General features: G+C 38.0%; 1 protein-coding gene across 1 annotated transcript; it reads left to right on the top strand.

Annotated features, from left to right (window-relative positions):
- Positions 1-47779: 47779 nt before the first annotated feature.
- Positions 47780-120565, top strand: LOC143718143 (dynein axonemal heavy chain 11). Its single transcript, XM_077209232.1, has 82 exons — positions 47780-48084; positions 48244-48387; positions 48628-48824; positions 49610-49799; positions 49879-49978; positions 50430-50641; positions 55059-55292; positions 55430-55597; positions 56114-56230; positions 56330-56467; positions 56546-56670; positions 56753-56948; positions 57072-57176; positions 57268-57663; positions 57737-58069; positions 58637-58891; positions 59068-59237; positions 59368-59590; positions 60834-60950; positions 61109-61195; positions 61293-61451; positions 61529-61612; positions 61712-61870; positions 63107-63229; positions 63320-63442; positions 66134-66358; positions 67632-67723; positions 67857-67983; positions 68660-68797; positions 69316-69549; positions 71708-71839; positions 72035-72195; positions 74165-74321; positions 74602-74747; positions 74835-74951; positions 78411-78549; positions 78639-78731; positions 78824-79018; positions 79133-79210; positions 79987-80119; positions 80245-80372; positions 80568-80716; positions 80806-80956; positions 81119-81250; positions 81994-82167; positions 83602-83806; positions 84493-84658; positions 84747-84849; positions 85510-85749; positions 85827-85988; positions 87282-87475; positions 87565-87727; positions 88728-88851; positions 90024-90166; positions 90277-90438; positions 94176-94409; positions 95656-95802; positions 95915-96028; positions 98506-98649; positions 99511-99693; positions 100070-100171; positions 100287-100421; positions 102301-102474; positions 102678-102913; positions 103055-103177; positions 104784-104988; positions 105807-105971; positions 106205-106345; positions 107054-107224; positions 107667-107789; positions 108244-108437; positions 108572-108720; positions 108806-108933; positions 110283-110510; positions 110710-110901; positions 113033-113152; positions 116706-116948; positions 117602-117784; positions 119306-119421; positions 119510-119622; positions 119706-119846; positions 119922-120565. The coding sequence occupies exons 1-82, from the start codon at positions 47869-47871 to the stop codon at positions 120167-120169; spliced, it is 13386 nt and encodes a 4461-aa protein (XP_077065347.1). The 5' UTR covers positions 47780-47868; the 3' UTR covers positions 120170-120565.
- The last annotated feature ends 1331 nt before the right edge of the window (positions 120566-121896 follow it).

Raw genomic sequence — 121896 nt, forward strand, 5'->3', positions numbered from 1 at the left:
CAGGTGAATACAATCAGTGACAAAGAGGTACAGGTGAATGTGATCAGTGATGATGAGTCCAGGCAGTGAGTATGGGAAATGTAGTTTGTGAGGAAGTGATCATAGTCTATTGTGGAGCGCCCTCTGGTGGCTCTGGAGGGCACTCCAGCTGGTGATCGTTACAGTATGATTGTGGCGAACAGGACGGCCGAGGAACGTGAGAGAACGGCGCGAGGCCGGTGGTGCGATTGCTGATGAGCAGCACCTGGGAAGCACACCGGTCTCGCATCTCTCACGGAGGAGCAGAAGCATAAAGGAGGAGCGACGACGTTGATGATCGAGAGAGGAACAGGCCTGTATTTTAGTTGTTTTGTTTTTGTATTTGTATTTTATTTTAGCCAGCAGTCGTCCGCGAGGGACTGCTGGCGGTATTTTGGTTTGTATGTTTTATATTAAATAAAGTATATTTTGATTGTTCGCCGTTCCCTCCTCCTCCTTCCCTGAACTTTGCTACACTGGTGCCGAAACCCGGGAAGAGGGAGGAACGTGCTGTCAGAGAGTCCTCGCCGCTGTGGGGAATCCGCGGTGCCATCGAGCATGGTGCGCGAGTCGCCGCCGCTCGCCGTGGGCCGGAGCCTGCTGCCATCCGCCGAACGAGGGGAGGAGCAGGGAGCGGGGGACTCGCGGCCATGGACGCTCGAGGCGGTGCGCTGGAGTGAGTTGCCGGTGGGACGGTCGAGCTCGCTGCCGGCCGCCTGGGAGTTGGAGGGGCGGCTGCCGTCCAGGGGGGAGCGGGGGAGTCGCCGCCGCTCGCCGTGGGCCAGAGCCTGCTGCCGTCCACCAGGAAAAGGGGAGGAGCAGGGAGCGGGGGACTCCTACCGTCTGCCCTAGAGCCCAAGGAGCCGTCACCGTCCACCAGGGGCTACCCAGCGTCACCGCCAGGCACCGCGGAGGAGATCGTCCAGCTGGTGGGGGACAAGATGGCAGCGCGTTGCGGGAACCAGACCAATTATTTTTTTCTCTCTCCCCTCTCGATCTGTCGCTCCTCATGCTTCCGTCTCCGTTTCCCTCGGCTTGTCGGTCCATACCCCCCAGGGATTGCCACCGCCGGGGGGGGAGTAGGCACAGGCTCGTGGGTACCCCCCGGCCTGTGCGGGGTGATGGGGGTATTTGGCGAACAGGACGGCCGAGGGACGTGAGAGAACGGCGCGAGGCCGGTGGTGCGATTGCTGATGAGCAGCACCTGTGAAGCACACCGGTCTCGCATCTCTCACGGAGGAGCGGAAGCATAAAGGAGGAGCGACGACGTTGATGATCGAGAGAGGAACAGGCCTGTATTTTAGTTGTGTTTTGTTTTTGTATTTGTATTTTATTTTAGCCAGCAGTCGTCCGCGAGGGGCTGCTGGCAGTTATGTTTATTTTCGGTAGCCAGCAGTCATCCGCGAGGGGCTGCTGGCGGTATTTTGGTTTGTTTGTTTTATTTTAAATAAAGTATATTTTGATTGTTAGCCGGTTTCCGCCTCCTTCTTCCCTGAACATGGCTACAATGATATTACACTGTAGCCACATTGGACCAGCAGTCCAATGTAGCTGCGGGCACCATCTTCTGGTCAGACGCAGGGAATTCATTTGGTGAACGGCTCTCATAGTGCATTATGGGTATTATCTAGCTGTTGAGTGTACATCGGTTGTACACCCCTTAATGCGGTGCATTGTGGGATTGAATGAGTACACCTGATAACGTCCACTATGGTTTCGGACAATACTTTTAATGGTTGTCCCCTCAAAAAGTGCCCTATTAGGTTATGGGTATGGGGCGATTTCGGACACAGCCCATGTTGCACATCCGTCGTTATTGTTAATGATGTCACTCACTCAAGTGGTGGAGTAATAATGTCTACTAATTTTGTCAGATTATTGCTGTAAATGGGTCAGTGACAAATAGGCTAAGGTTTGTCAAGATGAGAAATTTGAAAATCGTGTAAAGTAGATTTAAAAGCATGCATCAGGTATGTTAAAATATACATAGTCTATTTATGTTGATTTTATGTAATTAAAAAAATTCACCATTTTTGACGAAAGTTAAGACTGAATGTACCTGAATGTGTCAAATGGTGTAACTGCAAAAGAATGAGAAATTTTAAATATTTTATCCCCCCACAGATGGCATGTAAGTGTATATAGAAATAAACACTTCGTTTTAATATATCAAACGAAAATATATTTTATTACATGTATCTTTAAATGCAATTTTGAATGTGTTTTTGCAATATTTGTCAGAACATATTCTGAAAACACCTCTGATTTCTAAATAATCTTTGACAAATTATGTAAAAAATTTTAAAAACCATGCTATTACACTAAACTAGATTATTACATTTTATTACAAATAAATTTTCCTGTATGTTATGCAGCACGTTTGAGCTTCAGCAAGAACCAATAAGTTTCATTCTCGTGTTATGCAGCATGTTTTAGCTTCAGCAAGAACCAATGAGGTTCATTCTCGTGTTACGCAGTACGTTTGAGCTTCAGCAAGAACCAATGAGGTTCATTCTCGTGTTACGCAGCACGTTTGAGCTTCCGCAAGAACCAATGAGGTTCATTCTCGTGTTACACAGTACGTTTGAGCTTCAGCAAGAACCAATGAGGTTCATTCTCGTGTTACGCAGCACGTTTGAGCTTCAGCAAGAACTAATGAAATTCATTCTCGTGTTACACAGCGCGTTTAAGCTTCAGCAAGAACCAATGAGGTTCATTTTTGTGTTACTCAGCACGTTTGAGCTTCAGCAAAAACCAATTAGGTTCATTCTCGTGTTATGCAGCACGTTTGAGCTTCAGCAGAAACCAATGAGGTTCATTCTCGTGTTACGCAGCACGTTTGAGCTTCAGCAGAAACCAATGAGGTTCATTCTCGTCTTATGCAGCAACGTTTGAGCTTCAGCAAGAACTAAGGAAATTAATTATTGCGTTACACGGGACGTTTGAGCTTCCGCAAGAAGTAGTTTATAATTCATTTTTAATAAGCATCATAAACTAGTGATATTTGACTAAATTGGCCCCTAACAGAAAGGCTTGTAGTAGGAGTCAATAGGTGTAACCAGTTACACCATTTGACATTTCAGTTTAAAATCAAATTTGACAGGCATTATCATGGAAACCTATGTAATCATTCTCGTGTTATGCAGCACGTTTGAGCTTCAGCAAGAACTAATGAAATTCATTCTACTGTTACGCAGCATGTTTGAGCTTCCGCAAGAACCAATGAGGTTAATTCTCGTGTTACGCAGCACGTTTGTGTCACGAATCATAAATCTGTGCGTTCATTCCTTGTGTTTATGTCGGGTGTGTATTGGGATGTGGGTGTGTCAGTGCGTGTGCGTTGCCTAGGTACTACAGCTGATAACTAGAGGCTCAGCTGTGGCTTGTGAGCTGCCTTTATCTAGCTGGCGTGTGCACTGTGTGTTGTCGGTTCGTCACTCTTGTTTGTTCTCTCACCTAGACCCTGTTCGGAGTCTCTTTGCGGAGTTTATGCCGCCATCTCATCTTGCTTCCAGGCAATATGGATTTCAGGTCGCCCACCTGCAACGTGTGGCGTTTGGAGTAAAGTTCCCTGTTTTGCCATCAGGAAATAAACTGTCTTTTACTTGCACTTGGATCTCGGGACTCGTTATTGTGACAGTTTGAGCTTCAGAAAGAATCAATGAGGTTCATTCTCTTGTTACGCAGCACATTTGAGCTTCCGCAAGAACCAATAAGATTCATTCTGGTGTTATGCAGCACGTTTGAGCTTCAGCAAGAATTAATAAAGTTCATTCTCGCGTTATACAGCACGTTTCAGCTTCCTCAAGAACCAATGAGGTTAATTCTCGTGTTACGGAGAACGTTTTAGCTTCCGCAAGAACCAATGAGGTTTATTCTCATATTACGCAGCCCGTCTTGAGTTCTCATGAGTTCTCACGTCTTGGGCAGACTGCCAGCGTTGCGTATGAAATGTCTTCATCCCAGGTACATTGGCATATATTTCAGCATGCCATGTCATATGAATATAATTTCATGGTTTTTTTTTCAAACGTCAAAAGATCGCGTAGCTCACGTTTACAAGCCAGCGTCATTTACCGGCCTTTTAATTTGTCACTCTCCCTTTTTCTTTTTTTAGTCTCCTCTGACAAAACCTTTGCCTGCTTTGGCCATGATAACAACATACAGACGGGTATTAAACGCTAATTGGGCTCTCACGTCAGAATTTGAGGAAGTGGGGGAAGTGACCTATGTTGTAAAGCAGACGAATTTTGTCTGTTTTTTTTTTGTGCTCGGGTTCCTACCCGACATAGTGTCGGTAACATAGTTTTACATAGTGCCAGTAAAACTATGTTTTACATAGTGCCAGTAGTGCCATAGTGCCATAGTGCCAGTAAAAGCGATACAGACACTGTCAGGCTATGGCAGACGCGTCATTCAACCTATTGTAAGTCGATGTACCATCTCAAGGGTCTTGGAAATATATAATGAAGGTTGAAAACTACATAGTGCTGCTTTAAGCTTCAGCAAGAACTAATGAAGTTCATTCTTGTTACACAGCATGTTTGAGCTTCTGCAAGAACAAATGAGGTTAATTCTCGTGTTACGCAGCACGTTTGAGCTTCAGCAAGAACCAATGAGGTTCATTCTCGTGTCACGCAGTACGTTTGAGCTTCAGCAAGAACCAATGAGGTTAATTCTCGTGTTACGCAGCACATTTGAGCTTCAGCAAGAACCAATGAGGTTCATTCTCGTGTTACACAGTACGTTTGAGCTTTAGCAAGAACCAATGAGGTTCATTCTCGTGTTACGCAGCACGTTTGAGCTTGCGCAAGAACCAATGAGGTTCATTCTCGTGTTACACAGTATGTTTGAGTTTCAGCAAGAACCAATGAGGTTCATTCTCGTGTTACGCAGCACGTTTAAGCTTCCGCAAGAACCAATGAGGTTAATTCTTGTGTTATGCAGCACGTTTGAGCTTCAGCAAGAACTACTGAGGTTCATTCTCGTGTTACGCAGCATGTTTAAGCTTCCGCAAGAACCAATGAGGTTAATTATTGTGTTATGCAGCACATTTGAACTTCAGCAGAAACCAATGAGGTTCATTCTCGTGTTATGCAGCACGTTTGACCTTCAGCAAGAACTAAGGAAATTCTTGCTCGCGTTACACAGGATGTTTGAGCTTCCGCAAGAACCAATGAGGTTCATTCTCGTGTTACGCAGCACGTTTAAGCTTCAGCAAGAACCGATGAGGTTCATTCTCTCTTTAGGCAGCACGTTTAAACTTCAGCAAGAACCAATGAGGTTAATTCTCGTGTTACGTAGCACGTTTGAGCTTCAGCAGGAACCAGTGAGGTTCATTCTCATGTTACGCAGCACGTTTGAGCTTCAGCAAGAACCATTAAGGTTCATTCTCGTGTTACACAGCACGTTCTGAGCTTCAGCGAGAACCAATGAGGTTCATTCTCATGTTACGCAGCACGTTTGAGCTTCCGCTTGAAAAGAGTTCCAAATAGTTGGTTAGTTTATATTACATTTTTAATCAGCATCATAAACTAGTGATATTTGACTAAATTGGCCCCTAACAGAAAGGCTTGTAATAGGTTGTATTCCAACGTGTAATAGTAATAGCAATAGTAACCGGTCACACCATTTGACATTACAGTTTAAAATAAACTTTGACAGCCATTATCTTATACCCCTTTTCCACCAAAAAAGAACTGGTTCGGAACTGGTGCTGGTTCAAAGTTGGTTCGGAGTTGGTTCAACTTGCGAACCTTCTCAGAACCTGTTTGTTCTTCCACTGACTAGAGCGCCCAGCGAACGACGTCGTTAAGTCACTGTTGCTATACGTCTTAGCTAGAAACGCTAGCAAGTACAACATTACTTTGGGATTATCTCTAACTCGTTTACCAAGAAGGCTTTAAAAACAATTGAAATATGTAAGTCTTTTAAACTTTTCCTTTGATATGTTATCTTTTCTGATTAGTTATGTACCCGTCTTGTGTCTTTTTTTCTTTCCGTTTATTTGTTCTATATTGTGACTGTTTTCTTCTTTGCTTACATAATCTTTTTAATAATAGAAATAAAAAAAGAATAAAAAAAAAAGCTAGAAGGACTACATCGTGTTTCTGCAAATGTTTCTCCTGGCTTTGCGGTCAGAAAAGATGTTTAGAACACATCTAAACCCGCCCCCAGCCCCCGACGTAAGCATGACGTGGTAAAAGAACGGTTCTAGTCCAGCAAAGAGTTGGTGCCGCTTTGGAACCAGTTTTCCTGGCCGAGAACCGGTTCTTTGACTGTCGAAACACAAAGAACTGGTTCGCGAGTGGTTCGCACCGACTCCGAACCGGCTCTCAAAATGCTTTGGTGGAAAAGGGGTAATAGACACCTATGTAATCATGTGGCCTTGATGGTAATATTTAAAATGTAATTTTTAAGTTAATAATAATTTTTATAATAATGAATTATCCATGTATTCCCGGGGTCATACCATTTGACATATACTTAAGAATACCTGACCATACCCTAAAATTGTCAAATTATCTCACATTTTAAAGAGAGTTAATAACATTTGCATGCAGCAGTTAGTTTTACCGGTGGTCCGTCTCTGTGATATAATTTCATGTCACATGGTCTTCTTACACAATATTAACATAATTAATCCTTCAATGGTTGTTACACCACCTTGACACTTTTTTTTGACACCTTGACAATTTGACTTGACTCACATGATTACCCAAATTGATTATAACATTCTGAACAATGGTGCTCCATTTACTTTTATTTACTGTTTAATAGTTCTAATGTAAGATTATGCCAAACTGATATGGTGTTTTATTGAGAATTTCACCTTTTTTAAACAAGATAAATTATTTGGTACACAGTTTTGACGGTTACACCACATAGACATTTTTACAATCATCCCCCAAATATTCTCTCAAAATGAATTAAAACCAAAAATTTTAGACTTGGTTCTCAAAAAAGAGAATGCAATTTGCCGTTTTATTTTGAAATTTTAACATTATTAAATTTAATTAAACCATATGGACACAAAAAAATAAGCGTCACATCATTGACCCAAAAAATTAACATGGCATCTGAAGACTACTTCGCTATTTTTGTTGTTTTGCTTTATTTCCAGATGTTTCATAAAAGTGAACTAAAAGACTCAACCCTGGACTTGTTCCAAAGGTTGTAAACCCTAAAAATAGCTGAAGATGTCAGGTATGCATATGTGTTATTGGATACTGTACGTGTAGTGCGTTATTGACCTTCATGAGCCTAGACACAGTTGTCGTTACAGAATTAAGTTGTTTCATACAGAACAGCAGAATAAAATGGATCAAACTGAAAACTCTTTACACAAAATAGAACTTTGTATAGAATTAATTGGAGTGTATAATGATCAAATAAATTAGTTATAAAACAAGTGCATACTACAAGTGCATATTTATTTTCTGGAAGCCGGGCTAAACGAGTAAACCTTGTTATATTCTCGACATGGTTCAGACCCTTAGTCACTTCTCAGATATCAAATACAGACACCTCCTTTAAAGGACAAGTTCGGTATTTTACACTTAAAGCCCTGTTTTAAGATAGTTTCTGATTAAATAGAACGGTTAAGATTGAAATTTGGACAAATGCCGCTGTCCCGAGAATTTTCGGTTTCTGTGTTAGCACCCCCCCCACCTCCACAATAGGGACTTTAAGCAACGGCCTCTGGTGGAACGGCAACGGCGTTCTGGCGATCTATTGCGCATGCGCGACTTAACTGCTACTTCACGACGTTCTACTGTAACCGTCTACTACGGGAGAACAGCTGATTTGCCGTAGTCGCTACTACGTGAAAGATTAAGAAAGTTAATGTTATTTTTTATGGTATGTGGCATTGTAATTGTTTATGTATATCATTAAATGGCCAAAGCAACCCTCTCCTGCTTTTTAAAATCACTTTCTTTACATGTATTTTGTCAAATGATTAAATTATCCCCTACGCCGTACTCTTCACTGTTGCTTAGTGATTGTTGTGTTCTTTAACTACGGCAGTTAACCGTTTACTTCCGGCTGCCGTTGCCGTTCCATCAGGAGCTGTTGCTTAAAGTCCCTAATGGTTTCATAGGGGCACTGGAAGAATCGTTTTATCTTAGTTTTTGTCCAACTCCATTGACTTGTACTGGATGCTCTGTGAGGTACGGTATTACTCCGCCGCCGGAAACTGAAATGGGGTTGTTTGTATTCTTTCTGTAGTCTTATGCAGTCGCGGTATCATAGGCTACGCTATCCAAACATTGGCGAAGGTGCATTATCGCTACCAACTGGGCTGGACTGTCCATTATTCAAGCTCTCAACGGAATAATATCCGGTTGTGAGGCGTTTGGAAAAATAGGTCCACAGTTTTACAACGAATGGTAAAACACCTGTTGGAAAGCATCTTTTGCAGCAATTTTTGTGTGAGCATATCAGTGAACACCCCAGACCACTTGGTGAGTTTCACATCTTTGTAAACTAAAGTTTAATGCGTTTTATGAATGATTCTTCCAGTGCCCCTACTAAACCATTGTGTAGGTGGGGGGGTGCTAACACAGGAACTGAAAATTCTCGGGACAGCAGCATTTGTCCACATTTCAATCTTAACCGTTCTATTTCATCAGAAACGATCTTAAAACAGGGCTTTAAGTGTAAAATACCGACTTGTCCTTTAACATTAAAGAGACAATAGAAGATTCCCTATTCATTAGATAATGAAAGAGGATGGGATTGTAAATTAAAAAACATTTTAGAAACTTAACAATTAGTTTAAATGCATAATTGTAGACAGTTACTCCATAAAAGCAGTTCACCAATATCCCAGTATTACTGCTGTGATCTCTAAAAACTTTAGATTCTGCACTAATTCCTGATTCTGAAGTGCCACACATTGCAGGTGAGGTTTTGTACATTTATAGTAAAAAAAAATATATATTGTGAAAAGGCTTCTGAGGCATCCATGCATTCACAATTATGTGGGGTAATTCTTCAGCAAATGAAAACAGGAAAGCGTCAGGGAGAAAGACAGTGAGAGAAAAAAAGTGAGTGGCAGAGAATGACAGCCAGCAATGTGTAGAATGTCACGGCAATTGCGGGCCCATCAAGGCTGCTGCATGATGGGTGATTGCCTCATGTGTTTCCTGCGAGTCCATCGGAGAGGACACGGCGCTCTCTCGTCTGTCCCTGGCCCAAACCTCCGCCACTGCCTCAGTGGCTGACATTTAAAATGTTGCTTCCTAACCACTTATGCTAATTGTTGTAATTTTCCTGATGAAGCGGCGTCCTGATACCTTGATGCAGCCAAGATAGTTTTACATTTTCTCTGTGAGCGCCGCTTGGCCATTTGGTCCGTGTAGTGTCAGCTTGGAGTGCTACTGAAAGCCGGCAAAATTGCAAGCAAATTGCATCAGATTGCCAACATTGTGAAAAGGTAAATTGCTTGCAAATCTATTTAAACCACTGGCCTATTTTCATCAGCCACAGTACTTGGTATTCATGATTGCTTAATTGGTGACCTTTTCTATTGTGTAGTGCTTTATGGTGTAATGGAAAGCGATCTTTACCAAACCAATTATGCCTTTTTTTCTCGCCCCACACCCATACATTATAGTTGTGATTGCGATGGCTAGTCCTTTGTAAATGAACTTTCAGATTCCAATTATTTCTTTATATAACTGATGGAGGATAAAGAGTCATTTGTTTGCTATGATGTTGCATTTGAAAGCTCTTTGAGGCTGAGACTGTCAAAGCAAATGGTGGCGCAAAAGCCACAAAGTCATGCCCTGCTTTTGACTGACCCCTCATTTAGCGCCGCTTTCCTGTGCCGGAGCCCAATTACGGCCTCAGCTGGTGAAATATTTTGTCAGATTCTTGAAAACAAGTATATTAGCTCAGGATTCAAATGAACGCTTTGTCTATGGTAAAATGTACGTTTAATCTACTCTCAGCATTCTGACCGCTTTGTGTCTCCTATTTGTGTACGTTGTAAAAAAGGCACTTACTGTAAATAAAGACCCCTAATTATCCAGTTTTTTAAAGTGCAAATATTATCGTCATACCAAAAATACACTTTTTTCTGGTAAGAAACAAGATGACCCATAACATTTATATGAACTTAAATGCAATAAAGATATAAATCAAAAATACGGTTTACTAAAGTCATGGTTTGTTGGCAGCCTGATGAGATGCTTCTGTCCAGTCAACTCAGAATGGCCGTTTATGACTATAATTATGTTTCATAAAATGAATAGTTCTGGTCCTCCTTGTTGCTGTTGGTCAATACAGGGTATAGTAACACCTTTGACATTTTCATTATATCATTGTGCAGCTTCCATAGAGGACTATTATTTTTCAGGGACTGTATCGTCAAGTAGAAAGGAGAAGTTCAACTTAGAATTCTTTACTTTTCATGTCATCCCAAACATTTATGGTGTTTTTCTTCCGTGGAACAGAAAACTTTTTGAAAAATTTTTCATTCTGTTTTGCTCTATAGTAACGAGTCATATTAAGTCATTGGGGTTCGAAGCAATGTCTTACAGGTTTGGAAAGACATGAGGGTTATGATAATAATGGTAGAGCCTTGAACTAACAAAATGATTACAAAAGAAGGAAAAATGCATCCTTCATTTTTATGACTGCAATAAGACACTCAAGGGCCAAGGCATATTGTGAATGTAGTTTACTTGACTGTGATTTTGGGGTTTCCTTTTCAACTTGCAAAAAGTTTGGTAATGCTTTACTACAGGGTCTCATTTGTTAACATTAGTTAATGTATTAACTAACGAATTAACAATGATCTATACATTTGTTACAGTACATTTATTAATCTTTGTTAATATTAGTTCATACTAATCCAGCTGTTCATTGTTTGTTAATGTTAGTTCACAGTGCATTATTAAAATGTATTAGTAAACGTTTGTAATTGTTAACATTAGTTAATGTATTGGTAAATGTTGAAATGAACATTAAGATTTTAAAATGCTGTAGAAGTATTGTTAATTCTTAAAGTTGTTTACTAATGTTATCTAATGAAACCTTATTGTAAAGTGTTAGCAAAAGTTCTGATAACAAATGTAAAGTAGCCTGAAGAGAGGAGTCAGTTTATCATTTTGTGTGGACTGAACAAAAATACTCTAAACTCTAAACATGTTTCTAACAAAATTGTTTTGTTGACCTTACTCGAGTAGTTGTTATAAACTCCACATGCTGTCCCAAATTTCCATACTGAGTCCTTTGTACCAGCAATTTTACCTTGCACAATATTGTGCAAGTTGCCAACATGAATTGCAGATATTATTAAGAAATTATAATTTCATTACATTTCACTGGCTTAATTTAGGCTGCTGCTTCTTGTCAATATTAGTTAGCTGTCATATGGTCCAGAATTTGTGTTTTTGCTGAATTAAATTTTTTTTATCATCACCGTATTTGTAGTTTGTGTTGAGGCATATGGGCATCTCATTGCAACGGGTGGATTTAATATATTTGTCTAATATATTTTTTATATATTTTATTATGTTTGCCTCTAGTTTTAAGAAGCAAATAATGCCCATTTTGTGTAGTGGGCTTTGAAAATCAAATGTAAAGGTTTGTAGCTCCTTGGATTACTAAATATTTAGTTGCCTTTTAAATTTATAATTTTAGAGCACAGTCTATTACTCATTAGATGAATAGGTTCTTAGTTGTTACAGGTTTTTTTTTTAAGTTAGGTCAACTTAATTAATTTCCATGTTATCCAAACTAGAATTACATCTTGCGCTTAAGCACAGAAAGAAAAAATAAAGAAGAAAACATGCCATAGCACTTGTTAAAAAAAGCTTATTTTATCTTGCATTGTCTCATCTTGCAATGTCTATTCATAAAGAGATTTTTGTTTATGTTGCAGAAGGCTGAAGCTGAGCCTTGAAGACATGATAAATAAAAGGAAGAGATGAGCATTTCAATAACTATTCTGCAGCGGCACGAACAATATGCTGTGTGTGTATCTATTTGTGGGTTTGTGTGATATGATTGATAGAGGGGCTGGCTGCGCATGTGTGTTTTCCTGCAGGCTGAACCCCAGAGCAACAGATTCATTCGCTCAGATTAGCTAATTTTGATTTGTTTTCAGACTGTGTGTGTGTGTGTGTGTGTGTGTGTGTGTGTGTGTGTGTGTGTGTGTGTGTGTGTGTGTGTGTGTGTGTGTGTGTGTGTGTGTGTGTGTAGTGTGTCTGGGCTTCAGGGCCTAGACTGTAAATTTTGCCTGTTGTGGGATAGAAGCTGATTGATCTCTCAGTGTAAAATCGATAAGAAGACACTGTCATTTCTGTAACGAATGAGCCGCTCTGAGGAGATAGATTAAGACTCCACAGATCTCACCTGCCTCTCTTTCATCAATCCCGCCCTGCCCGGGTTTGGCTAGCAGAACCTGGAGCCGGTTTCAATCTCTCTCGCGCTGCATTAGCCCGGATCTGTGCAGCGTTAGCAGAGGCCTCTTCATTATGCCGTGTATATTTCATCCGTATCAGCCGACATGCTAAAAATCAAATATTTGCCCCCTTCCCCTCTCGTATCTGATCCCCCTTGAATGATCTGTTTTATCATTTTCCGAAATACATCACACAGAGGGGTTGATTAAATCAAAAATTGTGGGTCATTGTTTTTCCCACGTGTCCTTTATCAGAACTAATGTAACAAGCATGCTCATTTGTCTCCGGTTGTTACAAGGAATGAAGTCAGCGGTGCTTTTCGGCTGTCGGTGCGGCCGAGATTAGGAGAAGATTAATATAGTGCCTCTCATCTCTCTCCTCTTCCGCTCTCTGTCTGCTCTGTCGCCTCTTGTATTGTTGCGTCGGAGATGTGCCGCGCTCCCTCGCGGGCCCCTGTTTAACCTTCATCAGCTCATCTATTACAGCTCACCTCCACCCGGTATGTGCGCGCTAAACGCACTCGTCAGGCCTTCGCTTTATTGATGGTGGGAGAAAACCATTGCCTAATCTCAACGTTTTCCAAGTCATTTTTCACCCATTGCCTCTGCTGGTTCTTCTGATGTGGACTCATCTTGGGAGTGTGTTTGGAAGAGCATCGCTCATTTATCAAATATTAATACACGTATGCTTATGCAATATACAATGACAAGTGTATGAGTAAATCTCCCTGACATTCCACACGGATGGGCCTTCACTTATCCTAGTTTAAGAAACTTTTTTTATTATATGGTAATGTTTTGTAACAATTGGATTGGAATTTTTTCGACAAAATATTTGATCATGAATACACATAAATGTTTTAATTAACCTAATTGTACGTGTGGCCTTTAATTTCTCTCGAAAAATTCATCGATATTTTCCATTTGTTCTAATAAATACAGAGCTACACTTGTACACTTATTACAGAGTGACACTTATTATGCTTTGAAATTATGAAAGCCTCAGGGCAGCTTAACAATGCAGGACCCCAAGAAATAGTTCAACTACTGATCAAGTAGATTAACTAATGCTACGAATGCATCTTATTATTATTATTATTATTATTATTATTATTATTATTATATAACATCGAAATAAAAGTTTTTCAGCTTCAGGTACTTTTATTTCCCATGGGGGGTTTTCTTTTTCAACTAAAATAGTTTAATTTATTAACTAAACAAAACTAACTTATAAAATTACTTTTTTTCATAGATTGTATTGCTTTAACCTTGTGCCATATACAGACTTTCAATCTTAAAATATGAAAAACCATCATAAAGTATGAATATTTATAAAATGTCTAAAAATATTTTTTTTGTCCTTTTAATCCTTAAAAATGATTTGTTAATGGAATATTTTCATTTGGCATCATTTTCTATCAGCTTGTAATTTTGTCAAATTATGCAACAGTTGTAAAAATTATATTTAATTGTGTGTACTTATATAATACATAAAATGCTAGCCATGCAATTAACCTTAGTTAACTAACTAATTAACTAACTAACCAGTTAATTAGTAATTGTAATTTCTATTTCCATCATGTAATACTTTTAAACAACATGTTGTTTGAGATGTGATGAAAATGACATTGGTGGAAATTGACAGACAATGACTGACAGAATTCTACAGTATTGTTAGTAGGCTATATATATAAGACACACTTGTGACAGTGTAAAAATGTGATTCAGAACTGATTGACACTTGATATTCAATATCTGGTATACACACTGCAAAAATGATCTACTTTGAAAGGATGAAAAGTTTGTGCTTTTGTACTTTTAACATTGAATCTCCAGGGAGTGCAGATCAAATACAAATGTAATTCCCTCTTGTACTCTCTCATAATCTTGTAACAATTGGTGCTTGTGTTAAGTAGATTATTTATGACAATCACCAGCATGTGTTAATCACAAGGACAATTCCCCTTAAGAGTTTGTGAAGAGAGAGTAAGAGAGAGGGATGTGGATAAACGGCGAGTGAGCAAAAGCTGCAACGTGTAATACTTGTTTAATTCCCATTGGGTGTGCTTCTTATCAAATTTAAGGGGGGGGGGGGGGAGGGGGGGTGGTGGTTCTGTCAGGACTGACGTCTGTTCCTTTTGGACAGGGCAGCATGTGTAAAATCGGCCAACAAGAGATTTGGGGTGGTGCTGGTCAGGGATAGGGAGCACCACACGGCATCGCACGCCCCTGTCACTTCACTCCCCCTCTCACCGCTCCCGCCCCGGGGTCAGCTATCCCAGAGCGCCAGCTACAAGGACTGGCGCGGGGAGACAGGGGCCCACTACATCACCTCCAGCTGGGAGACTTATTACTCCCACCCCTCCTCACCTGGCCCAGGCCATTCATTACATCATCAGCCTATTAAATATTCATGAGGTTAAGAACAGGAGGGAGGGGGATTGGCTGGTGGGGTACAAGGGGTTTTGATTCTGCAGGTGGCTGTTAGGTCTGTAATTGGTTCCCACTTGCCTCAGCAGCGTAAAATTGTTTTCATTATGTGTTCACACACGGGCCATGCAAGAGCTTCCCACAGAAATTTAACTTAAACAGCTCCCAGCCTGCAGAATGAGAGAAAAATGAGATGGAGAAATGCTTTAGAGAGAGAGAAAACATGATGGGAAGGCTAATAATTAACTAGCTTTGCGCAAACAATAGCAGATAGTGGGAAGTAGAGAGATAAAGACACAGGAAAATAGTGAGATTACTCCAATATAGAAAAAAAATCAATCTGGCAGTGGAGGGGGTTGTTACCCCCTCACCCTTGTGGCCCTTGAGAACATCCATAGTCATTGGGGGAGGAGGGGAGAGATGTAGGGGGGAGAGAAAGAGCGAGAACGAGAGAAAAGTTTCCACCTGACTGGAGTTCCCATGGTTTGCCATGCAGGAGGGTAAGCAGGTTTCTGCAATAAACTCAGTCCATTGTCCGCCTAGAAAGGCCAGTCAGGTCCCTCCATTTGGATTCAAGAGTGTCTCTTTCTGTGCTTCTTGCGCTGAACTAATCACCACCGTACTTTGTTTAATTGCAGCCAAAGGGAGAGATGCGTTCAAGAAGTCATTCTGATCCCACACACCCCCTCAAGTCCATTTCCTACACCCCCGTCCCTCTCTCGCTTACCCTCTTTTCCTTTTATTGAGTTGCAGAGTTATGCAAAGACAACAAACAGGGTTGTAGGTTCAATGCAGTTTTGGTTGAGGAGGTGGAGTAGGTAAGTGCCGGGGGCCACGCATGGAGAAACGCTTCCATCCTGGGAGAACGCAACAGATCTTGCTGGAAACGACGGCCAGAGTGGCGAGTGGTCGTTAAGCTTACCATAATCAGGTGCATGTCAAAGCCATTATAATGGACTCAAATTCACTGCTCCTCATTTTAAAATGGACATTCAGAGGGAGAAGGTGCAGGGCTTTGTGTGCAATGAATCGGGGGTCAATAGCTTTGTGGAGGATGGGGGTGTAGGGTGTTCCGATTTATAGGACAGGACCTCCACTTTAGCACACACACTTATATATAGAACTAGTGCATGAAAAACACAGCTGACATCTTTTTCGGGTCCGGCTTTTCATTATCCTTTTTAGATCCACATTTGTCTTCTTTTCCCATTGTTCCTTCTCAGAGGAAGTGGGCACACCTGAACCAAACCAAATCCATGTAGTTGAATTTGCGAGACCAAATATTATAAGTTACAGACTTCAGGACTGGCATTAAAATAAATGTTAGGACCTCACATGGGAATAAGACCAATAATGATCATTTACAATTACCCATAAGGTGTCATACGTTTCCCATAAGTTTCCCCCATGGCATCTCTCACGACTTAACATCGCCCATCACAGTGGGAGTTTACCGCACAAGCTTGTCTGTAGCAGTGCTGATGGGGAATCACCCTCCTCATCATCCCAGTGTGAAGGAGACCTTTGCGGGCGAGGTGCTCAAATCCTGTCTCGCTAAAAGACTCCCAGAGTGACCCCGGGCCACTAATTTAACCTCTCACTGTGCCTGCAAGCCCTGGTAACACAGGGGATTTCAACGTTTGATGCACTTTTGGGGTCCCACTCAAAGCAGTTCATTGAGCTCTGTAGGTGGGAAGAGCTCAAATATCTGAGCTTGGAAATCCCTCATGAATGGGATCTCTGTGGAATTACAAATTAGGGATTTATATAGCTGTGGTTTGTGTATGTTTTAGGGGAATTCTGATTTGAGAGACATTTTTTTATCACTTTTCTTGACAATGGTATTTTTTTTTCTTCCCCAAAACAATATGAAACCAACAAAGAGTGCACTAGAACATTTCCTTCATATAAGATTTCTGTTTTTTACATGGGCACTCTGAAGGAACACCCACATGTTCTAAAGACTAGATTTTACAAAATATTACAGTTTTTTTGTAGTTCAACAACTTTTCATAAATGTTGTCATTCAGCGATTCTAGTTAAGATATGAAACATTTCCTCTGTTTTCAAAAACAAGGGATTAATGGGACACAATTGCCATTCATGATGCTCTCTCTCTTAAAAGATGGGGGGATTTTGCTCTCTCTCTAAAGAGATAGGGGGATTTGGTATTGTGTGGGCAATTGGGCTGTCCCTCCCTCACTCTCTTGACTTCTGTGGGGGCTGACCGGAGGTCGGAACCGGCCAATGAGGGCTCTCTGCTGGCCTGTGAAATATATTGCATTCTGGTCCCATCACTCTCTCTCCCTCTCTCAGGCTCAAAGACTGTTTAAATGGTTGTGGTTTATTATTGCCCACTGAGGGCTAAAGTGATCCTCTGTGAGGCCTGTGAGAGAGGAGGGGCCGCAGGGTCTGGCTTTCTCTGCAGGCGCTTTTGCTGGACAGCTGTTCAGGCCTTGCCTGACTTTTCATATGGATATGTATGGTAATGGAAGGCAATGGAGTGGGGATGAAGAGGAGGCAGCGTTAGAGCCCTCACTCTCTTCAGCACGCCTCTAAAAGCTCCACAAAAGGAGCAGTAAAAGGGGGCTGCGCCGGTGAAGCTCCCACTTTTTGTGGGCCTGAATTAGTTCTGCAAAAGCAATGAAAGTGATCTTTAGCCGCGAGACAGGGGAAGTCTGCCCACGGGACCCGGCGAGCTCATTAGCACAAAAACGTCTAGCGCCGACAGATAATTGACTGAGGCAGATTCAACTATCACTCCCCCAGAGTCTGTCACAACAGTTCCTTGAGCGCGGCACACACGGTACACCCCATCTCCACCCCTCCACCTTCAATGACATGATACAAACACATCCCATCACATTCCATTAACAGTTTGCGCTTTTTCCTCCATTCGCTCGCAGCTTTTCCTCCCACATCCTGATCTGAGTGCTTCGTCACCATGGACGTTTTACCCAGTGCCGTTGAAGTTGGTAGATTGAGATGAAACCGTATAGTGGCTAGTTTGCAAGCGTCTCTCCGACATTTATTTGTCAAAATCCTTGCATGTCCGTTCCGTCGGTGAAATGAAAGCATCACAGAATGTGAATCCTTTGACCATGTGGAAGTTTTATCACCGTCCTTCTCCCGATCTCAGAATTAGGTAATTAAAAAGGAAAAAGTGGGAAAATTTCCCGTCTAATGATTTTCTGAAAGTGTTGAGAGCTTGTTTTTTGTTCTGCTGAGCACAAATGACTGTGGCACACATGTTCAAACCCTGCGGAGGCCTCTGCCTGTGCTCATCATAATGGCAGCCTAACTGCTTCGAGGTTAAATTGACTGGAAAATGCTGTTTTAATTTTCATGTTAATTGAAATGGACTAATTGTTAATATATTCACAAGGCGAAAGTACCAAACTAAAATGGGATTTTGATTTCTGTCGAAACATAATGGCTCTACGTGGCAAATAACAATCAGTTAATTACAAAAAAAAGCCAGTTTTATTAGTTTTATTTTTATGCAGATTAAAATTTGAATATTAGCACTGCCCAGCTGTTGAGGTGACTGAACTACATATTCCACAATTTCTGATAAATTACATTTTTCATTTTCTGCCAGATATCTGAAACATTAAAAGATCTCTGGATTCATGATCTTTTTAGCTCCAAAAAAGTCTTTTGATAACGGAAAAAAACCACCTTTTAATACATTTAATCTAATTCAATTGCCAAAAGTCCCTAAAAGGAATTACGAGATACGGACGGTGGGGGGTGAATCTGTATCCAACAATCACACTGCATTTGTGAGAGAGAGAGAGAGAGAGAGAGAGAGAGAGAAAAAGAGAGAGAGAGAGAGAGAGAGAGAGAGAGAGAGAGAGAGAGAGAGAGAGAGAGAGAGAGAAAAAAAAAAGAAAAAGAATTTTGTCAAGCAGCTAAACAGGCCTATTCTCCATGGCAGCCCCCTTCCTTCACGGGCAACTATAGAAATTAGCCCTTGCCTTCTCTGCGCTCTCACACTTGGCTACACACGCTTGCATGGACACAAGGAAAAGTAGAAAAAAAACTCTTCTTTCTGTCAGCATTCCTAGCCAACAATGGCTAGATTAGGCAACGTGAGGGCCCCCCTTGGGGGGGCGTATTGAGCGGCCAATGGCCCCAGCAGGAACAGCTGGTGGGGGTTAATGGCGACTGAACTCCGCAGTCGGGGACCATTCTCCATTGTGTGGGCCACTCATGGGAAGGGAAGGGGGCCGCTGACAGATTCTGGGTTGAGAGGGACCTTCGGTACAGTGTGCAGGGGTCATCTGAGTGATGCGTCTGTGTGGTGCATCTCTGGCAAGTGACAAAAAGGGGCATGTGGACTAGGGAATCAAAACTGGTTTCCGGGGACATTAGCATGAGTTTAGATTCGGCATAGAGAGGCGAGAAGGAGACAGGGGAAACACTGCACATGTTTGTGAACATTAGTTGGAGGGAGGTGAAAGGGAAAGTGAAGACAGAATGGAAGGAATTCTCTGTGAAAAGAATATGTTCACTTCCTCTTTCTTCACTTTTTTTACCCTCTAATCGAGTCAACACAGGTGAGGTACTTCAGGAGGAGTCAATTAAATTCAATTACTTTTCCTCATTTGAGTAAATTAAATATTCTTCATCTCAAGTACACATTATTTTTTATCCACTGTAATCTTTTCTAATTTGAGTTTTGTGTCTTCTGGGAGGAATCTGTATTAAATTAAATTAAATTGCAATCAAGTTAGAATTTAAATCCAGGTCCACAGGTACTAAATCACCACCACTATACCTGTATGACATACCTTCATGAACAACAAAATTTTTAACATACTTTTTTAATTTAATGACTATGACGTCGCTGCTTCCACCAATACTGTAGTAAACACGTTTGATTTAATATACACACAAATTGGTAATCAAGACTGGCTCTCACAGCTTAGTGACCAGGAATTTTGTAGTTTTGTGAATATTACACCTCAAGATCATTATGTTGACAGGACATGGTTCCTTGTCAAACGAATTGCTTTCTGCTGAGAGCTGACAAGGTTTAATCCCAACCTTTAGAATGCAGAATTCTCTCCATTTGATGTCAAGCCACTGTGCTTCATGTCGCTCATTAGTTGCCTGATTATGATAGCACACCGGTGTAACATTTAATCGAGGCTGACACCAGATTTGCCCCTGCTACAAATCCCCCTCTGCCATGCAAATTGAGTCGTTTGAGAGAGTGTGTGTGTGTGTGTGTGTGTGTGTGTGTGTGTGTGTGTGTGTGTGTGTAAAGGGGGTGTTTGATATGGTGTAACAAGCTCGGAAATGAAAGATTAGTGAGGAGATGAGACACAGGGGACGTCTGGCCTCTGCTCTCAGTACTGTGATTACAAAGACGCCTTCAGAGCACTTGGTGTTTTCCACGCAGAGCACTGGTACTGTGCTCCGGGCAGAGGGAGATGAAATTAACTGTGTTTTTTCATCTCCAGTGAACATTCAAGAGAGCCTTGAGAAAATAACGCAATTCCCTTGACAGTCATACTTAGCAACCCAGAAATGTTCTGTTACTGTAAACCGTCAAAAAACTCTGATTCTGTGTCAATCATTATTAAATATATACATGGACTCTTATTGACGCCATCACAAACAGTAGTTTAAGTAGCTTTTATGTCTCACACACTGTGTAGCACTTGACCACCATTTAAAGGTAAAGGAGAAATCTTACACAAGACTTCAGTCATATTAGCCTTATAAATAACATTTTATTCAACATGGAGTTAGCCGCCTTATGAGGGCAGCCATTTTGAGGTTAAATAGGCAACTGAATACTGTTCACACTTCCTACGTCTATATATGCCAGTAAAGAGTAGTATACCCAAATTCATTGTATAGTAGGCAAAAAGTACCCGAATAACTTCTGCCGAGATTGATTCCGAAGTCCCCATAAACTCTGTCTTTGCTTGCAAAGTTTTTGCGTTCCTCCAGCAAACTTTTTAGGTTCCCTTTCAAAACTCAAATTTTTTGTGAGCGAATGCAGAATTTCTCAGGGTACGCAAAACATTTTAATTTAATTGCAAGTAGCATGTATGTATGTACTTTTAAAGTATATTTTTTACGTAACACCAAGCACTCTTTTTAAAAGTATGCTACAGTGTATTTTTTCCACTAGGGCAATTCGGGTTCTTTTTTTTCTGTTACAATTCTGTTTACCTCTTATTTACTTCACTCTTCTTCTGGCTGAGATTTGGAGTCATTAAATGGGTCAATTTCAGGAATCTTCTACTTAAAACAGCCCCCTACTCTTCCTACAACACCTGTTTTCATCTCTCCTTCCCCCCTCTTCTCCACTCTTTAATGATACCAGAGGGTTTCAGCACAGCCAGAGCTGGGACGTGTGTCGTCCTCACCTCCCTCCCATCAGTAAACATTTCATTTCCTTGTCCTGTCAGAAGTGTCTTTGCACTGTGCTTGTTGGCAGGGCCCCTAATCTGAAACACAAACTCACTTTTGTAGATTAGCCACTTCATCTTCCTCTTCTCATTGAGGACACTGTTGTCCCCCCGCCTCTGCATCCCGGCAAGTTATGCTGTGCCTATTCGCCAAGCTCTGCTGAGCCACTCAAGTCCAGCCCTGCTGTGTTTGTCGTCCTCCCAGTGCGTTTGCCCAAGTCATTGTCTTTTAAAATGGCTCTTAAGAAAACATCTCATTGGAAGTGGCATATGATTCCCTGGTGACGATCGGTTGCCTTCCTGCCAATGTTTATCACTTAAGCTTGAGCTTACTGCATCAGTCTCCACTGTCCCCCTGTGCTGATGATGGAGGGAAATTGCATTTGCATACTGTAACTCAACATAGCTCGGCAGAACTAAATTACAATCCCTTACAACTGCAATTACCCTGGGAAAACAGCCAGCGCCGAGCTCTCTTGGAAGAGCTGTTTTTGTTCTTTCCCCCACTCTCTTTTATGAGAGACAATGAATCCTGGTGTGGATACGCAGCTACCTGTTTTTACACGTCCCCTCCTTCCTAGAAACACCTGTGCTCAGTGGTTGTCTCATTGTTTTTCTCATCCTTCACTCATAAAGATTGAGAGACCAAAGAAACGACAGCAGGAGGCTCTCCCTGACTCATTCCTCCTTTCTGGCGCCAGCTCACTGACGGTATGCTTCCTGCCACCACTTAAAAAAGCTGGTCATGTGATGCAGAGGACTTGAGTTTCCAGATGCTAATCGTACCTATCACCATAAATTCAACAGGTTTGGCTCGGGGCAACCGCAAATATGTGAACTGCACTTCAGTTACACAGACCGACAGGTATCTGACATTAAAGCATCATCTCAAGCATTACAATTTGCAAGTCGTTTAGTTTTAGTATACTTTTTTTTTTCTTGAGGTGGTGAAGGATGTCTGGCTCATGGCAGATGTTGGGTTTTGGTTTCAAGAATTTACATTTTTAATGCCTGACATTTTTGATTTTTTTTGTTGTATATATATTTATATATATTAGAGCGGTCAAATCGACTAATCACATCTAACATGAAATCTTTTGTTTATAAAATATGTGCATATATATATATATATATATATATATATATATATATATATATATGTATATTAACATTTATATATGTATATTATATGTATGTTTGTGTGCATGTCTGTGTGTGTATAAATATATATATACACACACACACACACACACACACATATATATATATATATATACACACACATTTTATATAAACAATATAATAAACTTTTGTTAGATGTGATTAACGATTTGACAGCACTAATATATATAATGTTTATAATTATGGACAATATATTTGGAATATATTTTTAAATTTATGTACATTTTTATATACATGCATTTAAAATTATATATATTTTTAATATTGAATTATTATACATTATATTTAATATAATGGAAAATGTATTTCTTACATTTATGTTATATACACATTTTTAAAAATCTGTTAAATATATATATATATATATATATATATATATGATGTAAATATGCATACATGCATGCATACATGTGTGTTTATATAAACAATATTTATTATATACTGTATATATTATAATATAAACAATTTAACACGTCTTTTATATTAAAATATTGTTTTGTCTGGAGGACACTCCACAAGGAAACTCCACAAAAAACTTTTGTTTTCTCAACTAATGTTACAAAGAATATCTTACCGTGTATCATTTCAGCTTTAAATCGGACATCTATCTAGATCCATAAGCACCGAATCCTTGCAGGAGAAATATAAATGTTACTGTTTTCCTAAAGTGCCAGGAATATTGTAGCATTATGGATTAGTTGTCATGTCCAGAGTCCTCTTATTGATGGCAGAAGAATGTGAAAGTAGCTAACGACCTGGACGTAAAAGATCAGGATTTATAGCCTGGAATCTCTTGAACAATTTTATCAAAAGCCCATTCCAGCGTGGCATTTTTCTTTGGCTCATAAATCAGTGTTGTGAAGCCCCTTTGGTGGACAGTAAGAGGAGATAGATGAGTCGGGGGAGAGGTCAGCGCTGATTTTTCACCTCAGCATCCTGTCATGGGCCTTAGGCAGCTGCTGTGCCTTTATGAATTGGTCTTTTACTGACTTGTTGTGTTTTTAATTTGTTTTACTCTGTTTGAGCAAAAGGAAAGGGGAAAAAAAGACAAGGGTATTAGGACCTTGCTTATCAAAGCCTGGCTGGAGATAATGTATTGATCGTTGAAGGACTTGTGCAAGCCAGCGGTGTAAAAAATTGAACAAACTTTTGACAAATGAGAAAACAAGACTACAATTTGCCCATCGCTGAATTGATAAGCACCACAAGATTGTCTCATTTTTCTATCTGATAAACATATCGCTTTGGAAGTTATGCTGCAGATTATAGTAGACAGTTGGCAGGTGCTTGTATGCGAGAATAGGAACATCACTTTTAATAAATGTTATGGCTGCAATATGTTAATGAAAGTACTGTATGCAACAGACTTCACACGGCGAGTGTGAATGTGACAGTTAAAGCTTAACTGATTTATCCTTTCATCCGTAATGGCGGGCCTGTTTGTGGTCAGGCGCACACTCTCCCGCACACTCTGATTGAAAGGCCTTCATTTGCTATGCGGTTATGTAAAGCAGAGGACTCGCGCTGACCTTGGCTCTTTGAATGATGGGCGGTGAGTGAAGCATCCACAGAAGTGACAGTGGAGTCGAGGCCTAAACCATCACGACAACCTGCGTTTGAGTGAGTACAAGTGTAAAAGGTGCCGGTTCATGTTGTCGTATCTTTTATCCATGGCAGAATGCTCTTTAGAAACATCAATACAGCCGTTAATAATGCCTCCACTATTAGGTAGAAGAGCATTTTTTCTCTGAAATGATCAAAGAACAGAACCATGCACTATAAACAAATGCGAACACACAGTACGCTGTTGAAAGATAAGATTTAACAGTAATTTATTACAGTAAAATATTCAGAGTGTAATCACTGTTGGCTAGCTCATTTTCAGTGAAAACAACTTAGTATATGGGATAATAGACCATTTGCAGATTTTGCAGAGTTAGACGCATTCCTGGGTCAACATATTTTGTTGATCCTGGAACAACATTCCTGTCTGCAAATTTAATTATAACCCTATCCCTACCGCTAAACCTAACCCTATAAGTTACCCCTAAAATCAGAGGGAAATGACACTGATATAGAAACACCTAATGCTGGTTTTAAGCTTAAATTTTACATAAACTGTAAACTTGTCCCTCAAATCTGGTTGGTTGATTGGAATGTTGTTCAATGTTCAGCAAAGATGTAGATCCAGGAACATGTTGTGCTTGGTGAAATCAGGTTCACCTGCTGGTGTCAGAGCTAAAGAGAACTTAAAGGATTAGTTCACTTCAAAAATTTCCCGATAATTTATGCACCCCTACGTCATCCAAGAAAATCATGTCTTTCTTTCTTCAGTCGAAAAGAAATTTGAAAGGTTTTTGAGGAAAACATTCCAGGATTTTTCTTCATATAGTGGACTTCAACAGTTATCAACGGATGAACTACTCCTTTAATGGACGGTTATACAGGAAACACTGAGTTTAAAGGGACACTTCACCCATTTGCATTGAGCTTTGTATCTTTAGAAACCCAGTCATATTTTTGAATGGTCATGATTTATTCCCTTATTTTCCCCTGAGATGGGAGAAATAAGGATTTAAGTGTTCCACTTCCTGCTTTTTATGATGTAAAAATCGTCATTTTGCGTCATAAAAAGCAGGAAGTCCCATTTCTTTGTATAAGGGTTAAGACTACAATCACTAGCTCATCATTTATTCAGGGGGAGGGGCCCACTCACGCTACAGACCTATTACAGATCAGTGGGTGGGACTTCACTTGCTGAAACTAATAGCAATATCCGCTATCTTGTTTGGAAACTAAGCTAACAAGTGCTGTGGAGCCAGATGGGAAGTTACGACAATGATGGAAGGAAATAAACATGATATGGAAGAAGATTTTGAAAGTCTTCTGCTCAAATCCGATGTTCGTGGCTATCTTTACGAGCCGTAGTATAGCGAAGTGTCGGATTGCCGACACGAGCGGGTAGAATGACAGGACCAGTCCGCCTCAACTCGAGCCAGTGCGGGCTCCTCGTCCGTGACAGGCAGGTCTTCTGCATTGGCTGCAGAAGCCGCAGCAGCCGCGCTCTGTTCCTCCATCAGCCAAATCAGAAGACCCGCCTGTCGCGGACGAGGAGCCTGGACTGGCTCGAGTTGAGGCGGACTGGTCCTGTCGTTCTACCTGCTCGTGTCGGCAATCCGACTGAAATATCCAGCTCCAGATTGCCAGTACTGCGGGCACCAATAAGTTGAGGAAGCTCAGGAGGAATTGTTGTTGTTACTATTGTATTGTTGAACTTTTATTGTTAACATAATTATTTTAGTTTTTATCATTATTGAAATAAATTGTTCACATTTATGTTGTTTTCCTTATTAGTGTTTTATTCCACGTGTATGTTAGATAAATTTGGACGACCAACATTCCATCAGTGGAACTAACGTTACTAACCTACTGTTACCTTACATGACAATAGATAACAAAATAATGGTCATGCCTACATATTTTTAATCTTATTTTGCAAATCCAAATTGCATTACAATGTTCGGACTGAACATTCAACATAAATAGAAACAAGGAGTAATTCAATAATAATTTCGGCAACAAACTAGATTTTTTTTTTCTGTGAAATGAATTTCAAACTCTGGCGGCACCCAGCCTTGTAGACAGTAGAGTGCTTTCTCTGAATCTGATAGGCAGATACCTCCTCAGTGTTGTTCTGGATTAGTGGGAGTGGCTTGCGGAGCTGTGCAATGTGGTGCATTGTGGGAGTTGTGGTTTTCAGTACAAATGCGCCCTAAAGTTACTTTCTGTCTTTACCTTGTCAAGAAGGCACCAAATTCGAAAATTGTAATATATTTCGACTACATATATGACCCACTTTCAATAAAGATGAATGTTCCCACAGGTGAAATGCTCCTTTAAGCATATAGATTAAGCTAAATTAAGAATTTCCATTTATAGATCATAATGGGTTATATGTTAAGACATTGATAATGAAAAATAATCAGTTATTGGAGAATAACTGTTTTCAACATTGATAATAATAGGAAATGTTTAATCTTGAGCACCAAATCAGCATATTAGATGATTTCGGAAGGATCGTGTGATACTGAAGACTGGAGTAATGATGCTGAAAATTCATAAATTATATTTTAATATATATTAAAATAGAAACAGTTACTTTATCATAATCATATTTTACTGTATTTTTGATCAGATAAATGCAGATATTCTATTGTAGTCAACTGAATGTTTGTTAAATGTGAAATTTTTGTATGAGTTGTCATACTAGGCTCTCAAATATAATTTCAGAGAAAAAAAAGTCACGTACATAAACAGCAAATATAAAACAGAGACCTGTTTCATTCTGCATTGCATGTTGCGAACCTAAGTGCTTTGAATCATGTTGTGCACCTCAACTAATAAACTATAATGCAGTCTAAAATGTGTAGTTTTTCTCTCTGGTCTCTCACCTCAGGCTCTGATGAAGTAGTTGGTTGACATTCCTGTAAGCTTGGCCCGAGGGGAGTTTGCTGCTTAATGGGAATATTTAAGGGCATCTGCCGTGGCATGATTTACTGCCGTTCTCCGTTTGAAGCCGGGGTCAGAGGTCTGTTAGTACCGGCGGCCCCTGTGATCATCACTACAGTTTATGACCAAAGTCAAAGAGTCTGAGAGACAGAGAGAGAGAGAGATGCATCACCTGTAGGAAGTACCTGTCTGATCACCGATTTTTCACGCAAGACCTTTATTTTTTTTAGTTGTGTTAATTTTACTCATCTTAGTCTTCCAACTAGTTGTCATTTTGCTCTGAAGCTATCAACTGCAAAGCGAGGTTGGCGTCAAGGATCCGTCTCTCCCAGATGTAGCGTACCCATTCCGCATCTCCACACGCTGCACAGACACATGCCAAAACATGCTCCTCTGCTTCATTTGTCTTTTTCCTTTCCTGTAATTTTTCATGCAAGCTACCTACCACTTACAGCTCAGTAAATTTCCTTCTGGTGAAACACAGTGACTCAGAATAAGGCCTTCAAAAAGGAACTTTTAAAAGTGGCACACCCATGAAAACATGTTAAACGTTAAAGTGCTTTTACTCTGTGTACAGACTTAATGCAAGGATGTCATGCATCTAAATCTTAATTGTGCAGTCCTGACGCACTTGGTGCTATTAATGAAATAATACAACCAAAGCTAAAAAAATCCATTTTAACATTCTTCAAACATTATGGGATTATTGTGATTATTAAACAATGTTACTTTTGAATGTTCTCTGAAAATTCTGAAACAAGTAGTAACATTTATAAAATGTTAGACAAACGTCCTCTACATTTAAAACATTTGATTAAAAAAAGTTCCATGATCGATGTATAAAGAACATTTTTGCCAATGTTTTAAGAACATTAATGACCAGGTGACTTTGAATGAACATTCTTATGGCAAAAGAAAAAAAAAAGAATCCTAGGTCTGCGACAGTTTTTAGCTATGATGTCTGATAAGTATTTAGTTTGAGCCACTTTCACAGCTTTTTGATAGCTGGTCAGAGAAGTACATACAATTTCAAGAGACACTTGTAGCTTGTCTTTTTTCCACTTTCGCTCTGCATGCCGACGTCTCAGTTCCTGCGTAGTGTTGTTTAGCCACGGCTCGGCCTTAGGTTTTTGTTGTTTTTTTACGCAAAGGGGCTATAGAGTCTAAAATGTCTAAAATAAAAATATAGGGGGAGTTAAACCAAATAAGTGGATTTTCAGCATTTAAATTGTAGGAGGAACAGTCAGGAGAAAGCAGCTGAAAAGCCTCCTTAAAATGTACTGAGAAATCCTCACTAAATGATAGGCTAAATATACAGGACCAGAGTACAGGCTTTTTGGCTTTGGAAAATTGACCTGAGAAAAGAACAGGTAAACATTACAGGCTTATGATCGGAAAAACTCACATAGAAAGGCCATGTACCAAAACCAAATCAAGTGTATGGGCCGATGCATGTTTAGGTCCTTTAACCATTTGGACTAAATCAAAAGAGTCAAATCCTTTGCTAGGGGATTAGTATCACAGCAGACATGAATGTTAAAATCCCCAAAAATAAAGAGTATTTCAAACTGTGTGACTGTTCCTCCTAAAAAAATGTGCTAAATCATTGATAAAATGAAGGAAAAATCTCAGTTTTTAAGGTTCGACAGCAAAAGCTGCTTTTAAGGATGGATGCTAAACTGCCACACTTTCCAGTAGATCTTGGACCATTTATAAAAGTACAGTCTGAAGGTGAAATGCTTTGGAGAATTTGATGTTTCCCAATTCAAAGAGATAGGCGCTGTATTTCCATGACTGAAATAGCTGCAACTGTTTTCAGAGCTGACGACGATGATAATAATAATAAATGCTTCTTGGTCAGCAAATCAGCATATTAGAATGATCTCTGAAGGATCATGTGACTGAAGACTGCAGTGGAAAAGAGCATATTTAATTATTCAATTTAGCTATCTAAATGTGTGATTTCTGTCACAATGTTTTTGACAAGCACGCTCTACATACAATAAGTATATTATAAAAGCATTGTGTATTCATTTGGCTTAAAAATCTGAGAAGGCACAACACTTCTGCTTCACAGAAGACAATATGTGGTCTCTCAAAGCTCCGGTCTATTGTAAAACGTTTTGTAAAAGCACAGCCAGTTGCGTTAAGGTGTTTCTGTCAAAGAGCAGCCCATAAAATATGCTGTAAATGTCTGTGTATCATCAACTCACTCAGACCACTTCAGTGAATCACAAGATTTCCTTCTCTGCTTTGAATGTCCTAATGATTTCTTTCTCCCATCAAATCAATCAATAGCAAACAAGTCCCACCAGACAGCTAGATAACTGTTGGGATTTGATGAGTCAATCAACAGGAGGAAAGAAAAGCTCTCCAGTGTACCTCCACATGTGTCTGCCCAGTCTGGCTTAGCAGGCTGGTCACTACAAAAACTGAATTTTCATAAGGCGAGTAAAAGGCTGTGATTGCGGCAAACATGTTCGTCCCAGCCGGAGCTCAAGGCCTCATCTACCATCATCAGGCAGGACAGACGTAAATACTGAGCGCAATCAACAAACAATCTTCATCTGGGCAGCAGGAGAATAATCACCAAGCTGAACTTTACAAAAAATTAGGATATCATGGAACAAATGATCACATGATTTGCGAGAGATGCAAATTAGGATTTGCATCAGAACAGAAGCATTTTATCCTGTGCAAATGACAATGCATTTGTTGTGTTTTTGTTGTTTGTTTTGTATATACCTTATGCGCCAGAGAAACAAGCGTGCAGCCATCCTCATAATTGTGTGCTCTGCAGTAGCTTTGGATATTTATATGGCATCGCTGTCGAAGAGTAATTAGCTGGTGAAGCGGATTTACTTATTTTTGAGTTAATGACAGTTATCATGATCATTGTAATGTTTGAAGTGGATGTCATAACAAATGTCAGTATACCGGGAAGATTTTAAAACGAGCGTCTCATTCATTAATCCGTAAGATCTTACCTTCATGCTGTGGAAATACAAACCAGAAGACAGAATACAAAGAGTGCAGCGCTGAAAAGGGCCCTCTTTCTTGGCGGCGTTGGTTCCGCAAGTATTTTTTCCATTCATTTCTCCCATAGGGATTTCAAAAAAGTCTTAAAGTGTTTAAGACTTTGAAGTGTTAAGCAAAAATACAAAGGTACAAGACTGTATACTTAACGGCTTTTGTAAGGGCAATAACTACAATCCCATGAAGCATTGTGAATGAAAATCGAAATAAAAACAGAAAATGAAACTATTCAAAAAATATAAAAACTATGCATTTTTATACAAATATTTAAGTGTTTTGAGACCGTAGGGAGGCCGACTCAATTACGTCATTCACAGTGCTTCATGGGAGTGAGCAGAGCAAAAAAAAAAATCTATTTTGGCATGTTTTGCTTATTTCAACGCTGTGATTGGTGGAATTTTCTGTACAGCATCATGGGTAATGTTGGTTTTCACCACAAATTTGGATGTTAAACACGACTATTATAAAACTAAGTTGAAATAATGCAGGCTAACAGCTTTAACAGAAGCAAATATCGATTAACATACTTGAAGCTCAAAGTAAGGATGTCTATAAAAGTTTATAATGTATTGTTAAAAATCTATTTCCCTATGGAGAGTTTCTACTTCCGGAACCGACTGTTGCACCCTATACACATTTAGAAGAAAAGGTTCTATATAGAACCTTAAAGGGTTCCATCAGGTGCTTCATACATAGAACCTTTCCCATCATGGGATCATTTTATGGATTTAGTTTTAATTAATTCATGTATTTAATTTTTATAAATTAAACAGCTTTTAAATATTTTTTTAAATACAACATAAAACATGAAAGTATTATGCAATAATTTAAGACATTTCTCATTATATAGTACCATTCTATATAGAAACCCAATTAACCTTTTTTTAATAAGGCTACCATGCAATTGATGCTGAGGAGCTGTTTACATGACACCGTTTTCAATTAAAAATGGAAAACTTTTTATGCTTCTTGGCCGTACATTTACACGACAATGGCGATTTGAAAATGCAAGCTTTTGAAAACGGTTTCAAAGTGCAAGTTTTTCGTCTCTGTGTAAACAACAAAAATGTGTGAAAACGGTGACGTCCTGCGCATGCATATTTCATGTTCAGTGTATACGCGCATAATGTTTCTTTACAAAGTGACATCGCCAACTGCTGGCCTGGCAGCACAATACGGCGTTTTTGAATTGTTTTCGCGGATCCGGGTGAACGGGGATCATTTTGACAGCGTTGTCGTCTGTACACGGAAAAAACGAAGGTTTTTAGTACATCGTTGTCGTGTAAACGTACCCTAAGAAATGACAGACAATAAATCCAAGACACATATCCCTGATTTTAGATCGTTTATCGTAACGTGTAAAAAATTACACAAAAAATGAATGAAAAGGAATCAGATTGGTAAATGTGACCATCAGTACTTTTCTTTCTGTTATTCAGTGCATGAAACGCTTTCAGCCTGAGCACCTACAGAACACTTTCTATAGTCAGCGCTAGTAAATTGGGGTGCAGGGATGGTCTAATTGCGGAAAACTCTGGCTAGCTGATTGTGATTTCAGTGTGCCCACAAAGTGTTAAATTACAGGCATCCTCAACCCAAAGCAATGGGCCTTTTGATGCTGGTTGCTTGGCAACAACTAATTTAAGCTGGCTTTGTGTGATATGGTACTTTTTTATTTTGGCTGGAAAAAAGGAAAATTGTTTTGCACATCCGCATCCCTGGGGAGAACTCACAGAGGATTTGGGAAGCAGGAGGGGTTAGAAATGAGCCCGTCTTTAGATTTTAAGAGTGTTAAAAAAAAGGAATTTGGAGTACAAGAATGAACAAACTATCTTATAAGGCTCTGTAAAAATAGGAAGTGTAATTGTAAAGAACAAAGTTGCTTTCGAGTACCTTTGACTTGCTAATATAATTGAGAAGATACTGAGATGATGGTTGAGATGAATGACTTCATTCATGACAGAGTGCCAAACACTCATTAGATAATCAAGACCAACACTGACACATTTTTTGGGTTGATTTTTTTACAATATCAAAAAAGAAACTGCCTAAGAACTGCCAGAACTATTTGGTTAACATTTCTATATGGTTAAATGAGAGATGTTAATAAAATCACAGCAGATGAGAAGAAAGAGAAGTGTGAAACGTTCCGCCATTTCTCCCAGCATAGCTGTGAAGACTGTCATTAAGACCGGTGCCCTATTGAAATCTAAATTCACTGGAATCATTAGACGCTTGAACCTCCTTCTTCCTCTCTTGTCATTCATTGGGCAGGAAACCAGATGACTGCTGGGAAATAAACAGCACATCAGTGACTGTATTAATGTAAGACAGATAAGAGACTTTCAAGCGTCTTAGAACTATATAATTAGCCATTGCTTTCTTAGCATTTGAATGGGCACTTAAACTTTGAAAGCTCTCATTGTCTTCAGTTACTGCCCTATACTCTTAGCATCAGTTAAGCTTTCCATTCAAGAGGAAATCAAAGGTCCCAATATTAAAATTAAGGACAAGAAGTCTTGCTTTTGTAAATCAAAGACATTTGGCTCTTTTTGGTTTTGTTTTTGCATACGTTTATTGTTATTTTAATGGATTACTTTCAAAGGTGTCAAAGTGAAGATAATGGAGATGCTGTCTCGCTGACTAGCGGGCTCACTATGTGTAGCCAAATGACAGGAAGAGCTGCATACATAGTGCGTGAGAACAATTACTCTTCTTAAAAAGTATTTAGTCATTTATTCATTTGTGAAATTGCTTTTATTCCAAGCGACTTGATTTAGAGTCAATTTAAAGTATAAATTGTATCATGCATATCATACATTTAATGTATTGAAGCTTGTTTCCGTGACGGAATAAAAAAGAAAAATGGAAAAGGTAATTGCAACTTTTTATCTCACAATTTAAAAAAAAATCCTCTTAGAATTGCAAGAAATAAAGTCAGAATTTTATGATATAAACTTGAATTTTGACTTTATTTTCAAATTATAATCCCGTAATTTTGAGGAACAAAGTAAAAATTGTAAGTCGGAATTGTTAAAAAAGTTTGAACTGTGAGATAGAGTCCTTTATAAATTACCTTTTTTATTTTTAATTCCATGGCGGAAACAAGCTTCCATATTTATTTGCTCAATAATGGAAATAATTTTTATTATTTTTAATTGCTTAAACATATGTGCCAAGTTCTTGAAACACACTCTTTCTATTCATGTTGGTTTTATATAGTTTTGAAAAACGTTTATATTTATCGACTCTAAAAAAAAAAGCCATGTTACGCAGCCATAAAGTAAAAAATAAAATTATATTTTTTTTATTCTTTGAATACATGTGAGTGCATACATTTTAAAAAAGTATTTCCTATACATATCATGAATTATTCAATCATGCATATTGAATTTTTGGGGGAGTGTTTTATATAAACTGAACTAACCTTGCCTTAGCATAAAGATTTTGAATTATGTGATATGTTAAAAGAGTTATTGACCTTGACACAGTCACGAGGGCCTGCTGCATCTCTATGACATAATTTCCCGCATTTTTTCAGCATTTTGGTCAGACCACATGATAGTATACCGTATTCACAGTATTCAAAAATATTAATAGACATTAAAAGTTTTGCTAATTTTCTTTTTCTATGAGATGATGATAAAAGATTATGCCAAACTGATTAGGCGTTCCCCTTTTAATAGGCTACAGGAATGAATGAGTAATTCTATGTAGAAGAGTTCATTGTATTTACGAATTGCAGTTTTTAAAATTAATATAATGAAACAAAGTGTTTTTGTTTGAAAGAACGTGATAGTTGTATAGAAGAGATTTTGGATTATCAATGCTTGACCATAATGGCACATTAGTACAGTACATCTCATCTTCTAGCTAACACATGTGATCAGGTGTTCAGGGCTGATGAGCTACAACACACGGCAACAGAGTCCTCTCTCTGCCATTCCTACAGTACCATCTGTGTGCCCCGCTACCTGGCTCTGCACCTACCGGCACCCACACGGCACTAATGATAGAGGACAACTTTTCATTGTGTCCCGAATATGACTCCCGTCGCTATTTATCACAAACTCCCGCATCCCTGCTGTCGTCAAGACTAGACACGGCTGGGAGCTGCTTTTCCCAGACTCTGCTGGGGTGGTGATTGCGCAATGGATAAGACACATGCCCTTGGTGTGAGAGACCTGGGTTCGAATCCACTGTGAGACACCATTGTGTCCCTGAGCAAGACACTTAACCCCTAGTTGCTCCAGAGGCGTGCGACCTCTGACATATATAGCAATTGTAAGTCGCTTTGGATAAAAGCGTCAGCTAAATGATTAAATGTAAATGTGAAATGTCTGCCGTGGTTTAGCGAACTCAGCTGCAGGTCTCGGGGAAGGACTAGATTATTAGGGCCTAATGATGGGGTCAGCTACAGGACAAAATCTGCTTAGGAAAGCTGGTGCTCCTGTTTCAGACCTGCCGCTAATGGCAGAACTAATCATGTGTGAAAAGCCATCATGTTGTGGTGGCACCGTTGTGATCCCATATTGCTTTAGAAGCCCACAGGACAGAGTCAGCGGTGGAATGCGGATGTCGAAAGGTGAAAGAGGCTGAAGCTGGTTACAAAAATGAATGTTTAGAGCAATCCTGCTCCTGGAGGGCTGCTGTCCTGTAGATTTCAACTCCGGGCCCATTTAAACATACCTGAACCAGCTGATCAGAGATCGCTGATCACAAAATCGCCCCCTATACCCTCAAATAGGGCGTTATTTGAGGGGACAGCCATTTGTGGTGTCCGAAACCATAGTGGACGTCATTGAGTGCACTCATTCAACATTGCACTGCAATAACGAGTGTACAACTGATGTACGCTCAACGGCTTCGCTCACTCCTTTTCACTCCTAACATAGGGAATAGTGAATGAGGGTTAGGGGGTGATTTCGGATTCAGGCAAATTGCAGGTAAACTCAGCAGCACAGTGGACCTTCAGGACTGAGTTTGGACACATCTGGTTTAGAGTGTTTATTCTTGTATTAGGTTTCAAATCTGGGTATGATCATATGGTCGTGTCAAATTGACCCTAAGGGCCGTTTCACACCGCAAGGGTCAGCGGCGCGTGAGCAGCGCATATTTTTTTAGGGGTGCATGTTAATCAATGAGTGCGTTCACACCGCGAGCAGGAGCAGTGCGTGAGCGTCAAGCAGGAGCGTCGCGTGAGCAGCAGTGAAGCGGGGGTTTCGGCTTCGAGACTATTTTTGCTGCGCTGCTCACGCGCAATTAAAGTGAAAGCACACATTTGATTGACAAAATGAATATGATTTCAAACAAAAAGTGCCCAAAACGCATAGAAATTATATGTCTAGTGTTTTAACAAGAATTGCAGTATGTCAGAAAAGGAAATGAAGACTAACATAAAGAAAAGAAAATTTTATTGAAAATGTACCCATTAAACTTGTTTTTAATTATTCAATTTGGGCTTTGAACAAACTTCAAATGTGTTTATGACCAACTTCTAAAAACACATTTTTCAAAAGTCTTTGTAAAGAAATGCTTGCTTATACGTAGCCTGGGAGCCGCTGTTGTGACGCTGTACAAACGCTTCCAGTGTGAATACTCGCGCGCGTCTGCAGCTGCAGTGACGATGTAGTTGCGCTGACGTGCTGCTCACGCGCCGCTCATGCTTGCGGTGTGAAACGGCCGTAACGCTCAATTCACATGGGGTGTCGCCGTTAACACTTCTCATTTACTTTGCATTGGTGACGTCGTTGCTGAACTGAATTGTACACTTTAAAATATGCAGGGTTGTTTTAAGGCAAAGAAAAGGCAAGGCAAGTTTATTTATATAGCATATTTCATACAAAATGGTAATTCAAAGCGCTTTACATAGAAGAAATTAAAATAATCAAAAAATAATCAGAATAATTAAAACAGTTTAGAATAAAAGATAAAATACAGAAATAATCAAATTAAATCAGAATAATTAAAACATAATATAAAATACAGTACAATCAGTCAGACGAACAGTGGTACAGTGCTCATTCAGTAAATGCACTGCTAAACAGACGTGTTTTGAGTCTGGATTTGAATGTGACTACTGTAGGAGCACATCTGATCTCTTCTGGAAGCTGGTTCCAGCTGCGGCTGGCATAGTAGCTAAAAGCAGACTCACCATGCTTAGAGTGAACCCTTGGTATTTCTAGCTTTCTGGTATTTTTATTTTCTGGTTCTGCTCAGAATCCTTGCTGCAGCATTCTGTATGAGCTGCAACTGTCTTATGGTCTTTTTGGGAAGGCCAGTGAGAAGTCCATTACAATAATCCACCCTACTGGTGATGAAAGCATGCACAAGTTTTTCTAAGTCTTGACTGGAAACAAAGCATCTAATTCTTGCAATATTTTTCAGGTGATAGTATGCTGATTTAGTTATTGCTTTGACATGACTACTGAAACTAAGGTCTGACTCTAGAGACACACCCAGATTCCTGACTTGATTTTTAGTTGTTTGCCCCTAGACTGAAGGTATGCGTTCACCTTGAGAACTTCATCTTTGTTTCCAAACGCAATGACTTCAGTTTTGTCTTTGTTTAACTGAAGAAAGTGTTGGCACATCCAATTGTTTACTTCATCAATGCATTGGAACAGAGAGTTAATGGGGCTGTAATCGTTAGGTGATAGGGCTAAGTAGAGCTGTGTGTCGTCTGCATAGCTGTGGTAAGCGATTTGGTTATTTCTCATTATTTGGCTCATTGGGAGCATGTACAGGTTGAATAGGAGTGGTGCAAGAATTGAGCCTTGAGGGACTCCGCATGTCATGGGTGTCCATTCAGACATTTTAATTGAAAATTTTAACCCAACGGCTGGGTTTGTCCATATTTGACCCAAACTTGGGTCGAAACAACCCAGCATTTTTTAGACTGTAAGTTCCGTTGCGTCACGTTACTGGCAAGTGGCAATGCTTGCGGCAGAAGTTGAAAAATGTTCAACTTTTCAAACGCCAGCGCAGGCGTCAGCCAATCAGATAAAATAATCAGTCAAATGTAAATGTAAATACTAGGGATGGTCCGAAACCGATACTGGCATCGGGGATCGGGTCGATACTGTCTTCATATACTCGTATTTATAAAAATTTGCCGATACCACGCCCCGATACCACATACATTTTGTGAAAAGAAACTGGCCGCCGCGAGTGCTTTTTCGAGGTGAACTGAGGCATAGGGACGTGCACTCCCAACGCAATAGAGTGCGGCACGGCACTAGATTTGATGGCCGAGTGCGAGCGCGGGCGGTAATGCACTCACTCTGTGTGCGGGTTGCGGGAGAGTAAAACGATTCGCGGGACTCCCGCAAACTAGAAATATCTGTGAATACAACATATTAAAACTAATAGATTTTTATTGATCTGTTGCAGAAAAGCAAGAAAAACAACTGAAACAAAATAGAAACGATTTACAGGCCAGAGTTTCTTTTCATAACATGTTTGCAGCATTGAGCGATGTAGCCAATCACAGACATGTGTGTTGATTTCTTGAATGCAATGGCCAATCAGAAGCATTTAAGATAGACTCCCCTCACCGCTCTGAACTTTTTTGTTCAGTGCTGAATTCTGTATGCTGGCAAATCCTCTAATTATAACAAACAAAGTGTGGATATTATGAAAGATTCATTGTGCAGTCAGCTTCTTTGATAATAACAGATTTGTGAGATTGCGATGATCTGTCAGCTTTTTAGGAATTAGGCTATTAAGGGAGCGCACTTTGCGTGCATTCAGTAATGTCAGACCATGCACGCAGTAACTGCTTGCTTTTATGTTAAATTAACAGTGGTTTGTGTGTTAATAGATTTATTATTTTTGCTCATTGTTATTTATTTTTAGACTTGTTAAAACAAGCAGAGAAGAAAATAAAAACAGTCTTTTAACCTGTGTTCTAAAATAGTGTTCTGTCTTTTCTGGGAGCCTATAGTTACTTTTGTGGTAGAAATATCCGTATCGGTACTCGGTATCGGCAAGTACACAAATGTAAATACTCGTACTCGTATCGGTTTGAAAAAAATGGTATCGGGCCATCCCTAGTAAATACCCTCAGAGGGTAGTTGAAAAACCGATATAATCAAATGCATTAGCACAATTTTTCTTTAACCATGTAAGATGTGGGTCAAATTGACCCGCAAACATCATAATCGTAATAGGAATCGCACTTCCACAACACATCAGAGTGTAGTCACTTTGAAGGCATGCTCATGACCCTAAATAGAATAAAAAGTCAACATATGTTAACATCACAGAATAACCAGTATTTCTCAAAATACAAAATGGGTCAAATTGATCGCAATATTAAAGGTATAAAGGCATAGTTCATTGTTATTGCGTACTAACTTTTCAAAGCCCACATGCTTTTTTTCCCACATGGAACAAATAAAAACATCCATGATAGGTCATAGTGACCAGGACCTTTCAAGTTAAAAAAAAAACACCCAAAATGTTTTACAAACATTAATAAACCTCTCAATCTCACTGTACATCAAGAGCTCATAAAAATGATTTCGTAAATGATTTTGTGTCCCACAGGAAAATGAATACCATGAAAGTTTGAGACATGATAATGAGTACATTTTTATTTTATTTTTAACCATAGGCAAATGTCTCTGCAACAAGGTACTGAAATACACAGTAATAAAATGTGTTGAACACTTCACTCTCCATTTGATTTGCAGTGTTCCTTAATGACATGAGTGACACTCGACAATCTGATTTCATCAGCACTTAAGGTCCCACTGAGCATGAGATTACAGCACATTGACAAACATGCAGGGAGGATGCCGAGAGTGACCGGGGGCTTCAAATTAAATTACATGCACATTTTCAGACTCTCAATGGGAGGCCATCGCGAATTAGAGCATGTGATGGATGACACTGCCTCAAAATCGGACAAAATACTCTGGTGTATCTCCTCTTGCTCTGTGGAAAATGTTATCCTAGCTTTTGATGCTAATGAAAATAGAGTTAAATGAACCATTTTGCTGTTATTGTAGTTATTTTGTTATGTTGTTTTTATTCTCGAGGTATCGTAGGAATTCCATGAGTACTGCACTAATAATTTCCCACTGCTTCACAAACACCTTCACAATCCACAGATCTCATTCAGATGGAGTGAAATTAATGACTTTAATGTGTGATGCTGACATGCATTACAAACAATTGATTCAAGTTCCAATTACCCTGAGCTGAGAGGAGCTTTTGACCCATTTAAAAACATACTATCAAAGCAACCTTTCATAAGCTCTATGGGTATAATGGCTTGAGAACTTACCAAATGGCACAGTTTTTCTTTTTATCTCTGTTTCTCTCTCACACACAATTGTTGCTTTAGACAATAGCAAACACAGATATTCCCAAGTAATTAGCACTGTAATGTGCGGGAGTAAATGACGATGCTACTAACTTTATTATATTTTTCAACCCAAATGAGATACTGTAGGCTACTGAGTTTTGTGCCGGAAAAATAATTTCAAATACTTTTAAAATGATATCATCATAATTATTTAAAAGACCATGTGCCTTCATAGGTTCAGTAAAGTTTTAAGCAGATTATCTTAATTGTAGCTTAACTGGTTTAAATTACGAATTATGAGTAGCTCAATCCGATCTCTATTTACTATTTTACGTATAGCGATTTATATGAATTTGTGATTTGTATGAATGTGATTTGTATGAAATCATGCCCTTTTTTGTTGAAAAAAGTGAGCACGAAGGTCCACCCCTAAACCTGTCAGTAGGGCGTAATCAGATCTTAAGACAATATATGAATGAGATTGTACAAATTCATACAAACTAGACTCCAATTTGCCAAAACGTAAAATAGCTAGGAATTGCCATGGAGTTGGACCTTGTAGCCCAGCACTTTTTAGAATATTTGAATATCAGTGAATTTCAATAAACATCAGAATCTCACATGAATATCATTCTGAATTCATAAGATCGACGAAAGAATATGGATGTAGGGCAGGAATGACACCAGATTTTGCGAACAGAAGTAGCAGGTTCAAAAGGCATTGTGTGATTCTTTGGCAGCTTAGCTAATTAGCATTAGCATTGCATCACAATGGAAGGACAAACTTTTGTGTCAGCGCTGAATGATCTCTATTGATCTTTTTTCATGGGACATTCAGAGACCTTCCTCTCTGTGATATTATTCTTGAAACTACATACAAAGCAGCTAAAGTAGAGATATTTGTTTGTGGTATAATGTTTTGCATCAAATGAGTAAAATACCTATAAAATATCTAAGAGCTCTAACTGTCTTTCTCTGTCGCTCACTGAACGAAACACTGTAAGTTATTAAACTCCATCCCAGCCACGTTAAACTGCCACCTGATACAGTTCATGATCTGGGAAGGTCCAGTCTGCCTCTGGTCACACAGCAGCTGCCCGGGACTGGGGCAATTTGCCCATTTTAGCTCCCCGCGAGTTTGTGCCTGTCAGTGGGTTAGTTTTGTTCCCGAGGCCAATTAGCGAGCCCTACCTTAGCCTGCAGCTAAAAGGCTACTAATGGGAGGATGTAGGGCACTGAGGGAATTCACCTGAGAGGTGTGGAGAGATCCCCGCAGAGCTTTAATTTGAGAGGAAAGAGGAGGTGGGGATGGTGGATGGACGGAGGGGGGGGGGGGGGGGGGATGGAAGACCTCAGAAGCTTTTGCACTGGGCTTCATTGTTACTGCTGGTCGTTTGATCTTAAAATAATTTACTTAATAATCTCACAGCGGGAGCAATAGGTGCTGCTCGATTAGGCTGCCAAGTTTGTGAGAGAGTGTTTAAAGGGGGAGCAGGGGAGAGATACACAGGGACAGGGAGGATTAAACGATTCGGCCTGGTTCCTATGGGAACAAAAATTTCCCAGTATCAGGGTTTTCAGTGCCTCTCACCCAAAAACACATTCCGCAATTCTATATTTAAGAGCAACATATTTCAAGGCTTTTAAAAGGAAGTTAACACCATCATCTAGTGTAGTGGTCCTCAACCATTTAGCCCCCTTTTAATGGCAAAGATATTTCTTCTGGCATTTAATTAACCGAAACAATGAGTGTTGATATATTAAATCATTTAACCATGATTCATTTTGTGTGTTCCACATTCTGTATGTTCCTCAATAAAAACGGCATTATTGAAGGGGAAAAGGAAGTATATAATTCCATTTACATCTGTTTTTTCAAATAATTTTAATAAAGCTTTTTCAAATAATTAAATCTCTTAAAGTCTCCGTGACTCTCTTGGAAGTTTGCCGAGGCCCCCCAGTGGGCCCCGGCCCCCTTGTTGAGAACCACTGATGTAGTGGAAAAAATGTTTTGTTCAGTTATTATTCTTAAATGTAAATCTGATCTTATCAAAATAATATTATATTATTACATTAAAACATTAAATATTTGTATCACTGCTGTCAAAACGATTCATTGCGATTAATCGCATCTAACATAAAACTTGTGTGTGTGTGTGTGTGTGTGTGTGTGTGTGTGTGTGTGTGTGTGTATATATATATACACCCAGTGGTGGCCAAAATTATTAGAACACCTGACAGATCTGAGAATATTGACCTATTTTGCAGCCAAAACATGATTTAATTTCATAATGTTCATGAAACATACAGATAGTTGCTTTGTGCACAACAAATATCAGATGAAGTGAGTCGTTGACAGTGACAGTGAAAGCTTGTTTTTAGTAAGGAAAATGACCTAAATCTCCTTATGATGGCTCTATTCTGTGGTTTATAGAGCATTATCATGACTTTGTAGATCTTTCATTAGTTTCATGGGTATTGTAATGGGCAATTCAACAAAAACAACTGAAACCTCTTAAACATGCCAAGTGTTCTAATAATTTTGGCCACCACTGCATATATATATATATATATATATATATATATATATATATATATATATATATATTTTTTTTTTTTCTCTCTCAAATATATACACAGTATCTATATTTACAAACTTCTGAGATGTGATTAATCAATTTTGCAGCACTGATTTATATATGATATTACAAATTTTAACCAAATTTTTTATATATTTTCCTAAAAATGTAATGTATATAATTTATATTATATGTTTAATAATAACAAATTATAGTGAGAAAAAAAAACACACCAAAAAGTGTCATGTTTTCCTCACCCAAACTGATTCGTTGAAATATCAGCACTATGGCGCTTCAGTAGTCTGCGGCTTCTGTCCTGCAAACAGAGGCTAATCACAGTAATGATGGGGCCCTATGAGCAAACTCCTGCCCCATCATTTACTTCAACCCATATCTTAACCACAGGCCTCTTTTCTTCATTAGTTTTTATGAAACTACATGAACTGCAATTATATTTAATGGAAAACGTTAAAAACTCATTTTAATCTCATAGAGGAAATTGAATAAAATGCAGGATATTGATTTGACTCATGCTCGCTGTGTTTTGTGGTTTTAGTTTTGGTGTCATCTGTATATGGCAACGCGCTTGTCAGACAACTGTTTGAAAAAAAACAAAACGATTGTCCTGTTTCTTTAGGTTAGTTTAACCGTTACAAATATATAGAAATGCACATATTTGAGTATTCAGATGCTCAGCTTCATCAGAATGGGAGATTGTAATTGTTGCAAACAATGTCAGGCAACACAATTACATACATATCCATGATGAATATGCATAACAAAGACCAGCTGTGTGTATTGCATTGGAATACAGAAAAATGCAAATGTGTCTCAATTCAGTCGACCCAAAAGGGAGAGAGGACCCATAAAGAGACGGTGACCTTAGGCAGTTTGGTCACCAAGGCCAACTAGGAGAAAAAGTCCAAGGTTGCTGGGGTCATTAGCCTAGAAAGGCTGTTTCCCATAATTGGCATAAATGCCTTCAATCAGGAGCACAGAGTAGAGAGCTGACCTCTGTCGCTTATGTTAGGCACAGGATGGGGGGCTGGAGCAGTAATGCACCCATTACAAGCTAGTGAAGTCCAGGTGAATTGGTGTTGCCATTTACTGCACACCCCCTGGCATACAGATAGAAATAGAGAAAAAAAAAGAGGGGGCATTGAGGGGAGGGAAAGGAGAAGACGAGCTCTGATATCACTGTTACTAAATCAGAGCGAGGGGCTGTGAATGCAAATCAGACTGTTTGTATCACGTCATGACAGTGTGTTGAGAACATTGATTTGGCAGTCTTTCAATGGTGTAAAACTATGCAAAACCAGCAAGGGGCAGAATCTATATATGTATTATGGAATCTGAAACATTTTGATATGTATTCGGATGTAATCCTGTAGAGGCACAGCCTAAACTGGAAGTGTGTAACGCTAAATGAAATGCATATTTTTAGAAGTAAATTTTTACATTCATAGTTTCCATATAACAAATATGCATTGTGTAATTCATAAAATTACATATTCTCTTTTATTCCAACCTTTATGTACAATAAGAATTTAACCCAATTAACCCGACCTAATGGATCATTTTAAATGAAGAAAACAAAAAACAAACAGTGAATGAGTGTTTATCTAGAATCAGTTGAGTAAATGGATTTACTTGCGACACAGAAAAACGTTTGTATCCAACATATTGGTTGGAAAGTGTAATTTTAACATGGACCCTTAAAAAAAAAAAGTTTCTCAAAACATTTAGGATTTCTGATTTAAAAGGGTATGCAAAACGTGGCAATCTGATTTTAACTTGAAATTACACTGAGCAATTTTCATTCATACAGTTCACACTATAGTAATACTTGCACAGATTCACCATTGTGCTGTAATTTTAAACATTAGAAATCACTGTTGGTTGGATAATCAGTCTAACGATTATTCAATAGAGTTTGATAATTCATTTTTGAAGTCGTTATTCGCGTCTTTCTCACTTCCTCTCGATCCATAATATAGTATAGGGCTATAATGTGTATATATATATATATGTATGAATTCAAGTAATTGTTACTGTGTAAAATCTATGTATCTTTGAGAAAACATTCTACTGATTCTCTGCCTGTGGCAATACAAAAGTACAATGTTTTCAATGTTTTTTAAAGTTAAGTTTTAAAGTTTATGTTAAGATGAGATTTATGTATTTTCATGTTGGGACACAACTTAGAATGTAGTCATCGATGCCAAAGTGTGTTATTCACAACCCTGCTGGTAAATCTTACACAACTATGTGGCTACGGCTTTAAACACAATGACATCTTCACTTCACAATCCTCAGGCAGAATTTAATATGCTGCTGGCAAAGTCTGGCTTTACACTCACAAAAGATGTGCACTTGAGACTTTAGCCCCCTTGTAAAGTGGACACCGTGGCGGGAAGTGCATACTGAAGAGGAAAGCAAACAGTCAACAGCATTAAATTACCATTCTGAAGAACTCATACTTTTAAACATAATTTAGTTGCTTTGTAGATATGACAATAATAAATAGCTATGCTACTTTAATAAAATATAATTTTAATGCTTGTTTGAGTATAAATAATAAATGCATAAAATTATTTATACAACTATTCGTTTTTTAGAGCTTTTGGTTATAGGTCGAGGACAGCTCAAGAGACTTTAGGACTATTTAAACTATGCGTTGCTTTATATTAACAGTATGTGTTCCATTGCAGTGATAGTCTCTCAATAATGTTAGCACATATGTGTGCGCTAATTCTTACTAATAGTTAGCTGATAATTGTAGTGGATTCAAATCAAATTAGTCCACATTACTTACATAAACATTGGCTTACACAAATATTTAAGTTACTCAAACTTGTTGGATCTACTCAGTATTTGTCAAGGTACCAAATAGTTTTTCAGATCTTAAATTCTTAATTTGTTTACTTACATTTACTTAACTCATAAGGTTTATTAGATTAGGTCGATTTTTAGAGTGTAGAGGACTTAAGTCCAACGTTTTTGTCCAGTTTTTACTCCCTTAAATTAATGTTTTGTTAACATTCTGTAAATTAAATAAAAAGTATTTATTATTGAGTATTTCCTTTTGTTGTATTTTCCGTTTAAAATAATCAGAAACCTGTTATTGTACCTGAGAACTTGAAACAGCTTATCATAATAATGATTCAAATTACACATTGGAAAAACATGTCAGAGCCAGAAGGGTTATTTGAGTAGCCTATAGATGGTTTTCATTCAGCAAACACTTTAAGCAATTTAGAATAAGAATTCTTTATAATTTTAAAACAGACTTTTCAGCTGCGGTTGGATAGCCGAGTCTACTTTGCAGTCTTGGATGAATTTTTTTAAGCATTTATTGACCCATCCTCTTTGGGCAGTGAAGCCAGTGTGCAGAATGTGTCGGGATCACAGGGTGTGCATATTAAAACTTTTATTCTGGCCTCAGAAGCACCTGTGATCTCTCTGTACTAAGTGCCGGGCTGCAAGGTCGTAAATCACAGGCTGTGAGAGGAATATCTCATCGGCTGCCAGTGTTGGGTCGCCTGTGCTGGGATTAAGGAATCAAAAGGCCACGTATAGACTAATGCCACACAGGCCCCTGAGAAATCTCAGGCAAAATGGTTCAACGTCACACACCCTGCACCCCACACTCCGTCATCCCAAAGAGAGAAGCTGGCAGAGGGGTCTATGAGGCATCTGCATATAAAATAACTAAATTAGTAAAAACACACACACACACACACACACACACACACACACACACACACACACACACACACACACACACACACACACACACACATATATTTATACTACTACTACTAAACTGTTTCATCAGTGTTAAAAGAGTTTGGATACGGTCACATTACACTGTGTGATAATGCACTTGGTTTATGAGAAATAGTATCCTCTTTTAATCTTCTTTCAGGTCAATAGGGTAGGCCTACCTCCAGTATTTTGGGGGGTTTATTAAGAAGGATAAAGCTTCCCACTGGACACATGTGGGTAACGCATTTTCTGTGGGAATGCTCAAAATCTGTCTCTCCTCCCTCTCCCTACAATCAAATGTTTTTTTTTTTGCCCTATAGGGTTAATAATAACATGTGCCATATTAGCATGTTCTAATAAAATGCTCCTGCAGTTTTATTTATTCAAATTCAAAACTCCTGGAATTCCTTCTCTGCCTCAAGGGAATGTTCCTGAATCCAGAGGTGATAGCCTACAGTTTATCAGCATAACCTGAAGAGCAGCCAGTTTGTTCCATGTCAGTCTCAAGTATAAAGTATGTATTATAAATTACAAGGAAATAAACTGCACTTGTCTGAGTCAGAATCAAGTCATGCAGTAAATGGGTTTGTTCAGGAAGGAATCCGTGGCTACTCGCCATCAAAAATAAAATAAAAAAGGCGTTTATTACCTTCCAAGTGGAGCACTTCAGTCTGTCATGTCGTAAGTGAGGAACACTTAAAACAAGTAGGCCAAAGCAAGATAAGCAGCGGCTGTTGAATGGTTACTTCCTCTAGACCCCTGGAGGACGTATCCATCAACAGATGCCCTCGGGTGGAGGATAACAAATTTGTTCTTTTATGAAGCTTGCATAACACCGCAGGGCCACTCATAGGAAGGCCGCATGTGGCCGGATATCGCATTCTGTTCAGTTCAAACGACATTCCCATGGTTTCCAAGACTGTTAACGCCAGGAGGAGCGAGTGACGTGCTTCGACACGAAGTCTCAGAGAATTTGCCACAAACAGTGATTGTGTCTGAAATCATAGAAATCGCGCACTGGTTCATTGCAGACGGAATATGTTACTCTAGGGAACAACGAGTGAGCGAATATATAAACAGATCTAAATTAGCCTAGTATTTGAAAATAAAAGTCCAATCCGATTTTGAGGCTAACAAGGGTATGAGACGCAAAAGATATTTAGGCTACTAATTATCTCCGCTAGTTTTTATACTACTCCTCATGATTAAATATGTTCCTTAAATTTAGTTAGAAACTACCAATTATGTGGGAAACCGTTAAAGGAGGGCAGAATTGTAAGGAGCTTCCAGCGCTCATTAAGCAGTGTGATCAGCCACCGAACGTCTGTTCGTCGACAGCACTGCAGTCAGCGCGCATTAGTGTGTTTCAATGGTACAGGCCCCTAGAGGGCATTATTGGTGCACTCACGTGAAAGTCAGCAGAGGCCTTCTGAACAATTCATTTAACACTCCTCAGTTAGGCTACACAACTTGTGAACAGGGAATCTTGAGTTGTGCAACAATAGAAGTGTGTGAGAGACATACAGTAGCCTAATTGTTATTCAAGAATTAAACATCACATGTGCATGCAATCATCAGTTTTGTAGGTTTGCTTTTTAAATGCTAATTGAAATCATTTAAAATCTTAACAATGGGCAATATCAGTTAAAGTATTAAGAGTGATATACTTTTAATTAATTTTTAAATTTAATTTAATATACATTTACTTTTAAGAATGTTCAAATTTTAATTTGAAAGAAGAATGACACAATACAGATGCAAAAGTAGATTTATATATTTTCTAAGAACTAGAATACTTTAGAATTGGAATGTTCATAGTGGAATGTTTGTAAAAGTGTGCGAGTTTGGTCTCTTACTAAGTCATGATGACTAACGTATTCTTTGATTTGAAGTAAATACTATTTTAATCGTTCATGTTGACAAATGAGACCAACTTTTTGGTTTGAACGACTGACGTGTGGCCTGGGTGGGGGTGCATGTTAGAAGCGAAGGTAACCAAGGAAACTGGACGCTGTACCGCCTCTTTTTTGCACTGTTTCCGAATTAAATCTCTTCAGCGTGCATGAAACGCAATATGTGAACACGTGACACTGCTCGCGTTCCACATGCTTTATTTAGAAAACACGCGTCAACTTTAAAAAAAAAGATTTTTGGACCGTTTGCGTCCGTTCCACAAGGACAACAAACATGTCAGAAGAGGAAGAAACAGCTTTTTCGGAAGACCTCAGGGTGCAGTATTTAGGCGAGACAATTTGCCGGATGCTCAGACTCGAAAATGATACATGGAAAAAATGTGTCAAAGCTGAAAAAAACAAAATACTTTTTACTTCGTTTTTCGAAACGCCTATTAGACTGTTATTTTTCAGTGTAACAGCGTCCAATACTCTCACTGTTTCTACAGAGGTAAGTGACCAAAAAGGCCTTGTGTGTTTACATTTCTGTCTGATATTTATATATAGGCCTAAAGTTATTCACTGCATTCAAAATCATAAATCACAGGTGTATTCTTTTAATAGCTATTATGCAGCAACAATTACCCGTTGTTTTATATGTACACTTTAGGCTTGTCATCTCTGTAAAGACAAGGAAGTTTACATCCTCAAAAAAGGAAATGCCCCCATCCTCCCACAAAACTATAGGGGTTCTTTACTTTTTGGGGTGCTGTCACCTTCCTTTCTGCCACAGCTGTCAGACACCATGGAGAAGGTAATGAACACTTGTAGACTCTCAGGTCCACAACTGTTTGATTTGCTGTCAAAAAAAGGTAAATAAATAGGCTACACAATGAAATGGAATATTAGCACGTACGCCCCCATCAAATGTGGAGTGTTATATTTTCATCTTTTTGAACAGAATTGAAAAGAAGTATACAGTTTGAATGTATTGGCCTAAAAATTTCCAGTCAAGTGTTAAAAATGCCTGTAAAATTTATTATTTTGCATCAAGGTCTGTCTGCCACTTCTGTCGAACAAGAAGAATCACCAAATGTGGCCGAATATAATATCACAGGATATGTCACATCACATCGAGAATTTGCAAAGCAAGGTCACCGTGGTGAGAGGACAGTATTGTGGCAAAACTGTTCTTCCCATTCCCGCCGTCAGAGAATGGATAGACCAATGTCAAGAGGAAACGATCACACTGTATGAGTATTGTTTATTTTTTTGTGTTCATAATTTACAATATTGTTCAAAAGTTTGTGGTCGGTAAGATTTGTTTTGTAAAGAAGAAATTAAGATTTTTTTATTCAGCAAGGATGCATTAAATTGATCAAAAGTGACTGTAAAGACTAACATTGTTAAATACAAAAACTTATATTTCAAATAAATGCTTTCTTGTGTTGTGTTCGTCAAAGAATCCACACAAAAATTTATTTTTGCAGTTTTCACAAAAAATATCAAGCATCATAACTTTTCAACTGATGATAATGATAAATGTTTCTTGAGCATCAAATCATCATATACGACTAAATTCTGAAGGATCATGTGACACTGAAGACAGGAGTAATGATGGTGACAATTCAGCTTTGCCATCTGAAATACATTTTAAAATATACTAAGATAGAAAGCATTTATTTTGAATTGTAATAATATTTCACAATATTACTATTTTTATTGCATTTTTGATCAAATAAATGCAGCTTTGGTGTGCATAAGAGACTCTTTTTTTTAACTTACCAACCCTAAACTTTTGAACAATGGTGTAGGTACTTCCCTTAAGATCACTTTGATCATTAAAGCCAGCAGAGATGTATCTTAATTATGTCTAAAATCTTGGTTTTGGCCTCAAATCAACTAATATGTTGTTTTCTTTCATGTTTTTGTCTTGTAATTTGATTTATGGATACATGCACATAGAGGTATATTAAAAAACATCAATTGTCTTCATTTTGTCTAAAACAAAAATCAATTTCTTATTTGCAAACAAGGCACAACAGTCGGAACAGAGCCATGATACATGCAGTTGAGTCCATGGTCATCAGCTGGATGCACATGATCCATAAAGTCTTAAGAGCAGACTCTGCTGAATTGATTGTGAAGGGGTTGAACCCTGGACCAAAAGCTGAACTTGACTTCTGGAGGTCCAGGAAAACAAACATACAGAGTATTTATGATCAGGTTTGTCCAGCAACAAGCATTTTTACAGAGTACAAAGCAGGAATGTTTGATAATGAACTATGTCTTTTGTAAACCCCAGCTACAGAATCCTTGTGTTCAGAAAATGATCAGGATTCTGGAAATAATAGACAGCAGTTATTTCCCACCATTCAAAGCTTTGACAGAGGCTGTTTTTAATGGTAAGACGTGATGTCTCTGCCAAATTTGATTAATGCAGTTACATTTTCTATTGTTCGTTCTACTACTTAAAGGGACAGGGATTCTGTCATCATTTACTCACCTTCAAGTTGTTCCAAACCTGTATGAATTTCTTTCACACAAAAACACAACACAAAGAAGTTATTTTGAAGAATATGGGAAACCAAACCAAACAGTTCATGGGCCCCATTGACTTCCACAGTATGGGAAAAAATAATCTGGAAGTCAATGGGGCCCATTAACTGTTTGGTTTCCCATATTCATCAAAATATCTTCTTTTGTGTTAAGCAGAAGAAAGAAATTCATGCAGGTTTGGAACGACTTGAGGGTGAGTAAATGATGACAACATTTTAATTGTTGGATGAACTATACCTTTAATGCCATTCTGTTAACATTCTGCCCAGTTATCATTTTTGTATATTTGTCCCTCAGCTTTGCAGGAAGCCAGGGCTATAGATCTTCACCTTCAGCCACTTGGGTCATTGCTTTGTCAACTGGAGGAGGATGAGTTCTCATACATCCATACACTCATTCCACCAGTCTTTCATCTTATATTTCTGGTCTGGATTCACTGTTCTTTCTATCGTTTACCTGCACGCATTGTTGCGCTGCTGCAGGAGCTCTGCAACCTGCTCATTCAGCAGGTATGACAATATGACAAGTCTTTGTATATGCTTAGTGTATGATTGTAAAAACGTTTGTCCTCCAAAAAAAAGTCATGTGATGTGACCAACAATAAGCAAAAAAATGTGTGTTAAGGTCTATATGTCTCTTAAAATATTTTTTTTAATGACAAGGCAGGATTAGCTCCCTAAAAAGAATATATTTTTGAAAAAATAATTCATGATATTTTAAAAAGTACTTTTTACTTCGTATATATTTGAAAATAATGTTTAAAATGTGTACACTCACATGTATTTAATGTGTAAAGATGTTAGTACATTTTACTTTGTCTAAAGAGTCCATAAAAATATTTTCAAAATGGTATCAAAACCATATAAATCCAAGCTGAATACAAAAAATTAAGTTGTAAGAACTTGGGATATGTGTTTTAGCGTACATTTACATGACAACGATGTACTAAAAACGGGAAAGTTTTTCCTTTGCGTTTTTCTTGTAAGGCAACAACGTTGTCAAAACAGTCCCCATTCACACGGATCTGCGGAAACGACAAAAAAAAACGCCTGTATTATTCATGCCAGGCCAGTAGTTGGCGATGTGACTTTGTAAAGAAACACTATGACCTATACGCACATGATTTTGCAGGTTTCACAAATTTGCGTTTTTGTAGCTCACACGGAGACTATTGGTATCGTTTTCAAAAACATTCACTTTAAAACCCATTTTTAAAAATTGAAAGAAAATGTTCAAAAACATTTTCGGCCCCCAAAATGCTGATGTCATGTCGGTTACTAACGTAACCTTGGTTCCCTGAGAGTAGGGAACGAGTATTGCGTAAGTGCGCTTACTCTATGGGAAAACTCCTTTTCTCGAGAATATTGAAGCAAGTTTTTTAAAACTCAGTGCAGCTACACAGCAGACATACAGCTGAGCACCTTAGCTCACTCATTGGCTTGTGGTGCGGCAACTGCACGAACCTATGACGAGTCGGATAGGAAATGCGAATCAATCTGGACGTTCTGCGCCCGCGCGCGTCAGAGCCCACCAGAATGGGCATGGCTTATAGCTACATAAGCCCCCATTTCGCCATAGAATTCAGGTTAAATCGACTAAAGCGATCTCCTGATCAAAGCACAGTAGCACGGCGAGTTACGCAATACTCGTTCCCTACTCTCAGTGTACCGAGGTTACGTTAGTAACCGAGACGTTCCCTTTCGAGAGGTCTCTAGTATTGCGGAAGCTAGCTTACGCTATGGAAACCCCTTTCAAAACTCTGTGCATGCTTAAAAACTTCGCCCCATACTATAGCCTAGGGCCAAGCGCCCGCGGCTCATAGAAGAGTAAAGTTATGAGTCCTAATATGACCAGATCAGTAATGAGCCTTATATAGGAAAAGAATAGGAATGGGCCATATAGGGGGCCATTCTCCTTCTTATATGGTATATAGAACCGCAGTTCAGTTTTAACCAGGACCAGACAGACGTCAGCTCTTATAATTGTGAAAATGTGCTTAACACAGAAAGAACCCTCGCTTGCAAAGCGGGAACTTTCATTATAAAACCTCATAAATGTGGATGGGGAGGCCCAGCCTGCCGCCGCACAAATATCTTCAATTGGTATTCCACTCGACCATGCCCATGACGAGGCCATGCCTCTCGTGGAATGAGCTTTGATGCCTATGAGACAACGGAGGCCACCTTCCCAGTGATTGCCCGGCCACATGAGCGTCAAATGCTGCTATGGCCGCCACATATACTTTGAGCGTGGAGGGGGTGCGACCTGCATCCAAAAGCTCTTATAGAAAGAAAAGTACCCTTGTTACTCCACATTACTAAGGGTCCAGATTCCGCGCTGTGCACCAGCTGGAGAACACTGACCATTTTAGAGCATAAAGACGCCTGGTTGAAGGCGCTCTCGCTTCATTAATGGTATTTAGCACCTTATCCGGAAGGTTCCCGGATACCCGTTGAGGAGCCAAACATGGAGGGCCAACAGGTCGGGACGGGGATGCCAGATCGTCCCATTCGCCTGCGTGAGGAGGTCTCTCCTCAGCGGTATCGGCCATGGGGCTGATTCCAGCAGCTGAGTCAACTCGGAGAACCATGACTGGTTCTTCCAGATCGGGGCTACCAAGAGCACTGCACACTTGCTCTCCCTGATCCGTTCGATGACCTGAGGTAGCATCGTGACCGGCGGGAATGCGTACAGCGGGCGGCTTGGCCAGTTCGACTGCTCTCATCCCTAGACAGTTTATGTGTAGACACCTCTCCGGGCTCGACCAAAGGCCGGAGATGGGCCTGCCCTCGTATAGGGCCCCCCAACCTCTGTTGGAGTCATCTGTCGAGATCACTTTCCTTTTCAAAATAGACGCTGGATGGCGAGCGCACACTCTGACGTCAGCCACGCTCTCAAGTGTATAGAATTTATGACCGTTCCCAGAAAAGGTATACTCTGGCTGGGAGACAGTGCGCTTTTTGAAGCATTGATCCTGAGACCTAGGCATTCTAGAAAGCTGAGGAGCCATGATCTGTGAGTTATTAACTGCGCCTCCGATTGGGCTATAACCAGCCAATTGTCGAGGTAGTTCAACGTTCGCACTCCCCGTTGTCTCAGGGGGGCGAGAGCTGCATCCATCCAGGTCTGCATGTTTTAAAACAGACTTGTTTACCGCAATGTTGAAGTTCCCAGCCACCTGAACTAAAGAGGGGACTGGGAGATGTGTGAAAAGCTTTTTGCAGGTTGGTCCGGCCTCGGCGGGACTCAAACACTCTCTTTTCCTTCCTGTCACAGTGGCTAGGAAGGCTTCCAAGGCTCCGGGTCCAACACAATCGCTGGATCGTTTAGGGAGAAAGGGACGCATAGCCTGCGACGCTTTCTGAGCCTCTGTGTAACGTTCCATGAAACCTTTGACTGATGGGCCAAACAGACCGGTGGTGGAGATAGGGGAGTCCAGAAAAGCTGCCCTATCTGCATCCTTCATCTCTGTTAAGTTCAACCAAATATGACGGTCAAGCACCGTCAAGTTCGCCATGCACCTACCAATCACCTGGGTGGTTGATTTGGTTACTCAAAGAGCCAGGTCTGTGGCGCTGCGCTGGTCTCTGAAAGCTTCCGGTTCCAGTCCATACTTGTCCATCGAACGGAGAGGTTTGGCCTGAAAAACCTGGAGGACACTCATGGTGTGAAGCCCTGAAGGAGCTTGACCAGCGGAGGCGTACTGCTCGGCCAGCGAGAGATGAAGTGGTGCGGCAAGGCTTCAATGGGTGGGTCGCCTTAGCTTTCCATCCCATAGATGTGGGAGGGCAGAGGTGTGCGGCCACCGCCTCTTCGAGGGGAGGGATCGCTTCATAACCTTTTTCCACAGCGCGGTAGACGGTCGAGAGCTTTGAAGAGAAGGAAGACTTTAGACTAGATGAATGCGGTGCTTTCAACGACTTCGTTAGCTCGTCGTGCACTTCTGGAAAGAAGGGGACGGATCTCTTCTAAGGGGCCTGTCGGCGCGCCTATAGGAACCATTCGTCCAGCCTGCTGCGCGTGTGCTCCTCGGGCAAAGACCACTCGAGCCTGAGGTCTTCAACGGCCTTAGTTAGCACGCGGAGAAGCTCTGCGTCAAAGCTGGTTCTCACGTCGTTTGCGCTGGCTTGAGTTGGTGAGTCACGGAGCCCGCCCATTCCTCGCATTCGGGTGCAGCGAGAGAAACGCTGTCATCCTTCTCATCTTCCTCGTCTGATCTACCAAAAGAGACGAGAACGGCCGCTTGCTGCTCGCTTGAGCTGGTCTGCCTGAGTAAATGGGACCTGCGAGGGTGTTTCTCTGCAAGAGAGCGAGGCACGCGGGGACTGGGCTGGCGTGTGCTCGCTCGTGTTCATCTGCTCAGGCATCCTCTGTGCGCTGTGCTTTTTCTTGCGCTGCTCGATCAGAGGAAAATGTGGAGTGGGAGGCGTGGAGTCGTCGTGGGCGAAGGTGGCCAGACGAGACCGCAGGGTGGAGAGCGCCATTTCATCACACTCCGGGCAGCTGCCCTTAGCAAGTGCAGCTTCCACGGACGATGTCTGCCAAAGAGAGGGCCTCTGCACAAGGCGCAGGAGACCCGAGGCATTTGAAACAATGCTTAGAAATTGCTCTTTTAGAAAAGTGAGTCGCAATAGCGACACACTATTTGCTTGTAAAGGATATAGCGCTCAGCTGTATGTCTGCTCTGCAGCTGCACTGCGTTTTAAAAAGTTTGCTTCAATATTCTCGAGGAAAGGAGTTTTTCCATAGCGTAAGCTAACTTGTTGTGTGAACAGTCCCTAAAACTAGATTTAAAAAAATTATTTGTGTGTTTATTGATCAATCAATCAATCAGTTGGTCAATTTAGGAGTCAACCATGGCTATTGTAGGAATAGAGATTAAAATGTTGTTCTTGTAACCAAAATGTCAATCTTTCCTCCAACTAGGCCACTTCATATCTTGGTGTGGAAGAGCTGATGAAAGAAGAGACTGAAGATGCTTTGGAGAAGTTACAGACTGTGGTGGGAGTTTTCAGGTGTGTCAGGGAAACGTTCAAGACATACAGACAGAAATTGGCTGCTTTGGCCAGTCATTATTCTACAGCAAAGTGCTGGGATTTCCCCTCAGCTCTTGTATTTACTCGATTTGATGGCTTCTTGGCTCGTGCTTTACAGTTGAAGGTAAGCCGTACATCTTTTGAGTTGTTAACATGTACTTTCACTTTCAGTCACCGTTCACTTTTATTTGATGCAAGTAATAATATTCATTACTATTTGTTTAGGTTGACAGTAACATTTAGAAAAATTATGTTTTCCAGGCCCTTTTCTCCACTAAGCTGGAGTTCCAAAGGTTGGAGAAGCTGTTTTTTGGAGGTATCAGAGGAAGAGTTTACACTGAGCAGGTCTCTCACCTACATACAGAGTTTCTCCAGCTCTGCAAAGACATGAGGGATCAAGAATACAATCCACTCGATTTGACTTCTCAGGTTTTATTCCTTCATGATTTTATATTCCTTGCTTGAGATAGATTAGAATCAGCCATAAGATAACACAACTCCCAGTAAGTTATATAGAAACGCACATTTGCCATGTTAGCTTAAACCGTTGGATGTCTGGTAGTACAATAATAATGCCTCACTGAATATGTCAGTGTACATAACATGATATTTGAGTGTTTAATGCAATAGCAGATATAACTCTCACTGTTTTCATTTCTGTGAAATATACTGTATACCGGTCTCATTGTGACAGATTTTTTTATGGACCTTTCTTATAACGTGTATGTTTGGATATAGAATAATGTCTGATTCAGCCAACCTTCTTTTTTTTAACCCTCCAAGGCTTAGTTGTCCTCATAAATCATATTTTTTGTTCTATGTGTCATGTAACGTTTTAACACATTATAATGTGCGTTTAAAACTTAATTTCATTAGCAAAAAGTATTTCAATATCAGCATTGTTTAACAGATAATTACTTGTACATTCTAATACATCTGATATAGGATTTTGAAAAAGACTTTTCAAGTTTCCAAGAAAAATTTGCAGATTTTGATCGACGTCTGTCCAGTATTTTGTGCCTCGCCTTCCAAGATTGTTCAGGATTGGAATCAGTTTTCAAAGTAAGCAATTCTGATTAACTGGATTTAGGTAAATGTTTAGGAAAAGCAGAATATAGCTTAACCTATGTAACCCACCTTTCAATCTGCATATATTTGAAGCTGGTCACTGTGCTCAAGCCCCTCTTGGACAGAGACATCATAAAGGAAACTTTTATTCCGAATTTCTCCAAAGTGATTGAACTTTTTGGAGAGGAGCTGGACAGATGTAAACACCTGTTTAATTCTCATCTTGAGCAGGTAAAGTAGTTGTTTTTTAATAGATTGTAGTTCTTGTACAGAAAGCACATTGTGTAGTAATTCATCATGTAATTCCAGAAAAAGAGGAATAAAATGCTTTCGAGCAAGAACATGCCTGCTATGACAGGGGCTCTGAAGTGGGCAAAAATGCTTCGAGACAGAATTCAAATCCCTTGGAACAATCTTCGATTTGTTCTGGAGCTGTAAGTGTTTTTAAATTCTATTGAGATCATAATTTTTGACGATTCAAATGAATCTAAAGAGGTTGGGGCATTTATATTACAGGAGTATGGAAGGAGAAGAGATGGAGCTGGTCTATCATAAATACCTGGAGATGTCCTCTCATTTAGATGAGTACGAGAAGCAGGTCTATTTGAGCTGGTGTGGTGATATTACTCAGGTCTGCCAGATGAACCTGGATCAGCCCCTAATCAAAAGAGATCCCAGCACTGACCTACTGTCAGTTAACGTCAATCAAGAGGTGAAGAACATACATTTAAAATAAGCCATCAGCATAAGGCATCAATTTCAAATGCTAGAGCATCTAATTTTGACAATTTGTTCATTGTATTCATCTGCATAATATTGAACTTCTACACCTTAGCTGATTGCTGTGCTCAAGGATGTGAAACACCTAAAAATCCTTAATCAGATGAACATCCCTTCTGCTGCTTTAAAGGTGTATGAAAATAGAAAGATGTTCTTTAAGGTTAGTGAATGCTCAGATTGTCTGTTATTAGTCAAATTTGGTTTTTACGTTCTGGATGCACATTATGAGTATATAACCTGATCTCCATTAGAACCTTGGGAGCCTACATTTACTAGTGCAGTGGTACAATAAGGTGAAACAGACGACTCTTGAATTGGAGTCTCCTCTTATAAAAGAGGAGATGGAGATTGTTGACCGGCAACTGCATCAAGCAGAAAGTGAGCTAACATGGCAAAGCCAGAACAGCTGGGACTACATCTGCACACTTCAGGACACAGTCTGTCAGCTGGAGAGAAGACTTCAGAAAACTAAAGACAACATTGAGATGATTGACGTTCTGATGAATGGATGGAGCAAACAGCCGATGTTCTGCAGAAAAGACCTTAAGAAAGACTCGATATTACAACTGGAAGATAGAGCAGCAAGAGTGGCAAAAAGCTACAACAACCTCAGGAAAGATGGAGAAACAATCCATAGTTTGTTACAGGTGAGGCAGTCTTTTTTTATAGATTATTTTTGTACACATTTTGTCTAACATTTATTTCTTGTATCTTTTCCAGGAGAACATGATCCTTTTTGGAGCGGATAGTTCTTCAGATGCATGGAAAGCCTATTTGGAGCATGTGGATGATATGGTGGTGGAGGGATTTTACAGTGCTATCTCAACTTCTCTGGAGTATTTCATTGAGAATATGGAGAGCTCAGTGAGGCAGGCTCCCCTGTTTGAGTCTCAAATGCTATTGATGGGATCAGAGATTACGTTTAAACCATCTCTGGATCGAGATGGTGGTGATGGACTTTACGAACTGGTGGAAGAATTACTAGGTGATTTGTTCAAGATGTCTGCTCAAGTGAAGAGGGTGGCACCTCACCTAAACGTGGAAGACTACCAGGTGAATTTACAGCGGATTCCAAAAGTCTGAGGTCAAATTGAAAATCTGGGATTTAAAATAAAATTGAAACCTGGAAATAAATAAGGAATTGAAAGTTTTAGGATTTATACACATTTAAAACAAGGAATTGTCTACATGGTAAATGGAAAATTCTGCAGTATTAGAAATATAATATTTTCTAGGTCACTAGTCAAAAAAGCTAATTTGTTGCCACGTGATCTTCTGCTGAAGATGAAATTGAAAAAACTTTATGTCAGGTTGAATGCATGCTGCAATTACAGAAAAAGAGATATATAACACATTTTAAGAAATTTTGACAAATAATATCTATAAAAAGTATTGAAATAAAAATATATTTCATTATGTAAATTAATTGATACTCTTAATATAACATAATTAAATATATTATTATAATTTGAATGAATAAATGCCTTTCGAAAAGTGTAAAAGAGAAGAATTTTCAGCTTTCTTTCTCTCTATTGCTGTCAAATCTATATCAGAAAGATTTCTTGCAGTAATGTTTTTTTTGTACATATACTCATAATATTTTTGAATTCATGCATTTAGGTTGACGTCGAGGACATGTTTGACCTCTTAGATCTCCGGAAGGAAGTAATGGAGAAAGTTGATGAAGTCATGAAGAAAGCCTTACAATACCAGGACACATTTATCCGCTACGGTCCCCTGTGGCTTGATGACAGGGTTGAGTTTCTCAGGCAGTTCCTCCTCTATAGTCATGCACTGACAGCTCAAGAGGTGGAAGCATATGGAGAGGATGCATTTCCAGAAAATCCTCCCACCACAGTGCAATTCAAAGAGCAGGTGAAACTGCACTGCTTTTAATGTTTCTCCATGAATATCAGCTTTTGAAACAAGTTACTAATTTGGTACAACATATATCTATATCTAAATAGATATAGATGACTGTCCATACACTGTTTTAAGAGCAGTATGAAGGGTTTGTCATTTTATTAGTGAGATGTCTCCTTTCACAACAGATGAATCATTATGAAGAATTGCATGCAGAGGTCAGCCGTTTGGAGGACTGGCAGGTATTTGACGGTTGGTTTAGAGTGGATATCCGTTCGTTCAAGATGAGTCTTTTAAACATAATCAAAAAATGGAGCTGGATGTTTAAGAAGCACCTGATGTCTTATGTTACCGGCAGGTGAGAGACCTTTCCGTAATTACATAGAAAAAATCACTTTAATGCCCCAATTTTCCTCCAAACTCCAAATGTTGTACTCAATCAATAAAAGCAATTGATTTCTGCTGGTTTGTAATCTTGATGTCTTCAGTATTGCTGAACTAAAGGAGTTCATGCTCCAGGCGGAATCTAGGCTTAAAGAGCCGGTGTGCAGTGGAGACTACCAGGCTCTTGTACAGGTGATGGGTTTCCTGCTGGCTGTCAAAAACAGGCAGTCTTGTACTGACCAGCTTTTTGAACGTGTTAGTGAAGTGGTCACTCTTCTGGAGCAATATGGAGAAACCCTATCTGAGTGTGTCCATATGCAGCTTGAGGTGAGAGTATTTGACAGCCCCACATAGGTTTGTTTTTTTCCTCAAGGATGCATTAAATTGATTAAAATGTTATTTGTATATTTTTTTATACAGTTGAACTTTTGAATGTTCTTTTTCCCTATATTTGATCAAATAAATTCAGCCTTGTAGAGCATAAGAGACTTACAAACATTACAAAAAACATTAGAATATCTTACCCGACCTCAAATTAATCTTTAAACTCTAAATTAAATTTAAATTTATATTAATAACATTATTAATAACAGTATTTTTTTTCTCCAACGTTTGAGACCACTAGTAAAAACAGTTTTTATTTAGCATTTTTATTTAATAATTGCATTGTATTTTAAGTTAAAAGTCAGTTTTATATTTAGTTTTTAAAATTATTGTAATTTAGAGAATTTTTCAAAAAAGTATCTGTTTATACATTATGTCCAATATTGATACTGTATATTGATAGTGGTTATTTATATGTCCCTGATTCCCTATTTTAATTTAATGCTAACTTGAAGTTAATCTTACTTAATAATTTAATAACACTGATAATAAATAGACAGTACTACTGTGTATATATAATCTAAAATCTCAAAATGATCATTCATTTTTCATGCTGTACATTATAATGATGCTAGGGATGCACTGATATGAACATTTTGGCCGATAACCGATATATTGCCCTAAATCTAAATTTTTATATAATTTTTGAGATCAAAAACAAAAGTCTCACCATTAAATCCATGACCCAAGCACACAATTATAATGATGTTCTCATTATAATTGTATGTTGATTATATGACATGTTGCACTTAACTGTATTTTCCTTTTTGAAATGATTCCAATTATATTTCAAGCAATTCAACAACATCGTGGCGAACAGTGTGCATCTGAAGTGTCTCAGCTGAAGGAAGTAATCCATTATTTATCTGTTTTTATATATCGGCCAAATGTTCTTATCGGTCCGATAGCGATAACATTTAAGATGATCACATATCGGCCGATACTGATATGGTGGCCGATATATCGTGCATCCCTAAATTATGTGATGCCTAAATTCACCTTAACATTTAAAATGATTGATTTGTGTTTTATTATTAATTTATTTAGGCAAAATCGTATAGATTTTTTATATTGGCCTAAACTTTAAAATAAGTATAGGATTATATTTGTACTGTCCAGAATTTTAACATTCTTGCATCCCTAGCTGTAAACTATTCTGAATGAGAAGCTTTTACTTAACTATCAGGAGTTGCCAGAGAAGTGGAACAGCATGAAGAAGTTGGCCTGGACAGTGAAAAATGAGGTTGCTCCTCTTCATACTGCAGAGGTGGCCGTTATCCGTAGGAAGTGTTTGGCCTTTGAGGTGAGGTCCTCATTCGCTGAGTTTTAATATTGATTAAAAGTGTAAACTTAGACTTTAAGCTAAATGAAATATTTTTAGGTTTGGATGTCTGAAACTTTTTATAGCAACTTCAGGTTAAATATGCTTATTTTTTTGCTGATTCATGTCTCTCTTCATAGAAAAAATTGAATCAATTTCGAGGGAGGTTTAAAATAGAAGCTCCTCTCCAGTACCACAAAGAGAAACCATATGTGTGCCTGGATAAAGTAAATGTTTATTACTTTTAATTTAAACAATCCATTATATCAGAGTCTTAATTTCAATCATTTACATTGATGTTTTGTGTTATACTGTGTTTGCTAGTTTCACAGGGAGATGCTGGTTTTAGAAGAGGAGAATGCAGATCTCCAGGAGTCCTGTAAGCTGTTTGAAGTGAGCAGCCCTGACTCTAAGCTACTCAGAATCTGTCGGAGAGACATTGCTGTTTTGAAACAGCTCTGGGATCTGCGGATATGTGTTCAGGTGGATCATCCTTTTCCTAATTTGAGCTTTCAATTTAGCTTGAACTGTCTACTTAATGTAATGTTGTGTCCTCACAGTGCTGTGTGGCTGTCTGGACAGGGACAAAATGGAGAAAGATCAATGTAGAACACATAGAGACAGAGCTGAGGAGGTTTACAAAAGTAAGAATGCCAGTATTAGTGTACTAGAAATCACCAACCCAAACACATTTTGGAAGGTTTTTGTTCATAGTATCTAACACTGATTTCATTTCTGGCCAGGAATTGCAGGTTCTTGATAAAGAGGCCCGTGGTTGGGACGTGTATGTGAGTCTGGACCGTGTGCTCAGGGATCTGCTGGCTTCTCTCAGAGCTGTGACAGAACTACTGAACCCGGCCATGAGAGACAGACACTGGGCCCAGCTTGTCAGGACGACCGGGGTGAGAAAGAGGGTGGTAGATATGCAAAAATGATCTAAATGTTATTCCTCTTAGAGACCGAAAAATATATTTACTGTACTGAATTGTATTAACTATTTTAAAAGCATGGATTAAACAACCCTTTACACTCCTGGTAATTTTGTATATTATATGAATGACATTTTAATTCATGTTCCAAATGATATGATTGTCTTTCTTCCATTGACTGATACTGATCTTTTCCATACAATGAAAGTGACCTAAAAAAACCCACCATCAGAGTACCATAATGATGTGTGCTCTACTATATTGCAAGTCTTTTGAAAGTCATGCAATAGCATTGTAGGTTGATGGTCACTACTCACTTCTATTGTGGCAGCTTCAACATTCTGCTAAACCTTTCATTTTGTGCTCCCCGGTTGAAAGAAATCTTGTAAAATATCGAAATATCTTGTATCTCGTAAAAATATCGAAATATTTTTAAAATACGAGACACGCAGTTTTATTCTTATTTTTCATTTTCATTTTCATTTCACTTCTATACATCTATATCTTCTATACTTCTATATATATATATATATATATATATATATATATATATATATATATATATATATATATATATAAGCATAAGCTTCTCAAAATTTTGTTAGATTTCTCTGTGAACATATACACTGTTGTTCCAAAGTTTTGGATCATAAGATTTTTTTAATGTTTCTAAAAGAAGTCTCTTATGCTCACCAAGGCTGTATTCACTTGATTAAAAATACTAATAAAAAACAATAATATTGTGAAATATTATTAAAATTTTAAATAACTGTTTTCTATTTGAATATGTAATTTTATCCCTGTGATCAAAGCTGAATTTTCAGCATTATTTCTCCAGTCTTCAGTTTCACATGATCCTTCAGAAATCATTCTACTATGCTGATTTGTTGCTCAAGAAACATTTATTGTTATTATCAATGTTGAAAACAGATTCGTACATTTTTTTTCAGGATTCTTAGATAAAGAGAAAGTTAAAAATACTGCATTTTTCTGAAATAGAAATATTTTGTAACATTATACACTACCGTTCAAAAGTTTGGGGTCAGTACACATTTAAAAAAAAAAGAGAGAAATGAATGTTTATTCAGCAAGGATGCATTACATTGATCAAAAGTAACAGTAAAGACATTTATAATGTTATAAAAGATTCCATTTCAAATAAATTCAGTTCTTTGAACTTTCTGAACTTTTTGAACACCATTCTTTCAGGTTGATTTCACCCTAACTGAAGATACAACTCTTGAGGATTTACTGGCTCTGCAGCTGCACAGATATGAAGATGTGGTGCTCTGTACAGTTGGGAGAGCAGTCAAAGAGATGTCCACTGAGAAGGTTCCATCTCATACAGTATCTCTCTCAAGCCTCAGTCACTGCGATACATGCTCTGAAAATGAGTGCAACATTTCTTTAAATGTTTTGAAGGTATTGACTGAAATCAGCCAGATGTGGGCACGGATGGAGTTTTCTTATAAAGAGCATTACCACACCGCTACACCAATGCTGAAATGCAGTGATGAACTTATAGAGAGTCTGGAGGAGAGTCAGGTATAAACACCTCTAAAATGACACATGCAATCAAAGTTGTGGGCAGTTTGTCAACAAAAACAAAACATGTATGTATATGTGTTTTCTTAGCTTATCGGAATTGTTAACAAAGCTGTTGCTTGGCAAAATAAGCTTGGTGTGGCCAGGGTCTTTATCTCCTTCTCTAAGACCATCCCACTGTGCCGAGAGAACGATCTTTCATTGTCAGCCGCCTGTATTCACACATCTGATTTATAGAGACCACACATTGCTGGCTTTGTTATCACGCTGTATGTGTAGGGGCCAAAATCTAGCCAAACACATCACTGTTGACAATGAGTCTGCCGTCTGTGCGAAACCGGCCCACTTACACCCACATGTCTGAAAACATTAAAGCCAACAGAAGGGCATTAACACAATGTGGACACAAAATCAACATAGGCAAATCGCATTGGAGATATCAATATCGATTTTTTTTTGTGCAAACCTGATATCCTCCAAATGTGATCTGAACATTAGGCTGTAAATGGTATTCATTTTTATTTGTTTTTATTTTTAATATTTGTGTTTGAACTTGCCGTTATGAACACAGAAACAATACATTAGCATAAAACAAACCTCCCTCTCATCCATTGACATCCACTCAAGTTCAGACATAATCACTGTACATTTAATACATTTTATTTACACTGATTGTGATGCTTTCTCTTGAAAACGGTAACGTTTGACTTCAATGGTCTACTTCAGACATTCTACTAACTATAAGTAACTTTGCAACATGTCAATTAGCAGTCATAGAGTATTAGTAGACTGTCTTCTTAATATCTGCTAACACTTTATTGTGCTGCTCCCCAACAGACATTCTATTGACTATAAATAACTTTGCAACTACGTCAACTATTTCTACTAACCCTAAACCTACCAGTCTACTAATACTCTAATGACTGCTAGTTGACATGTAGTTGCAACGTTACTTAAAGTTAGTGTAATGTCTAAAGTGTCCTATTAAAATAAAGTGTAACCACAAAAACAAAAAACATTCAGTCATCTTAATGAATTGTTTGCCATCTGTGCAAATAAAAAGGGCCTCATAATCATTGTACATTAGTATGTATTGATTTAAACTGAAACAACTTCACAAAGCATTTTTGGTCTTGGTGTGACTAGGACTTTGATTTGGCTATTCCAGTAATATCTTTGAAGGCTAATCTTAATGCATACAATGACATTCTAGAGAATGTGCTTCCAGTTTCTCCCTCATGCTCTAGTGTTTAAATGGGAGACTGAATCACTAAAGCCATGTTCCGGCATCTAGTGAGAAACCTTTTTAAACAGGAGCGATTCAGATAAATCTGAAACACAAGATCATAAATGTGAAAGGGGTCATGAACTGGATTATATTATTATTTTATAATGTTTCCTGGGGTGCCCTTATAATGTTAGTATGATTTTTACATTAAAAATGGTTAATTTTTACATTTATAATTTAGAAATAAAATAAAATTTTCCTAGCCTGATTTTAGCCTCTGATTTGAACGCTCTGTTTGAAGGGGCGTGTCTGCTGTGAGACTTCAGTGTAAACGCCCCCTGCCGTGATTGGCTGACATCTTTGCATATGAAATAGCTAGCATTACACGAGGAACTCTCTCTCTCTCAAAATTTCTTACCAAGTTTTTACTATTACAGCTATCGAGGTTAACAAATCGTGAAACGTAATGATTATAGCATTATATTTAGATCTATTCCCAACACATGAAAGGTTACAGTGATGAGCATTGAACAGATGAAAGACAGTCTGTTGATCGCGTGAATGAAGTGATCTCATCATTGCAACACAATTTCTGCACCCTCACGAATGCTTTCACCAAATAACAATACAAACATGATGTACATACAGTAAGAGCTTCTTTGTGCAGTGTCACAGCATCATTGATTTCATAACGAGTTTTGGCAAGTGTCCAAATAAACTTGCACTTTGTGATTGACAGCTTGTGAGATTGGAAAGGGAGCATTCTTTGATCGCTTTCTGTATATAATTTATTCACAGTTTAAATAAGATTATTTTCATCCTACTAAGAGAAACAACTTGAAGTTGATCGTTTAGTCACTAGCTTGATTTACTCATGCATTAACAGTATTGAACGATTTTGAGAGAAAGATAATCTATCTGAACTTAAATAATTATATATCAGAAATCACTGATCACAGATCAGGCATTAGAATAAACAGGCATTAGAATAAACATGGTTACTTATGTTTGTGGCATTGCTGGCAGATCCATATCGTAAAAGTCTGTCTGCAAAGCCTGCGTCGAAATTGCGACTACCAAATAATCCACTGTGAAATGCACCGAATACAAACGAACAATGCACCCCAGTGGGCTGAGCCAAAGACGCGGTGATGTAGACGTAGGCTTTGATATTCTTCTGCAAAGATGGTCTTTCGCTGCTCTGTGACGTCACAAGTGACCACTTTTGAAATCCTGTCGATTTCTAGCCTTGGTTTCTATAAAAGCTGTTTTTGGAATAACAAGGAAGTTTTTAGTTTTGAAACTTACAGGATATTTTTATAGTATAACGACCTCTTCACTGTCAAAAGATCAAGGAAAATTTTAATTCTCAGTTCATGACCCCTTTACCAACAAGAAGCTGCACAAGAAACTGTCCTTGCTGTTGGCTGCTGACTCTGTACGCATCTCTTTTTGTCTCTCAGGTGCAGCTGCAGGTGTTGCTGCACAGTAAGCAGGCAACATTCTTCCACGGACAGGTGTTGGCGCTACAGGCCCAGCTGACTCGGGCTGACTCAGTGCTGCTTCTGTGGCTGGAGGTGCAGAAGACCTGGGCTCACCTGGAGAGTATCTTCATGGGCTCCGAAGACATTCAACACCAGCTGCCGGAGGAGGCACATCAGTTCAGCTCCATTGATTCTGACTTTAAGGTATGCTTGACTTCATGTCATGATTACTGGTGTGCTGCATGCTAAGTTAAAGATGTTTTACATGCTTTCTGTAAAGGTTTGCCCAACATAGAGGAGATGCAGAATCATAAGTATATGGGCCAGTATATTTGTTTTAGTTAAGCTCATTTTAAGATATATATATATATATATATATATATAATGTATACAGATACACTGTATGTATACTGTATATATTGAACACTTGAATTACAGGTTTATATTGGTACTAATATAAGTACAATTATATTAATTATTTTCAATATTATAATTATATTTTAAAAGTAAACTTGTCAGTTACAACTCGTAAATACGAGTAAAATTTCAATAAAATGAATGTACTTCCATAACATTAATATACTTAAATGTAATTAAATGGACACGCTTAATATTAAGTGTCTTTAACTAATAGGCCAGGCACTAGAGGGTGACACGGGAGTGAATTTTCAAACCTCTCCCGTCCCACTCCCACAAAAAAACATTTAATCCCAGAAGAATGACTCCTATTCCCTCCCACTCCCGTGTTGTGTTTTTTTGACCGGAATTTGTCACAGTAAAAAAAATACAGTTCAGATATGAGCATAGCACAGTTTGTTACTTTATTGAACTGAAAGAACAAAATTTAAACAACAACCAAATTTCCTTCTTGAACTAAGATTTCCTTCTTGAGATTGAGTTTCCTTTAAGAATGAGTCTCACTGTTGCTATGTAAGAACAAGAGTGTGTCCACACATTCCGGACTGAGGCTGGTGCGCGGCAACACAGTGTATAAGGGAAGCTTCTCTTATATTATTGGTGGTTGGCATTGTATACAACTTGGTGCATATATTACAGCCACCAACTGGTACGGGTGTGTGGAGCACGTCATTCACTTTACCAGCCACACCAAAGCAAACAGGAGAGCATAAAGAGACGGGGCGAATAGAATTTAGTTCAACATTTAAATATAGAGTTTATTTATAAAAACTATATATTTGTGTATAAAGTTGGGTATCATAGTTTTATTACGATTCCCGGTCCCGCCCACTCCCGCTGACATTTTTTCTTTCTCGTCCCAATCCCATGTTACATAGTGATTTTGAATTCCCGGGATTTCCGTGGGATTCACGAAAAAATGTCAGCCTCTACTATGCACTAACATTTAAATTAATCATTTGATAAAGTTGCTGTTATTTTTACAGTGTAGATACATGCATCTACCAGGTATGTAAATATTTATTTATATATATTTACTTTTGTCTGTTTATGTGTGAAGGTCCTTATGCTCAAAAGTAGCAAAACGAAAAACGTAATTACTGCAACCAACAAGCCCGATCTTCTACCGATGCTTGAAGATCTGCAAAGGAGGTCTGTGAAATTTTAAGGTTACCTTTTTCCAGTAAACTCTGTTTTTAAGAAGTGTTCATGGTTACGCATTGTTTCAAGAGATTTACACATTGTTCCATAAATAATGATGTTGATTTCCTGTTATTTATCCTAGACTTGCTGTATGTGAGAAAGCTTTAGCCAAATACCTGGAGACAAAGAGAATGGCTTTCCCGCGATTCTATTTCCTCTCTTCAGCAGACTTACTGGACATCCTTTCCAAGGGCAGACAGCCCAGACAGGTACTGCTTTAAAAGTTAGGAGTTAAGTTGAACTTGATTCAACTTTATATAACAGTCTGTCTATTAGTTTGAATCAGTTTGAAAGTTTAATTAGTTTCAGATTTCTCTAATTATACAGCTCATTTCAATATTACAGTAATCCATAAACAGGTCAACTATAAAGTATGCATTCTCTCCTGGTATTTGTAATAATGTGACTGAGATTCACGGAAATATATTTTACATTGTGCCATACTTCCCCATCTGTCTTCTCATTTGCGTACAGTAACCTTTATCTCTGTGATTAAACTTTTTCATCATCACTGTGATAATTCCAGTGTGCTTCTCTGTGAAATATTCAAAGTGCTTCTCTCTGAAATATCATTGTGATTAAAAAAAGAGAAAGATCTACTGATGGATTGATTCTAACCCTGGCTACATCCTTCTTTGAGCCAATCCTCCCACATATGTGCATGTTTTCTCCTGAACCGTTCAACCAGAACAGGGTCAAAGTGCTTCATCTCGTTCTCATTGTACCTCAGTTATAATAAGAATTGCAGATATATCCACAATCATATCATTATCTATGGATATGCATAACTACATAACTGCGCAGATTGATTCATTTGTACACGGATGTACTGTCTACAATATATTGTTCTGTGAAAGTAATGCTTTATGGTTCATTGCTTTTTAGGTTACCCGTCACTTGGGTAAGCTGTTTGACAGTATGACTGATCTGGAGTTTTCTGACAAGGACACATCCGCGGTGGGAATGTTCAGCAGAGACAGAGAATATGTTTCATTCTATTCACCATGTGACTGCGTTGGACCGGTAAACCCCGCATAAGCATCTAATTAAATGAAACACAGATATTAAATAGTTTAAACTTTTTTTTAAAAAATATAAAAAAAGTTTTTATAAAATATTAATATAAATCTTATTATAACATCTGAAATATTATTTGTATATAAATTTTTTTTTTTTTTAAATTAAATCCATTTTATTCCCCACTGTTATAAAAGTTAAAAGCATTTTTTTTATATTATTAAATATTACATAAAAAATAATATAAGTATTAGAATTATCTAGATATCTATAAAATACAATAACAATTTTTAGACATCATTAAAACTACATATACACCAGATGACACTCTGAAATAAACATGCAGGTAGAAATAACTTTAGCAAGAAATTTTAGCAATTAGGATCTCCCAGCATTTACAAAACGTGGTCAGTCAAAGTATTTTTTTAGGTCTGTTTGTTTTTTAATGTTTTGTATGAATAATTGGCCCTGATATAATAGCAATCGGTCAGATTATTCTTTACGGAGTGAGTTTTTTCTGTCAGGTTGAGCTCTGGCTAAACTGTCTGGAGGATGTGATGAGGGAGGGATTGAGGAGACACATAGCCGAGGCCGTGGTCGTGTGTGAGGAACGCCCGCGGGAACACTGGGTCTTGGAGCTGCCGGCTCAGGTGGTCCTCACCGCCTCTCAGATCTGGTGGTCCGCCGACGTGAATCTAGCATTCGAGCGGATGGCTGAGGGTTTTGAGACGGCACTCAGAGACTACAACAAGAAACAGGTCAGTTGATATTATGAACTGTATGATATTGCACACTTTTTTACACATTCATAATTTTGAATAAACTGAAAAATACATCTCGATTGTGAACAAGAATCTACTCTTTGTCATTCATTCAGTCATGTTGACTCTTATAAGGCAATATTTAGGTACAGCAATCAGACTAGTCACAAACTAATTACTCTTATAAGCTGGTTCTTTTTAATGAATCAAAAACATACAGCACAACCAGTTTAAGTCTGATTTACGAACACTTTACGAACAACTGACTCTTATGAGTCCCCTTAGTGAATCAGAAACATATGGTGCAACTAGTGTAGTCCTGTTCACAAACAAATGACTCTTATGAATCAGATATTTTTAATGACTCAAAAACATACCACACATACTGTAACAGTGAAGTATGTTTCATGAACAAATGGCTCTTATGAGACGGTTCTTTTTAGTGAACGAATAACACACATTGCTACCAGTGTAGTGCAACTCATGAACAAATGACTCTAGTCAAAGTCCTTTTAGGCAAGTCATGCCACTCGGCCGCCATCTTGGCAACGCCTCCGGGCAGCTATTTCGGACTAACAAGACCAGGCTCCTATCTAAATGAATGGGCAGAGAGTCAGAACTGCACATTCACTGGTCACCGGGACATAAAAACTGCATGTATAGAAACAGCAGTAAAATATGATAAAAATCGCTGAAAAAGTTTGATGACTTTGCCCCAGAATAAGGTTTAAAACGCCTTTTTCCCCACAGGTTATACTTTACTACGCATGCGCAAGGGTTCTCTCCCTCTCTGACGTGCGCGCGCTGCACGGTTTGAAGCACAGTATGTGTGAGCTCTCGCTCTAGATTCTGGGAGATTTGAACTAATTTGCGGGCATCAGGGAGCCGCTATAAATATGCGGTAGACACTTGGGATGTCTGATATTTACACAACGCACACATACACTGCATATCAAATCTGCCGCCTTTTCAAACAGTAACGTATTTTCCGCTGTCGCTAACCTCAACTGTGCGCATGCGTCAGTGGAACCAGACGATAGGCTAAAATGTTTCCCGGCTTGACTGTTAAAGGCAGACGATTGGCTTTCCAGTGGGAGGGGCGGGACATGTTCATACAACCGCCATCTTTGGCGTTACGGGTTTTCCCTATATAGTTGTATTGTGGATTGAGTAAGTGGCATGTCTCTATAAATAGTCTCTGCTCTAGTGAGCTGGTTCTTTTTAGAGAATCAAAAACATACAGCGCAACCACTGTCGTGGGATTCAGAAACAAATGACTTTAAAACACATTAATTTTGAACAGGAGATTTATAGTGTAACAGATCCTAAAAGTCACTTCCTCCTACTGTAAATAGACCTTTTACTTTTCTAGGTAGTGCTAGACTCCCTATTTTCAAGCACAGATAGAGCTCATCTGTAGTGTGAACTAGGCAATGATGAAGCCGTTGAAAACACACTCCACTCCTTCATTGTAACTATGATGAAGCGAATAGTGCTGATCCGTGTAGACTGCCACGAGCACGTCCATATCGTCCCTGCAGCGTCAGTATCTGTCATCTAACGCAGGGAAGGTTAGCGCGTCCTTGGCTGGCGTTTGAATAATCTGCCTCTTTCCCTTCAAGCACCTGATTGGAGTTGCTGTCAGACAGCATGGGGTGATAAATGCAGTACAACCTAAGCTGCTTTTACACCAAATACAGGCAGGAAGATTACATCTCATTTGCCTGTCTGTGACAGGGATCCACCGTATCGCCTATTAACCGCCTCCCCCCAACTTACACACACACACACACACACACACACACATATATTGACCCAGCACTCTCATTCATTGTCACACACACACCAGCTGGCCGCTCTTATTCATAGTCAAACAGTCTTACACACTTGCAGTTCCCCCCAGCATTGATAAATGGGCTCTGTGCTTATTTGGCCTCCCAACTGGAATATATGACCTTGCTCCATAAACGTGGGGGGATTTCTCTGATGAACACATGACCCTGAGTCCCTGTCAGTGCAGTTATTACCATCCACTTCTCTCTGGCATGTAAATTGATATAATTACTGTAAGCAGGGGCCACAAAGCTCACTGTATGCTCTCACAAGCCATCATTGTGCCCTCTGAAACTCTAAAGTATCTGCCCTACTTTTCCAGATTGCCCAGCTAAACTCCTTGATAAACATGTTATTGGGGGAACTGAACCCGGGTGACAGGCAGAAGATTATGACCCTGTGCACCATAGATGTTCACGCCAGAGATGTGGTCTCCAAACTCATCGCTCAGAAGGTTGGGTCATGTTTACTGCGGTTCTTAATAATGATCATGTTGACTAAAGGATGTAATGTTTCCTTGTTTTAAATCATTTAGTTCATAAGTCATTATTTTAATGGGCTTTAAATTAAAAAGAAGTAATTGATTAATTAATTGAGTTGGGAGCATTTAGAGTACTTTTATTAAATGTTGGAGGCTGTCTTTACCCAGGTGAGCAGTGCTCAGGCATTCGCCTGGGTTTCTCAGCTCCGCCACAGCTGGGATGAGGAGCAAAACCACTGCTTCATCAACATCTGCGACGCCCAGTTTCGTTATTCCTACGAATACCTGGGCAACACGCCTCGTCTGGTCATTACACCTCTCACAGACAGGTAATGATCTCTGAGCAACTCAAGAACTTTTTTTTTTGTTTATTTATTTATTGCAATTTTTATCTAACGTTAACTATTTTTATATGTCAAACGTTTTGGTAATACTAGACAGAATATATTATTATTGATACATTTTTTATAATAGGTTTTTCAAGAAAATGTTTTATAAAGCAAATACAGTGGAAAAAGGAAATAATAAAACGAACAAATATAAAACAAAATAGAACAGTAACACTTTATATTATGGATAAGCCATTACTAAACACAACCATAGTTCATGTACATTCAGATATACATATATGAAAATAAATTTCTTCAATTTAAAAAAAAAAAAGAAGTCTGTTCTAAATAATTAGTTTATTATTTAATTTTTAGCATGCCTTCATCTTTTGCTTTTGGATTTAAAATGATGATAATGTAGATTTTATTGTTTTATCATTGTCCCAGACTCTTAAAATATGAAAAGTCGTCACATGAATATTATTATAACCATAGTTATTTTCACACAAATTGCAGCTGTTCCTCAGGACTACGGCATCGACCACAATGACCAACATTTAGGCCCTTAATAAAGTTTTTCTTTTCAAAAATAAGTGTTCTTGGTTAGGGAGAGTGAAGAAAACAAAGAAAAATCAAGGTAAATAAATATTATATTATTTATATTGTGCATACATACCTTGCTAGCTATTAAATTAGCTTTAGCAAGTGAAAGGTTTGCCATTTTATAACACATTTTATTAAAATGTCCATAATTTCCACCACAAAACTATTAATTACAATACATACAGTGATATGAGATGGAAATGTTTGTGACTATGAGAAAAAAAAAATGTTGTGGATGTGAAAAAGTGCATGTGGAAGGAACGTTTTATGAGTTTTTCACCCCAGTCAAAAATATATTATATCTTCTTGCATGTATATTTCATATACAAAAAGCATCTATTGTTTGTTTCTTATAAATATGTCTTGTGACTTCGTTTTTGATCATTATTGCTGAAAAGAGAACAGTGTAGTGCTTAAAAACATCAGATGTACATGAATTACAACAAACGAAAAAACATCACATGAACAATGTATAAATATTTTATGTTTTTTGAGATTTTTATTAAAGATCAGATAACTTTGAACAAACGTGATTAATAATAAACGTAAAGTAATTAGCATTACTAGAACTTTAAAACACATATGAATCAACGTCTCATGAGTGATATGTATCGCATTTTGAATGTAACTACTGTTTTTCATCATATAATGTAATCAGTGTTGGGGAAAGTTACTTTTAAAAGTAATGCATTATGTTATTGTGATACTCCCTAAAAAAGTAACTAATTTCATTACTTGGTTACGTTTTATGTACAGTAATGCATCACATTACTTTTGCGATACTTTTTCTCATCTGGCTGAGGCTCGCTGTCTTCCAGGCCTTGCATGTGTTTTTTACTGAGAAGTTATTTTTGGCTTATATAACATACACCTAAAATATTATATTCTGACACTTAGAATATTTCCTGACCCCTAGAGCTATGGATGCCATACAAAAGATCTCAACTTTACGGGTTATATTACCTACTGTACTACTTTCTTTGAAAGTTGAAAGTAATATTTTTTGTTTCTATTTGTACTTTTTGTCTGTTCCCGTGCATGCATGAAGTGACTACGTATTGGTGAAGAAAGATCATTTTAATTCAGTTGTTTAAACAAATTAAGCAAATTAATTAAACTAAAATTAACATGAATTGCTCTATTTAAAAAAGTAGCTGAAATGTTAATGTGTAAATTAAATTCTTAAAGTAATGCAATCCTTTACTTGTACGATAAAAAAGTAATCTGATTACTTAATGTACATTACTTGTAATGTGTTATTACCCCCAACACTGCATGTAATAAGGTTATTAATGGAAATGATCATAAAGCTGGCTTACCATAGCTGTTTTTATTCAGTGTTTTATTTTACTCATTTTAATTGCAGGTGCTATATAACACTGACTCAGTCACTGCACTTGAGTATGAGCAGTGCTCCAGCGGGACCGGCTGGCACAGGAAAGACTGAAACCACTAAAGACCTGGGCAGAGCTCTGGGGGTCATGGTGTACGTCTTCAACTGCTCTGAGCAGATGGACTATAAGGTAGACATACCAGCAGAGATGGTACTCAGCCACCACAGGACAATTATGAGTGTATTCTCCGTTCAGATGAGCTCCTAATGCATATACTTACTTTGCCGAATAGGATTCTGCCTCTTAATTGAAAGAAATCAATGACTGCTCTTTTTGAAACTTTATCACAGTTGGTTGATGTTTTGGAAGTTCTTCTTCTTAACCACTGTTGGTTTGGTTCTGTTAAGTCTTTAACAGAGCACACACTGAAATGTTTCCATTTTGACTTTTGACTTGTTTTGTCGTTCAGTCCATAGGGAACATATTTAAAGGCCTGGCACAAACTGGAGCTTGGGGCTGCTTTGATGAATTTAACCGAATAGCTGTGGAAGTGCTGTCTGTGGTGGCAGTACAGGTGAAGACTATACAGGATGCAATTCGCAGCAAGAGGAAAAGGTCATTTTTATTTTATTTTTAGATTTTCTGAATGGTTAACATGACTTGTTGGCATGTTTTACCCATTTTATCCATTGTTCTCTGCAGGTTTTTCTTCCTAGATGAAGAGATTAGCTTGAAGCCCTCTGTTGGGATCTTCATCACAATGAACCCTGGATATGCTGGACGAACTGAGCTACCAGAAAACCTCAAAGCTCTTTTCAGGTATAGCTTCATCTGAATAAAGATATATATTTAGAAAACAATTGACCAAACCGACAAAGAAATTAGCACGAGTGTGTTTTATGGAGTGAAAATTTTGTTGGCAAGATATTTTTATTAGGTCATCAATGAAGATATTCATCATGCTGAAAATTCAAGATGTTACAGTGTATTTGTGTGTTTGTGTGTTTGTGTGTTTGTGTGTTTGTGTGTGTGTGTTTGTGTGTTTGTGTGTGTGTGTGTGTGTGTGTGTGTGTGTGTGTGTGTGTGTGTGTGTGTGTGTGTGTGTGTGTGTGTGTGTGTGTGTGTGTGTGTGTGTGTGTGTGTGTGTGTGCGTGCACATATATTAAAATAACTGTTTTCTATTTTTATATATTTAATTTAATTTATTCCTGTTATGGAAAAGCTGAATTTTTAGCAGCTAGTCTACAGTGTCACTTGATCCTTCAGAAATCAATTAATCCTTGCCGAATAAAAGTTAATAAATATTTATACGTTTTTATTTATTTATTGGAATGTTATTAACCCTCTGAGGTCTAAGGGTTTTTTGGGGTCCTTGATGTGTTCTGACATGCTCTGACATTTGTGCTTTTTTCAGTTATTTATAAACATATTAAAGGCAAATGTGTAAATTCCCTCTATATAGCACAAACGGGGCTACCGTAATATGTGAGCAACATGTATGTTCATGTTTGTATTTTTTAGAGAATAATGTTTATGCGTGGTTATTGAAAAAACTAAAACTTAAAGTGTCTGAAATAAGGCCACAAAACACATACTAAATATGTGTCCACAAGACTTTTGACTAATGAGTGTTGTTGCCTAGAATTTTTGCTTCAAAATGATCTGAAAATCATCCTGCCTAATCATTTACACAAAACAATACACTGATTTAAATTTTATAAGACACCTTTTGCTTGGAAAGGCAATATGCGTGGAGGCGTGTTCACACCTGAGAAGACAAAGGCCGGATAATGTGCCACATACATAATGAGGCTAATTAATATGCAGCTTTCACACAGGTGTGTCACACGATCCCAAAGAATGCAAGAACAAAAGAAATTATCTATATATACATATTTTACAATTAGAAATTGTAACCAATTACAAATAGGTTACAATTACAATTTTACAAAAACAATTTTTACAAAAACAACAATTACAATTTTAACAATATTTCAAGTGTATTTCTTTGTAAAAAGTATACATTTTATCATACGTATTAAAAAGGGTAAGGATTCATTAGTTTGAATATTGAAACATACACTATAATAACATCTTAGTTGATAATTCAATATACCTACTTTATTTTTTACAAAACATCATACTATAGTATATTTAACTATGAGCAGAAATTGGTGAACAAAAGTGTACCTATTTAATGTGACAGTAGTCTTTTTTTACAGTCAAAACTTTATAATCGATCCAAAACTAATCACAAAATCTTGTATAAACATTCATATTTAGTCTGTAACATATTGTGTATGATATATTAGCATATACATGTGAATTTGCAGTTTGTTGCTTATACAGACATTTTATTTCAACATATTTTTTAGTCTATTTTTACTCATCTTGGCTATAGCAATATAGTTTGGATGTGTTCATGTAAACATAACGTTTACTAATGTAGGGGCGAGAGTGAATGAACGGCACAGACACGCGCTGTATAACTGTAGTAAACAAAGCGCGTGCTTGTTCCGTTCATTCATCATTTAGCCTACACACAGACACGCAATTCATATTTAAACAGTCTTTTTGCGTTTACAGTCAGACACTATTCAATATCGCGATTAGAACAAAGCACTTAAGAATAAATTACTTACTACATCAGCTGGATCCGTTGCTCCTCGAAATGAAACTACCAGCACTTCTGGTACATTTTCGAGGGTTATTAGATAGTATTATTGCTCACAGCGTAGGGATACGCTGTGTACACACAGCTGTGGTAAGATACTTACTAAACACAATGTGTTTTATAATCCAGCTGGTGGGCGTTGGCATGTTTGAATGGCTTGCCTTAGATCATTTGCGTTTGAATACCGCACGCTCTCCATGGGCGTGGCACATTAAGGCGTAATCAGGTATAATGAGCTGGAAAGAAAAAAGACTGACATCTCTCTCTTTACATACAGATCACATAAACTGAGAATATTTGTTTTTTTATATAAATTAATTCATTTAAAAGAAGAGAGTTCAAGCTTCATTACGGAAAAAGACTCGTGCCTGTATGACAAGTATTCGCGTAATTACAGTTAATTTTCGGACGCGTTTCAGAATTGGACTTAACTGACGGAGAGAAGTCAGAACGCGCATCAAGTTTTTTTTTCTTTATTTGGCGAAAAGCACAACAATTTTTTTTTTTTTATGATTATCCACAAAAAAAATAGACACTTATCAGGATCTAATGATTATCCCAGTTACTGGGATTTTCACGCACAACCATTTCTAGGGTTTACAAGGGCTACAATTTGCAAGAGCTCACCAAAATTGGACAGTTGAAGACTGGAAAAATGTTGCCTGGTCTGATGAGTCTCGATTTCTGTTGAGACATTCAGATGGTAAAGTCAGAATTTGGCGTAAACAGAATGAGAACATGGATCCATCATGCCTTGTTACCACTGTGCAGGCTGGTGGTGCTGGTGTAATGGTGTGGGGGATGTTTTCTTGGCATACTTTAGGCCCCTTAGTGCCAATTGGGCATTGTTTAAATGCCACGGCCTACCTGAGCATTGTTTCTGACCATGTCCATCCCTTTATGGCCACCATGTACCCATCCTCTGATGGCTACTTCCAGCAGGATAGTGCACCATGTCACAAAGCTCGAATCATTTCAAATTGGTTTCTTGAACATGACAATGAGTTCACTGTACTAAAATGGCCCCCACAGTCACCAGATCTCAACCTAATAGAGCATCTTTGGGATGTGGTGGAACGGGAGCTTCGTGCCCTGAATGTGCATCCCACAAATCTCCAACAACTGCAAACTGCTATCCTATCAATATGGGCCAACATTTCTAAAGAATGCTTTCAGCACCTTGTTGAATCAATGCCACGTAGAATTAAGGAGTTCTGAAGGTGAAAGGGGGTCAAACACAGTATTAGTATGGTGTTCCTAATAATCCTTTAGGTGAGTGTAATTATCAGTTAATATCACAATTATGGACAAGTAAAATGTTTAGGTTTACAACTATATTTACACGCCGTGCTATATTTATAGTACATGCTATATTTAGTCAAATCAAAATGGACTAAAATGAATGAATATGACAAGCTAAAAACAGTGTAAAAGTCTGGATTGAAGATGTTTGTACTAGCTGCACAACAAAATGAACTAGCACACATTGTGCCAAATTGTGTTAAATGTCACATGCTGTGTAAAAAAAAGATGAGGTCTTTCTAAACGCAGTGTCAGCAGTGTATAGATGAGTTCATGAATGCCATGATTGCTGTGCTTTGCAGGCCGTGTGCCATGGTGGTTCCTGACATGAAGCTGATCTGTGAGATCATGCTGATGTCTGAGGGATTTCAGAGCGCTCAGATTCTGGGCAATAAGTTCATCACCCTCTACAGGCTCTGTAAAGAGCTGCTCTCTAAACAGGTACACTGACCCGTGAAGGTGCAGTACAGAAAAAAACACTTTTGTCCTGTTTGTGTCTGCTTATAAACTACATGTATTCTCTGCTGTAGGACCACTACGACTGGGGTTTGCGTTCTGTCAAACCTGTCCTGGTGGTTGCTGGAGCTCTCAAAAGAGCAGATCGGACTAGACCAGAAGATCAGGTGATTGAAATGTGTTTATGTGATTGATGTTTAGCTCTATAGATCCAGTAGCCATGGGTTTTGACTCTCTGACTTTCTGTTACATTATGAAGGTGTTGATGCAGGCTTTGAGAGATTTCAACATGCCAAAGATTGTTTTGGAAGACGTTCCGGTGTTCCTTGGTCTAATTAGAGATTTGTTCCCTGGTTTGGAAGTGGAAAGGCAAACTGATGCAGAGTTTGAGCAGATAGTCCGACAGACGAGTCTAGACTTAAAACTTCAACCTGAGGACACATTTATTCTGAAAGTAAGAATCTCTCCGCACACTACATCATCATTTGTGAAGTTATCATACTGTTTTAGATCTCTTTTTAACCTCTTATTTTATTGTTTTTGTCCTTTTTAATTATAATATATAAAGGTTGTTCAGCTTGAGAAGCTTTTATCTGTTCATCAATCAGTGTTTGTGGTTGGTGATGCTGGGACTGGAAAAAGCCAGGTTAGTAGACACTCTACATAAATACAAACTATTACCTGTTTCCTATAGTCCACTTTCCCTGGAGTTTTGAACGAATGCACCAACTGCTAGTATTCTGTTTTCTTATAAAATATCTGATCGTGAAATTTAGCCTTACACTTAATTAAATCTGATTAACGATTAATTTGCAAGTTTAAATGTAATATGAAAATAGTTATATTTAATAATTAATAATAAATGGCTTTGTAAAAAGACATTTCATAAGGTTAGAATTACATGAATGATATTTTAAATATTAAAATACATATATCATATGTTATTAAAAGAATTCGGTCTTTTTGGTCCCAGATGTGTGGAGCAATCTAAATAATTGCAGTATATATACATTTATAAATATATAAATATATATATATATATATATATATATATATGGAGAGAGAGAGAGAGAGCTCTAACAACTAAAATGTATTACCATTTGAATATGGCAATCTGAAAATTAGCAAAAAATTGCCGTATATTGGATATATATATATATATATATATATATATATATATATATATACATATAACTTTTTTTTTCTCTGTATATATTTTTATTTATATATTTATTTGTGATAAATTCACACAGTCTGATCTATAATAACTAAAATGTATTGCCATTTACACAAATGTTTAAATAAAAAGAGTTAGTAAATTTAAAGTGAGCAATAATCACAGCAAAATAAATGAGAACAGAAAACATGCAAATAACCATGATCAGATTATGTAATAATCGTGACGGGCCTACTCTGAAACAGATTCTGAGAACTCTTCACAAAACCTACTTCAACATGGGAAGGAAGCCTTTCTGGAACGATCTGAACCCAAAAGCAATAAGCAGTGGGGAACTGTTTGGATCCTTTCATCCAGCCACTCGGGAATGGAAAGATGGTACATCAGCATCCAGTGTTTTGTAGAGCTGATCCTGTCCATTCACAGTACATAACTTACTGTTTAGACATGAGATCAATTCTCCCTGGTAAGACTTTGAGATTGTAAATCTTTTCATGTGGCAGGTTTACTGTCACATTTCATGCGGGATCAAGCCAGTAACTCTCACTCGGGGCCGAAGTGGATTGTTCTGGATGGAGACATTGACCCCATGTGGATTGAGTCTCTCAACACTGTAATGGATGACAACAAGGTACCCTGAACAGTTTGTGCATGTTTTTATGGGGACATTTGCATTCAGCTGATTAATTTGAAGCACTAACATTACATGTTGAAATATTTAAACACACCACTGAACAAAACCACGTACAATTTGAAAAGTTGTTGCAGCAAATGATGAATTATGAATATTGGCACTGATGTAGTCATGTTGAGCATTTCTGTACAGGTTCTTACTCTGGCTAATAATGAACGTATCCCACTCACCCCCTCGATGAGACTATTGTTTGAGATCAGCCACCTGAAACATGCCACTCCTGCCACTGTGTCCCGAGCTGGCATCCTGTACATCAATCCCCAAGAGCTTAGCTGGAACCTGTGAGAATTTCACTCAATTCAAAATTTATTCCATCTAATGCACAGTGGTTAACATTTGTGAAGGATTAGACTTTTTCATCCATGTCTAGGTGTGTTACGAGTTGGATTGATCAGAGGGAGAGACAAACCGAGAGAGCACACCTGACCATTCTGTTTGACAAATACGTCCCTCGCTGTATAGAAAAAATGAGAAACTCCTTTAAGACAATCATTCATATTCCTGAGAACAGCATGGTTCAGGTATACCATTCTCACAGATACACTCATTCATATAGGCCTATACTCAAATCTCTACTGACGTCTCTCTCTCTCTCTCTCTCTCTCTCTCTCTCTCTCTCTCTCTCTTTTTTTCTCTCTCTCTCTCTCTCTCTCTCTTTCTCTTTCTCTCTCTCTCTCTTTCAGACTTTGTGCTCCCTGTTGGATTGCCTGTTAACTCCTGAGAACATTCCAGCAGACTCTCCACGAGAAATCTATGAGACATACTTTGTGTTTGCCTGTGTGTGGGCATTTGGTGGAGCCACATTTCAGGATCAGGTATTATGGGCTTTTGTGTTGTGTTGTGTTGTGTTGTGTTGTGCTCTGTTCAACTGGCCATGAGAAAAGAAAATCCTCATGCTTGTAGAAAATTAATTGTAAGATTATCCCAAACATAAAATAGATACAGTAATGTCCAGAGGGGATGTTTTTTTTTTAATGATCCTACAAGTTCCATTAAACAATCAAAATATGAGTCAAATACTTTATATATTAAATATGAGGGAAGAACAAAACACTAAACTTGGTTTAGGTATTCTAATTTAATTAAGGTATGGTAATCTGACTAAATTATTTGCCAAAAATAGAAAAACTACAGCTGTAGGTTTTATTTTACTATGAAAAAAGAATGCATAGAAAAAAAAAGCTGACAGGAAAAATCATACGTTGACTACAACATAATCAATTATTAACAAATAAGTTAATTAGCACATTTTTAATAATGCTTGAATAGATGTCAATATATATATATATATATATATATATATATATATATATATATATATATATACTGTGTGTGTGTATTATATGTGTGTGTGTGTGTGTGTGTGTGTGTGTGTGTGTGTGTGTGTGTGTGTGTGTGTGTGTGTGTGTGTGTGTGTGTGTGTGTGTGTGTGTGTATGTATATAATCAAGGGCATGTAGCAAATAAAAATGAATGTACTGTAATATTCTAAATGTTTACAGTACTAATTTCTGTATGTTTTTATGTCTCTATTTGTGTTGTCTTTTTTGATCTCCCAGCTCCATGACTATCGGGCTGAGTTCAGCCAGTGGTGGATCAAAGAGATGAAGAATGTGAAGTTTCCTGTCCATGGTTCTGTTTTTGATTACTACTTAGATCCTCATTCCAGACGCTTCCTGCCATGGACCGACAGGGTGCCCGCATTTGAGATGGACCCTGATACACCTGTGCAGGTGACACTAATACACCAATACTTCCTGTTACATACAGGATAACATGGCTTGAACAGACGCTTAACTGCACAATTTATTTCTTTGTGGTCCTCTGAGAAAATTCTCCTGAGAAATTTCACTCTCACAGAGAACCACTTTAATTTCAGAATAATGGCATGCTAATTTAGTGCAGTTAGTGCATTAGAGTGGGTCAGTGAGCAGATACAGAGAAAACAACCTCCTTCCATCATGAGCTGAACCTGCAGTCAGAGGAGTTTTGGATCTGATTACCATTTAAAGTAATCAGAATTATGCGTGCGTGCATGTATGTGTGTGAGGCCATTGTCTCCGTTTTTATAATTGAAAGATAAAGACTTAATGTTGATAATAGGGTAGTCATAGTGATGAACTGGATCTACAGGTTTGTTATGTCTCTCTCTAGAACTATGTTCCAAAAGTTCATTAAAGTTCATCAAAGTGCTCTTGCAAAGTTTCCCGCTGATTTTCCTGAAATACAAGTATTTAAAACAATGTTTTAATAGAGTTTGCACATAAAAAACATAAATACTTTTTTATTTCTGATTACTGATTAAACATTGGATAAACAATATGTACACTACCGTTCCAAATTCTGTGGTCAGTAGGAATTTTGCGGTCTATTTCACAATGATATATTGTGAAATGTTATTACTATTATTATTATTATTATTTATTTAATTTTTTTACAATTTATATTTTAAAATGTAATTTACTCCTGCGATGGCAGGATGTCACACGATCCTTCAGAAATCATTCTAATATGCTGATTTGAGCTCAAGGAATATTTCACATTATTTACAATGTTAAAAAAAACTGTTGTGCTGCTTCATATTTTTGTGAAAACGGTGGTTATTTTTTTAGGATTGTTTGATGAATAGAAAGTCAAAAAACATTTATTATTTATTTGAAATAATAAAGATTTTTACATTGTTACAAAAGTCAATTTTGATCAATTTAATATATCCTTCCTAAATAAGAGTATTCATTTCTTTCTTTTTTCCGTTAAAAAAATTTCACTGCCTTTTTCACGAACTTTTGAAAGGTTTTGAAATGAATGAAATAGAATGGTTACTTTCTCATTATTATTATTATTATTATTGTTATTATTATTTATTAATATGAGGGTTCCTTAAGTATTATTTCATTTTAACAACATTATTTATTGCAGGGGTTTTCCAATTTTTCTGCTGAGTTTAGCTCCAACCTTGATCAAACTCACCTGCCTATAACTTTCTAGGTATCCTGAAGAGTTTAATTAGCTTGTTCGGGTGTGTTGGATTAGGGTTAGAGCAAAACTGCAGGAAAGTGGACATGGAGGGCCCGAATTGAACCCCCCTGATTTATTGATTAAGCTTAGCTGAATATGTCTTGAGTGATGAGATGCCATTTTTCCCCCCTCACTCACTTTGTCTACAGGCTATGTTAGTCCCAACAGTCGAGACGTTCAGGCTACAGTATTTCATGGGCATGTTGCTGGAGACGCCTCAGCCTCTTGTGCTGGTCGGTGGAGCAGGCACTGGGAAGTCTGCTCTGGTCAGGAACCTTCTGGAAACACTACCAGAGAACTTTATAACTGCAAAAGTTCCCCTTCACTTTTATACCACGGCGTCCATGCTGCAAAGTAAGTGAGACAGCATGCATTTCTGAACATTTCTCTAAAGAGAACATGTTTTCAAATGTATTGAACAGCACCTCCTTGTGGTCCATATGCAAAATTTCACTCCATCCAGTGATGGTAATAATAGATCAGTTTAAAGGGATAGTTCACCCAAAAATGAAAATTCTTTCTATCATTTACTCACCCTCAAGTTGATATTTTGAAGAATGCTGATAACCAGAAAGTTGACGGTAGCCAATGACTTCAATAGTTTTTTTTTTTTTTCTACTATGGAAGTCAATGGGTACTGTCAACTGTCTGATTACCAACATTCGTCAAAATATCTTCTTTTGTGCTGAACAGAAGAAAGGAACTCCTACAGGTTTGGAACAACATGAGGATGAGTAAATGATGACAGAATTTTCATTTTTGAAAACTATCCCTTTTATCCAGTGATTCCAACCAGGTGCTCAGGGTGTTCATATAATAGATACTCAATATATGTTTGCTTTGTTAAACCTTAAAAACAGATTGAGACTGAAGAGCATGACATAGCTGTATTTGTTTATACATATTTATATACATCAAATCATACATATTTTAGTCAAAAAGTAACTTGCGTTAGTCATAGGTTTTCTTTGAAAATGATGCTCAATGAAATTTTGTAGTCACTGTCCTTTCAAAGCAACACGTTATACTGTCATTATCAGAGGCAATGGAGAAACCTCTCGAGAGGAAGGCTGGTAGGAGTTACGCGCCTCCTGGAAACAAGAGACTCATCTATTTCATAGATGACATGAACATGGCAGCTGTGGACAGTTATGGGACCTCTCAGCCACACGCTGTCATTCGCCAGCATCTGGACTACAAGCACTGGTTACGTAGTATATTTCTTTTTTTTCCACTTAAGAGAGATATTATTTGTCAAAATACTTTAGAACAGCATTTGCTCTCTTGTTTTTAGGTATGACAGCCAAAAGTTAACAATGAAAGACATACACAACACCCATTATGTCTGTTGTATAAATCCTACATCAGGGAGTTTCACAATTAACCCCAGACTGCAGGTATTTGAATTTCTCCTGTAAGAGCTTCTTTTTTCGCACATTTGCACATTGCAAGTTTACCATGATTGTGCAGCATGCATAACTGAATTGAAAATTATTGTCGAGTAGAATTAAAATGGAATTAAGTAAAAATAATTTTGAAAAAAAAATTAATCTTGCTTTAAGATTGTGTAGTTTTTAATGATACATTTTGGTATAAATTATACTAAACATAAACCTGTTATCATATGCACCACATATTTGGTATTAGCAAATATGAATGCCTCCTATTGAAATGTGTATTAATATATATTTGTGAAATAAAATAAAATGTATTTAATATATAATTAATACATAATGAAATAAATTGTCAAAATTAATATTTATAAAGTTATCTGCTTAAAATGTGGATAGTTTGTTGTGCTGTTTGAATATTGCATTATTCAATGTATTCAATTGCTGTACATTGTTTGAATATTAATTTCATATATATATATATACATGAATTCAAAGGGAGCCCGTTTTAAATTCTGAACTCTGTTTCTTCTGGACATAATGTACTGTTAGAAAATGTTGAATTATATTAAAATATATTGAGGTACAAAAAAAGTGTAGTAAACACAAAAAGTTTATTGTATGTTATAAAATATGAAAATCACTGTCCTCACCTTTGTTCATCAGAGGCATTTCACAGTGTTAGCGGTCAGCACACCCAGCCCTGAGACCCTCAGCTCCATGTTCGGCTCTGTCCTGGGCTTCCACCTGCAGAGGTTGCCTTTCAGCCCAGCTGTGGTGAGCAGTGGTCCAGCAGTGGTGAAAGCGGCTGTAGCCCTCCATGACCGGGTGATCCAGCACTTCCTTCCCACCTCAAACAAGTTTTACTGTCTGTTCAATCTGTGGGATCTCTCTCAGCTGTTCCAGGTAAGCATTTCCTCTGTGCCCTCTGTATAATGTTGAATTAGCCAACAATTTTTATCTGTGTACGTATGTCCACCTAGGGTCTCCTGTTCTCGAGGCCAGAGTGTGTTAGACAGAGTGCGGATCTGGTTCGACTTTGGATCCATGAATCCAGAAGAGTATATTCAGATCGCTTTTCTGAACTATCCGATCTTCAGCTATTCCGTAGGTTGCAGACGGATATTGCACGACAGACCTCCGAGGTAAACTAGCACACTTTACAGTTTACTGCTCTTAAAGTTCTCTTAGGTTTTTTTTACTTTTTATTTCCAAACTTTTTTCTAATTTCCAAACTATGCATGTTTCTGACATGTAGTCAGGTTGATGTAATATGATAACAAATACAAGTTTGAACACAAAGCAGCATAACGGACTATTTTTGTACAGATTTAATAACTGCAAGTGGATGACACCCGAAGTCTTGCACATTCAAGTTACTCTCTCACTCTTACATTAAAAATAAAATGGATAAGAAATATACTAAAACAATGTATATAAATACAAAAATACTAAAAATAATAAATGCAATAATTAAATATTTGTAATTACTATAAATTATAATATAAATGTATTTAAAAGTAATGAATAAATTAATAACAATGTAATTATAATTACTTTAAATAAATTAAACATACATATTTAAAAATAATAATAATAAACAGAAATAAATAACAGTAGCTGCGTTTAAATTTACCCTAATAATCTGTTTGAATGAATTGGCCAAAACTCATTCGGATTGTAAGGGGTGTTTAAACCTTTTCTAATCTTTTTGATAGTACATGTAAACATTTGATCAGATTGAAAACAGAAACGGGAAAGTTCTGCACTTGTGCAGTGATGTAGAAATGGTTTAATGATGTATTTGGACTGAACAAGCTGTTGTTGTTGAAAATAGTATAATAAATTACTATCGTATCATTCTAAAATTCTCATTCTACTCATCGCCTATGTCATCCCAGCTGTCCTTTGCTTTGGACACTCTCCACAGATGCCTTGTTTTGGGTGCGGGAAGGGCATTTTTACTACTTGATAAATATAAGCAGCACAACACAAAGCTTCATGTGCCCGTCATCTCATACTCAGGACCCTAAATAGTTAAATATAAAGTCTGCTTTTTAAAACAAAGTGATGGCAGGATGATTGTTAGTATGTGCCAACAGCGGGAAACTGTAAATTCGTGTAGTCTGCGCATGTCAAAAGATCAAATTCAATTTGAAGCTTGTGACATCAACCCGTTCACTTTATTTAGCGTTCAGGTAAACACTATGTTCGGATTTATCAATTGGAATGAAATCAAAACAAAAAGTGCCAATGTAAATGTAAATACACACAACAAATCTTGGTTTCTGCTAAAAATACTAAAAACTATTCTGATTGCTACTTCACTTTGAAGCTATCAAACGATCATTAGTAGAAGTTAAGTTATTTAATATAAATATATATCAGTTCATATTATTGTTGCTTAAAATGTAGTTGCCTCTATGTGTCTATTAAAGGAAATGGAGGAAGAGGCAGTATTGCAGGAGCCTCTAATATACCTGCACAGCGGTGTGGGATCTGCAGAACCTTCCTACATGCCCGTAGCTGGATGGGAGCAGCTCAGCTGTATCCTCAATGAGGCTTTGGACTGTTACAATGAGCTCCACCCTGCCATGAACCTGGTGCTGTTCCAGGAAGCCATGCAGCACGTGTGAGTGCTACGTCTGCAGTCTGTGCTTTAGTGAATACACATTTTAACTGTAATTACACACACATGGTTGTTTTGACTGGCTTCTGCAGGTGTCGGATCAGTCGCATCCTGGCATGTCCTAGAGGCCACGCCCTGCTCGTAGGTGTGGGCGGCAGTGGCAAACAAAGCCTGACCCGCCTTGCCGCCCACCTCTCCAACATGGATGTGTTCCAGCCCACCCTCAGCAAGGGATACAGCATACAAGACCTAAAGGTAACATCATCCACAGAGTTGGCTCCAATAGACTGCCAAATACAATCAATGTATGAAAATTAGAAAACCACATACAGCAGAAACCACAACAAATGTGTCTATGATAATGTGCCAAGCGGTCATAACCCACATCAGCTACCCAAATCATAGTACCCATCACTGCTGTTAGGTGAGGAGAAATCTAAAATGGCGGTGATTCATTACCAGAGATCAAGCTTTCTTTTAGACAACACTTTCCCTGATCAATACCCCGTCCGGCTCCATCGATCTCATTTAGTCCTGCCTGGATGCAATGGGGAGTAATTGCCAGATCCTATTAAAGAACCAAGGCAAATATTTCAATGCCCTATTGATGAGGCCGCTGCTATCATTTCATTCATCAGTGTGTGGTAAATCTGAGGCCAGTTGGCCGAGCTGCATTGATCTCTATACACTGTTTGATGCCCTCTACACATAATCATGAAAAGACACTTCGTCCTGGTCTCATCCTGATTCTATGCATATATGTATATGTGCAGTCTTACATTTTGGCCTAAAAGAGGGTATATTTATATAAAAGAGAGTCAACTTTCACTTTTTTCCCCTGGTGCGGTCACATTAGCTACATTTCGGCTACATTTTGTGGGCAAAATGGTCCATTAACTGTTGTCAACAGTGTAGGAATGTATGAAGGACAGCTGACACAGATGTCACTTTCAAAGCAAACAGCTTTCAACCAACTTGTATGGTTTTTGCTGTTGTCGGAATGCCAACATGTTGATTCTGGAGATTTTTAATTACAGCCATTTTTAAGCGAAAAATTGGAAAGATGACAGAAAATGATAGGAAGAAGAGGGCGGAATGGGATTGGGACATGGCTTGGACCAGATTCAAACTCAAATCTCCCACATGGGCACCATAACTCAATGTATCTGAATGTTTTAATTCCAGACTAATTTTGGAGGTTTCTTTTGCTCTTCCATATTGGTAGTGTGTTCAACTATCCCTCATGTATTTTCAGGTGGATTTGGCTGGACTGTACATGAAGACGGGGGTGAAAAACATCCCCACAGTCCTGCTCCTCACAGACGCTCAGATCCCAGAGGACAGTTTTCTCGTCATCATCAGCACCCTGATCTCGTCAGGTCAGACTCTCCCGCGCACGCACACATTCATACACGCCACAGGGGGGCTCATTGTGTGTTGGTCTGATGAATGGGAAACATATGTAAATGGAGTGGGGCCGGTGAAGTAGATTAAGGGTGACTGGAACAGGCCTGCGTGTCATTGGATCAAGACCCCAGAACACAGATGGTGGCTCTCATCCGTCACTGATGTCAAGAGCAGAGGTCGGAAGCCTGCTTAGGTCTTGATCGAGAATAAAGCGGCAGATCATCGGAGTAATCAAATGTAACATAATTTAACTGAATCGTGTGTAATTGATAATGCTTAAATGCTTCAGAGAGAGTTTATTCCTACATGCCATTAAATGTTTGTTAGAATAGCATTTATTTGTCAATGTAGTAACTTCCGTAACACAAGAATATAATTATTATTTATATTTATTTGTACCTTTTAAATTAGATTTGTATTTATTTAATTACTTTGGTGGCAATAATGATAAAATCTAATGATAAATGGCAATGTCTGCTAATGTTCAGCCAAACAGATTGGTCGAGCCCATGTATTGTCAAGACATTCAAACAAAGCAATTAAAACAGTTTGGAGCAGCTAGAGCCACATAATTTGTGCGTTGAAGCTTTAAGTGATTTACATATTTAATTACTTCTGAAAAATTCTGTTTGAAAATTAAAATTCATTGTAATTTATAATATTAATTATTGACTTAAACTGTATTTGTGCTTAGTTGCAGTATTATTTTAGTAATATTTATATACTATAATCATTATATATAATTTGCATGAGCTTTCTTTATCTTTCTATTTAATAGTTAGTTAATTTTTTATTATTTATTAATTTTATGTCATTTTTATTCTTTTTTGTACACATTTCTAAAAAGTTATTTCATTTTGCAATTTTAATACTTTTTGTTTAGTAAACATCTCAAGTCTATTTATATTTTAAAATTCTATTTTATTTAAATTAATTTAAATTATTTCATTTTTTTTTATAGTTTTAATTTTGAAGTTGGCACTGCTTAATTGTGTCATTTTTGGATAAATACTATTGTAACTAAAATAAAATGTTACCTAGTAACATTAACAAGTACCTAAATGTTACTTGCTCAATGTAAATGCATTCATGTACGTGACCCGTTTAAGTGAAATGAATGTGTTCTGTGGCGGTCTGACTCCAGGTGAGATCCCTGATCTGTTGAGTGAAGAGGAGGTGGATGGTGTTAGGAAAGCTGTGAGGAGTGAGTTGCGGGAACTGGGACTTCTGGACAACTATGAGAACTGCTGGAGCTTTTTTATGAATCGAGTGCGACAACAACTCAAGGTCTCAGTGCAATGATTGTGTCTTTTTTTATACGTCAGATTTATTTAGCATATCTTGTTTGGATCATAGATAAATGTCTAAAGTGTGTGCAATACTGTATGTGTGTGTAGGTCGTGCTCTGCATGTCTCCAGTAGGTAATACCCTGCGTCTACGTGCCCGCCGTTTCCCAGCTCTGCTGAACTGCACCACTCTGGACTGGTTCCAGGAATGGTCCCTGGAGGCCCTCCAGTCTGTCAGCTTGAAGTTCCTGCAGGACATCCCAAGTATTCAGGTAAACCTGAGCTTCAGTCAGTCAGTGGAAGTAGCTTCATTGGATTTCCACACCAGTACTTCATCTATAAATGCTCCGTGTCTGTAAAAGTTTTGGCAACCGCTCTTGCATAGTCATGGGATATCCCAAAGGCCCCGGAATACTCAGGGTAAAGCTCTTTTGCATTCTTCGCTGTTGGCAAACATCCTGACATTGCCCACTCTTCTGGGAGCGGCATTTAGGTGATTATGTAAATAAGTGCCGCGTGCTTTCGTCTCAATAACAAAAACAGTACATAAATGACAGTGGTGAGAACACAGCAGTTCAAAAAGTATCTGGTCAACCGGAGAATATTTCCACGTAAAAGAAGGCGGAGCCTCAGAGCCACACCCACCTATTATGTAATCGCTATGGATCAAAGGTAGTTTGAAGGTGTTTACCAGCTGGAACTTTTCTGGAAAATTCCCTGGCAAGCTGTTCTCACAAAACAAACTCCAAACTAACTTGCTTTTGGTTTGATTTTATTGATTTTCACACCAGTTCATTCGGCCTGAAAAGGCATAGGTCATCCAAAAATTCTCAACTTTTCATTCCAATCCCATATGACAAGTAGACATGTTGGCCACTTTCTTCCATATTTTAAAAGCAGAGGGCAAGGTTATGCCATCATTTACACATTTGAGTGAAACAGGGTGTTTGTAGTTTTTCTATCTTTAATAATTCATAAAAAATAAGTTTAATTCTCTTGTTTCTGTTAGTTTTTTAATGCCATATTGATTTATCATTTACAGGAAGTTGTTTTAATTCTTTCAATAGGCTTAGAAAAAAGAGGTTTCATTTATCATCGTACAGAAAAACGAAAAGGCTAAAAGACACTATAATTCTTTCGATGAGTGTTCTCTCCTCACATTTACATGTGCACCAGATTCCTCATCATTAGCTTGACTCTGAAGTGAAGACAAATGGCTGATCACATGCACAGTGAGCTCAATGACAGATGCAGTTTCTCTCTCTTTCGGCATTGTTGTTTTCCCTGCACCAGTGGAACGATCACTAAGCAGGATCATTTATGCTAATAAAGCATCATGTGATTAATACACACAGACTGACCCTCAGAGAAGCCACAGCTGTTTCAACCAGACTGTGTATGTACTTTGGAGTGTTTGTGTGTGTGTGTGTGTGTGTGTGTGTGTGTGTGTGTGTGTGTGTGTTAGTGTGTGTGTGTGTGTGTGTGTGTGTGTGTGTGTGTGTGTGTGTGTGTGTGTGTGTGTGTGTGTGTGTGTGTGTGTGTGTGTGTGTGTTTTGACTCGTGGCCAGCTGTGGGTTTGTTTCCTATTTGTGTATTTCACTCAGTGCTGGACTATAATACTGGAGTTGAATTTAGGGATTTCAGTCAATTAAAATATGTTATCACAATTAATCTCAAAATGTTTGTGGATAACACATTGAGTTGCTTTTTAAGGAAAGTTAAATAAATTATAGGCCTTTTTGTAACTCAGCAATTTGAGTGGATGAGAAAACAAATCTGCAATAGTCAACTCACTTGCACAACAAAAATCTTCTTTACTTTGCAAACTGCATCAAAACACACAGTATATGCAATGCAAATGACTTATAGTTTTGTTAAACATTTGACTGGGTTTAATTTTTAATTCAATTACTAATAAGGATAACATACTTAATCATTTATTCATAAATTAGAGGTACACTAAATAAATACTGTAAAAAAAGTTCTGAAAAAATACAACATTTAATATATGTACTTACTTGCATGCACTTTAAAGCCAAATGAGTTTTAATAATTTGTGGTAATCAGTTACATAAACTTTGAATTTCTTAACTTAAAAATTGATGTAAGCAGAACTGGCAGATTTTTATTTTGTACACAAATATTTCAAGTTAAGAGCAATACAAATGTAGGAGTAAGCCAATTCATACATTTAACTTAAAATTATCATGTAATCTCAATTTAAATATTTTTAGTAGTGGAAACTTGGCTAGCTTAAAGTAGCTAATTCAATAAATGCTAACTTGTTAATTGGTAACAATGCTTTGATAGCATTAGCATAGCACAGCAATGAGTACGATATTATAAAACAACATATATTTGTTCTTAAAGCAACACTGAGTACGATTTTTACCTTTAAATAATGTTTCCAAAATCGTTTCAGTGGATCATCAAGTCGTGACGGTGAAATGCACTTATGCCACAGCTTTGCGGTCCTTTATCTGATATATCCACGCTATGTAAGATTGCCAGATCGGGTCGCGTTTCTGTAGTTCTAATGAGACAAAAGAAAACTACTAATTTGACTTGCTTTATGGCAAGCGTTACAATTTGTGATGTCGCAATACATCATACTTTCATAAAATCATGCATCATACTCCGCCTTGTCTGTGGCCATTGTTGATTCCAAAGCCGGAGCTGGATAAACAGAGAGCACGTGTGTGCGACAGTAGGCTGCGGTAGGCTAAATTATTTACAACAGCGGTAATGGACAATTCCGCTTCCAACCTGTAGGGCGACCGCAGAGGAAAAGTTCCTTGGTGTTGTTTTAAACCAAGCTCATGCTCCACTCGTCACCATGATTGTAGCCCTACAAAAAACACAACATAACAGAAACTCTTCTAAATTAGCACAGCAAAACATTAAACTACACAATCTCCCACTTAACGATAATCTTGCACAATTTTTTTTATTATGATTTACTCTTCCTTTTGATCGTCATGGCAAAGCATGCTGGGAAATAGAAATCCCTGCCCAGTTTCAGTAAAATAGTTCATAAAACTCAAAACACTGAAACAATTCAACTTCAAATGTGTCAGTTTTGTTAACTCAAAAAAAAAGTTCTAAATACTCATAAAAGTTGATTGAACTATTTTGTTTATTTTAAGATTACCCTACTTAAACCAATTCATTATTTTGAGCATTAGGGTTTACAGTGTTTGTGTTAACGCATTAACTTTGGTAACCCTATTTAAATTGCATCTCTGTAAAAAGTCAATATAACTATTTATTTATTTATTTTTTATTTAATATTTTATATGATTTGCTGTTGGATTAGATTTATGACCAGATCCCTTCTTTGTGCAACATTTTTTATTTTAATGCGTTTATGGGTGTAAAAGTGCTTTATTTCTGACACAGGTAACAGTGACCTTTGAGTTTAAGAGATTGATGGATTATTTACATGCATTTAACTCAATATGCTGTTTATCAAATAGCATTATGTCAGGTCTTCATTTATAACCGTCTCTTTTTTCTTTTTCTTTTTTTCTTGCCAGCCAGTTACATGTACATGTTTTATTGCTTTTCAGTGAATTATGATCTGTGTTCTTGCATCTTTTAAAATGCATTTGCCTTTGTGTGAATTGATCTTTAACAGTCTGATAAATGAGTCAGTCATCAGACAGCAGTGCGCATCATAAATAACCAATAAACAAAACACAACGTGCAGTCTCAGAAAGTTAGAAGCCATGTGACAAACACTCGCCCTACTTTACACAGAGTGTCACCAGCCTCTGGCCATTATTTTCCCAGCCCTCTACCAGCTTAATCTTCCCTCCTGCGTCCTGCACTTAAATTTCAGATTGAGTAAGTCCAGGAGCCGGCTAAAGACTTACAAACTTGGAGATGAATTCTGGATTTATGAAGATGATATTTCAGGGCCCTTGACAGCCGAGGATGTTAAAAAGCATTTAATCTGAACAGGTCCCTCTCTTACCCTCTCTCCCCACTCTTACTCTCGTCTTTACAGCCAACTGTTCAGGAATCCATCAGTCTTTTCATGGCCCACGCTCACGTGAGCGTCAAACAGGTTAGCGAGCGTTACTGCTGCAATGAGAGGAGGCACAACTACAGCACGCCCAAGAGCTTCCTGGAGCAGCTGAGACTTTATGAGAGTCTGCTGGGAAAGAGAGAGAGGGAACTGCATCTGAGACACAGCAGGCTTCAGTCTGGCCTTCAGAAACTCAAGACGACTGCCTCTCAGGTGTGTAGAACCCATCGGCACCACAGAGTTCTTAACCGACCCTTGTGGACTCCTCAAGGCTCGAGTCGTGGAAATGTGTAGGGGATTTAGTTACTGCTAGTTAATATGCCCAAGATCACTCGCTGAAGGCTGAGGGACTCATAAACCTTGAGTCTGATAGTCTGATGATTGCTTGCCTTTGTGATATAGTGTTTAGTATTCAAATGTTGCAGGGTTTTTTATCTGATAATGGAATCTAGATTAAAAAAACAAGTTTCTTTTACAACTTTCAGCAAGTCGTAAAAAGCTTTTTGCAAGGTCTTGGAGAGCTTTGATTATGAGATTAAATTTGATCTTGTGTTGGATGTAAGTGATCTGAAGTAAATTTGTGAAATTTTATCGTTAAATGTCCTAGACACATTGAATAATCTAATGTTGTTGATTAAAAATTTTACTCAAATTGGATTGTTGGTAATATACTTTTATTTATTTATTAAATTTAAATTATAACATTTCAAAATACAATAGTCAACATTTGAAGTGGATTAAAAAAGTTCATCAATACCCTTTTTTCAGTCTTGGGACAACTTTGTTCAAAATTAATGTATAACTTTGAAATGTTTTGATCCACTTCAAATGTTGACTAGTGTTGAATACGTTCAAAAGTTTGGGGGCAGTTAGATTTTATTTTTTATTAAAGTCTCTTAATTTGACCAAAATACCAAAAATGTATATTTGATCATAACATCAAAAAGCATAACATATTAATAATGTGAAATAGTGTTACAATTTGAAATAACTGATTTATTTTAATGTTAAATTAATTTAATCCTGTGATGGCAAAGCTTCAGCATCATTACTACAGTGTTTAGTGTCACATGATCCTTCAAAAATCATTCTATACACTCATTTGGTGCTAAAGAAACTTAGTATTATCAATGTTGAAAACAGTTGTACTGATTTTTTTCAAGGTACTTTGTCTAATAGAAATTCAATAGAGCTGCATTTATTTGAAACATATTTTTTTGGTCATTATATTATAAATGTTTTTACTGTCACATTAGATCAATCTAATCTGTCTTTGCAGAATACAAATATTAATATCTTGAAATCTTACTGACCCCAAAATGTCTTAATATGTTGTTAATTAAGAACAGAACTCTGCTTCCTGTACTGCTTCCTGTATTAGCCAGTGCTTATATAAGGTAATTATGAATAATGAAGAGGTTATCTTATTCTAAAAGTAAACTTCATATAATCACATCAGGTTGAGGATCTGACCGTCAAGCTGAACTCACAGGAAGTGGAGCTGACGTTGAAGAACCAGGCCGCTGAGGCTCTCATGGCCAGGATTGGCCTGCAGACAGAAAAAGTGAGCCAGAAGAGAAAAGATGCTGACCTTGAGAAGCAAAAGGTAGAGAAACCAAAGCCTTACAGCTGGAGGATCTGAGATTTATCTTTACTGAATATCAAGATGGTGCTTTAATATGTCCACATTACTAATGAGAGTGTGTATTCATCTGCAGGTAGCTGCCATGCAAGCAGAGGTGTCACGAAGACTGAGGGAGTGTGAACGTGATTTGGCTAAAGCTGAGCCTGCTTTAGAGGCGGCTACAACTGCACTCCAAACACTCAACAAGGTAATATTTCAAAATGTAAAAAACAAAACAATTATTTACAATTTATGTGGATGAATACCATTTGAAAAGTTTAAGGTCAGTAAGATTGTTTTTATGTTATTGTGTTGAAATATATATTTTTTTTCAGAAAGGGCATATTCATTTGATCTAAAGTGACAAAAACATTTATAATCTTCTGAAAATTTCAATTTCAAATAAATGCTGTTCTTTTGAACTTTTTATCCATCAAAGAATCCTGATTTCCACAAAAATATTAAGCAGCACGTATGAGAATGATTCAGTGACAATGAAGACTGGAGTAATGATGCTGAATATTCAGCTTTGCCATCACAGAATTAAAATTACTTTTTAGAAAAGATTTAAATAGAAAACTGTTATTTTAAGCTTTTGTGTGTGTGAATATGGGCCTGTTTACACCTGGTCCCTTCATGCATTTTTTACTGATCAGATAGCTATATGATTTATCAAAACGATTCCATTTACACCTGGTCACAAAAATGTGTTTTCACAAAACGGATATAAATCCGATCTTCAATTCCCGTGCTATATGCAGATTTAATGGAGTTCACGTCACCGAAAGTAACAGATATGAGCTGCATTTTATTGATCATCAGCTAATTTCAAAATCAAAGACTGAAATAGGAGAGAGCGGCAACAGCACTGGTAAGATCATTTCGTTTCTTTACTTTTAATGAAGTCAATTCAAGTCAAGTCACCATCTTTTATATAGTGCTTTTAACAATATAGATTGTTTCAAAGCAGATTTACAGAGATAATAGGAAATTAAAGTAACAGAGATTGTTTTGGCTTTACAGCAGCTCTAGAATAAGGTTATTGTCCAGCTAAAGTTAGTTTTGATTGATTCACTTCCGTTGCAAAGATCATTAGTTATTAAATTAGGGGCCGCTAACACGACACCATTCTAACAGAAAACCCTTAACGTGCTCCGGCCCGCTCATTTGCACAAAACTGGTGCTTGGTGACTTGAGAACTCAAACCCTGAAATAGATTCCAAGGTGCAAGCCTTAAAAAAAAAAAAAAGGTGTTTAGTCTATAGCAGGGGTAGGCAAGTTCGGTCCTAGAGAGCGCAGTCCTGCAGAATTTAGTTCCAACCTTAATCAAACACACCTGAACAAGCTAATCAATGTCTTCAGGATTACTAAGGCAGGGGAGGTTTATTTCAGTGTTGGAGCCAAACTCTGCAGGACAGCGGCTCTCTAGGACCGAACTTGCCTACCCCTGGTCTATAGGTATGCGCGATTGAATATATATGTGCGCAGGCATGCAGTCTTTCTTTCTTTTTTAGATTTAAACTGACAGAGTGTGTCTGCTTCCCGGACAATGTTAGGAAGACTGTTCCAAAGTGTTGGTGCTAAATAGGAAAAGGATTTACCACCAGCAGTCGATTTTGATATTCTAGGTATTATCAACTGGCCGGAACTTTGAGATCGCAATAGACGTGAAGGACTATAATGCGTTAAGAGCTCGCTCAAGTACTGGGGAGCTAAACCATTTAGTGCTTTGTAAGTAATCAGCAATATTTAAAAATGTATACGATGTTTAATAGGGAGCCAATGCAGTGTTGACAGAACCGGGCTAATATGGTCATACTTCCTGGTTCTGGTAAGAACTCTAGCTGCTGCCAAGATGATTGTGTGTTAAGCGCCTGTGACTTACTTTCACTTTGATTTGCATAGTTTGCACGTTGGCTTGATGAATAGATGCTCAGCTGCAGTAGCGCCGTCATATCTGGCCATAACATGACATATAGCCAATAACACGATCTCACATGTTTATTTTTTAGCATTGTTGGGAGGAGTAAAATTTACAAATGTGGTTTCAAACACCAGATGCATTTACTGTACACTTGTCTAGTTTCGTCTGAAATGTGGCCCAGACCTCCTCCTGTTGTGGTTTGAGCGATCGGATTTAAATCCGTCTCGAATGCGTTTTGGAGGGCATTTACACCTGGTCTTTTCACGATCAGATAGCTATCCAATCACAGATGGCCATGGTCAGGTGTAACAGCCCCTATATGTGCGATGTACCCGTATTTTCATAAATATATGATGGTTTTAAGTTGGCACACAACTTTAAAATGGGCATATATATAAAAGTAGTGACATTTCAAAATATTTCAATATATTTCTGTTTTTCTTATGTCTAATAAATATTTAAAATTTTTATTAAGTATTGAGTTTTGGTCTGAGAACTGGAAAATTTAGCAGTAGTGACTAATAAAAAGGACTAAATGAAATTGTGCTCTACATTTGTGTTAACTACATTGTAGTAATCATTTCTGGGTCATTTTGAAATGGAAATGTTGCAATTTTAAAAAGTAATTTCAGGAGAATTTGTGGAAAATGTTTTGTCCCGTGCCTCGTACATCACAGCATCCACCTGTTTAAATATTTTTCATCTGAATTTGATGGTTTAAAAGGGCAATTCAGTTTTTTTCCTCCTTTTGTGTCTTTTAGGTTAATCTGACAGAGTTAAAGACGTTCCCGAATCCCCCGGAGGGTGTGATTAACGTCGCCGCGGCTGTGATGGTGCTGCTGGCTCCAGGCGGGAGAATCCCAAAAGACCGCGGATGGAAGGCCGCCAGAGTCTTCATGGGCAAGGTGAAGGCATTGCTCTGTATGACAATAACACACCCAGTGCTGTCTGATTCATGCAAGTGTAATCCACAACAAGCCCTTGACCCTTGAACCCGCTAACCTGGTACAGTGTTATGATTACGCCATGTTATGAAATGACTTCGGTGGAAGAGAATATTAAATGCATGTCACATGAGAAAGAAATGAAAATATTAGGGAAAGGTTGATTTATGAGGTCAGCATGAGGGGGAGGAGATGGCTTTTGAAAGTGTGTTGTGTGATACATCAGATGGATAAAGAACTAGGATGCATATTCAGAGGTTGTAGGTTGAGTCCTAAGTAGGAACGACCCAGGAATTAAAAAAGGTCATAACTGTGCTTTAGTACTACTGTGTCCTTCAGTGCAACATTTTACCCCAGATTGTTTCATATCTAGTGTTTGTGCATTACTCTACTTTAAGATGCTTTGAAATAAATGTGTGTGCAATTTAGTATGTTCTTGATATGTTGTGTTTACCTAATTTCTCTCAATTAATTATCATCTAAATTAGTTTTGTATTAATGCACTAAACTATGTATGCACTGCAATTCAAAAGTTCGGGGTTAGTAATTCTAAAGACATTTATAATGTTACAAAAGTTTTGATTTCAAATAAACGCTGTTCTTTTGAACTTCCTATTCATCAAATAACCCTGAAAAAAACATATCGCAGTTTCCACAAAAATTTTAAGCAGCACAACTGTTTTCAACATTGATAATAATAAGAAGAAATGTTTCTTGAGCACCAAATCATCATATTTCTGAAGGAAAAATAGGCAACATCATAGCTATTTTTTAAAAATATATAATGATATATAATATAATAATCACTCTCTTCCTCTGTAGGTGGATAACTTTCTCCAGGCACTACTTTCTTATGATAAAGAGCACATCCCTCAGTCCTGTCTGAGCGTAGTGAAGCAGGAATACCTGAGAAACCCAGAGTTCCACCCCGATCACGTCCGGACCAAGTCCTACGCAGCTGCAGGCCTCTGTGCGTGGGCCATCAACATAGTGCGCTACTACGAGGTGAGGAAGTGTGACACGTACAAGACTAAAAACACATGAAAGAATTTAAATATGAATATTAATGCAGTTTCATGAATTTAAATTCAATGCATTTTATTCTATTAAATTTAATGTAATTTAAATGATCAGATTTGTTAAAAAAAAATTCTAAAGCTTTAGAAAAATCTAACTTGAACAATCAATAAATATTGTATATTTTAAAAATATTAAGCTGTAACTTTCTGCCAAAATAGTTTTTAGCTTTAAAATGACAAACAATCATTTATTTCAAGAATTCAGTCTTTGTTTAAAATGACAAACAATCATTTATTTCAAGAATTCAGTTTTTTGTTTATGTGCCAATGTAAGGAAAGATAATTTTTGTTGGGTTTTAAAGGTTTATTGTGAGGTTGCACCGAAGCGTCTGGCTCTGGCACAAGCCAATACTGAACTGGAAGCTGCTACTGCAAAACTGTTTAATGTTAGAAAGAAACTGGAAGTAAGTGAAAATGTTCTCTATTTATTAAAAAAAGGCCCTCCATGCACGATAACAGTCAATTATATTTCATATAGATATAAAGTATTAGTATCTCATAGTAGCTTTATGCTGACAGGATCTGGACAGGCATCTGCAAAGCCTAACAGCTCAGTTTGAGAAGGCGGCGACCGAGAAACTGCACTGCCAGGAGGAAGTGACACGCACCAGCCAGACCATTGAGCTGGCCAATCGGCTGGTGGGAGGCCTGCAGGTACTGGCCGGCTGTGAGAGGAGAGGGTCTGGGGTTATAGGAGAGTGCACAGGCAGACCTAATCTCAACATGAGTTTGGCTTCACTCAAAGGGGAGGCCATGGCTTAAATGTTTGGCCAGACGCTGAGATTGAGCGCTCGGAAGGAAGGGGTGCACCACGGCAAATGCACCATTGATCTGGGCAAGGGGCTAGATGGCTGTTGGCCAGTTCGGGACAGCGAAACAAGAAGGGCACATATTCATCTGCTGTCTATTTTCCTGAATGGGGAGATCAGGATAATTGGTTTATGAGGGATGAACTGGATTTGTGTGTACATGCCCGACTTTTAAATGGTTTTCTCTTTTCTCACTCCCTGTAGCTTTGACCATATATATATCCATGTGAGATTATCTGAAATCTTTAGCACTGGTAATGCAAAAAATAATAGCATAATGTTTCTTTTAGCGCTTGTATTTAAAATGTTCGACTTTCTTATTCAGAGAAATTAATAGGGCTACAATGGGACAGCTTGGCTTTTAAACATATCAAGACAAATGATTTGTCTTTATGCCATTGACCTGGAAGCAATAGTGTTTAGACTAATAAATCAGCCCGTCTATATGTAATCATTAACTTACCTCAAAGCCTTAACAGCTGTTGGAAATTAAAAACGCTTCACCCAGGACTGAGTGATATTCCGAACAATCCATAATGCATTAGGCTAAAATTATAGTGATTTTTAACTGTCGGGGAATTTATCATGCAACATGTTCTAGAAGCTCGGCCCCTGCAAAGGCAATGTCAGAGAAGATTTATCATTGCAGGAGCATCTCTGCGATATTATTGAAGTTTTAAATGAGTGCTAAATTGATGCTGAGTGAACATGTAACTAAACTTTCAAAGCCGGTTTAGGTGAATTGTAACTGTATACATTATCGCTCATTTTCTGTCTGTGTTTGATCAATTGCCGATGGGTTGAGAGTGAGTTTTTATCTGAGTCTGAAGGCTAGATTTGAGGTTATAACACACCTTTAAGTGTTTCTTCTCCTTTGTCTCAATCAGTTTGTCTTGATATTACTGCGCTCACTCTATTTGCAAATATATACTTCGCTGTTCAAAAGTTTGGGGTCGGTAAGATTTTTAGCTCACCAAGGCTGCATATTTGATGAAAAAACACTGTGAAATATTATTACAATTCAAAAAAACGTAAGTAAATAATGTCCATAATGGCAAAACAGTAAATGTAATTATTTTTTTAAACTTTTTTTAGGGTTTCATGCGTAGAAATTTCAAATTAAAAACATTTATTTGAAATAGAAGAAATAACATTTTACAAATATTTTAAATGTCATATAACAAATACAACATCTTAAAAATTAAATTTAAACAATTTTGTCACTTTTGATCATTTTAATTCATCATTGTAGAGTTAAAGTACAGTACTTGACATACTGACCCAAGTATGAAATGTAAATGTAATCAAAAAGTAATGTAAATATTTTTATGTTCATTGGTTATGGAAATTGGGAGTTAATTGATTACAAAGTCTCATCTGCAATACAAAGAAAAACACTTATGATGTTTGTTGTAATTTCACTTATAATTCCATTGGATTAGACACAAAACACCAAACCAAGTGGCTTCTGCAAATAAATGAGGCTTAACCTTTCCTACACTTTTCTGAGCCATTTTGCTGTTTCTATTTACTGGTCTTAAGGGGATGTGCATCTTGAATTGTTATTTTGTTACATAATGTATGTGGCTTGCGTTTCAAAAACCATTTTGCACCCACTGTAAAGTCACAATGCAATATATATATATATATATATATATACACAATGTATGTATGTAGAATGTAATTCTGTGATTGAGATTCGCCCAGTCATTCTCTCACTTCAGGCAGAAAACGTGCGTTGGTTGGAGGGTCAGCTGGAGCTGGAGTCTCAGCTGAAGACCGTGTGCGGGGATGTGCTTGTGGCTGCTGCTTTTGTCTCTTATGCTGGATACTTCACACAGCCGTACCGTCACCAGCTCCTTCACGGCATATTGATTCCTTTCCTCCGAGAACTCCAAGTATGATTCCATTTATTTCTTTTTTTTTTAGTCACATAATATGATTAAATAATAAGACTTGGAATAGTTTATTTGCTAATATTATGGCTTATTTGCCAACTCTCCAGTTTTTTTTTTCTTTTTTTTCTGAGCTGCACTCCAATGGAGCGTTGAATTGAATAGCATCACTGTCTGTCTTCCTCTCCTCACACCTCGTGATCCAGATCCCTATCCCGCTGACAGACGGTCTGGACCCTGTACTTACTCTGACTGACCAGGCCACCGTGGCAGGCTGGCAGAACCAGGGTCTGCCAGCTGATCGGCTGTCCGTTGAAAATGCAGCCATCCTGATGTCCAGCCAGCGCTGGCCTCTGATGGTGGATCCTCAGCAGCAGGCCAGCAAGTGGATCCGAAACCTGTACGGGCCCAAACTGAGGGTGCTCCAGTATGGCCAGAAAGGGTAAAAGACATTTTAGTATGGTTAACGATTTTTTTATTTTTCAATTAATATAAAGAAACATAAACGGCTACTAGTCTTGAGGCTGATTTGTCTTGTCCTGGACTTAACATTAACAATTAACACTGTAATGTTATCGTTTAGGTATCTGGATGTTATTGACCAGGCTTTGGCCTGTGGTGAGGTGGTCCTTATTGAAAACATCAAGGAGAGAATGGACCCTCTCCTGGAGCCACTGCTAGGAAGACAAACCTTAAAGAAAGGAAGGCAAGTTTAACCATCTCTTTCATTTTTTTTTCTTCTTATATTATACCAGTGATTCTCTCATTCAGTGTATTGCAGTAAAAATTACTTAGATCAATAATTTTTGGCATAGATATTTAGGGATTTCATACTGAGCTCTGAAGAGCCCCAATTTTTTTCTGTGCAGTATGAAAACTAGAATGGAAGATGAATTGGGGTTGTGTGATTTGAATAGAGGTGGAGGCAGCGGTATTGATTCTGCACTCACAGAAGCTGATAAATGTGCATTTGTTTGCTCTTTTTCTTTATGTGTGTTGAATACGGATCAGTTTTAGGCAGCTAGACTGTTGTGTTTGAACTCTGGGAGTATTATATTATATTATATTATATTATATTATATTATATTATATTATATTATATTATATTATATTATATTATAATGATTAAAAATATTGAACAGAAAAGACAACTAAACGTGGTCCTATCTAGGTGTTTGTTTTTTTGCACTACAAGACAAAACACAGTAACTATTAATTGATTTTGATTAATTTAGTATCAAGTTGCATACTCAGTTTTCTCTGAATCTGAACAAACGAAATATGTATGTAATATAATTAGAGTTTTGTTTTGTTTTGTTCCAGCAAAACTGGAACTAAGCAAAGTTGAGCTAATCCTGTCTGTCAAAGGATAGATCAGTGTAAAAGACTTGTACATCATTGATTACTCCATTTTACACATTTTTTTAATGTATCTCTTTGCATTTAGGTACTATGAAGTGTAAATTAACTATAGAAGGTATTGTTAACTTCATTCACATTTACTGTATATCCTTCAACTGAATAATTTAAAATAATCAGTGTGCTTTTCCAGGTATTTCTAGGAGCATTTCTATTTCTTGTAGCATTGTACTACGGGGACACCTTCAGTCCCACTGTTTTGACCCATAACTGTGGCCCGATGTTTAATTTGATTACAAGTTTATTCCAACGCCCGACCCACACACCAGTCCATTCCTGTGATTAATCCGGCCCGGGCACGGCAGCCATGATGGATCTGGTGCAGCTTCTCGACTGAAGTTCATTAATAATTGGAATGTTGCAGAGTGTGAAGTAATGAATACTAATTATTCCTTTCATGTCTGACAGAGGAGCATGAGCCAATCCATCAGCTGGGACTTTAATTTGGTGAAGTAATGGTTCTATCAATAGTACATTAATTCCATGTTTTGAAGATATAGAGCCGGAGTGGACCCGGGCCTTGGCGGAACCTTTGGCATGAGAGTTGTTGCCGCTGGCTGACAGGCACAGGGTAATTAGGGAAAAATTAAAAGCCGCCACGTTTGGCCAGCCAGACCTGATTTAATTGAAATGCAGATTGGGATAAATATTGGCTGCTGGGAATATCATCTTCCAGTTTTATTTAACGCCTTTGCCTGTGGTGGCTATTGGGAGCATTTGTCATTCTTTTCTGTTTGCTTCAATTAGACAGCAGTTGGTGAAACTGGTGTCTGGTGTGGGTGGAAGGCGCTTACTGACTCTTGCGTAGATGTCGAGCTTTTTACACAAAGCGCTGTTTAGTATGATTTAGTGTTGGCGTGTCCTGAATGCAAGACAATGTGTTGTTTCCACAGGTACATCAGACTGGGTGATAAGGAGTGCGAGTATAACAGCGGATTCCGTCTCCTTCTACAGACTAAAGAAGCCAACCCTCACTTCCCCCCGGAGCTGCAGGCCCAGACCACTCTTATAAACTTCACAGTGACCCGCGCTGGCCTGGAGGAACAGCTCTTAGGGCAGGTGGTCACGCATGAAAGACCTGAGCTGGAGATGATGAAGGTCAGTCACAAAAGTCACTAATAATGACTTCACAATATATAAAGAGCTAAATAAACTACATTTACTTTGCCCAAAGGCAATAACAAGAATTACAAGGCAGAATAGTGTTAATGTTTTTGATAATGGTTAAAGGGTTATTTCACTCAAAAATGAAAATGTTGTCATTAATTACATACTCACCCTCATGTCATTCCAAACCCGCAAGACTTTAGTTCATTTTCGTAAAACAAATTAAGATATTTGAATGCAATCTGAGCGATCTCTGTTCCTTCATAGACCGCTACGTAACTACCACTTTAAAGTTTCAAAAAGTTCAGAAAGAGATCGTAAAACTAATCTATATGAATTGAGTGGTTTATTCCACATTTTCTGAAGAGACTCGATTGCTTTAAATAGGCTTTTATTCACATAAAAACATTCATCCAAACAGACCAAGCATGCTCGCTTGTCGAGAGAACCAATAAGGTTTGTTCTCGTGTTACGCAGCGAGTGAAATATTTAGAAGGAAGAAAAGTCCAAACATGATTCAGTATGCAAAAGTTTTGAAATAGATTATATATATTATATAATTATTCACATTTTTGTCATTACCATGTCCCATTGGGGGCTTTGTAAATCTGAGATTTACATGAACTCAAATCTTAAATTTGTATAAATAATAATAATAATTGTGAATGTCCCCCAAATTTTTAACTATCCACTTTATAAGTTTTCATATATATTTCCTCTTTTGTACTAAATCTAATCTCTAAAATGTAATTTTAACAAAACGACTGTCTTTACAAAGTACAAACATTGTCCATCTTTGATTATTTCAGTTGGAGTTGAGCACTCAGCAGAACGTGTGTCAGATTGAGCTGAAGAGATTAGAGGATGAGCTCCTGAGCAAACTTTCCACGGCAGAGGGAAACTTCCTGCGAGATACAGCCTTAGTGGAACAGCTAGAATATACTAAGAACACAGCCAGACACATCCATAGCAAGGTATGATACCCGCTGTCCATTTACCTCATATTGTTGTTTGCTCAGGTCCAATGAGTTTAAAATTGAAATGGTTGTATAATAAATTGACTGTGTAATTACAACACTGAAATATAGAAAGAAATTCAGTGCCATTTCTGATAGAATGATTTCATAAATGGTTTAATCGTTGTATACATTAATTTGAGAACTTGTATCTGGCTGAATATTCCAACAATGGTGTGTGGTTTACAAAGGCTATTGCAGCTCGAGAGAATGAGTTAAAGACCAATGAGGCACGAGATCTCTACCGGCCAGCGGCTGAGAGAGCCGCCCTACTCTTCTTCACTATTAAAGAACTCCACAACGTTAACCCCATGTACCAATACTCCCTCAAGGTAACACACTACACTAGAAAAAGTGAAAATGTACAGTTGATGCCCTGAGTATTTCTTGTACAGCACTACACTACCATTCAAAAGTTCAAAAGGGTCTGTAAAGTTTTTTAATGTTTGTAAAAGAAGTCACCAAGAATGTATTTATTTGAACAAATTTTTTTTTTTTTTTCAGGATTGTTGGATGAATAGAAAAGATTAAAAGAACATCATTTATTTGCAATAGAATTGTTTTGTGACCGTGCAAACGCCAAACATCAATTTTGATTAAGATTTTTTTTCACCAAGGATGCATTAAATTAGTGACCCCAAATATTTTGAACGATACACTGCAAAAAATGGTTATCTTCCTCAGTATTTATGTCTAGTTTTCTAGCGCAAATGTATAGACATTCTTAAATCAAGATGCATTACCTTGAGAAGAAAAGTTACTTAAGATATTAAGCCGTGTTTTCTGAAACAAATGATCAAAATTAAGTGAGTTAAAGCTTAAAACAACAACAAATATCTGCTAACGGGGACAGAAAAATAAACTTAAATCAAAGATTATTTTTCCCACCCCAAATGAAAATGGGATGATTTGTGACTCCAGACTGCATCACACTTCAGATTGTGGATTGATATCATTCACTTTTTTTTTCATCAAGCTCCTTCAGTTTGAAGATCATGTTTTCAAGTAATGTTATTTTGAATATTTTTTTTACATTTAAGTCCTTCAACAAAGTGTTCCTCAAAGCCATTGCGAGAGCTCCATGTGATAAAGATGTGTCGGTGCGTGTTTCATCTCTGACCGAGGCCATCACCCAATCGGCCCTTCAGTACACCTGCCAGGGGCTCTTCCAGAGGGACCAACTCACCTTCCTCGCCCACACTGCCCTCCAGGTGAGTGGGACAGGACCTGACTTCAGAATAAAAACACCTCCCATCCACCCACCACCACCTCCTCCCTTCCTCCTCCTGCACTTTGTAATTCACATCAATCACTCCACATTTCTGGCCTTACATTAAGTTCCATTAGGCCTTGTCAGTGATGTCGGGTCCGTTCCTATTGATTAACTCTCACAGCTCAGACACCCCTCTCCCTCAACTGGTCAGCTCTGACAGGAGGGTGGGCCGCAGTGGCAGAATGCAAATACCTGTCAGGACAGCACCTGTTTTCCCTGCTGCTGTCTGTCTCCACTGCCTGTCCTTCACATGTCCACATCAAACAGAGTAAAGCTGTTCTGGGACCTGCTTGTCCTTCTCTGATGGATGGAGACATCTGTATTCAGCAGACCTGAGGTCTACTGTCATCATTACATTGCGCCTCTGGTGTTTTATTTAGATTCTTCTTACGAGGGGCTCCATTGAGGCTCAGGACCTGGAACTTCTGTTGCGATCCCCAGTAGAAGTTTGTCAGAGCAGTCCCGTCAGCTTCCTGTCTCCACAGGCCTGGGGTGCCATTAGGGTAAGGACTGCCTCTGCCAGGAAATCACTCTCTTTCATGTTTTCCGATGTAATTTAGCATTATCAGTCGGAAGCACCTTTTCAACCTCTAAATAAGTTAACCCACCTAGCCCAGGGGTTTTCAAACTATTTAATGTGAAGATATATATGTGAGAGACCTTTCCTAAAATTTAAAGGCAGCTACATTTATATTTTATGAGAAAATATTAAGTGTTATTAAAGATGAGGCTAAGAAAATAGTAATTTCCATTTTTGTGTGAACTATTCCTTTTCCAGTGTACAAGGGTTATTTTTCTAACTAAGTGTGAATATTTATGGAAAATATATGCAAGCTATATGCTATTAATACAGGCAATATTACAATGTTTTAAAATATAAATACTTTTGAACATTTGTTAATTGCTGATTTTCTGAAGATTGTTCTTTTTTAAGTACTAAATCTCATTTCACTGCAGAGCTTGTCCATGCTGGATGCATTCAGGGGTCTGGACAGGGATGTGGAAGGTTCTGCCAAACGTTGGAGGAAGCTGGTGGAGTCGGAGTGTCCAGAAAGAGAACGTCTCCCTCAGGACTGGAAGAACAAGAGCCCCCTCCAGAGACTCATCATTCTCAGAGCCTTTCGGCCTGACAGGATGACCTACGCTCTCCGGTAATGAGTGTGCTTAGGAAAAAAACAATATCAGCCTAAAATTTTACTTTAAAATCAGCTGGAGATGGCCAAGTTTGAAACGCCGATATTTTGGTCTTTTAAATATTGTCCTTCTGTATTTTCCACCATAATAGAAGTTTTATTGAGGACAGTTTAGGCTCCAAGTATATGGATGTTGGTCGAATGGAGTTTGAAAAGTGTTTTGAGGAGTGCAGTCCCTCTACACCGGTGTTCTTCATCCTTTCTCCTGGAGTCAACCCTGTCAAGGATGTAGAAACACTTGGTACACAGAAAAAACATTTACACAAGACACGTAGCCTAACTTGTAATGTAATCAGAGTATTAACCCAATCATATCTGTTTACTAGGGCTAAAGCTTGGTTTTACCACAGACCAGGGGAACCTCCATAATGTGTCCTTGGGTCAAGGACAAGAGATTGTGGCTGAGAGAGCATTGGAGGCTGCAGCTAAAAGAGGACACTGGGTCATACTGCAGGTAGAACATGATACATGCATACAAACCTAGAGAAGACTATAAAACTACAAATAGAATTTATGTCAAGTCAAATGAATTAAAACTACCAGAGAGCTTTTCACAATATGTACTGTTTCAAATCAGTTGTTGATAATATCTTTATTTCTTAAAGTCGCATTTAGCAGATTAGAGCTGGTCGATAATATAGTTTACGTTTTGCGACAATACAAGCAATCAAGCAGTTCGGATATGCTATATAGTGTATATATATATCGCATGACCAGGGTTTGAAATGAACACCTGCCAAATGCGGGTAAAAATGAACTGTGGTGGGTAACGCTGTCAATTTGACGTGTTACTTATTATGTTTACTAACTTTGCTGGGGAAGTTTGGGTAAGCCAAATCTGCACAGATTTAGCGCGAATACTCAACCCGTTAGTCATCGATATATTAATACAGCGTATTGCGCAGAATCTGCGCATATCTGGCTTACTTGAGCATGCATGTCACTACGCAACAAATAACGGCACGCTTGTTCATTTGTATTGAAGCAATAGCAAAGATTAAAAAACATTTGGTTAACAGAAAAGACACATCCAACATCCTACATTTTATTTTTATGTTTTTTGTACGGTATTGATCTGTCCACCAAAAATGCATTTTTGGTGATGAGGATGAAAGAGGAAGGGAGGAGAAGATGGTTGGATGACAGGATTTAGTTTGAATAAGAAATGAATGTATGAAATCCAAATTGTGTGTGTATATATAATATATATATATATATATATATATATATATATATATATATATATATATATATATATATGAAAGCTTATAAGCCTGTAATCTGATGATCTGATTTCTTTGGGGTTTTTTTTGGCTAGTAGAACTTAAATTTTTTCACTCACCGGCAAATTTGACTACAAAATTTTTATTTCAAACCTTGCGCCCTAAGCAAGACAAGTAACGACATGTAAAAAAATGAAAGAGGTCATTATTCAGAAATATTTTACCACTTGATGCCAAGTTTAACAGAATCAAGTATCCCATAGAACAGTGCATAACGAATTTATAACGGAGAGTGTATTGCCAAAAAGCCTCTTTTACATATTGAGTGTCCACACCGACCCGCAATATCGTTCTGTTTCTTATAAGCAAGTGCTGTATTAATATCATCTGCAGACTTAAATGTTGTTCGTTATGAAATTGATTGCAACGATATTGTATCTCGGTGCCTATAACATGTTGTTTTATTTGTGTTGGCTCTGCTATTCTTCAACATTTCAAATTATATTTACAACTGTATCTTTATTATTATCCTGTTATCATACAGGCCTTTATAATGGCCTTAAATGGTTTTGTATTTTAGAATGTTCACCTGCTGCCGTGGTGGTTGGGTCGTCTGGAGGAGCTGTTGGAGAACACAGGCAGTAATGCTCACTCAAACTACAGAGTGTTTATGAGTGGAGAACCGGTCCCCAGCCCTCATGAGCACCTGATTCCTCGCACCATCCTGGAGAATGGCCTCAAACTCACTACTGAACCGCCCACTGGCATGAACTCCAGCCTACATGCAGCTCTGGACAACTTCACCCAGGTCTTTCACACTTCCCACACAGACAAAAAATTCACATGTGAGCTAATCAGATGTTTTGCTTCGACTTCAAAGTTATTCTAAAGAAAGTGGAAACCAGTAATAATTTAGAATGAGGTGACTAAAGAATGAGGTGTCCAAACTTTTGACTTGGTGTAATTATTGTACATTTGTTCCTCATCTCCTCATTTCTGTCCTACAGGATACTCTGGAAATGTGTTCTTGTGAGCAGGAGTTTAAAGGACTCGTGTTCTCGCTGTGTTACTTCCACGCCTGTGTGAGTGAGAGGAGGAAGTTTGGGCCTCTGGGTTGGAACCAAAGATACCCATTCAACAATGGAGATCTGACCATTTCTGCCAGTGTCCTGTACAACTACCTGGAGGCCAATAGTAAAGTAAGATAACAGTATTCATTACCATGATGAAAAAAACAATGATTACATCATAATATCAGTGACTTTTTAAAGAATTGAATACTTTTATTTAGCAAGGATGAATTAAATTGATCAATAGTTACAATAAAGACATTTATTTTTATTAATTTTACCAAAGATTTCATTGTTACAAAAATTATTTCAAATAAATGACCTTTTCATTCTTCATAGACTCCTGAAAATGTATCGCCGTTTCCACAAAATTGATAATCATAAGAAATGTTACTTGAGCAGAAAATGTGCATTTAGAATGATTTTTGAAGAGTAATGATGCTGAAAATTCAGCTTTACATTACAGGAATAAATGACTTTTTTAAAATGCATTGAAATAGAAAAATAAACAAATATTTTAAAATTCCAAAACAATTTTGACAGAATTACTGTTTTACTACATTTTTTTAATCAAATAAATGCAGCCTTGGTGAGCATTAGAGACTTTTTTCAAAAACATTTAACCCTCCTAATACATTTGGGTTCATTTTATGGAAGCTTGTTTCCGCCACAGAATAAAAAATGAAAAAGATTATTGCGACTTATCTCACAATTGCAACTTTATTTCTCATAATTGTGGGATATAAAGTCAGAATTGCGTGATATAAAGTCGCAATTGCGTGTTATAAAGTCAGAATTGCGAGATTAGTTAAATTAGGAGATTTAAGTAGCTTTTAAGAAGCTTCAATTCTGACTTTATAACTCACAATTGCTACTTTATACCACGCAGTTCTGACTTTACACAATTGCGACTCTATATCACGCAATTCTGAAATAAAAAGTCAGAACTGTGAGATGTAAACTCGCAATTGTGAGAAAAGGGGTCAGAATTGTGAGATAAAAAGCAGCAATTACCTTTTTTATTTTCTGGCGGGAACAACCGTCTTTACCGTTTTCACCCAGAAGAGGAACATAATTTTTTTGATTTAAATCCATAGTTTTTCATGGTTTCACAGACAGCTTAGATTAAGCCAGGATTAGGCCTTAGTTCAATTAGGACATTTAAGTAGCTTTTATCAACATGCCTTTGAAAAAAAAACATTACTGGTGTACATCCTGAGACAAAACAATGGCACTGACATATTTTAAGAAATGTCAGTGCAAGTTGCTTTCAGTTAAAACAGCTCAAACATGCATTAGGCTTAAGCCTTGTCTGTGGAACCAGGAGTTAGACAACTAAAGCTCAAATAATAAACATTTTAATCTCAAATTCTACTTACTTTAAACCTGGAGCAGTCTGTGTAAATTTTAAGTGACAAACTCTGAGCTGTTTGTAATTTAAATTAAATCTCTTTGTCACTCACTGCCATCTCTTTTCCCACAGTGCTGTATTATTTCATCACACAAAGCGAACAATCACGATCTCACTGTATACACAAAATCATGTTTTTCCTTTCCAGCATTACTCTGGTTGCAACCAATTATGGCGGCTCTAGATTTCACCCCTCCCCTCCAAAAAAACAAAAATGAATGTCCTTCATTATGTTAACAAAACAGTAACCTGTATGTGCGTACACTGAGGATTCATTAGGCGGCAAATGAAGCGTTGTGCTAAATGTAATTACACGCATTGTGCGTGACACCTTACAACGCTTCATAAGTGATCACTGCAATTAGAGCTGATGAAAGAAGCAATTTGCAAAACAATACAGGTACAAATGATGGTGAACCTTCAGCGTCTGTCATCGGTTATAAGACACACGCTCACTTGTTCTTCTCTCCTTTACAATTACACATCATACGCTCTTTTCTCAGGCCAGACTTAAGCCAAGCACAGCAAGAGCTTGATCTTTGCTTGAATTATACATTAAGTGGATTGTCTTTTTGTTTGGTATAGAGCCATTTCAAATGAAAATCATCACTATAGGATGTTCCCATCATGCAACATCAGTCCCTCACCTCATACTTGTGCGCAAAACCATGCATCCATGTTCCACCATTTAGCAGAAAGCCCTTGTAGCAGTTTTAACCGTGTTTTTTTTCTATGATAGATCTTGCAAACCTGGCTAAAAATAGTGCTGTGGGTATTAAACGCAGGACGCTGAGGGATCAGTTTGAGTTGGAGATTTGACATTTTGGTGTGCTCATATGTGTGGCTCAGGTACCGTGGGAGGATCTGTGTTATCTGTTCGGAGAGATCATATACGGAGGTCACATCACTGATGAGTGGGACAGGAAGCTCTGCTGTACGTACCTCCAGGAGTTCATCAATCCCAAGATGGTAAAGACATTCAGAACACTGCAACACATCACACTATTATATCATCTGATTGTGTTTCAAGACAGAATTAATGTACATTTCAAAGCCATACAAGTGAAAACAAATGTTTATGAGGTCGAATTTGAAATTGCTCGAGCATTTGGCACAAAAAACTAAAAGATGAGCATCTAAAAGGGCAGCAGGATGTGATTATATGCAATGTATTTTTTTTTTAAATATAAGTACAATGTAAAACATGTATGTACACAAAAATTGCATTGTATCAAATTATTAATTTAAATAGTAGTACATAGTAGTTAAAGACACAATATAAAGTGGGACCAAACAATCTAACTTAATTAAAATCTTACTGTAGACAGACATACAATCAATATATATTCATTATTCCCCCTAAAATAACATTTTTGTTTTTATTGAAGAACATACTAAGAACTTCTGGAATCACAAAATGAGTTGTGGTTAATTCATTTACCTATGTCGACAACCCCATTTTCTGTAAATAGTGAAGTTTGGTAATATATTCACACGGTTTCTTAGAGTTTAAAGTGTCTTAATTCACCTTTACACAAATTAGGGATTTAAAAAGGTTAAATTAGAGCAGACACTCTTAAATTCATAAAGTCATGGCATTAAATGTTGCATGCATTGCATACAATGATGTTCTTCCTCAGGATTTTTGTCCTGTTGTCAATACAGATATACAGATATACTTTAAATCAAGATGCATTTACTTTAAATTCAAATGTAAAATTAAGTCTTGAACAACTTTACTAAATAAAGTGAGTTTATGCTTAAAACAAGAATAAATATCTGTCAGTGATTTGTGAAAACATTTCTTTGAATTAAGTTGATTTTTCTGAGCCCATTGGCAGATATTTGTTCTCGTTTTATTCATAAACTCACTTCATTTTGATCAATTTCACAATTCAAGACTTGATTCTGTATCTCTAGTAAATGCATCTTGATTTAAGAATCTTTAGACATTTCCACTGGAAGAACAGAAAGAACAGATCTTTTGCAGTGTTATCAGAATGTACAGTAAAAGTTATTTCCATTGTCGAGTTATTCAAACTTCTTTTTATGAATTAAAAGGTAATGGATATCTGTTAGAAGTATTTTCAAACTGTAAATGTAAATGTCTTGGGAGAAACACAATGTGTTGTATTAGCAACACTTTAGAGAAGATTTTGACGTACTGAGTTCCCTCGTATACCTTAATTTTATTTACTTGGTCTTAAAAAGGTCTTACATTTACCTTCATATAACCTGCAGAAACCTTGTGTATGTTAAAGTTATAGTTCTGTTGATATATAGAAGGCCTTTGAATATTGTGTTAGACAGTGGTGGGCCTTCAAATCGAAAAGATTGAGAACTATTGATGTACACTCATTTAGCAGATGCTTTTATCTAAAGCAATTATTGACTGATAATGCAACAAAAGCGGTTCCAAATTGGAACAGTAATATGAGGTGCCACAAAGCTCTAGAATTGCTCAGGGAAGGATATAAGTAGCTGGTATGGAGATGTACTGTAGGCGAGACACTGGAAAGTGACAGAGACAATTCGACAGAAGAATTTGTTTTTTAAGTGTAAATGCATTACAGCAGCAATAAATAATTGCAATAGCAAGGAATGGTTGTAATTGTCTGATATTATAGAAAACATCTGAGTAAAATAAATTCCCGAAAAAGAAAAAAATGTCTGTGGGTGGGGGCGAACTTCTATGTGTTGGTTTTTGATTGGATTTTGAGATGTGGGCATTGCACTCAAAAGTGGAGGCAGATGAACGCGAACGGAGGTAAATGATTGGAGAAGTCCTGCATGCGTCATCAGAGAGAAGTCTGTCGTTTCACCGGAAGATCCAGTTATGGCATTTTGATATAGAAGGGGCAACCACCAATCTTCAATGTAAAGCACTTTGATTGCTGAGAAAAGTGCTATATAAATTTAAATAATTATTACTTTTATTATACAATATATCGGGTAAAATTTGATTTCGTGACAACTTGAAGTCATACTGTGAGATGCAATGTAGAAGTTGTGACTAATAGTTACACTTGTGACATATAAATTCAGAATGACCTTTTCAAATTGTTTTCTCAGTGTTGAAATCCAGCTGACATAGTTTTCTGCAGATTTTTATTGGGAATGTAGGCCTACTGTATAATTCTAAATAGATCATCTAGGTTTACATAGCCTTATGATCTAAGTGCTCCTTTCATGTTCTGCAGACAATATTGTCAAAATGAGATTATCAATGCTTGTTTGTTGAGCTCGTGCAACTACCATTGAACATAAATCAGGTTTGTACATGTAAATACGGTAGCTGTATGGGGCCCTCTAGTGGTGAGGATCTACATTACATCACACAATTTTCCTTTTGATATAGTATTACCAAACACTTACTGGACTTTGCTTGACAATCCATACATCCTTTTTTAGAATCAGGTTAAAATATGATACAACATGCTTTTGAGGAACGTTCATTTGTACATCTCTCAATCATCATTGTATTGCCTTGCATTAATGCTGCCTTCATGTGCTACCGCAAATTTCCTACTTCACACTTCTGAAGTCATGATTACGAGCTTGTTGCATTCAAGCGCTTTGTTGTCAGAAAGAACAGGTTGGACACCAGGTTTATTTTTGATTATTTTTGGGGAAAATCTTATTAAAGCTAAAATGATATTTAGTGTCATTGACAACCATATAAACATTCACCAAGCTCTGTCTATAGTCAGCTTGCTGAAGATTCTAGATATTTTGGTCAAATTCAGGCTATTTTCGCTGTGTATGAAACATACAATATGCTTCAAATGATTATTCATATATTTAAATATGCACTACTTTAATGATAAGACGAGGCACTCTAGCTGTTGTCTAAATCTAATAAAGAAAGCTCGCCCATCTTTGGGTGATACCCAAACATTCATGTCCAATTTTTAACTAAACTTGTATTTACGATAATTCCGGCAGCTTAAATATTACAATAAAAATTGCATATTTCTGCTCAGTTTGGACACGTTTGTTTCAGCGTGTTCAGAGTACACGGTATGTTTGGACCTCATATGTTTAATGCTAAGATCTTAAGCGCGTCTGTTCTGACGTGCTCTGTGTGAGGTGATTAAGGCTGTTTTCCAGCAGTGGTCAGGCATGCAGCCCAATGTTTCCTCAGTCCTCACCGAGTCTCATTAGACCCCAGGATGAGCAGCCATCAATCACAGAGTTTTTCCTTTAGCCTTTCCACACAGCTGCATTACTCTCCCAGTGCCCAGCACCAGCCCTGCTATCGATTACCACACACACCTTCATCTGTTAGTGAGCACTAACACAGGTTAGCGTGGTCCAATGCTACAAGGCTGATCAGGACGAAATATTGTGCAGAAAAAAACCTGTTATCATATTTGTGACCTAAAATCATGTTGTGTCACTGGCTACAAAACATGATCTATCAAGTCTTGTGGCTACCAGATGAATCTCGAAATCACATTAGAAATGAAGCATCTTCCAATATCTCCATAATCTCTTAGAGTGACTTATCCTCTCTCACCAGTTTGAAGGGGAGCTGTTCTTGTGTCCTGGCTTTCCAGCGCCTCCTGATCTGGACTACACTGGGTATCACAGCTACATAGATGAGAGATTGCCCTCGGAGAGCCCTGGTCTCTACAGCATGCACCCTAATGCTGAGATTGAGTTTATGACAGCCACGTCTGATGCCCTCTTTAAAACTTTACTGGAACTGCAGCCTAGAGACTCATCAACAGGAGAGGGAGCATCACAGTGCATAGAGGAGAAGGTAAAGCTATTTGCTAACTATTATGAGGATGTGTATGCACTGCTGTTCAAAAGTTTGTGATCTAAGATTGTTTTAATGTTTTTGAAAGAAGTCTCTTATGCTTATCAAGGCTGCATTTATTTGATAAATGCAGTAAAAACAGAAATATTATGTAAGGAATAATTGACTCTGGACCACTGAATTGTTAGACAAATAATGCACACCCAAGGTGGTAATGCGGCCACGACGCGAAGCAGAGTGGTGGTTCCCCCTCGGGTGTGCATTATTTTTCTAATAATTCAATTATTCTGCTTATACTACATTTACCACACCTCAAAACATTGTTCAGATGAGGTATTTTAAGTTGTTTGTCAGGTTTTTGTCCTTAAAAACGCTCCTGTTTGTGGGACTAATTAATTTCTTGCGCATCTAATCCCAAGCCTCAATTGCCAATTCCAAAACGTAATTTTAGAGCCAGTAACGGAGAGTTCAGCCACTGATAGCAGACTAATGCTTATTGGTTTCTTAGTTCTTTATAGTACCTTAGTATTCTACCACTTTCTACTAATTAATAAAAAAATTCTTGAAAAGGTTCTCCTATACGGGATCAGCCTGCTTGTATTTAGAGTGTATAGTCACTATGGATGCATAGTTCTGTCTTCTTCCATGTTCAGGTGAATAGTGTTCTGGATGACATGCTGGAGAAGTTACCCGAGGAGTATAATCTAGCAGAGCTCATGTCTAAGACCGTTGAGAGGAGCCCCTACATCCTGGTGTGCCTGCAGGAGTGTGAGCGGATGAATCTGCTGCTGGCAGAGATACACAGATCCCTAAAAGAGCTGGAGCTGGGACAGAAGGTCAGTGCAGTTGATTCCTGATTATTCAGAAGCAGTTGTATTTGAATACTACGCCACATGTTTTAGTTTTGGAACATCTGCATTTTTATGTGTATTTGATGTGGAAAAGTTTTTTATACCCAACCAAATAATGTGAAAAAGTGTCCACCAAACGCCAGGATGTGAATTAATGAATCTTACTACGGTAAAAGCATAGCTCACGAATAACAATTGGGTATAATTGATTTTGCTTCCATGAATCCTCTATGAAGAGTTATGTAATAATTAAAGCTGCAGTCGGCAAGTCTGGCAGACTGAGGGGACTTAGCCAACATTTTGAATGTTTATAACTCTCATGCCCCTCCCCCACTACCACAGAGCACCCTCCCATCGAGTTTCATGCTCGTCAGTGCGTGTATATTGTAGCGTGCGATAGGCGGGAGGGGGGGATCTGTAGCGTGTGCACAAACTGTGATTAACAGTCAGATCTCAGACAGCCCTGCGCTGAGTGGATTTTTGCTAAACAAATAACAGGCTCTAGGTGGAGGTAGAAGCGCAGGTTTTTTTCTAAAACCGGCTGATTTATGTTGTTCTGTCGGAGCATAGTGTCAGTTTCAGTGAATATGATCAAAAAACTCTTTACGACTGCAGCTTTAATATAATTAACTTGAGGGTTTTTCGGGGTGAACAAATCACTTTGTTCCAAACCTGCATGAATTTCTTTCTTCAAAATATCTTCTTTTGTGTTCAGCAGAAGAATGTCGTTAACCAAACAGTTGATGGACCCCATTGACTTCCATAGTATTTTTTTCTCCATACTATGGAAGTCAACTGTTTGAACATTCTTCAAAATATCTTCTTTTGTGTTCAGCAAAGGAATTAATTTCATACAGGTTTGGAATGACATAAAGGGATAGTTCCCCCAAAAATAAATTGTCATCATTTATTCACCCTCAAGTATTGACTTGAGGGCGAGTAACTGATAAAATTGATTGTAAATTTAAAATTTTCATTTAAAAAGAAACCACAAAGAATGTAACATTGCTATCACTCCATTCCATGTGCCTGTAAACATGAATGGTGTAATGTCATGCAATTTTCCAACTGTTTTTTCTTTGATACCCCCACAGACTCATCACTAAGGACCACTAAACCAGAAATGTTAATGTAAAAAAAAAAAAAAAAAAAATATTATAAATGTTACAAAATGTATTATAAGTTATAAATATTATATATATATATATATATATATATATATATGTAGACACACATAAATAATAATTAATACATATTACAAAATGTTTTTAAATAAAACTAATTTACATTCCATAAGTCCATAAAGTATGATATATTATTTAATTATTGCAGATTTAAGTTACTGTGAATTATTTATTTAAAGATATACATCTTTATTTTTTTTTATTTTTTTGCTTGTAAAAAGTAGAGCACTGATGCTAAAATCTACCTTTGCTTACTTATATATGCACTTTTTTTTTTTCTCGAGTGTGAACTGAATCCTTGTTCTCTAACATGATGTTACAGGGTGAATTGAGTCTTTCTTCAGACATGGAGCTGCTCCAAATGGCTCTGTTCTACGATAGTGTTCCAGAGAGCTGGAGCAGGCTGGCTTACCCTTCAACCAAAACATTGGCTCTGTGGTACAGTTACCTTCATGTATAGAAAAAAATCTAAAATATCACATATGGTAGGTTTGAGTGAAGAGATCTGCGAAATCATATTCTGCAGGTTTAGTGACATTCTAGCTCAGTGTCGGGAGTTGGACACGTGGACTCAAGACTTTGTGTTTCCTGCTGTTGTTTGGATCTCAGGACTCTTTAGTCCTCAATCATTTCTCACAGGTGAGACACATGCACACATAAACACACACACTGTACAAAAAGGGCTCTTGCTGTCGTTGTACTGAAAATGTTCTGTTTTGCAGCGATTCTTCAGAGTATAGCTCGAAAAAACAAGTGGCCTATAGATAGGATTAGTCTGTCTGTGGACGTCACCAAAAAAACCAAGGATGATTATGGGCATCCTCCTCGAGAGGGAGCGTACATCCATGGACTCTACATAGAGGGTAAGTATAAGCTCTGTTCTCAAGTGAATTTCATGTTGGTGTGGATGAATGATGGATTCTTGATGTGTCCCACAGGTGCTCGCTGGGATAGCTCCTCAGGTCTGTTATCAGAGGCTGTCCTGAAGGAGTTGACTCCGGCCATGCCAGTGCTGTATGTACGTGCGGTCCCCACCGACCAGCAGGATGTGAAGAACACCTACGAGTGCCCAGTGTACCGCACCAAACTCCGCGGCCCCACCTACATCTGGAGCTTCCCTCTCAAAACACGCCAACCACCTGCAAAGTGGGTTCTGGCAGGAGCGGCCCTGCTTCTGTCGGTGTAAATGAAAGACCAACGCCGTTTCGCCCATAGAGGTTCTTATATAAACAGTATGGTTTTGATGGAACCATACATTTTTTTTTAATGTAATTAGTTTTGTTTTCATCCAAAGTTGTGAATTTAACTTATACGCAAAATTGGAGTATCGCATAAAACATTTGCGAATAATGCACCGTTTGTGCATTAAGAGAACACTCTTGTGTGTTCAAGAGAACGAAATTGTCACTTCTTGGGAAATTGATGCAAAATATCATTGGTTGGTCCAATTATGATCTGTTGAGGCAAATTCACATGACTTTTTTTTTTTTTGGTTGTTCCACATTGCGGGATTTATACGTTCCATTTAGGGCTGCACGATTATCGAAATGAAATCGCACACGATTTGGCAAAGGCTGCGATTATTTTATGCGCAGCCTGTCATTGCAGCACGGCTCTGTCTGTGATCAGTAGTATGCTCCATCTGAAAGCTAGAGGGCGCTCTCGTGCAGACACGCCAAATATGCCCCGCAGAAGTAGACAATGCACGTCATTCCAGGAAATCCCAATGAGCATCATTCTATCACTGTGGCTGAATAAACAGAAGATTGAAACGCTTTGATTTATTAAATGTTGTCTTTTGTTGAACGAGACGTTCATAAATGCTTCTCATGTTTGGAAAGATGTTTGGCGTGTGTTACTTTTTCAAATGCACGTTATAAGCGACTCAAACTCGCAGTGCTTTCAAATGGAGCTGCACGGATCACAGAGCCGAATGTCACTGACAAGCTGCGCATAACAAATATTCACGTTAATTGCGATTAATCGTGCAGCCCTATTTCCGTCATAGTTTATGTGCATTTTTTGTGCGTCTTTTTTGCGAAGTTTTTGCTGTGCGTCTTTTACGTCTCTTTTTTTCGGTATCTTGGAGCGGCTGAGATCGTCCACAGCATCTGCTGTGAGATTGGATCGCTTATAACGTGTAGACTACTTGATAATGCAACATGCACCAACCATCTTCCCATAATTATTATTATTATATATTTTTTTTTTTTTACAACAGCCGGTTTATAATCGCTTCTCATTAAGAAAGCCTTGTGGTTTTCTGCCAAACGGTTAGCTTGGTTTAAAATTAAGAACTTAAGATAGCCATAAATATTAGTAATTTTATTTTGTAAATATACTGTTGTACTTTTTATTTTTTATTTAGAAACTTACCACATAATAATAATAATAATAATAAATCAATTTTGATATTAGTATTGGTATTATTTTGTAGTTATTTTGAGATATGGCAAAAAGTTTGACCAAATTGTAACGTCCTACAAACAAGCACAAGCCTTAAAGGGATAGTTCACCCAAAAATGAAAAATCTGTCAGTATTTACTCACCCTCATGTTGTTCCAACCCCGTAAGACCTTCGTTCATCTTCGGTTCATCTTTTGATTAAATCTGAGAGCTGAATCACTCCTCCATAAGCTTCTAAGGGATTGAAACTTGCCAGCCCCGAAAAGTTATTAAAGACATCGTTAAAATAGTCCAAGTGACTACTGTGGCTCAATCTTAAGTTTATCAAGCGACGAGAATACTTATTGTGCGCAAAAACAAACAAAAATAAAGACTTTATTTCAACTATTCATTTCCTTCTCTGTGGGCCTCTAGTCAGTTCACTATTGTGATTGCGTAGTGCTACTTCACACGTAGACTCACTATTGGCCGACGCTGGTCATGTGTGTGTTGCGTGTGACGAATAAC

This window comes from Siphateles boraxobius, unplaced genomic scaffold (genome assembly GCF_051911475.1).
Source record: "Siphateles boraxobius isolate OS27281-9 unplaced genomic scaffold, OSU_SipBor_1 12, whole genome shotgun sequence".
Lineage (NCBI taxonomy): Eukaryota > Metazoa > Chordata > Actinopteri > Cypriniformes > Leuciscidae > Siphateles > Siphateles boraxobius.

Bases quoted from the DNA above. Each gene is read 5' to 3' on its own strand.
- LOC143718143 (XM_077209232.1), top strand. From the start codon at position 47,869: ATGTCAGAAGAGGAAGAAACAGCTTTTTCGGAAGACCTCAGGGTGCAG. The intron at 74,952-78,410 runs GTATAGCTTCAT...TGTGCTTTGCAG, and splicing joins AACCTCAAAGCTCTTTTCAG to GCCGTGTGCCATGGTGGTTC. The intron at 90,439-94,175 runs GTAAACCTGAGC...TCGTCTTTACAG, and splicing joins AGGACATCCCAAGTATTCAG to CCAACTGTTCAGGAATCCAT.